This window comes from Podarcis muralis, chromosome Z (assembly GCF_964188315.1).
Source record: "Podarcis muralis chromosome Z, rPodMur119.hap1.1, whole genome shotgun sequence".
In the NCBI taxonomy this organism is placed as follows: Eukaryota; Metazoa; Chordata; class Lepidosauria; order Squamata; family Lacertidae; genus Podarcis; species Podarcis muralis.
The window spans coordinates 42,163,076-42,303,732 of record NC_135673.1 but is presented as its reverse complement, the minus strand read 5'-3'; the positions used below and the strand labels follow the sequence as shown (position 1 = coordinate 42,303,732).

Sequence of the window (140,657 nt, the reverse complement as noted above, 5' to 3'; positions counted from 1 at the left end):
TCATACCTAGTTACCCTGGCAACCTTCGAAATCCCCAGTGTCTGTTCACACCTCAAGGTGAGGGGGAAGGACAGTTCTTTTGCATAGCCAATGGCCCTCAAAGGCCCTGTATTGTTTCTTCATTGCCCTAGCTTGGCCAAGTCATTTTGCATAGGCTAGCCCAGGAATTCCTCAGCAGGTTGTACTCCCTTCATATTCCAAATAATCAGAATCATACCATTTATTAATTTTTAGGGTTTAGAGGGTCCCTGCCCCCGAAACCTATAACAGCACTGTGGAATATCCTGAACAAGGACACATTCTGCTCAAATATACAGCTTGGACAAGGGACCCAGAGAACTTTGGCATCATTGACTGAAGCTGAAGCGATGGGCAAAGAAATATACTGTATATCAGAACTGGCTATTCTAGAGCAGCTCCTGGCTGCTTGTCCTGGAAACACAGCTGGGTCAGTAAATGTAATTACCTGGGTATAAGGTTTCATATGAAGTCAGTGTGAAGACAAAGATGTAGGAAGAGCACATGAGACAGTTTCACCCATATGATCCCTAGAGATTGAGGATGTGAAATATCCCATTTGACCCTAAAAATTCCCACCAGATGGTTGCTCTCTTCAGCCCATTCATTCCACTAGAAAACTTGTGAGTAGTCTGTTCAGATAATTTTTGTACCTTCTCTGGGTAATTTGCCAGGGTAGTCTGAAAATCCTAATAAATTAACAATCCAAATCAATAAAGATGACCTTTAAAAGGATTGGGGATGTTGCGCCTTTTCAGATATTGATTTGAAGGAGAATGCTTGGTTAATGCTGATGCAACCATATTAAACAGTGTTTTATGCCTTCCTGGCATTCCCCTAGGTGGCCCCAGAACCCACGTAACAGAATCTCAGGCGTCTAAGTGATTAAAAACATGTTCTCATCACTTCCTTTCCTCTTGCTTTGAACTGTCAGGCAGCCTTTCTCATCTTGTCTTATAAACAATAGTTTTTAAGAAATCTCAACCTAGCTGAGGGTGGCAATGCAGTTTCTCTTCCTGAAAGCAGTAAGCATAAATGCAATCATTCTGCTCCTAGTCCTTATGACAAAATATGTATCAATTTCCTGGAGAAAATTGAAAGAAATGTAGCAGCTACCTGTTACATAGCTTTAAGTATTACACGTGTGTGCGTGTGTGTGTGTGTGTGTGTGTGTGTGTGTGTGTGTGTGTGTGTAAACAATAGAACAGCAGCAGCAGGAAAAAGTGTGGGGTGGGGTGGCAGAGACTCATTGGCAGTACAGTGTACAGTGGTATCTCGGGTTAAGTACTTAATTCGTTCCAGAGGTCCGTACTTAACCTGAAACTGTTCTTAACCTGAAGCACCACTTTAGCTAATGGGGCCTCCTGCTGCCGCCGTGCCGCTGGAGCACGATTTCTGTTCTCATCCTGAAGCAAAGTTCTTAACCTGAAGCACTATTTCTGGGTTAGCGGAGTCTCTAACCTGAAGCGTATGTAACCTGAGGTACCACTGTACCTGGGTTACAGATGCTTCAGGTTACAGACTCCACTAACCCAGAAATAGTACCTCGAGTTAAGAATTTTGCTTCAGGATGAGAACAGAAATCGCGCAGCAGCGGCGCGGCAGCAGCGGGAGGCCCCAGTAGCTAAAGTGGTGCTTGAGGTTAAGAACAGTTTCAGGTTAAGAACAGACCTCCAGCATGTATTAAGTTCTTAACCCGAGGTACCACTGTACTGATCTTTACAGCTTTCCCTGTCTGAATGGATTAGTTAAATTGCATGGAAAATTATTAATGTCACTATTGAGCCGCTATAAAGTAAGAGGAGCACAGTATTGCGAGTAAATTCAGAGGCAGAGCAAATGCCACAGTATTTGTTATCCCCAAAGGGTGGCACAGAAGTTTCCTAGGGACTGGGGCAGGAATTCTTTTATCTGCAGTAGCTATCACACTTCAGTGATTCCTAAGGGAAACTCTTGCTCCAAATGCACAACCATACCCCTGTGTTTTGAAGAAACCTGTCATTTTAAATAACAGCAGATGTTTTGTGTGTGGATAGAGGGGCTACATTACAATAGCATCAATCTTTTATGGCTGGGGTTTGTATTGGCTGAAGGGCTTGTACAGAAAAGGCCACATAACACTGCTGCTGTGGAAGGGCTGCTCACTTAAGTTAAGATGTGCACGCATACCATATAACAGATGAGAGCTTTTCAGGAAGCAAATGAAATATATGAAGTAGATTAAGTGTGTTGTTTGTGTTCCTTGTGTGGGGTTCACTTATATCGTCTCTGCTCTTAAGTTTGTCATAGAGAGAGAATTCTGGGAACATGTTGACAGTATGTTGCATTTCCAAGTGAGAGGAAATGGTGAGTTGCTTTCCCCATGCTTCAATCCCCTCTCAACACACATCCTTGTTCTACATATGTAAATGATTACACAGATTTGCACAAGGAACATGTGTTGGTACCTTAAGATTGGAGGGAGAGCTTTGGAAAATAGATTCTTACTATCTCATAGCAGAGTTAGCACAAAGGCGATTGTTCCATGCATAAAGTTGGTTATATTTACATCCATCCTCATCCACTTTTAAACAAACCATTCCTCATGAAAATACTTAGGCTAGACTAAATCACAGACATTTAGCTTTTCAAATAAGTGGATATTTTACTCACAGAGTTTTCAGAAGTTACAACAAACAAATCTCCATCTACTGGTAGTAAAACAAAGAAGAAGAAAAAGCTACAAGTGACTTTAAAAAGGAAAGAACTTTGTCTCCTTGCGAAAAAGGCTTGTGCAGTCTTTGGGTTAACAAAGATGCAGGCTATAAAATCTCCTTTTTGAGAGAGTCAGTTCACTTGCAAGGAATCATGGCTGTTGTGAAGATGCAGTAGAACCATGTGCATCATCCTGAATTACCTGGAGGAATAGTAGGATAAATATGCTGTAATGATACCTATAAAATACCTGCAGCTGGAAGGTATGGCCAGTTAAGATGGTAACTTCAAGTTATCATTCAATAAGCTTGCTGCTGCTGTATTCATGTGATAGTAAAACTCTGTTCACCAGAGCAGAACTGTGATAGTGATTTTGCACAAGCAAAGTATCATTTTTATTTTTTTTACAACTATCCTGGGGCATTATCCATGATCTTAACCATGTCTGCGGAGGCCTTGTGGATGTGAAGGGCTATATCCAATGTATTTGTATGCTGCTTGCATACACTTTAGTGCAAACAAAATTCATTGATGCAAACAGTGGCAACTTGGTTTGCTCTACCAATTGTGGCCATCCCAATGGCCAAATTGGCCTTGTGGTACAAACCTATGTTGAAATAGTTGAAGAGGGTTCTTTGCTGAGAGGTTGCCACTCTTACCCATATCGTTTGATAAAAGAATTATTTCACTTTGGTTTTAATAATGCATTTCCTTTTATAATTTTATTCTTTTTCAAGTTTTGTTGCCTGTAATTACCAGCTTCTACAAGCAGATAGTAATCTCTGCAATTTCAAGAACAAAGGAATAAGAAACAGTTGCTTTGTCGTGCTGTATCTTCGTTTGCATTCTTCCCCACATCTAGTCTCTAATTCTGCAATACTACCACTTGCAGCCAGATTTGAAGCAAAGCAAGCAATTGCTTCCTTAATTACCTTTCTAATCATACTATATACAGGACGGTATCTCCATTTTTTAGAATGAAATCCTACCTAGGAAATATAATTTTCTCTCTGTTACTAATGCAGACAATTTTCCTGCTCTTTTTCATATGTCAAAAGTGCTCTGTTTGAAATCCAAGCAAGAGTTTCCCCTTATCTAGAGAACAATGAGTGATCTTGAGCCCAGAAATCAACACAAGCATCACTATCCCTCTTTCCTTCAGTTTTACCTGTTGAATTGATTATGTTTTTGTCTGGATTCAGACTCATCTGCAAGGGACATGTTAGCTCTCTCTATAGAGAATAAAGTTTGGGGATGTTTTCTAACCTTTGTGTATCTGGCATTAGTAATTTTGGCTCACAAATGAGCAAGAATCACAGCAGCTTACATTTTTCAGGTGAAGCATTGCACACAAGTTTGCCTTACTGTTTTATCGAAGCTAGATTTTGGGTAGCCTGCAAGATAAAACAGTAAAATGTACACAATAGTTGGAAGGAACATAAATACGAAGTCATTGCTCTCATCCTTGTAGAATTCAAAGGCAAACTGAAGCAGAGGGCCTTCTCGGTAGTGGCACCTGCCCTGTGGAATGCCCTCCCACCAGATGTCAAAGAGACAAACAATTACGCAACCTCCTGTAGACATCTGAAGGCAGCCCTGTATTGGGAAGCTTTTAAAGTCTGATGTGTTGTTGCTTTCTTTATATATTCTGTTGGAAGCCACCCAATAGCAATTACTACTACTACTGAGTTTCTCCTCTACCAGCAATATATTGTTACTAGCACACACCCCCATCCCTGCTGTGCACGGGATTACGGTGATCTTGGCCCTGAACCAGGGTCTGTGCTCTTTTGGAGAATTGAAAATGCAGTGGAGGCTGTCGTAGCTTTAAGAAATACAGTTTATTCACATATTTACAGCTAAGGTTGGAGGGAGGGAGTCCAGATCTTACAGCATGGTCATCTCAAGAGGGCCTTGTTCCTCACAGCTGTACAGCACTTGTGTCCAAGGCCTTTTCCCCAGCCTGCCCAAGGCGGATCTCTCCTTTTGTTCTCTCTTCTTCCCAGCTCACCTTGTTAAAGACACTCCCTTCCTGTTACCTCACACCCAGTTACCCTGGGAACCTTCCAAACCCCCAGTCTCTGGGGTGGGAGTGGGGAGGATAGTTCTCTTGCATTGCCAATGGCACTCAGTGGCCCTGTATGGTTTCTTCATTGCCCTAGCTTGGCCAGGTTGTTTTCCTTGGCCAGGGTAGCCCAGGAATTCCTCTGTTTCTCCCTTCACATCCCAAATAATCAAAATCCACCATTCAGTGCCATTTTTCTAGGAAAAGATCTGCCAGAACTCACCATGAATGCCTCCTTCATTCTTTTAGAATGGCAAAGGTGCCCATCTGAGAGGTGCCGGAACTGAGTTCCTGCAGGTTCCAGCTGAAAAAAGCCCCCCCCCACCATTTATTCATTTCTAGGGTTTAGGGGGGTCCCTCCCCAACTTATAATGCCATATAGAGTAAGGCCTCAGCTAGGAAACTACCACCCAAAGTATTTTGTGTGTTTTAGCTGGAAGTTAAACTAAGTGAGCTATTAAAAGTAAAACAGTGAAATAAATTGAGCTTGACAACCAAACCCCAAAATATGCCTGAGGCCACAACAACAATATCTTTTATTATTGCTCTCTTATTTCTTCTCTCCTGTCAGTTTCCTCTCCATTTTGCTAGAGTGCATTTCTGACGGTTGATGTGTTAATGAATCTTTGCAAAATGTTATGATGGAATAGGGAACTCAATTACTACTAGCAAAAGTGCTGGTAACCATCATCTGCATTGTGCCCAGTGCTGTTTCTTACTGATACTGGACCTCTGCTTACCTACTCTGGCATTCACTGGAGCAGTAAAGCAGTACAAAATGCTCTGAGGTTTCCACTCACCTGTCCACTCATCTGCTTCCAGGGCAAAGGTATTTAAAATATGTTTGTCATTGCTCTATTTTTAATTTCTCGCAAACTATTGAGCTCTGCTTTTAGTTACATTTTTGCTAAGGTGGATATTTGTTCTGCAAAAATTCAGTCCCTAATAACTAAATGCAATTACTATGAATATTTACTTGGTGTGTGTTTCTGTGTTTGTGTGTAGGCTATTATAGGTGATAGTGAAATTGCTTATCCTCTTACTCGCCTTGGCTCGTAGTGTACAGATACGATGACATCCACGTTCATTTGCATAGTTCACCACTAGACCAGTGGTTCCCAACTGGTGTTCCACAGACCCCAGGACATCTGTGTGTAACCCACCCAGGGGGTCCATGGCACTATTTGCGTAACAAAAACTACCATAGAGGTATCAAAATTTTCAAAAGTAGTACTTGGCTAATTGGGAACCACTGCACTAGACCATCACATTTGTCTGGAGTAAGTGCCGAGTTGCTTATAATAACTTATTTTCATTTCACAGTATTTGTGTTAAAACCATAGAAACGAATTACCACACACAAGTCCAGTTCTAATAGTATTCCAAAACCTTGCTGATGCCACCCTTTTCAGGAGTGGTTCTTAAAGATTGGCACATTTCACACATTATGGTCCCAGTTAAAGTGCACAAAGTTCACTTATCAGCTAGCCTAATAGCAGAGAATTAAGCACCAAATTTCTATTAGCAGGAGTTGTTGAATCAACATGTGATGTGACACTGACTTGTGATTCCAAAGTTGCTTCGCCTAAAAGAAAGGTAGTGGGTGAGAGGGAAACTGGATTTTATCCCATTATTATGTGCTCTACAATAATGTCGGCTGGTTTAATAGAGTTGCTGACTGAAATCACTAGAGAAGCAGGCTGCAGCTGCTGACCTCTGCTCTCACTAGAAGCTATAACTATAGCAACATGGAAATATTGCAGTGTTGTGATTAAGGGGTAATCTACAAAAAAAGAAGAAGTCATCTTGGACATTTCTACATGTCAATAGTGAAGAGTCACTTGCAAATGTGTGATGTTCTTTTGTATCTAGGTAGGCCTAAGTTTCCTGTCATCCTCAAATGTTTCCTTAGAACAGTCTGTTCGTTTTCACCTTTTCGACAAATAGGAATATATACACATACACTTCCTGGATTTTCACACCGGTATTGCCTTCTAAGTTAAAGCAAGATCGCCCCAAGCATTTGTTTTGTTCCTGTCCTTTCAGACAAGCTGCATTTGTTCTGTGTGGATGTTGAAATTAGATGTTGCTATGCCTTCTAGCTTTAAGATCCAAATGATTTAAGTTTTATCCAGTAAGCAGGATTGCCAGCATTCTGCCTGATTTTTAATGCTTGGACCAGCTGCTAGTATGAAAAGAGTGCTGAGGTGTTGATGGGTAGAAGGGGGGAAATGAAGTGAAATAAGTCTGAGTGAGTAGTACTGTTCCACTGATGGATGGGGAACAGGAAATATTATTTAGGGAGTACATGTATAGCACACATGCACTAAATAGCATAATAATATTACATGGCATATATATAAAAGGTACAATCAAACCTTCATGGTTAAGTATCAGCTGAGAAGTTGTCTCCCAGTCTTCCTCCTGTGCAAGTTTTGGGGAAGAAGACTTCCCCCCTTTCTTGATAATAAAAGAACCCTGGGCCATCCAGCCACACTGAATGAAGGTTCAGGAGCGACAAAAGAAACAGCACCCTCACACAGTGTGTAGTTAAACAATTTCATTTGCTATCACAAAATGTAGTGATGGCAACCAATTCAGATGACTTTAAAAGGGGATTAGACAGTTTGATGGATTATAAGGCTATCAGAGGTTACTAGTCATGATGACTACGTTATATGTACAGTAATGCACAGGCTTCGAGAAAGTAGTATTATATGTTTATGAGGTGTCTGGACCCCTCTTCTAATTCCTGGACCCCTTTTTAATTCCTGAATGCCAGACACTGGATTTAGCAAAGTGTTGTAATACAGACCAAAGCATTTTTTTTTTGCGTTTGGGAAATCACCTGGGAGAAGGGCCATCAAGGAGAAGAAAAAGAAGGTAATGTTGATTAACAAAGCAAATGAGTGTTAGCGCTCCTTCAGCTGAGAGATAGGCAGCAGAGTTGAGTTTAGGATTGCAATGGTAGTAATGTTAGCCCAGAGAGAAAAAGTGGCAACCTGTTAGATGCAGCAACCTGAGCAAAGGGACTGAGGATCATGGCTGATTTCTGTTGCCATCCTAGACAGTGTCCATGGGAGAAGCAAGAACCTCCTGGAGTATAATGCTGTGAGCGCCTCCATTGCAGGCTCAGTTGGTATATATTTGTAAATGAACCATGTATCATAAAGGCACCACAGTCTCCACTGTGTCTCATTTCCAAAGGAAACACGAACCCTGAGTATGTGCCTGGACCCTTGGAATCTCATACTGCTGAGAGACTGGTGTGACGTGAAACAGTATTTACCCCATAGTCAAAGGCAGTAATGCATCTGAATTCCAGTTGCTGGAAACCTTAGGAGGAGAGAGTGTTCTTGAGCTTGTATTCTGCTTGTGGATTTCCTGCATGCATCTGGCTGGCTACTGTGAGAACAGGATGCTGGACTAGCTGGGCCACTTGCCTGATCCAGCAGGCTCTCCTTATGTTCTCAAGTCTGGATTCAACTGTTTGAGCTGTGGTCACTTTAAATACAGCAACATATTACATCCCTTCAGCTGGTAAAAACAACTTCGTTTGGTAGCATGGCTAGGCATTTTTTTAAAAAAACAAAACAAAACACTGCTGCACCATTAATTAGCTCTTGGTCCTTGGATCATGGTGTGTGTTGCTTTAAGTCAACAAGTCTTGCTCATTGTGCATGTAGTATGGACAGAAGAGTGCTAAAAATACATTGTATGTTGTCATAGTGATGGGCTCCAATAGGAGCCAGCTACTTAAAACTTGCTAAATAATATCCTTGTGTCAGAATGACTGAAATTACTCCTGATTTCAAGTTTTCACTTAATGCAAAATAAAGTGCTTGCTGGCATGGTGCCTCTACCTTTGATCTTTACAAATGACCTGCAGTGAATTGTTGAGCATGTGAAACGGAACACAGTGAGATGTATTAAAGAGAGGGTGAATGTATGTGACACTACTTTGAAAAACCTTTAGAGCATTAACAGAATTTATGTTTTGATGGAAATTTATCCAAGGCACAGCATGGTATGCAGAGTTTGTATTGATAGACATGTGTGTAATAAAGAGCTGCTCCTGAAACATGGCAGGAAAATTGCTGCTTTCACAGTGAGTAAAAGGGAAACTCCATGAACGGTATGCTGATTTCAAAGTGGCAATGAATAAAGGGTAGAATAATAGTTTATTCAGTCAACAGCCCTTTATGCATCTTTAAAAAAATAAAGACCAGAATTGGACGGGTCCCTGAGGGTCATCTAGTCCAACCCCCTGCAATGCAGGCACCTCAACATGTAGTCCTCCATCCAATCTGGAAACCATCCCAGACTCTGCTTAGCTTTGTAACTGTGCTAGCAGGTGTAATGCCACACCACTGTTGCATCAAAGACTAATTATTACCCCTATTTGTGTTTAAATATTTAAGCATAGTCAAGGCTTGTTTTAGTTAACACTTTTGTTTCCAGATGCTAACAGCTGTTATATGCTATTTGAAAGTGCCTAAAACTTTCATTCTAAAAGTTTCTTGCCTGGTTTGATGGTAAAGTTGTTGCGACAAGGTCTTCACTTCTATTTTTTCCCATTTTAGTCTTTTTTAAAAAAAGTGATAGTTTGTGCAGGCAAATCAAACATGTAGCCAATTAAAATGCTGTGCTTTATAATATAGGGAATCATGTATGTGTCTCCAGCTTTCATTTATGTATCCATGGGCGTAGCCAGGGTTTTTGTTAGGGGCAGGTAGGCCTTTTGTTTGGGGTGCAGGCCTTTTGTTGGGGGGGGGGACCTCAGCTATGTATTTTTATTGATTTAAGGGGGGCAGCTGTCTCTCCCTGTCCCCCCATGCTAGCTGCATTTGAGGATATTTGTTTCCATGTAGTCTAGGGATTTGGATTCTTAAAAATTCTAAAATGAAGCTCGTGTAGCACTTTGTATTTTCCACATACAAATTTTTATGTTTTTAAGATCTGATGAATGCTTTACACTAAGGGCAATCTAAAGGTAAAGGTACCCCTGCCCATACGGGCCAGTATTGACAGACTCTAGGGTTGTGCGCCCATCTCACTCAAGAGGCCGGGGGCCAGCGCTGTCCAAAGACACTTCTGGGTCACGTGGCCAGCGTGACAAAGCTGCATCTGGCGAGCCAGTGCCACACACGGAACGCCGTTTACCTTCCCGCTGGTAAGCGGTCCCTATTTATCTACTTGCACCCGGGGGTGCTTTCGAACTGCTAGGTTGGCAGGCGCTGGGACCGAGCAGCAGGAGCGCACCCCGCCGCGGGGATTCGAACCGCCGACCTTTCGATCGGCAAGTCCTAGGCGCTGAGGCTTTTACCCACAGCGCCACCCGCGTCTAGCTTTTGGCTAATTTACCAAAATGAATAAATAACCTTCATTGTGGGGTTGGTACCTGTTGAGGGTTTTTTGTTTTGTTTTGTTTTGCTATTTTTGTTCAAATTTATTTGAATTGCTTTTTGGAAGTTAGTGTCATGAAGTTGTTGTTCTCGGCCTCATGAAATGTAAGGAAAGCAATACACTTGGCACCAGCTTGGCTGCAGGAGTTGCTGGAAAGAGCTGTACAAGGAGCCATCTAAATGTCTTAGGGACTCCCCTCTGGATTTGTGTAGGGTTTACTCCTGAGCCTTTTCTTCTCCCAAAGATGCCCTGCAAGGCAGCAGTGGTTTAATATCAGAGTTTTCTTTTTTCAATGAATATTTATTGGCACTTTCATAAACCACACAAAACAAAAATAGACAAAAAATAACAAAAATACAAAAATACAAAACTTAAAAACAATTAAAAACACATAAAATTTCAATTACTTATTTTCTTATAACTTGTTTCTCAGACCTCCTCACACCTCCCCTTCTTGTATTCCAATTTAAATTGTTGATTCAGCAAATCCTTAACTTATTTCTCCACTTTGACTTAATAATTTATTCTAACATATTGTTACTTTACTTTTCTTCTTTCTTCCATTTCCTCCATTTATTTTACAAGCCTTATTTTCATTTAATTTAGCCCATTTTAAAAACCAGTTTTAACTTATCCAAACTTCAACATCAATACTTATACCTCATTATTCATTCTTAAATATTTTTCCTAAAGTCGACCAAAATTTCCCTTCCACGACTTGCCCAATTTCCATACAGATAGCAAAACCAAATAAAAACAAAACAAATTATAATTATAATTATATACCCTTTGGATTCCCAGACTCCACCCACCCTTTCCACCCACCCAGGCCTCCATATTTAAGAAAAAAGCCTATGGGGTACTCCAAATCTTGTTTCATACACCTTTCAAGTCCAAATGTCCCCAAAGCTCCAACTTCCACCTTAATCAAATTTATAATCCTTCCGTCTTCAGATCTCCACATAAGGAGATCTCTCAGTTCTCCACTCTCCAATTCAGGCCAGACTTTCCACATCAGACTTTTATTTTCCTTTGTTGCCATCATGTCAGGCCTCAAGGTACAACTCTCCTTTAACATCTGCAAGATTGCAGCTCCTCCTTCCTTTTCTTCAGAGGCAACGTATGTCTCCTTCTCCACATTCTCAAAACTCTCAAGTTTCTCTATTTGTCAAGTTGAATAGGCTTCCTGTTTCGCATCCTTATCAGATTCAACAATGTTCTTTACTGCTAAGTCCAGAGTCATAACATTTGTAGCCAAAACATCAGTTTGGTCTTGTAACTTTCCCAAGAGAACGAATGCTCTGTCCAATTCAGCCTGGATTTTCCTTCCTCCAGCCATTCCTGTAATGTCACTAAACCCCTCTAGGGGGATTTTAGTTCCTTAATATTCCTTTCAGCTCAAGTCCAAAAATCACATTATTTTGTATCAGCCCTTCCTTATTTTCAACAAATTGTAGCAAATGTAACCAGCAGAAGTAACAAAGGCAAGGTTCTCTTTTTCCGTCTTGACAGCTGTCAAACTCTTCAGTATTTCATCAACAGGCTCTCTCACGGGACGCTCCCGGGTCCGGGGGGGGGGGTTAAACTTAGCTCCCAAAATTAGTCTTTTATCCTCCAGTAAGAATTCTTGTAATGTCAAACCGTGAAGTTAAGGTCTTTTACAAAAAAGAAGAAGAAAATTCTCTCGACCTTAGCTAGCAGGTCCTTTGCTTTAAGTTGTTTACAAAGAGGGGGGGCGGACTTCCTTTTTAACCCTTCCCCGCTCGTTCCTAATTCAACAAATTTTTCTTTTAAAGTCCAAATTTCCGTACTACTCACGGGTTGTTGCTTTAGAGTCCAATTGTTCAAAGGAAAAAGTCAGCGCTCTCCGACAATGGCTTGCGGCTTCACTCCGCAGAAGAAGCAGTACTCTCAGCACCGCGCCGCACCCCGTCCCCGTTCCGAAGCCTTTAAAAAGGCTCCTTCGCAGATTGGGGGGGCGCAAATGCTGCCCGCCGAGTCACTACGCTCACAGGCTTCTGCGCCTGTGATTTTAAGGGTCCCCGCGTCGCCGCAGCGGCAAGACCCGATCCTGCAGAGCCGATTCCCTCCGGAGCTCGGAGGGAATCCGCCATTAATCGATGGCGCTAACCCGGAAGTCCTTAATATCAGAGTTTTCCTTCCCCTGGATGGACTACCAGGTTGACAAGCCCCATCTGTTCCTTACTGCCCTCTACAACATGGGCAGAATCTGTCTTCTTGACTGTTGGACACACTATTGGTCTCATCTGCTCAATCCACCAGAGCTTGTCTTCGCATGCAAGGAAGTCCCTAATTCACCAAGGATCCGAAATGTATTGGCTACCCTCGCCCGGTTTAGCTTGTCAGTCAGTGCCATTCCTAGGGTGTGGCCACAGTTGAATGCTGACAGTTCCTAGGAGCTACAGGTGAGAGCTGCAGGGTGGAGACCAAAGGTGGCCAACTGCCCCAGAAGGAGCATGATGTGTACCCCACCAGAGGCACTACTCCTCCCCTAACACCCCATACACAACAACTTAATGGTGAACATCTTAATTTTAAAAACTCCAGAAAGTTACATTTATTGAAATGTAGTTAACCTGCTCCCAATGTGTAACTCTGCCTCAAACAGTTAATCATGTGCTTTAAGAATGAATGTGTACATTCCTGGATAATTTGCTTGATCAATATTTTTTTATATATCATTAGTAACAATTTAATAAACCTGTTTGTGACTCTGCAGCATTTAGAGAGGCTGGTGCATTTTAGGCCTCTGTCACACCCACTGAGTTTCTATGACTTTTAAACCCAAGGCCAGGCTACTGAGGCACTTTTCAGACCATTGCTGTTTTGCAGGTGGGATTCAATCACATGCCTGTAAACTCACACCACACAATTAAAGTGGATTTGGTGCATTTCTGCAACAAATATGAAAAACCAAGCTTTTGTTTTATGGAAAGTGAAGGGTAAATGCTTTCCCCCAAAATAAATCAGAACGAATGCTTTACTAAGCAACTTGACTTACTTGCAAGGGTTCACAGCGTTATTGTGACATCAGGGCACTTCAGCTATTGATATCAAGGATGCAGGGTTATCAGGAACAATGCTCAGCAACATGCACATCTTGACATATACTTGAATCCTTAGGTAGGGACCAAAAATATGTGGGCATTATGTCCAATAAAAATCTAATTAACTTTAGTTTGAGAAGGCAAGGTTAAATGTGCTTGAGAAAGCCATATATGATTGAGGTAGCAGTTGGTCAGCGGGCAATAACAAACCACTTGAGTTTTCAGTACATTGCTATATATTGTGCACCAAGGATGAGCCAAGGATGCTTTGCAGATAGATTCTATTTTTGCAATACTTGAGGAATATTTAGAAATCTTATTAACTCTATTTATCATGTTATTCTTGGGGGGGGGGGGAGAGAGAGAAAGAAAGAAAGATTGCTTTACCGTCGTGACTGTTGCATGCATAGACGATCGATAGAATTACCGTATTTTTCGCTCTATAAGACACACTTTTTAAAAAATGATATTTATTGGGAATTTAAAGTTACAGGGGGAAAAAGAGAAAAAAGAGATTAAACAATACAAATCAATAAAATGAAAAAGTACAAAACATACAATACATCAAAATCAAAAACAAGTGCAAAAGAATAAATTTAAAAACAAATCCAATATTCCCATATCCTTATCTTCATTAACTTGTTTCATCGACCTCCTCACACCTCCCTTTTTTGTATTCTAATTATTAATTATCTCAGCAAATCCTTTCTATCTTTCACTGTATTCTGTCCTTTAGTTGTCTTAATTTATTTTAGCCTTATCTTACCATAAAAGCCCTAGAACTTAAAAACTTATTTATACATAACTCCTTATAACATTTCTACTAAAGCCTAATAGTTTCATTCCAAGATTTTCCTAGCACTCATTAATTTTGCAATATTTCTCTAAATGAATTTTTAAACTTTCTTCCAATCTTCATCCACCGTCTCTTCTTCCTGGTCTCGGGTTCTGTCAGTCCTTTCTGTCTATTCCATCTAGTCTATCAACCTGGTGATCTTATGTCCAAGGCTCTTAACTCTTTTCCATGTCCCTTCTGCAGATCTTCTTCATATTTGTACCTGCACTTTACTTTGTCTTCTGCTGGTCTTGTTCTTAATTTCCTTCCTTTGTCACTGAGGAGTAGATATCGGGGAAACAACCTAAGACTGTCTTTATCCCTTCTCGACAGGTCAGCCCGTTCTCCATGGTCAGCTCTAAAATCCAAAAAATATTCCAAAGCATACTTCAATGTCCCTCCAAAGTTAAGGGCCTCAACCACTCCAGTCTCCCCCTGGCCCAAAACCAAATCCCAAAAGCCAGGACATCCCTGCATAGGGGGATCTGACCAACTTGCCATCTCCAGTCCTGACAGGACTCCATCTCTCCAAGTCTGACTCACTCCAGATTCAGTCATCAGAAACAACAGCTTATGTTACTGCAGGGCCGCAGCTCTCTCAACTTGTATTACTTGAGGTTCAACAACAACCTCCTACTTTGTCTTCTCCGCAGCTTGCCCTGTCAGGGCAGATTCCTGGGTCAGTTCCTGAGCAGGTTCTATATAGGTGTTCACTGTTTGTCCAAAATTATCAATTGCAGTAGTCATCAAATCCATCTTCTCATGAAGCTGTTCCAGTAGGGCACTTGTTTTGCAAAAAGCAATCACTAAGGCTTCCTCTGCCCACATTCTTGTTCAAGGTCAATGTCTAGTTCTCACGATCTTTAATCTCTACAGCTGTAGAGTTCCCCAGGTCCACTCCAACAACAGTTCAAAAGCTCCCTCTAGAGGAAACAATTTCTATTTGTATCCATCCTTTTACAAGCAGATCCAGCAACAAAATTACTTTCGTTTTTCAAATATTTGTTCCTTTTTAGTGCAAAAGGAAACATTGGAATCAATATGTTTCTCTTATTTGACTATCTGTCAACATACGTTTTATTCACAGTCAATGAACTTTCCCAAAACGTCTGTCTTTGACAGCCCATTCCCAGGTTCAAGACGGTAGAAATTTATCTTTCTTTACTCTCTCTCCTGCAGGCTTGAACAATTTAAGATTTCCCCCCTCTTCTCCTGCTTCCAAGGGGGGTTTTGTAGTTTTAACCGATGGAAATTAAGTCCTTTACAAATAGCTTTCCAGACTTTAGCTTGCAATGTCTTTGCTTCAAACTATTTACAAAAGCAGAAGGCGGACTTCCTGTTTAGACCTTCCCGCTCTCGTGCCAAATTACGAAGTTTAATAATCCAATTTTCCGTTCTACTCACGGGTACTTGTTTAGAGTCCAATTGTCCACAGGAAAAAAGTCAGCGCTCTCTAGCAACAGCAATGCGGCTTCACTCCGTGTAAAAAGCAATCGATTTGAAGCACCGCGCCGCTCACCCCACGTCGCTCTGGATCCCCATAATCGGGTTTCCCCGCAAGTAGGGAAGGCGCAAAAGGTGCCAGCCGAATCCCAGGTCCACAGGCTTCTCCCGCCTGTGGTTTTTGATGGGTCTCCGCCTCGCCGTGGCGGTCCAGACCCTGATTTCCACGGAGCGGATTCCTCCAGATCAGAGGAAATCCGCCATTGCCGGTGGCGCTAACCCGGAAGTGTAAGACACACTTTTTCCCTCCTAAAAAGTAAGGGGAAATGTGTGTCTTATACCTCTTATGGAGCGAATGCAGGCTGCACAGCTATCCCAGAAGCCAGAACAGCAAGAGGGATCGCTGCACAGCGCTTTCTCTCGCTGTTCTAGCTTCTTGCTTAGCCGCGCGCAGCCTCTTCAGGGCAGGGGGAACATTCATCCCGCTGCCCTGAAGAGGCTGCGCAGCTATCCCAGAACAGTGAGAGGAATCGCTGCTCAGTGATCCCTCTTGCTGTTCTGGCTTCTGGGATTCAGAATATTTTTTTTTCTTGTTTTCCTCCTCCAAAAACTAGGTGTGTCTTATGGCCTGGTGCGTCTTATAGAGCGAAAAATACGGTAATCCGAAAAAAGAAAAGAAAAAAGCTCCCTAGATGCTGGTGCATTATGTGGGCATTATGTCACTGAGCAGCGATGAATGTTCCCCCTGCCCTGAAGAGGCTGCGCGCGAGGGGAAAAGTGTGTCTTACACTTCCGGGTTAGCGCCACCGGCAATGGCGGATTTCCTCTGATCTGGAGGAATCCGCTCCGTGGAAAACTACAAAACCCCCCTTGGAAGCAGGAGAAGAGGGGGGAAATCTTAAATTGTTCAAGCCTGCAGGAGAGAGAGTAAAGAAAGATAAATTTCTACCGTCTTGAACCTGGGAATGGGCTGTCAAAGACAGACGTTTTGGGAAAGTTCATTGACTGTGAATAAAACGTATGTTGACAGATAGTCAAATAAGAGAAACATATTGATTCCAATGTTTCCTTTTGCACTAAAAAGGAACAAATATTTGAAAAACGAAAGTAATTTTGTTGCTGGATCTGCTTGTAAAAGGATGGATACAAATAGAAATTGTTTCCTCTAGAGGGAGCTTTTGAACTGTTGTTGGAGTGGACCTGGGGAACTCTACAGCTGTAGAGATTAAAGATCGTGAGAACTAGACATTGACCTTGAACAAGAATGTGGGCAGAGGAAGCCTTAGTGATTGCTTTTTGCAAAACAAGTGCCCTACTGGAACAGCTTCATGAGAAGATGGATTTGATGACTACTGCAATTGATAATTTTGGACAAACAGTGAACACCTATATAGAACCTGCTCAGGAACTGACCCAGGAATCTGCCCTGACAGGGCAAGCTGCGGAGAAGACAAAGTAGGAGGTTGTTGTTGAACCTCAAGTAATACAAGTTGAGAGAGCTGCGGCCCTGCAGTAACATAAGCTGTTGTTTCTGATGACTGAATCTGGAGTGAGTCAGACTTGGGGAGATGGAGTCCTGTCAGGACTGGAGATGGCAAGTTGGTCAGATCCCCCTATGCAGGGATGTCCTGGCTTTTGGGATTTGGTTTTGGGCCAGGGGGAGACTGGAGTGGTTGAGGCCCTTAACTTTGGAGGGACATTGAAGTATGCTTTGGAATATTTTTTGGATTTTAGAGCTGACCATGGAGAACGGGCTGACCTGTCGAGAAGGGATAAAGACAGTCTTAGGTTGTTTCCCCGATATCTACTCCTCAGTGACAAAGGAAGGAAATTAAGAACAAGACCAGCAGAAGACAAAGTAAAGTGCAGGTACAAATATGAAGAAGATCTGCAGAAGGGACATGGAAAAGAGTTAAGAGCCTTGGACATAAGATCACCAGGTTGATAGACTAGATGGAATAGACAGAAAGGACTGACAGAACCCGAGACCAGGAAGAAGAGACGGTGGATGAAGATTGGAAGAAAGTTTAAAAATTCATTTAGAGAAATATTGCAAAATTAATGAGTGCTAGGAAAATCTTGGAATGAAACTATTAGGCTTTAGTAGAAATGTTATAAGGAGTTATGTATAAATAAGTTTTTAAGTTCTAGGGCTTTTTATGGTAAGATAAGGCTAAAATAAATTAAGACAACTAAAGGACAGAATACAGTGAAAGATGGAAAGGATTTGCTGAGATAATTAATAATTAGAATACAAAAAAGGGAGGTGTGAGGAGGTCGATGAAACAAGTTAATGAAGATAAGGATATGGGAATATTGGATTTGTTTTTAAATTTATTCTTTTGCTCTTGTTTTTGATTTTGATGTATTGTATGTTTTGTACTTTTTTTCATTTTATTGATTTGTATTGTTTAATCTCTTTTTTCTCTTTTTTCCCCTGTAACTTTAAATTCCCAATAAATATCATTTTTTTAAAAAAGTGTGTCTTATAGAGCGAAAAATACGGTAATTCTATCGATCGTCTATGCATGCAACAGTCACGACGGTAAAGCAATCTTTCTTTCTTTCTCTCTCTCCCCCCCCCCCAAGAATAACATGATAAATAGAGTTAATAAGATTTCTAAATATTCCTCAAGTATTGCAAAAATAGAATCTATCTGCAAAGCATCCTTGGCTCATCCTTGGTGCACAATATATAGCAATGTACTGAAAACTCAAGTGGTTTGTTATTGCCCGCTGACCAACTGCTACCTCAATCATATATGGCTTTCTCAAGCACATTTAACCTTGCCTTCTCAAACTAAAGTTAATTAGATTTTTATTGGACATAATGCCCACATATTTTTGGTCCCTACCTAAGGATTCAAGTATATGTCAAGATGTGCATGTTGCTGAGCATTGTTCCTGATAACCCTGCATCCTTGATATCAATAGCTGAAGTGCCCTGATGTCACAATAACGCTGTGAACCCTTGCAAGTAAGTCAAGTTGCTTAGTAAAGCATTCGTTCTGATTTATTTTGGGGGAAAGCATTTACCCTTCACTTTCCATAAAACAAAAGCTTGGTTTTTCATATTTGTTGCAGAAATGCACCAAATCCACTTTAATTGTGTGGTGTGAGTTTACAGGCATGTGATTGAATCCCACCTGCAAAACAGCAATGGTCTGAAAAGTGCCTCAGTAGCCTGGCCTTGGGTTTAAAAGTCATAGAAACTCAGTGGGTGTGACAGAGGCCTAAAATGCACCAGCCTCTCTAAATGCTGCAGAGTGCTGGCCTCGCAGGAGCACTGTGAGTGTGCCCCTCAAAGCAGGGTGTTATTGGCCGCATCGGCTCGCCGGGCTCCCCACTTAGCTCCAGTGGGCAAGGGTTGTTCCGGCCGTGCACCCCACCACCATGGCGCCCCACCCTGGCTGCCAGTGAGGAACACTCCGCCACTGGCAGTCAGGCAGTCTTCTGTCTCTACATCTGTAATTTTTTTACATGTGTGAATTCATCTGAAATTCTTTGGGGAAAAAATTAAGTTGAACACAGCATCTGAAGGTTTTGAATGAAGGTCCCTGATCAACAAAATGAAGTGATGAAATTTTGGCTTTGGGTTAAAGCAATGGGTTAAACATACAGGTATGGTTCAATATACCGTGAGCAGTAGACGGTGTTTCCAAAATATCTGTTTCAGTGTCTCTCTTGGGCACCTGACATTTGTCATTTTTACCATTTAAATATTTAAAGAACAGATTGTTATTTCTGCTTTAACCCAAATTAATAATTTATTCTGGTGTCGCAGTGCTTAGGCCAAGTTTTAATATTATTATTAATCATCATCATCATCATCATCACCATCATCATCATCATCATCATCATCATCATCACCCAAAACAGCAGAAGAAACCACAAGGTTTCACAACTAGCCAATAAGCTAGTACCTAACAAAACTGTTTAGTGTAAAACCTCTAGAGAGCACTTTTTCTCACTCCGAAGCATTTATTCTGCTCTATCAGTAAACATTCTGAAAATGGGGCTTAAAAAAAGGAAATGTGGTCATCCTACCTTTTGTCCTTTTCTCTAAATTGTTAATGCTTTTCCACACAGCTAGTGAAAAATCTCCCCCTTCCGCCTTGTTCAGTGAGGCATTTATTTTTTCTATGCTGTGACTACATAATGAGGACCTGCTGAGACAGTATGTGTAATGCATACTTGTGTGCGTGATAACCATGGGAGCTCAGACTTTAATCATAGGGCTCTGTTTACCAAGGCGGGGAAGAGGGGGAGAGAAAAGAGTTATGTGGGTGTTCTGATGTTGCACTGTGGAGTATTCTTTAAGAAGCAGGATGTGACTTGCTTTATATATGATTATTGAATGTCCCGCAGAAATGAGTGTGTGATTTAGTAGGAACAGATAGTCAAAACACACCACCTTTTTTCAAAGAAAGGTGGGTTTTGGGGTGTGTGTGTGTGTGTGTGTGGTGTGTGTGTGTGTGTGTGTGTGTGTGTGTGTTTGCTTGCAGCTCTCCATTTTAGTAGCAAAAGGCAGTTTGCATTGTCAAGAGTGCATTGGCATGTAACACCAACCCCACCCCGTCTCACAGCTGACCTGTATATTTGTAAGCTTTGTGAGCAAAGAATTATTCAAAAACACATAGTCAGTTCCATCCACTGGATGATACCTAGGGGGTTAAACCAGATACTTTATTATGTTTCCCTAAGATTTGAGGCAGGTAATGGACTTTTTTGGGTGGAGGGGGTGCACTAAAAAGAAAAAAGGAAAACAAATAAAATGTATTTTATATAGGAATAAAAAACATCCCATGCCTGCTTACTCACAGCTATTAAAAGGCAACCCAAACAAGAAAGCCAAAAAGTGCCTCTGGAAGTGGAAGGTAGAGAGTCTGTCCTTAGTGGACTGCATCTAAGGAAAGGGTGGCTTGCAAGAATTCCTCTGTTTTTCTGTCCTCTTATCTCTGCTCCATGGGAGATGCCCTGTTGGTAGATCCACTTCTGGTGGAGTAAGTGCCATGATGACTCAGGGCATGGCCTTCTCGGTGGTATCACCCCAGTTGGAACCACCTCTGTGAATTTGATCCCTCCCTCTTATTGGTGACCTTTCAGTCCCCGTTGAAGGCATTTTTATTCATTCCAGGCTGGTTGTAATGGTTAGAGCAGGGGTCTGCAACCCGCGGCTCCGGAGCCGCATGTGGCTCTTTTACACCTTTGCCGCGGCTCCGGGGCGGATACTAGCGAGGGGAGGAGGTGCATTGTGCACCCCGACACTCCCCACTGTGGCGGGCGCTGTACTGGCTGTGACGTCGCATGGGGGCGGTGCGTGCATTAGTCACGCACCGTCCCGACGTCACCTCCCTGCCCGCTGTCAGATCGCGGCTCCGGAGATATATTTGTTTTAAATGTCGCAATGGTTTTGCGGCTCCCAGTTGTTTTTCTTCGGAAACGGGTCCAAGTGGCTCTTTTTGTCTTAAAGGTTGCAGACCCCTGGGTTAGAGTGTTGGACTAGGATTGTGGATTAAGAGGCACATAATGTGACTTCACTCAAATGAAAAGGAAGTAGATTTAAACTTTGTCTGTGTTATGGGTTCTCTTTATGGGCAAATGCAAGGTAAGCACTGACATTGTATAACCAAGGTAAGTTGAAAAAGTGAGGTGTTACTGAGTGTGGTCAGCATATTGTTCACACCCTAAAAAAGAGAGGTGACAAGATCAAACAATTTCATCTTGGTTTTTTAATGTTTAATCTGGCTGGGGTAAGCTAATATAGTGCTATTAAAGCATAGTTTTAGCATTCTTGTGTTATACTACAAGTTGTTGCTTTTTGTGGGAAGCCTCAGGATGAGGCAGGCTTTAACATATCCAAATAAATAAGACATGCCAAAGAGAGAGCAGCACTGTCTGCAGACATTAAAAGCAATTCAGAAATATCTAATTTGTCCTTAATAAAAACCAAAGCCGGAAACATTTTTTTTCATTGGCATACTTGCTGTGTCTCAGAGTTGTTGCAGCTTGTAATAAACTATATATGCAAATCACAATACTGTTAGGCAACAGTGCAATGTTTTTTGCTCCCTAAAATATGCAATTGGTTGTAGTTATTAAATAGGTATGACAGGTCATTTCTGATAAATAAAGCCTAACAGTATTTTCCCTCCTCCAATCCCTGTTTACCGGGGACCATCTTGGTTTTCTTGTAAATCACCACACCCAGTTTTGCTTTTTGATATTTTTGTAGGGGGGCGGGGAATATGTTCATGTGTGTTCTAGAGATGTCATACTTCAGGTCTCATCCCTCTTCCCAGAGATGCTCACTAGTGCTGAGTAGATACATCATCAGTTTAGTCTAGTGCGCATAAATTCATGCCTGAAGAATACTGAGGCACCATGGAGTGTAGAGCCTGCCATTAACATCCTGCAGTACTCCTTGGTAGAAGAATATGGCCACATACACACATGTACGTGTGTGTGTGTGTGTGTGTGTGTGTGTGTGCGCGCGCACGCACAAAGAGGATTGAAAACAATGTACAGTACATCCAAGAATGAGGATGCTATGATGCTATGAAGAACTCAGTCTTGACTGTATCCTAAAAAGAAGACATCAGTTCTTACTCAATTATGTTGTGAGATTAATGTTGGAAAGCCATCAAATTGTAGTGAACGATGTAGCAGGGTGTTTGGGGATTTTCTTGGCAGTGGGGAGGAATGGAATTTTTTCAAGTTTTTATCTGAGCCTTTTTAGTTGCAGACAACAGGTGCAAAAGTATCCATTCATTAGATCCTTATTTTTTTTAAAGCTTTCCCTCTTACATTTAACCGCTTTGGTTCTTTTTATACTTGCTTATAACTTGCTTATAACTGTCAGATGATTAAAAAAAAAAAAGTTGCTTGATCAAATAGCTGTTAATTTGATTTATATAGGCATACAGGAAGATTTTAGGCTTAAGTTTAGGTTGTGAACCTAAATTCAATTTAAAAAGATGTGCAGAAACTAAAACTTTTTGTTCCCAGGCAAACATCTCAGGAAACAGCCCCATTTCTGGGTTAACATATTTAGCATTGAGCTGAATGTTTATAAGAACAAAACACCACTTAGGTTGCCTCCTTGTGCTTGCAATGCAGACATTAGTAATAAAAATTGATGTGTGGAATTTGTCAAGTTTCCTCCTAACCATGATAGAAAGCCCTTATATAAACAAAACTATCCTCTGGTGGCAGATGCCATGTGTCTGACATCTATGATCACTTAATGTCTTCCCCCCACCTTCAGGGTTCATTCTTGAGATTCCCAGAAATATATTGGTCCTCATAGAATCATAGAATAATAGAGTTGGAATAGACCACAAGGGCCATCGAGTCCAACCCCCTGCCAAGCAGGAAACACCATCAGAGCACTCCTGACATTTGGTTGTCAAGCCTCTGCTTAAAGACCTCCAAAGAAGGAGACTCCACCACACTCCTTGGCAGCAAATTCCACTGTCGAACAGCTCTTACTGTCAGGAAGTTCTTCCTAATGTTTAGGTGGAATCTTCTTTCTTGTAGTTTGGATCCATTGCTCCGTGTCCGCTTCTCTGGAGCAGCAGAAAACAACATTTCTCCCTCCTCTATATGACATCCTTTTATATATTTGAACATGGCTATCGTATCACCCCTTAACCTCCTCTTCTCCAGGCTAAACATGCCCAGCTCCCTTAGCCGTTCCTCATAAGGCATCGTTTCCAGGCCTTTGACCATTTTGGTTGCCCTCCTCTGGACACGTTCCAGTTTGTCAGTGTCCTTCTTGAACTGTGGTGCCCAGAACTGGACACAGTACTCCAGGTGAGGTCTGACCAGAGCAGAATACAGTGGCACTATTACTTCCCCTGATCTAGATGCTATACTCCTATTGATGCAGCCCAGAATTGCATTGGCTTTTTTAGCTGCCACGTCACACTGTTGGCTCATGTCAAGTTTGTGGTCAACCAAGACTCCTAGATCCTTTTCACATGTACTGCTCTCAAGCCAGGTGTCACCCATCTTGTATTTGTGCCTCTCATTTTTTTTTGCCCAAGTGCAATACTTTACATTTCTCCCTGTTAAAGTTCATCTTGTTTGTTTTGGCCCAGTTCTCTAATCTGTCAAGGTCGTTTTGAAGTGTGATCCTGTCCTCTCAGTTTGGTGTCATCTGCAAATTTGATCAGGATTCCCTTGAGTCCATCATCCAAGTCGTTGATAAAGATGTTGAATAAGACCGGGCCCAAGACAGAACCCTGTGGCACCCCACTAGTCACTCTTCTCCAGGATGAAGAGGAACCATTGATGAGCACCCTTTGGGTTCGGTCAGTCAGCCAGTTACAAATCCACTGAGTGGTAGCATAGTCAAGACCGCATTTTACCAGCTTCTTTACAAGAATATCATGGGGCACCTTGTCGAATGCCTTGCTGAAATCAAGTTAGGCTACATCCACTGCGTTCCCTTCATCTACCAGGCTTGTAATTCTGTCAAAAAACGAGATCAGGTTAGTCTGACATGACTTATTTTTCAGAAATCCATGCTGGCTATTGGTGATCACAGCATTCCTTTCTAGGTGCTCACAGACTGTTTGCTTAATGATCTGCTCCAGAATCTTCCCTGGTATTGATGTCAGACTGACTGGACGATAATTATTGGGTCCTCTCTTTCCCCCCTTTTGAAAATAGGGACAACATTTCCCCTCCTCCAGTCTGCCGGGACTTCGCCTGTTCTCCAGGAATTCTCAAAGATGACTGCCAGTGGTTCTGAGATCACATCTGCCAGTTCTTTTAATACTCTTGGATGCAGTTCATCTGGCCCTGGAGACTTGAATACATCTAAACTAACCAAGTATTCTTGTACTATCTCCTTAGTTATTCTGGGCTGTGTTTCCTCTGCTGAATCATTTGCTCCAAATTATTCAGGTCGGGCATTGTTTTCTTTATCGGAGAAGACTGAGGCAAAGAAGGCATTGAGGAGTTCAGCCCTTTCTGTGTCCCCTGTTTGCATTTCACCATCTTCTCCTCTGAGTGACCCCACTGTTTCTTTGTTCTTCCTTTTGCTACGGACATACCCATAAAAGCCTTTTTTGTTGCTTTTAACCTCTCTAGCAAGCCTGAGTTCATTCTGTGCTTTAGCTTTTCTGACTTTGTGTTTACATGCGCTGGCTATTTGTTTGAATTCCTCTTTGGTGGTTTCCCCCCTTTTCCATTTTTTGTACACATCTTTTTTTAATCTTAACTCAGATAAAAGTTCTTTAGATAGCCACCCTGGCTTCTTTAGGCACCTTCCATGTTTCCGTCTCATTAGTATTGCCTGAAGTTGTGCTTTTACTATCTCCCTCTTAACAAACTCCCAGCCATCATGAACTCCCTTTCTTTTTACTATTACTGTCCATGGGATCTCACCCAGCACTTCCCTAAGTTTTATGAAGTCGGCTTTCTTAAAGTAAAAAAAATTGAGTCCTAGTATGCTTGGCTGCTCCTTTCCGCTGTATAGTAAACTTCAGAAGAGCATGATCACTCGCGCCTAATGATCCTTCCACTTCTACCCCACTAACCAGGTCATCAACATTGGTTAGGACCAGATTTAAAATGGCTGTTCCTTTTGTTGCTTCTCCCACTTTCTGGACAATGAAGTTGTCTGCAAGGCCAGTGAGGAATCTGTTTGACCTTATGCTCTTGGCTGAGTTTGACATCCAACAAATATCCGGGTAATTGAAGTCCCCCATTACTACTATCTCCCTTCCTTTTGCATGCTTGGCCATCTGTTCCAGGAAGGCATCATCTATGTCCTCCGTTTGGCTTGGGGATCTATAGTAAACTCCCACAATGAGGTCTCTGTTATTCTTCTCTCCCTTAATTTTGACCCAAATGCTCTCACTTTGGCTTTGAGGTTCTAAATCTTGGATCTCTTCACAGGTATACACATCCCTGACATATAATGCCACTCCTCCTCCTTTCTTGTCTGGTCTGTTTCTCTGAAATAGATTGTGTCCCTCCATTATTACATTCCAATCGTGGGACTTATCCCACCAGGTTTCAGTGATGCCTATTATGTCATATTTAGTTTGCTGTACCAAGAGCTCAAGCTCATCTTGTTTATTTCCCATGCTTTGCGCGTTAGTGTACAGACATTGAAGTCCATTAATCATTCCCCCGTGTCTCATATTTAAGGATTTTTTCCTTTTTAAAAAAATAATATTTATTAAAAGTTTCAAAATTACAAAAAGAAAGAAGAAGAAAAAGAAGAAACAACAAAAAAAATACATAAAAAACCAATACAACACAACAAAAAGAAAAAGATACAAATCCCATTTTGCATATCTTTACCTTTCATTTGCTTGTTTCATTGACCTCCTCACACCTCCATTTTTGTATTCTAGCTTAATTAGTTGTTTCAGCAAATTCTTTTCATCTTTCTCAATTTTTACTAAATAATTTATCTTAGTCTAACCTATTACTTAACTCAGCAGATCCTTTCCATCTTTCACCATATTCTGTTATTCAATTTGCCTTAATTTATTTAACCTTATCTTATCGTAAAATACCTTAGAGCTTAAAACTTAATACTTATTTATACATAACTCCTTATATCATTTCTACTAAAGCCAGATAGTTTCATTCCAACATTTCCCCTAATATTCATTAATTTACACTAATTCCCAAAATAACAATTTTTCTTTATAAACTTTCTTCCAATCTCCATCCAACGTCCCTTCTTCCTGGTCTCGGGTTATGTCAGTCCTTACTGTCCATCCCATCTAGTCCATCAACCTGGTAATCTGATGTCCGAGGCTCTTAAGTCTCTCCCATGCCCCTTCTGCAGATCTTCTTCTTGTTTATACTTGCACTTTTCCTTGTCTTTTGTTGGTCTCTTTCTTAATTTCTTTCCTTTCTCATTGAAGAGTAGGTCTCTGGGGGGTTCCAGCCCAAAATTATCTCCCCTCATCAGCATGTTTCAAAGTCCATCCGAAATTAAGAGCCTCCTCAGCTCCAGACTTCCCCTGGCCCACTCCAATCTTCAAAAACAGCGACTTATGCTCCTGCAGGGCCTCAGATCTCTCCATTTGTATTGCTTGAGGTGCTACCGCAACCTCATCCATTATCTTCTGCACTTGTACTTGCCCAGTTAAAACAGGTTCCTGAGTTGGTCCCTGAATGATTTCTGTGTCAGTATTCCCTACAGCCATCATCGAATCCATCTTTTCATTCATCAAATCCATCTTCTCATGCATCTGCTCCAACAGAGCACTTGTCTTGCAAAAAGCAAGCACCAAAGCTTCCTCCCAACACATTTTTGTCCAAGGTCAAAAGACTGGTCCCACGATATTAATCTTACAGCTGTAGAGTCCCCAAGCGGACTGCAGCAACAATTTAACAAGCTCCCTCTAGATGAGACAATTTCTATTTGTATCCATCTTTTTAAAGCAAGTCCAACAAAGGAAGTTTACTTTCATTTTTCAAATATTTTGTTTCTTTAAAATGCAAAAGGCAACATTGGAATCAGTTTGTTTCTCTTTTTTTAGCTATCTGTCAAAATGTTCCATTCACAGTCAATGAACGTCTCCAACAATTTCTGTCTCTGACACCCCGTTCCCAGGTTTGAGACGGTGGAAACTTATCTTTCTTTACTCCCTCTCCTGCAGGCTTGAACAGTCAAAGTCCCCCCTCCCTTTCTCCTGCTTCCAAGGGGGTTTTTAGTGGTTATAAATGAAGGAAATTTCAACCTTGATAAATGACTTTCCAGGCTATTAGCTTACAAGGTTTTGCTTCAGTCTATATACAAAAAGTGGAAGGCGGACTTCCTGTTTTGAACCTTCCCGCTTCGATGCCAAATTAGTATGTTTCTTGATCCAATTTCCCGTTTCTACTCACGGGTACTTGTTTAGAGTCCAATTGTCCACAGGAAAAAGTCAGCGCTCTCCGGCAATGGCTGTGCGGCTTCACTCCGTGAAAGTAGCAATCAGTTCGCAGCACCGCGCTGCTCACCCCAGTTCGCTCCGGAGCCCCAAAATGGGGTTCCCCGCGAGTAGGGGAGGCGCTCCTGGTGCCCTGCCGAACCCCACGTTCCCAGGCTTCCTCCGCCTGGGATTTCTAGCGGGTCCCCACCTTCGCCGCAGCGGGAAGACCCAGTTTCCACGGAGCCAGTTCCTCTGGTCGGAGGAACTTCGCCATTCGCTGATGGCGCTAACCCGGAAGTCTAAGGATTTTTTCCTCCCACCACTAGTTCTGCGTGCTGTTTCCTCCATTTGGTCTATGACATTTGGATGATCATCTTCATCAATTGATAGACTCCTACCTTCAGGAGCACTGTCTCCCTCCCCCACATTAGTCAGTTTAAAGCCCTCCTAATGAGGTTTCTGAGATTTTTGGCAAAAACATTCCTCCCAACCGTTGTGAGGTGCAGCCCATCGCTTGCCAGAAGTCCATCTTCAAGAAACTGCAGTCCGTGATCTAAGAATCCAAACCGTTCCTGTGTACACCATTTGCGAAGCCTGCTGTTCACTTCCACTATTTTTCCCTCTCTCCCTGGGCCACGTCGTTCAACTGGGAGGACAGTTGAGATGACAATTTGTGCATTTAATTGCTTCAATTTCCTGCCCAGAGCCTCGTAGTCTCTTTTGATCTTCTGGAGGCTATTGCTTGCAGTGTCATTGGTTCCTACATGAACCAAGAGGAAGGGGTATTTGTCAGTGGGTTTTATGATTCCTTGCAGTCGTTCAGTTACATCTTGGGTCTTAGCCCCGGGGAGACAGCACACCTCCCGAGACATCTTGTCAGGCCCACAGATCACTGCTTCTGTTCCCCTCAGTAGGGAATCCCCTATCACCACTACACGCCTCCTCTTAGGTTTGGTTGGGGTTCTTCCGTGAGCTGTCTGTTCCAAGGTCGCCTCCACATTCCCTGAGGACTGACTTTGCTGCTCGTCTTCATATACCTGATCGACTGTAATGAGGGAGAGATCTTCAAATGGAGTCTGTTCTTCGTCTTCCATGCTAGGGGAGAGGACTTCAAAGCGATTGTGTATTTCTAAACAATCAGAGCAAACCCTGGGCCTCCTACTTCTTTGAGTCACGTTTCTCCATATATCTGGCACCTGTGTTGGTGAACTAGCCTCCTTCTCAGGGGTGTCCCCTGTCTCCTTCTTGGTGGAGATGGTGTTCTCTGATGCTTCCAAGAAGAGCTCCAGCTCTCTAATTCTTTGGAGCATAACTACACGTTCCTCCAGTTGCTGGACTTCTAAGAGGGCAATCAACATACAATTGCTGCAGGTAAAGCTGCCTGCAACCTTTGGCAAGATGGCAAACATTGCGCAGGAACCGCAGGCGACTGCAGCTGTTCCCTCACCCTCCATCTTGAGAACGTGTTGTTGGGGGTGGCTACAGTGGTCCTCCATCTTAAAAAGCATGAAGACAGGGCAAATAACCCCCCCCCCAAAAAAAAAACCCCTAGGTCTCCCCCAACAAACGTTTGAGACTAGCTCCCCTAAATCTAAAAGATGGATCAAACTGCGCACGCCTCCCACAGCTAAGCACCTGACTCAACAGAAACCCTGCCCCCTCTGACCTTTGCACAGGGAGAGCAGCTAATCAGCCACAAAGAAACACACACACAAGAAAACCCTTTTGCTCCTCCTTCAGCTGCTGCCCTGCAAGCTCTCACTGGTCCTCACTGGAGAAGTTTTTGACTCTTTGCTTGGTCTTGATCTTTATTCTCATATTTTGCACTAATTTCTTTTTAAAAAAAACCAAAACAAAACACCTTATGTGTAGTTCATACTCTGATAAAGAATGTAATGTAATGCTTGCTAAGTCAGCATTCTGCATAGGAGAGATGACTGTTAACATTCTTCCAACTTGCTCCATGGATGGAAGGTTTTCTTAATATCCGGCATCTGCCTCCTAAAGATTGCATGATGATTCAGTTGTTCCTTGAATAATATAATGTGCATGCCTTCACAATCTTACTGCTGCTGATTAATAAGAATCAAACCTATAATTATTTAAAATCTGCCTACTTTGCAAATAAATTTCAACGTACTATATTTTTAAAGTTTAAACTGATGTTTCAAAATTAGATTTAATTCTTTGTTTTGTGAACCCTCAAAACTGCAGTTTTCTATGGAAGACTCCTGGGTGTCAAAGGGTATTATAGTATAGAATATAGAGGTGGACTGCAGTCAATTTATGGCACTGCTTATTGCATTTTGTATTTCTTTATACTAACTTTGATCATGCACTGCTTGGCTACTTCAGTGATGGAGAAATATTCTCATCTTTTTCCTCTCTGCTGTTCACACTCTGTTGTAATTTTTGTTATGTGAATTAATTTGCTGATCTAGGAAAAATGACAAGACGCACACACGATGCAATCCTGAGCACATTTACGTGGCAGTAAGTTTCTGTGCGCTGCTCTGGTTCGCCAGAAGCGGCTTAGTCATGCTGGCCACATGACCCAGAAGCTGTCTGTGAGCAAACCCCAGCTCCCTTGGCCTGTAGAGGAAGATGAGCGCTGCAACCCCAGAGTTGTCTGTGACTGGACCTAATGGTCAGGGGTACCTTTACCTTTAAGTCTCATTGAATTTGGTTTTACTTCTAAGTAAACATGTTTAGGATCTCACTGCAGGGTGTTTCATTGTTGCCATGATTTAAATTCAGTGAATGTAATTCTTCTGCTGTGGGTGCAAATTCTCATCTTGGTACCCTTGTTTACCATTGCTGACAAGCTACTTAGCAGCTTAGGTACAGCAAAGTTGAACTTAATGAACATGGATGATCTTGCAGAAACCTCTGTTACCTAGCAAGCACTGTTTTTTAATTAGCATGCAGAAAATACCAAAACATAGATTGAGCAGACTTGGTTCATGGAAAGTCCATTAAAATTCTTTAGGGAGACCTCATGATTTCAGGATTTAGGAAATCCTCATGATTTCAGAGTATTAAACCCTCTATTTTAAAAATGCAATTCCAATGAGATTTATTTTAAAAATACTTCTCTATTTCTGCTATTCTTTCCACCGCCAAATCCTTCCTCTCTGACATTTGATATAGGTCACATTCACACCATACATTTAAAGCACATTTAATACACATTTAAAGCCCATGGTTTCCACCAAAGAATCCTGGGAATTATATTTTGTTCAGGGTGTTGAGAATTGTAGTTCTGTGAGATGTTCCCAGGATTCTTCGTAATGTGCTCTAAATGTATGGTGCAGAAGTGACCTTAAGAGTTAAGTGTCTCTTTGCCTTAGAGTTCAAGTGTCCACAACGGCCTCATAGGGGCAAGACAGGAGAGGAGCTGCTGTGCCCATTAGGCCTGGTACTCCTAAGCAGGCCTTACTTAATAAAGAATTATCTTCACTTTGTGTGAATTCTTGCTGGTTGTCTCCCTGGCAGAAAGGCATATAGACTGGAAACTTTTCTTATGTATTCAAATGTTACGTGTGCTGTTAGAGTGTATTCTCTTAAAAGCTCCCCAGTTCAGCTGCCTTGCCATCATCATGTTGGCTCACTGTTTCACACTCTGAAACAGTACAGAAAATGAAATGGCTACTAATTGGGTAGAAAATATACTTATTTTTAAATCTGTATAATTGTATGTTCATCTCTGAAAATATCAGGATAACTTAAGCCTAATTGGAAAGGAGGTGTCATTTTAATCTATGAGAATTCACGATGCAGTGATACAAAGGATACCAATTTCTTTTTAACACAAATTTGAACCTAGCAGCCTGATCTGCAGTGTAATGTTTATAATCTCATTCTTATCATGATAATCACATGAAGGGTTGGTATTATGTTACGTATTGGGCTAGATGCAGATACAACTGGTGATTGCTTTACCATGGTTCAACCACAGAATCTCTCTCACACATACCTTCAAGAATATGAATTGCTACTTTTGGCCTTAATCATGGGTCTTTTGGCAAAAGAAATAACTGGGCTTTGAAATGACAATCCCTGGTAAACCCTAATCACAGGATCATAGAACTGTAGAGCTGGAAGGGACCACGAGGGTCATCTAGTCCAACCCCCCGCAATGCAAGAATCTTTTTGCCCAATGTGGTGCTTGAACCCTTGGCCCTGAGATTAGGATTCTCATGCTCTATCAACTGAGCTAATGTTATATGGTTAATGTTTCTGACATAATAGGATAGTTTGCACAACATGGAAAGTGAAACAATGGCTAACCAACACAATACACAGTATTGTAAACAACCCTGTAATCATTGGGAAAAGGGCGGTGTAGCAATAAATAAATTACAAATTATAAATAAATAAGTAAATTAAAGCTCTGTCTCCGAGCACTCTTTTTATTTTTTATTTTTTGCATCAGAAATCCACTCTTTAAAGCCAAAGTGCAGCCAACAGCAATTCAGGTTTTCTTCATATTGCTGTTTGGTCTGATTCAGATTTAAAGTGGATTTATGTGGGGAGAGCTGTAGAGCAAAAAGTTAAAAAGAGCGCTTGGACACAGAGCTATAAAGTGTTGACAATGCCTGAAAAGCATGGAGGAAATGTGAGTTTGGATAAGCTCCAAGCTAAACCAGAGTTTGGCTTAGCTTATCATCTGAACTGGGAGTCATGGTTAAGCTCTCTTCTCACTAAGCAGAAACTGTCCAGGTGTAGAGGGAGTGGCAGAGCAACAGGAGAGAACGTACAGTTTGTTAGAAGAGCAGTCTAATGTTATATGTAAATAGACACTAGGTGCTTCTGCTGGAGTGTGTTGGATTGCTTACTGTTGATTGTTGTTCCTTGTATAAACAAGTGAAAACAATAAAGTATTGTGGGTGGGTGGAGAAGAGCAGTCTTTTAAATTCTAACAGTCCTTGTGCACCTTACAAAATAAATGGGATTGCTGCATCATGATATTTTTGAAGACAACAGTGTACTTCATCAGATACATGGTGTTGAGGAAAACATAGCATAAAGTGTTGAAGAGGTTCCTAAACTTTCTAAGCATTCCTTCTAAGCCAAAGGAATAAAAGCAATGAAGAGTCCTCAGACGCCTTAAAGTGTAGCATATTAGAAGCTTTAAGTACGAAAGAGTTTCTCTGTTTTCCAGGTGAAGTGGCTAGTAATCGCAAGGAGGCAGAGACCACTGTTGTCAGCTCTCACTTGCATGCTTCCTTTAAGCATCAGATTGCCCACAGCGCGGATAGATAGCTGGACCTTTGGCCTGATTAATCAGGGCACTTCTTAGAGGTGTCATCTAATCATCACACATTTCATTCTGCTTCCCTAGCAGGGATCTGCTCCAGAGTGCTTCTGCCTGGGTGCCTTTAAAGACACGTGCTACTTAAAGCAGTGTTTCCCAACCGGTGTTCCGCGGCACACGAGTGTGCCGTGAGACATCGGCTGGTGTGCCGCGAGATGCCTGGAGGGAGGCGGGCGAGTCGGGCGGCGAGAGGCGGGGCGGCGGCGGCGAGGAGCCGCTCGGCGCGCAAAGCGAGGGAGGCTGGAGCCAAGAGCAGCGGCGAGCAGGAGGCGCTTGGTGGGAGATTCAGCCGAGCCCGAGCTGCGTGCGCTCCCGAACCTCTGGGCGGAGAAGAGCGTGCGTGTGTCCGGCTTAGCGACGGATCCTCTCACCCGGCGCAGCAGAAGACAACCCTCGGGGCGGAGCTCCTGCCACAGGCCTCCCGCCTTCTTCCCCACGCGGGGCAGAATAAGTGGAAACCGGCGGACGCAGCGGGTTTCTCAGCCGCTGCCCGGGTTGCCCCTCTCTCCTACAGAGCCGCATCCATCCCAGCCCCTCCTGTCATCTCAACCTGCCCGTCTAATTTACATACCATCATATCCTCCTTTCTTATTGATTCACTTAGATTTAGTCTTACATTTCTCGCTTTGTCTCCGTAGACTGCGCGGAGGGAGAGCCAGAGAGAGGCATCGCTCCTGCGCGGCGGGAGAGGGAGCAGCCGGAGCGATGCCCCAAACAAGCTGAATTCCGAGCGAGGGACTGAGGGGGGAGGGAAAAAACTTCACTTTCGTGCGTCCCTCCCGGCGTGACGCTGCGCGCTGACGTCACGGGGCGGGGCTTTAATGGTGGTGTGCCGCGAGATTTTTTTTCAGTAAACAGGTGTGCCGTTGCCCAAAAAAGTTTGGGAAACACTGACTTAAAGAAACACTAAAAAGGTAAAGGTACCCCTGCCCGTACGGGCCAGTCTTGACAGACTCTAGGGTTGTGCGCCCATCTCACTCAAGAGGCCGGGGGCCAGCGCTGTCCGGAGACACTTCCGGGTCACGTGGCCAGCGTCACAAAGCTGCATCTGGCGAGCCAGCGCAGCACACGGAACGCCGTTTACCTTCCCGCTGGTAAGCGGTCCCTATTTATCTACTTGCACCCAGGGGTGCTTTCGAACTGCTTGGTTGGCAGGCGCTGGGACCGAGCAACGGGAGTGCACCCCGCCGCGGGGATTCGAACCGCTGACCTTTCGATCGGCAAGCCCTAGGCGCTGAGGCATTTACCCACAGCGCCACCCGCATCCCCAAAAACACTAAACGCTAGTTATTATTTGTGTGAGACAGAGGTGGTCAGTGGCCTGAGGCAGAAAGTTCAAAATGCATTCCCATTCTGGTAGTTCATTATAGATTGGCTAAAATGTATTTTTCTATTTGTAAATCCAAATGGTTTCATTGCAATGGACACCTAACCCTTCACTGCAATTCTTGTGGACATTAAAAAACAAAAAACCCACAAACACCCTATGCAAAAAATGTTTCTGAGGCTTTTTGTTCTAGTTACTATTAATAATAAGATTTTATTTTTATGATATGACTATGTCATTGAATTAGCTGGTCCTAGAGTAAAATGAAAGGTTTCAATTTATTTGTTTGTTTGTTTGCTTGCTTTAGAAGTATCAAAGATGCCAACAAATAAGCTTTGAATACTGGAAGTTGCTAGGGAAAACTTAAGACCCATTGTTTTGATAGATCCTATTGTCAATTGTCATTTACTTAATATAATGTACTCCATCTCAGCTAACAGATTCGTTGAATGCTGAGACAGATACTTGCTTCTGTATGTATAGCTCAGCCACTTCTTCCTCTGGTAACTTTTATGAAAATTAAAGCTCTACATAACTGGGTGGGTTTTTTTTACAGGATTATCGATGTTGAAAATGTTAGAAAGGCCAGGATCATTGACATATACAGAAATTTGAAAATGTTAATTATAAAATAAGCCATCAACAGCTAGTCAACCCTAGGAATGCGTTGAGAATGGAGGTTAAGAATTGGGGCACAAATTTAATTATACCTAACCTGCTCTGGAGCTAGGACCTGAAGCATTGGATTCAAGTTACAAGAAAGGAAATTCTGACTAAACATCAGGAAGAACTTTCTGACGGTAAGAGCTGTTCAGCAGTGGAATGGACTCCATCAGGAGATGGTGGACTCTCCTTCCTTGGAGGTTTTTAAGCAGACAGGATAACCATCTGCCAGGGATGCTTTAGTTGAGATTCCTGCATTGCGGGACGTTGGACTAGGTGGGCCTTGGGGTCCCAATTCTACAGTTCTATGATTCTGTGATAATGCTTCCAAAATAGTGTTGCACACACATTATTCTTTGACTGACAAAGGGAGCAGGTTAGTGAGAAGCACAGATAAGCACTTATATATGGCCAAATGGTGATAAAAGATTTTCATCTTGAAAGGGTAGGGTATCATCCTGCATACCTAGGACAGCATCCACCTGGAATGGGCTGTAGCTGAGTGATAGAGCACCTGCCTTCCATGCAGAAGGTCCCAGGTTCAATCCCTGGCATCCCCAGGTGGGGCTCAGAGAGATTCCTGTTTGAAACCCTGGAGAGATGCTGCCAGCCAATGTAAACAATAGTGCGCTAGATGGACCAATGTTCTCACTACAGTATAAGGCAACTTTCTGTTCTGCACGTCTCTATGGGGTTTTGTTCCCTTTTTCTTCTATGCATGCAGTAAATGCCTTCCCTTCCTTCCCAGGTGAATTGAATGTTGAATGTAGGAGGAAAACAGCAAGCATGGATGTTCATCGGGCATAAACAACATGTGTTTTCTTCCCTTCAAATCTACTCATTGCATAAACCTCAGATTCCTTGAGATGCAAATGTGTTTGCTCACAAACACAATGCATCCTTCAGAGGCCTGCTGAATTTTTGACAATATAATGTTAACGTTAGTCACTGAAGGCTTCAAAGGAATGAGCAAAACAGTAATTTCTCCTCTGCACAGACACACTTGCCTCTTTTTTTATTGAACACTTTTACCCAACTAGGGGACAGCATATGCCTTGACTATAGATATACTGTGGTACCTCTGGTTAAGAACTTAATTCGTTCTGGAGGTCTGTTCTTAACCTGAAACTGTTCTTAACCTGAAGCACCACTTTAGCTAATGAGGCCTCCTGCTGTCACTGTGCCACCGCTGTGCGATTTCTGTTCTCATCCTGAAGCAAAGTTCTTAACCCGAGGTACTATTTCTGGGTTAGCAGCGTCTGTAACCTAAAGCGTCTGTAACCCAAGGTACCATTGTATGTGTTTGGCAGTGTACACACAGAGATTGATAATAAATTGTACTGGGTCTGACTTATGTAAGGGAAGAGGTAACCATCATTTATACTTCCTGTGCTTCACTTTACATTCACAAACTAACTTGTGAGAAGGTGTGCCAGAGCACCATCTAGAACAGTGAGAACCATGTGTACAGAAGCTGTTAGGATGTGGGTATGAGGAATGTATTTTAAGATCTCTGCTTTTAAGAAGGGCTCTCAGCTGCAGTCAATCATTTAACAGAACATCTAAGGCTTTGTTTCTGTGGAGCAGAAAATCAATACTTATCTCTGCAAGGTGTGTGTGTGTGGCTAACTGATGACCAGACTTTTTAATTTGTTAGTAAAGAAAGCAGTAGACTAACATGTGATAAGATAATCCAATTTTAGCAAGGCTAGTAGCAAGAATCCTCTTGGAACAAAATTACAGGCTTGGTGTTAAAAGTTTTATGTCACTAAAACCAGAAATGTTTCATTTCCTGCCTTCTGCGAATTGTAGCCTCAAGCGATAAATCAGTGTGGGTGGTGGTGGTGGTGGTGTTTTTTCGTTTTTTTTTTGTTTTTTGTTTTTGTTTTTTTGGTTAAGTACACAATCCACCTACCTAGTCCTGGGTTGCACTATTTACATGTTACACACATTAGGAAATGTGGGGTTAAAAGAGTGTGATTTACCGAAGGCCACAGTGTGAGCACAGAACTATGGAAGGGTCAAGTTAACCCTTGCTTCCATTAAGTCCATAGATTTTTCAAAGGAAATTGTATTATAAACTTGATTAGGAGGGAGGGCTACTATCTCTGTCTGACTGTGAGAAAGCAACTACATGTTAAATTAAATCACTTGTGGCCTGAATCAAGATAAAAAGTTTTTATCTTTCCTTACCAGTGCCAGAGGTGGTTTTAGGGCAGCATGACCAGTTCTACCGCACTGGGCACTGAGCCTAGGGGGGCTGCAAGGTGTTGCAACTCTGACATAGTGAAATGAGCAGAATGGAAGGGGGTGGGGTGGGGTGGGTTTTGGCTTCACAGAGTGCTGCTGAAATTTGAAAGATCAAAGTCCACCCCTGCCAATGCCAGAATGTTTGTTTTAAAGTCATCACTGCTTTGTGAATGGTGATGCTTACTGTTTTATATACATTAAAGCTGCAATTTGTCACAAGTACCTAACATATGGTTACCAGATTTTTTTCACTGAATCTGGGGACATGTTTTTTTTTTTTTTTTAAGCTGAGTAGCAACAGGGAGTCAGTAGTGGGGATGGTGAGGCAAAAGACCCTGGGCCCAAGCACACATGCATATTGTAAAAAGGTGCAAAGCCCTTCTTTCGCACCCTGTGAAACATAAATGCGCAGTTTTTTAAAAACTGGGCAACAGCGCGCCACCCACCCATGCCTCCCAAGCCTCCCCTGATCTCCTTCCCCCTTTGTTTTGACAGATTAGGAGAGGCTCGGGAGTCACAGGCGGCCAGCCATTGCCCAGGAGGGGCCAGCCTGATAGTGCAGTTTGCTCTGGCTGGCTACAGGAGCTGCTCGCTGCCATGTCGCAGGAAAAATGGCGGGCAGCGAGCAGCTCCTGAAGCCAGCCAGAGCCAACTGCGCTAACTTGCTGGCTCTGGGCTGCTGAGGCTGCTGCTGCCACGTTTCCCGGGGACAGATTTGCAAATCTGGGAATATTCCAGGGACAGAATTTGCAAATCTGGGAATATTCCGGGGACGGAATTTGTTCGGGGACAAATTTGCAAATCCGGGGACTGTCCCCTAACCTAAAAGCCAATTCTTGCCCATGAAAGCTTCTGTTGCAATAAATTTGTCAGTCTTAGGGTGCCACAAAACACTTTGATGTTTTTGTTTTCTAAACAATAGGTAGACTATATATGATTTCCATGCCAGTATTGCTCTTCCCCGTGTGTGGGAAGTGCTAGAAATTACAGTGGCCTTAAAAAAAAAAAAAAGCTTTTACAAATTTGCCTTTTGATTGACCTAGGAATACTTTTGAAATTAATTGTTGCCAAGTTAGGCTTGCTCCTGCTGAGACAGGCAGTGAGCACACTAGACTGAAATCTGCAGCTGCAACCCTTGAATAAAGGATGGGAAATAGCATTGGAAGACACAAGATCTACCCACCTTGGAAGAATGGCAGATGCAAGTAATTGACTACATGGAAATGGCGGAGATGACTGGCAGAATCCGAGACCAGGGAGAAGAGTTGGTGGAAGAAGATTGGAGGAAATTTAAAATATATTTACAGAAATATTGTAAAATGTATGAATGCTGATGACATTGAAATGAAATGAAGGGGTTCTAGTAATAAGATAGATAAAGATTAGAAATTATAAATTTGGAATTTAATATAAGTAAGGATATGAATTTGCTGAACCAACTGCTAAAAAAGGGATACAAAAAAGGGAGGCATGAGGAAGTTGGGAAAATAAGTTATCAAAGATAAGAAAATAGAAAAGAGTGATTTGTGTTTTACCTCTTTGTGTCTGTATTGATTTTTTCTTTTTCCCTTGTTAGGTTAAATGTTTGTAGTTTTGTATTGTGAAATTTTGTATGTTTTATATCCCCTCAGTGTTTATATTGTTTTTGTGAATGTTTTTTCCCCCCTATTGTTAAACTTAATAAAATATTATTATTTTTTTAAAGAAATAAAGGATGGGAAATAAGTGGCCCTTCAAATGGTGATTTCCAACTTCCATGACCCCCAACTAGTATGGTCAATAGGCGGGGATGATGGGAACTGGTGTCCAGCCGTATCTGGGGGGGGGGTCACAGATTCGCCAACCACTCCTATCTGATGCCTATCTGATTCCCCGCACCCCAATGCATTATAAACTTTAAGCAGGAGCATTACCCCTTTATTACTCGGAAGTCTTTGCTTACTGGGAGCATTATAAGAAAAAGGAGCTTTCAGGCACCATCCTAGATTATCTCTACACAGCTGCCCCTTACTCTGTAAGGTTGTTCTTCCAGTTTAACTGTCAGTATACATTCCCTCAATTTCTACCCATTCTATTATTGAAAGAACATGTCCCTGGTCATTTGTTGGTACACAGCGAGTAAGGTTATGATGCTTGCCTGCTCCTGATAAGCTTATTTTTCCTTCAGAGCTGGAAAGAAGTTGCTGCAAATGCCTTGGGCAATAGCTTCTGTTTCTTGCCCCTATGATATATAATGGACACTGCTAAAAATGTTTTTGTTTTGAATTTTGCCATGGATTCTCTGCCCCTGCCCTGCCCCTGTTCACATTCACTTGTAGGAACTGGGGGACAGCTATTGGACTGGAGGAATAATATTTACTGTTGTATGGCACATTTCAAACGTTTTGAAAGCTCTTTCAACCACCCTATGTGTTAGGTCTGTATTATTAATCCCATGTTGGCAGATTGGGTAGTGGACTGAGTCTGAAGCAAGTGTAACTTGTCATGGCTTGTCTAGTGAATTTATGGCTGATGTGACATTTTGTTTGAGCAGGGATTTCATGGCTCACATGTTTTCCTGTGACATTGAACTATTTGGTTTCAAGATTTCAACACCCTCAATGGCTTGGGACCAGGTTACCTGAAATATCACCTCCTCCAATATGTAACAATTCTGATCTTAATACAGTGGTACCTCGGGTTAAGTACTTAATTCGTTCCAGAGGTCCATTCTTAACCTGAAACTGTTCTTAACCTGAAGCACCACTTTAGCTAATGGGGCCTTCTGCTGCCGCCACGCTGCCAGAGCACAATTTCTGTTCTCATCCTGAAGCAAAGTTCTTAACCTGAGGTACTATTTCTGGGTTAGCAGAGTGTGTAACCTGAAGCGTATGTAACCTGAAGCGTATGTAACCCGAGGTACCACTGTATTGTTTTGGAGGTTCTACTCTGAGTTCCCCCACCAAAGGAAGTAAGGTGGGTCACCACCAGTAAGAAGAGGGACTTTTTAATAGTGGCATCTTGGCTACCAAACAGCTGTCCCAGCGAGGTTCATCTGGTACCCTCCTTTCAGTCCCTTTGGCACCAGGTGAAGCTCTTTCTGTTCAACCATTATTTATGGACATCATATATATCTCCATCATAATATCTCCTTATTTTAACTTTTGGAGTATAGTGGGTTTTGTTTTTGTTGTTTTTTATTTTGGCTTGGGTTCATGTCTTGTTTTCATATTTAATTTGTTTTCCTACATAAGCTGCCCAGAGAATTTTATGTTATGGAGCAGCACACAAATACCGTGAATTCATTTGTGGAGGTCTGTATGGTGACTTTTGTGTGCCAGTATAAGTGGAGAGTGTGACTATCAGAAAAGGAACTCTTATAGTGTTTGAGAAACTAATTACATCAGACCCTAGATCACCTCATTTGCAGTTGCAGAATAAGAATAATAGCCATAATGATTACTATTGTCCCTGGTTTAGCACAACCACAGGTGTAGTGATTGTGCCCGGTGCACTTAAGCAGCAGTAATTACTTACTGGAGTGGAGCACTGCACAAAGCTTCTCTAAGGAAATGAACCACACCTGTGAACTTATAAATCTTGAATGTCTTTAAGTTCGGATATCACTAGAGAGAAGTGAGAAGGATGTGTGTGGCTGGTTGGTTGCAGTGGTTTTTTCTTTCTTTTCTGTTTCATTAAGACAGAATAAAACTCTTAAAAGTTTCTAAAGAGTTCTGCTGACATGCCTGCCAACTACTGAATTGTTCGTGGAATTCCAGTCTTGGATCAGCTTACAGTGGTACCTCGGGTTACATATGCTTTAGGTTACAGACTCTGCTAACCCAGAAATAGTACCTCAGGTTAAGAACTGTGCTTCAGGATGAGAACAGAAATCGCGCAGCGGCGGCACAGCAGCAGCGGGAGGCCCCATTAGCTAAAATGGTGCTTCAAGTTAAGAACAGTTTCAGGTTAAGAACGGACCTTCGGAACGAATTAAGTACGTAACCAGAGGTACCACTGTACTGTATTTTATTTGCTTTCCAGTCTTGCAATGACAGTATAAAGCCATTAGATGGTGCTACTTTGCAACCATAGCTTCTCTATCTGGCATGCTCTGAAGTACAGTGGTACCTCGGTTTAAGAACTTAATTCGTTCCGGAGGTCCATTCTTAATCTGAAACTGTTCTTAAATCTGGATCAGATTTAGGGCTCATGTACACATCCGCTGGTGCCGCACATGGGTCCAAGCAGTTCTCCCCTTGCTGCCCTACTCTGCAAGGGAAATTATTATTATTATTATTATTATTATTATTATTATTATTATTATTATTATTATATTTATTTATACCCTACCCACTCTGGGCGGCTCCCAATCAAGTGTTAAAAACAGTACAGCATTAAATATTAAAAACTTCCCTGAACCCACTCTTTAGTGATAGTTCGGAACAAATGGCAATCCAGGGAAAACCTGAGTTGTCATTTGGTCTGACTGAGCACTAAAGAGCAATTTTCCTGGGGGGGGGGGGGCAGCGGCACAAGAGGAAGTGTGGATAAATCTTTGCTGCTCTTTCAGTTGAAAAAGTGTACTGTCTTGAATATTAACTTGTTTGACAGCCCAGCATGGTACTGTCTCCTGGGTTATGATTCACATAAAAGGCTAATGCTTTGCAATGAAAATGACACTGGTTCTAAGTTCCTGGCAAACATACTGATTATAAACTCATATAGTGCTGAGGGCCACTGTGGTGAAGAATGAGAAGACACAAGATTCACTAGCAAACTTTGGTCCAGTCATGCTCTCTCAGTGTGGCCTATCTCAAAGGGTTGTTGCGATGATAAAATTAGGGTGGGAGAGAACCATGTAGGAGACAACCTTAAATTCTATGGAAAAAAATAATTAAAAGTGTCAGTGAAGACTGCTGTTTAATGGCAATATCTTGAGAGGCAGCTGAACCTATGCCAAAAAAGGGCAAAGTCATGCCAAAATCATGTTTCCGTTCACCATCTTGATTTAAAACAGCACGCAGCATCCAAAAATTGACCAAAGCTCCTTCCCCCATCTCGGGAAACCTTGTGTCACACTTATCAGCAGTAGCTCGATAGGTGCCCAAACTCATAGAGAACAGGTGGACAGGCAGGCAAACTATTTCCCAAAATATATAGATCTTTAACTACATGGAAACCAAACACCTGTCCTGAACTATGAATATGTGATTTATACTTGAGCAGTTGAGAACATTCCCCTTGAGATTTTGAAGTTAACTGCAGCAAAGTTGATGATGTTCCATGAATAAAATGCCTCAAAGGTTGCCCACTTTTAATGCCTGTCTTCGGTCTAAACATACATAGTTTTATTCTCCCATCTGAGCACTTCTGTCTGATATTACTGTATGGACTTGACTCTGGCCACATCACAATTTGCTAGTTCACACACTGTTAATTCAACTTGTGTTCCTGGTATTGCAGGAGCCCCACAGTTGTTACAAGCCTTAGCATAACAGAATAAAGAGGAGGAGGGGATGGGTGTAATGGTGTGCTGCATTCTGTGATTATTCTGACAAACATTTCTTTGTGACATGGCTGTCTTCTTCACTCAGACTCTGCCCACATGGTACAATAGCTTAGCATCTGCTAGACATGAGGGGAGGGTTCTCATGAAATGAAGACGAGACCAGAATGTTACCTAGCCTGACACTGAGCAGTCAGTGAGGCAGATGCTACTGGAACATAGTGCAGACTTTTTACTTTTTCATGTTCTTTTGCTGCTTTTTTGAAATAGCTTTTCCAGAACAATCAAAATAACACCCATGGATATTTTGCACATGCAGATCATGAGAGAGTATTTTTAAAATACAACAGGGCTACTAGTCATATTTCTGTTGTTCTTATTGCTCAACTTTTCTTTTATTACGTCTTGTAAATTATGCTAGTTTTGTTCCCGGTTCTCATGTTGCTCAACTCTTGATTTTTATTATATACTGTAAATCATATCAGGGTGTTTTTTGGTTACCAGTGAGTATTTTGGCAGCCTGTGGAGATTTTCCTGTGGGTCGGTCTCTTCTAGTGCTGGGAAGTATTGAAGGGTGAGATCCTTTGGCGATGCTGTTTAGGCTCCAAATGTATAAAAAGTAGAATAATATTTTACCTATGTATCTGAACACTTAATGCAGGGGTGGGTGATCTTTTTCAGTTCAATGGCCACATTGCCTTCTGGAGAACCTTCCAGGGACCATAGGAGAGTAGTTGGTGGGGCCAGAGGCAAAGGTAGGCAGAACAGTGGATGCAACTCTTACTTTGTACAGTACAGTAGTCTACATTCCTGCTATGCAAAAGGTAAAGGTATACACATACATCCCCCACAAAACAGTGTACAACAGGGTGTTGCAGGCTGACAAGGAAGCATAGGGAGAGAGGGGGATATGTTGTAGTTAAACTCTAAGCACAGCAGCCTGTTCTGTTTTAAGAACTGCTGGAAGTAATATGATCCTGCACATACTGCCTGCAGTTGACCTAGGAACAACCCAGGGAAACATGAGACCATAGAAATAAGGGCTTATCTTGATCATCAGAACATTTTGCCCTTTGCATAAGCAGAATAAAATGAGCCCTGATGCAGGTACATCCCAACTCCTGTAAACTCCTTGTAACACCCTAAAACCTTGCAATACTGTACAGTGCACCTTGTTCACCTCTCACTTGAATGGCATTTAAGGGCTTCCTTCTGGCATTTCTCCCTCTCTCAGACATGGATGTTGTAGAAGTTCTGATGAAACTGATTAAAACAAAGGGAAAATGAGAAGAGTGGTGAGGGAGATCCCTAGCTTTGGGCACCGTCTCAAAAAGAAGGTGCCCAGAGGCAGATGTGCACAAAAGATCCTAAACATTAGGGAGACTAAAATACGAGAGGAGGTATTCTTGCAGATATATGCTGGGCTCTAGGCTCTAAAGGTGATAAGTGGAATCTTAAACTCAGCCTGGAAAATTACTGGAAGCCAATACAGGCCAGCAAAGTTTATCTAACGTGCTTTGTCGCCAGTTCCTGGCGATAGCCTTCAGAAATATGCTGGGGCAGCTAGCCCCAAAACAGCATACAAGTACACTGTACTTTGAGCCATAGTGGTGTTTTCCAACAGAGGGGCGGTATGAGAGAGGATTGTCCTCAGAATGCCACAAGTGCATTAACTCACCAAAGGACCTTTCTGAATGTTGCAAAGTAGTGAAGGAAAGAGAGAGAGAGGTTTTTATTTTATTTTTCTTTACCAGTATTTATATTGCCACTGACATAGAAAGCAGATGGCCACAGTGGTTCTCCTCCCTTCCCTTATAAGTGGCACTTTGTTTTGGCATGCTAATTCTTCTTTGGTTCCCCAAAATAGCAAAACAGGCAGAGTCAATTATTTTTGGACTATGCTGTGTGTGGAGCAATTAGTTGCACATGGCAGTTGGTTTTTAATGCAACGTAGGCTCCTCTTCGGAGCTGGCATCACTTGGCTATTCCTTTTATGACAGAAGGGGGCTGTCTTTGCAAAACTGCAGACAAATTCAGTAGCTTATCCGGTTTTGCACACACTAATTAGCTCTTGCTAAGCAAGGCAGTTGGCCCTGCATTTTCAAGGTTTGGCTTTCAATACGTGCAAGGGTAAGCAAAGAGGTGGCAGGCGATAGTAGAAGGCTGACACACGGTCCTTTTTATTGAAGTGGGAAGGAGACTTAAGTGTGAGCTCTTCAGGAGAACTTTGCTAGAGGTACTGGCCTTGAGACAAGCCACACTTTCCTTCCTCTCAACTACCCAGCCAGTTTGGATGACACTCTTAACAGGGCAAGTGGCTTAATTGCACTGAATTTTTAAGCACAACACAAGTCGCACACATTCTGAGCATTACAAGTCAGAAATTCATTTTTCTAAATGAAAGCTATTGTGGGCAGATCCCTGCAACCACGAAGGCTCTAGCCAGTTGCCTCATGTAAATTAGGAAATTTACCTCATACCCGGCTACAAGGCCTACAGATCTGGACACTTCCCAATAAACTTTACAAACAAGGACAGCCTTGATGCACTCAGACATTTTTTGTGTATCTGTACACACAATCAACACCAGACTATAAGGGCTTAGTATCCCAGAATTACAAACTTCTCATAGAAATCAATATGGGGTCATCCACAGCACTCAAAAATTACTGTGAACCAGACATAGGCATCCAAATAGAGGACCGGGTGTGGGACAGACTGTGGGTAAGTAAGTCCTCTGTTAAAATCTATTTCAGCTAGAAACCAAGAAGCAACCTTGAAGGTTTATCTGTACTGGCATTGGATAACACTCTTATCAACTCCACACTATCACCTCAGTGCTGGCCTAGTTGCAGTATACTGGGCATCGCCATCCATCTGCACTCATTTCTGGAAAAGGGTCTTTGCTGTTTTGTCCTCTTATCATGGGCTGCAACCTACTACTTATTCTGTAACCTACTACATACAAGTTTAAAAGTTTAATAAAAATTGGGGGGGGGGGGCGCGCGGCGGGGCGGCGGACCTAGATCTGGCAATACTCTGAATAGCTGCACATCTTAATTACATAGGCTGTCATTTAGAAAGCCACCCAGCCGATGCAGGAAAGTGTAGGGAAATACACAGTTCTGAGTAACTCAAAACTGGAAACTCTTACTCCCAAAGAAGCAATGAAGATTCTTGTAGCACCTTAAAGACTGAGGCATTTTATTGTGGCATATAGTCACAGAAGAATTTGGGGGTGGGGAGATCTATTTTGTATTTCAGTTAACAATATTGTTAAAGGTCTTGTGGGTTGTTCTGATCCAGTTCACCTCCTGTCCAAAGGAAATACCAATAATTCTAGCCTTTCTCTCTTCCCACCAATTACTGTTTTTAAAAAACCCAAACCACCAGCAATCACTTTAGGGAGGACATGCTCAGCCTTTTGCTTATTACCCTTTTATCTATTGGGAAGAGGGAAAATGAAAGAGAGAGAGATAGAGAGAATACATATTTGCTACCAGGAAAACCTTAGGAAAAGACAAATGTTGAACATTCCCTAACAGCTAGGTCTCGTCCCACTCCAATTTTATAGGTTTGAAGGGTAAGTGATTATATGTTCTTTTCTCACCAAGGAAAAGAATATACTTTTAAACTCACACTTGTTCTTGATGTCTGGTAATGATGCCACACAGTATGCCTAACCTGACATCAAGCAGAGCAGAGAGATAGGTTTCCTGCTGCCGGAGGCAAGTGATGTTAGTGGCACTGTTTGTTCACATTTTCCAGGAACATCTTCAGAAATTGATTGCATACTGCTTGCTACCTCTTTAGGATTAAGCAAAGAGATGTTCCTTTAGCCCACAGAAGGAAAAAAATATATTCTGATCATAGACTTCTTGCTGTTAGCTAACTGGTTTGGCTGACGTGTATCTTAGCCTGTATAGAAATGCTGAAATGTTGATGCATTGAAGATTTCGAAGGCCATCATCTCTGACCCCATTTTTAAAAATAATTGTTTACATTTTCCCCCCCCCCCAAAGAAATACAAAAACGCCCTCATTAAATTATTTCTTGTTTATTCAACTCTACTCTCAAACTGTAAATAATAACATAATTTTAATATATATATAAAGGGGGGGGACTAGATAAAGTGTTGAAGGATGTTACTAATTTCTTCATCCTCTAATGATATATCCTTGATATACTTCAGGAAATCCTCTCTACATTTTGCAAGGTGGCTTGGTTCCCCCACCCTTAATATCAAAGCTGAGCACCACAAATCATCTCACTGTTTAGTTTGGGTAGGATCAGGGGCGAATCTACTATGAAACTAATGAAGCTTAAGCTTCAGGTCCCCTAATCCCAGAGGGGCCCCAGAAGCAACTTTATTCCTCATTGCTTAAAAAAAATGGACCCAATAGACCCAATTTGAGTAGCATGACTCAAATCAATTACTTTTTGGTGGTATATATTTCAACAGTCTTGAAACTGCGCAGGTGCTGCAAAGGTGAAGCGTCGTGGTAAGTTGGCTGTTCTGATGAAGAGTGCTTAAATTCTTTCTGCATATTGTCTCCAGAAAATGACATTGCAAGGAAGCTCTCCAGTGATGAAACTGAATATGTTGCTAGAAAATCCAGAAAAACAAACCATAGAATTTTAGAGTTGGAAGACACCCTATGGATCATGTAGTCCAACTCGCTTCAATGCAGGAATCTTTTGCCCAACGTGGGGCTCAAAAACTATAAGGCATAAGGCATTTTTGTTTTCCCTATTGACTTTGACAGGTGAGATAATCCAGGACAGCCATTTTAATCAAAATCTGAGAGGAAGTAGTTAATTTTTTTTTAAATTGTGGTGATCTGTCATGGAACAACCCCATTGAAGAAGGTAACAAGGGGTTAGCCAGACCTTGTTGCTGGTTACAAAGGAGCCCCCATGTCATTTCAAACTTCAGGGCCCTAAAAACATAGGTTCACCACTGGTAGGATGCATCCTTGCTAAAATCCAATTGGGGCCCTATTGGTTTAAATGAAGGAAGAGTCAAACAGATTGATGTGGCCATATGTATATGTGCATATATGCTGTAAGTTGAAAGCAGAAGTAAACAAAGTACACCACACCAGTGCATGCCACATACTACTAGTGGAAAGCATCACTCCCACCAGTTGCATGCAGCAAACAAGAAAATAGAAACTTCTCTAAATAGGGAAGAGAGTTGTGTTCTTTTTTTCTTTCTTAGAAAGAAAAACATGAAAGAAAAATTGATACACCACAATTGGCACATACCTATAAAACACAAATAGCTGCACTCTGGGAAGTTTGCTCACCATGTTGTTGACATACATTATTGACTTGGCTTGCATGCAACATTAAATTGTGGGTTAGCATTACATCCATGAGGCTCCTGCTCAGGATTTGGGGGAGGAATCCACTAAGATCAGATTCCAAAGTGACCTTATGTGATCATGATTGGGATCAGATTATAGGTTCCTTTCAGAATCCACAGCAAATACCACTTTGTGAGGTGGTCTCAGGGCTGCAAGGCTGCATCTGTTCATGTAAGATATATTTCTTACATTTAAACTTTTTTAATGGGCAATTCAGTTACCCACAGCCTGAAGTGGCTAGCACGTGGGGTTCCTTGTTTCTGCGTGCTTTGAATGGAAAACAGGCAGTTCCCCTGGGAGCAGCACGACTTGGTGGCATTTCCTTGTTCTCAGGAGGAATTGTACAAAAATATCATGGCTGCCCCCATATGAAAATTGGGGGCAGCCATGTTGTTCCATACAATTCTACTTAGAACATTTCCCCACTTAAAAATCTGCACAGAAACAGGATGGGACAGACTTAAGTCTTGTTCCGATGTAGAATTGGGACAGACCATAATTTAATGGGTCCGTCGATTCTGGCTCATGGACTCCCTCCTTCCCTCTCCTCCCCCAGCACAGCCACACAGAGGAGATGGGGAGGTTTTGCTTCCATTGTCAACTACTTGTTATGTCCAAATCAAACTGGTTAATGCTAACTGTGATATAAGGAAACCCAACTTCAGCACACTTCCCTTTAACACATGGATTGGGGAACATGTGGGTCTCCAGATGTTTCTGAACTACAGCTCCCCATTTTCTCATCCTTGGCCAGGGTGGGGCTGGTGGAAGTTGGAGTCAAACCACATCCAGATAGCCATAGTTTCCCCACTCTAAACTGTAGTTAACACCAGCCATAATTCTCAGCTCAGATTAAACAAGTAACCATGGTTAGTTACAATCAGCTATGGTTCAGGAGAAGTGCATGTGCCTGAGTCTCACCAGACTCATTCCCATATGCTAAACTATGGTTCAGCATTAAGTCTGGATGCAGCCACTGATTCCCCTCCATAATGAGGAATCCATATACCTGGAGACAGCTGTATATTATGCTGGTTAGCTAACAACTCTTGTCCTGCTGATCCCAAAACAGGTTTACTATTTTTTACAAATGAGATACGCTTTTTAAAAATAAAAACGAAGTTGCTGTGTTCATGGATAAATGCTATAAGAATATCATTCCTGCACCTTTTTTTCTTTGTAAAGACAGCAGCAGCAGCAGCAACAACAACAACAACAAAGCAGAACATTCATTTTGTAAAATGTTGTAACACTCAAGGATAGGGAAGAAGAATGATCACAAGCACCAGCCAATCAGGGCTGCACAGCTGGCTCCACAGCTTAATTTGCAGGAGCAACAAAGGCCTGAGGAAGCTGGTTTCACCTCATTAGTATTTTTTTTTTAAAAAAGAGGCCATGGCAACTGCTATTGTAAGGTATGTTTGAATGCAAAGATAGGTATGCCTGGGGAATTGGGCCAGGGCATCATTTTTTTTAGGCTACTAACTTTCATGGACTTGTCTGCAAGGCTGTGCATGATATCTGATCAATTAAGCACAAACTGTGTAGGCATCTGAAACTTCAGGACTGCTGCATGTTTATCAAATCACTATATAAAGCTTGCGTCTTTCTCTTTAATAAAAGAAGAGCATAAACAGCATAGTATTCCTTGGTGTCTGAAGTGTTTATTAATATCCTTCTGTTGCTACTTCCCCAGAGATACAAATGAGAGAGTGAATTTTAGTTTCTTTAGTTAGCCTGGCACCTGCTTCTGAGTCCCTTCTCATGGATGTTAGCCTGTCAGCTCTCTGTTTGCAGCTCCCATAGTAAGATGTACCTATCTCTTTCTCATGGAGGCATGTATTTTCACACCCTTAAATACTTGTCTGCACTTTAGGTACAGTTACACTGTTGCATGACCCTTAAACATACATAAAACATTCCCAAGCAACCCAGGATGATAAAAGCTGGGATCCAAACTGCACGCTATGCATTCTGATGTGAGTAAGAAATCTTCACTTGTGTAGTGGCTGATAGACTCAGTTGCAAATCAGAAAGTCAGATCAGAATGGTGCCTTCGTCACGAACACAGTAGTTGGCTTTAGGCCAGCTACTCGCTGTCTTACACATTTCATCTATAGTATCTGCTGACTTCCCTCAGGAGGCTTAATAGGGTTAGGTAAGGACAGTGACTTGATGATACATGCAAAGTGCTCTGAACACTTGAAAGCACTGTGCAAATATTAAGTATTGTTATGTATGTGTCAAGGGGACAGTTCAGCTAGCAGACTGACATAGAATGAATTATTTTGCGTTGTGCTATCAGAGGCGGATTTAGGGAAGTGCGACTGGTTCCACTGCCCTGGGTGCTGAGCCTAGGGGTTGCCACAGGGCATCACAGCCAAGACATAGTGAATTGAGCAGAATGGAAGGTGTGAGGGCACATGCCAAATTTTGGCCTTGCATAGGATGCCACTGAAATTTGAAAGACCACAGTCTGCCTCTGGTGTGGTGGTTGTATGCTTTTCAGGGCTTCCCAAAGTCTGGTGCTCAATGATCAGGAAAATGATGTGAGGCAAGGTGTTGTGCCATTCACTAATGGCCTTTTCCCAACTGATCCTTTGGCAGACTGCCCATTCATTAATACTTTATGCAGCCCTATGAGCCAGAAAGTTGCTTTCTTCAAGATTTCAGATTCAGTAGCAGGCTTAGCACAATAGACACACATGGCTATATCCTGTACCAGTTCTACCCAGTCAAAACAAAAAAAATTCCTTCCAGTAGCACCGTAAAGACCAACTAAGTTAGTTCTTGGTATGAGCTTTCGTGTGCATGCACACTTCTTCAGATACACTGAAACAGAAGTGATAATCACCCATTCCCACCACCCTTCTGAGTAATACCCCTCCCCACCTTCTCACTATATAGAAGGATCTGGCAACTTCTGTTTCAGTGTATCTGAAGAAGTGTGCATGCACACGAAAGCTCATACCAAGAACTAACTTAGTTGGTCTTTAAGGTGCTACTGGAAGGAATTTTTTTTGTTTTGACTATGGCAGACCAACACGGCTACCTATCTGTAAACAGTTCTACCCAGAGTAGGCTCACTGATGTTAAAGGACATGGCATCACTGGTCCATTAAGATCAATAGATCTACTCAGAATAAAGCTTAGTTGGATGCAGCCCTTAGTTTTTTTATTGTAAAGAATGTCTTTACCACTCATCTTGCCACAACAATGGGTAACGCTTATGTCCCCAGCAGTGACAAAGTATGAAATATTGTAATCTCCTTCATACTTGCTTATGCTTGAGTTACGAGCCGTTGCAAGGTTGAAATTCTGCCTGACTATCCTATTCAAAAGCTTCTGATAATATAAAGCTGAATAATAATTTAGGACCAACATTTGTTCTCAACCACGCCAGTGTGCTTGGGAGTAGAATGCAACCCAACAGCTTCTGTCTGCCTAAAAGGCAGAATATATGCTACACAGCACTTACAGCAAAATCAATACAAATGAAAAAGCCAGGATATTAGCAGCAGCTCAGCCAGAAAGGAAAAATAAACATTCACAAAGAAATATCTCTGGTATGATTATATAATAGGGCACTACAACTGTGTGATCTCAAAGAATGCATCTACCTCACATTTGCCAAGTGAAATTAATTACTTCTCAAAATACCCTACTCATCAAATGCTTTCCAAAGAAGATCGGGTGAGAATTGGGTGGGAACACCAAAGAAAGGCAGTGGCCTAACAGATTCCACAAAGCAATGAATGAAAACATCTGAAATGTTAGCTTACCTATAGTAGCTTATTTAATTTAGCTGAAATTGTTATGGCCATGATCCAAAGAAGTAGAAGAACACCACGTGCTCAGCCTGCAGATCCTTTGACATTTCCTTTTATAGCAGCTGCTACATTTTTAAATATTCGCCATTTGGAGAGTGCAATTGTGCTTGAAGTCCAATGGCTTTAAATTTTTCTAGCTTGATTGAGCCTTGTGCATAACTGAGTTGTCTGCCAAAGAATCTATTCATATTGCATACTCAGTACTCGCAGCCTCACTGTTGCTCCTTGACACAGAGCCTACGGGAACTGAGACTAATCCCTAAATGACATCCAAAACTACTGGAGTTGTGCACTTCAGGGAGAGGTAAGCAATAATAGGCAAGCCGTCCTTCAGGGAGAAAATTTAGTGCCCCAGAGCTTGGTATGAAAAGCGCTGCTGTCATGGAAATCCTAAACTAAAAGACACACTAGTCAGAAAGTAGTACAACTAAATTGTCTCCCTCCAACAAGAGCAGAATAACAGCAGGAAACTAGCCAAATATAATAAGTCCAGTGCCACCTAGTGAGTAAACTGTATAATGACATTATCCACACAGCTGCAATAGATTGAAATCTGCCAAAATACATAACATTACACCACCTTCTGTTTCAAATGCTCTCTTTATTCTGAAGTTTATTAATCCGTGTATTTGTGTTTAATCTGTTAATGTTATCTTTGCTGTTTTTAATAATTTTAAGTCCTGGGGAATTTTTTCTATTAAAGGGCAGAGTTTGAAGCAGCCCTACTTATGTGAAGGAGAGGCTTTAATCTTGGAAGGCCTTGCTCTTTTGGCTCATGCCTTAATACCTTGTCTGTTTCAAGGACCTAGCTATTGTGTCACTTGAGGATAAGGTGGGCTGTCAGTTTTAGGAGGTGATACGAGGTTTTTTATCTGTTTCCTTCCATCATCTCTGTGCATTGTATTCTTCAGCTAGCAGGTGCTCTGTGTCCTATTGAATCAGACATATGGGATTGTCATTCTTATGCTTAGCCAACATTGATCTTTCAGCATTGTTAATGGGGGCCATGTATCTTTGCTCACTGTTCTGTCTTCTTTTCTAACCAGCTTGATCTATGCAATCCATATCTAGCATAAAGGTGGGAGCTGTAGTTAGTATTCTGCATGATTTTTCATCATCAGGATAAGGTCTTGTTTTGTTTATTCACTCTGGGTAAGCTCTGTTGTTTTGTATTCCTTGCTCTCAGATCAAATGTAAAGATATGTTTGCTGTTGACCCCATTTTAAAAGCCCTCTAGAGGTGGAAACTGAAAAGGTTGATATAAGCTGGCATAGTTATTCATTATGAATGGTGAAACACAATTCCTTTATTTTCATTAATTTTACATAGAAATCAGTTGCAATGCAACATTCTTTCCTTGTTTTTGGAGATCTTGTGTTCAGCATGAAAGAGGGTGGAAAGAGAAATGCTATTTCCCCCTATCCTTATCAAATCAATGTTATTAGAGAGGGCTGATTTTACCTTGTGCAAAAGGATGCTACTCTATGTAGATCTTGACCAGAAAGACAAGTAGCTTAGTACCGATGATAAATTTTAGATATACTGGACAAGAGTTCTAGCTTGTCCATTGTCAAATGAGATTTAAGTGCTAATCAGATGGGAAGTGCTGAATCATTCTGAAGAATTAAAGGGAGCCTTTATCCATCTCCACTAATATTCCAAGCTATAACCGAGACAAAAAAGAGAGTATATCCACATGGTATTATTTTCATTCTCAGATATGCTGAATTAAACACTTTAGTCAATCTAAGATTCATAGTGTCTGGGGTGACTGGGGTAGTAGTTGCACTGGAGCTGTATATATGGTGGGAGAAAAAGAAAATCTTTGTGATCCGTCTGTCTTGAGAAACAATGGGGTGCACCTCCTGGGGTGAAGTCAAACCAATGGAGAATCACATTGCCTGCTGTGGCTGCAGAGACTGGTAACTAGTAACAGCTGCCTTCATTGTTTTTGCTGTGTTTGCAGCACTGAAGTGGCCTCTCCATGGTTCAAGCCTGGGCAGTATGTATGGAGGTCCTGGGCTTCCCAGATGACCATACCCCTTGGCTTCATTGATGCGGATCAAAAAAACCAGAGTAATAAATTTTGCACCAGCTTGGCTGCAGGAGTTGCCAATCCTCTGGTAGTAATTGCATTGGAACTGTCTGTGTGGTGGGAGAAAAAGAAAATCAGTGTTAGAGAAATAAGAGTTGGCCAGGTGGCCCTGTTAAGGATTCCACATCTATTTGAGATTTGATCTATGAATGCTTGGAGCATGGCATTCTCCCTTGCAGCAACAAAATCATGACATGTATTACTTAGGGAGCCCTATGTAGATATTTCTTCTTATGTTTTAGGGGCACAGGTGGCACTGTGGTCTAAACCACTGAGCCTCATGAACTTGCTGATCAGAAGGTTGGCGGTTGGAATCTGCACAAGAGTGAGCTCCCGTTGCTCTGTCCCAGCTCCTGCCAACCTAGCAGTTCAGAAGCATACCAGTGCAGGTAGATAAATAGGTACCGCTCCAGCGGGAAGGTATACAGTGTTTCCGTGTGCTGCTCTGGTTTCGGTCTTCTAGTGCACCAGAAGTGGCCTAGTCATGCTGGCCCCATGACCCGGAAAGCTGTCTGTGGACAAACGCCGGCTCCCTTGGCCTGAAAAGTGAGATGAGCACTGCACCCCATAGTTGCCTTTGATTTAACCATCCAGGGGTCCTTTACCTGGATTATTTATATCCCACTCTCCCCAGCCGAAGCTGGGCTTAGAGAGGCTAACAACAGTAAAATAATACAACATTCTAAAACCATTTCATTATAAAATCAGTTCAAATCAAATTAATAGCAACCATTGGGCTAGAGTTCTGTGAGGATTGCCAAAGGAGGGGGTCAGGCTGTACCCTGGCCAAAGTGAAAATAGTGAAAACCTCCCAGTTCCACCAAATTATTGTGTAACAAATTATTGACAAGGTTTTGAAAACCATAGTCTGAGTTTTACTTCTATTTATTTATTTACTTGAATTGGTTTTATTGCATGTTATATTTCTTCTTGTCTTTTTAATTTGTACACTGCATTGGTGGGTATTTTTTAAAATAGCAAACTAGTCCCTATGTGTTCTTTTAACTCTTTTCAGACAGCCCTGCAGTTAGGAGAGTGAATTATTGAATAGTCAAAGAAGGCTCCAGAGTATCTACTTTAATAAGAATGTACCACAGCTTTGCAAATGAAATTTGGGGTTCAGTGGTTATGTGGTTGGACTTCTACTTTCGATAAATGCACTTTAAAAAAATATCAGGAGTTCCTTTATAATTCAATCCAAGAGGAGCAAGAGTGGAAAGGGGAAAGGATGGACAACTGGTGGCAAAAATCGTTGTGTAAACTCACCCATTATTCCGTATTAAAATATTTTTAAAATGGGAGGGAAGGACTGGTGACCACAGTGGCATTTTCATTTTGCAGCAGGTCCCTGTAATAATTGCTTATGTTACACATCTTTAATGTCTTCCATCATAAAAAACAAACAAACCCTCAGAGAAATCACAACTTTAATGTTATATGGCTCCTGAGTCTTAGTTAAACTATGTACTGTATAGATCAGGAGTGGGGGGGGGGGTGTTTTCTCACGAATGCAGACCACCACCACCCCACCCCTGGTTTCTTTATCTGGCCATTGGAACTCTGTGGGCCACAATCCATCTTCCCAGGCCTCATCCACTGGCTCCCACTCTGCTCCCTCCTCTAGTGCTCTGGCTTGGAATGTGTCTTTGAACTGTGAGATTGCCTCTTGCTTGCTTGCTTGGATGGAGGGTTGAAAGAAATGTGTAGAAACCTCCAGTTTTCACCTGCTGTACATTGTCAAGGGTTGCATCTTTCGCTTTGCTTGTCCCCCCCCCCTTTCTTTTTTTGGCTCTTGCCCTGCCCATTACTGTGGCCCCCAGAAATTGCCAATCATCATGGAGTGTGGTCCTCAGACTGACAAAAGTTCCCTACCCCTGTTTTAGGTGGCAGCTTCCCATCTTCCTAATAGCTTCTCTTTTGCTATGTGTTCCTAGTGAGGAAAGAACAGAAAATACTTTTCCCTGAGGGACTCCAATATATGAGAGAGAGAGAGAGAGAGAGAGAGACTCTCAGGACACTAGGAAGTGGTTTTCTTTATCCCTTTCAAATCCCTTGGACCAGTCTAAGGTAGATCTTGAACTTGCTCTTTATCCTTCTGGCTTAATCCAGCTCAAACCAGGATTAGAGATATTTTTTCCTTCTCCTGTCAAAGTGTGAACTCAGGATGGATGGCCATGTGAATATTCCCATCTGGGTATGCTGCTCTCTGCCACTCCCACATTGATGCACATGCATGATGGACTCTGGACTGCCTGGGCTCTTGCCATCTGTTGGATGGCACAAAGCCCACTTCCCCAGCTTCTGATTATCCTAATGGTCGGAATGTCCTCCAGACCACTTAGTGAAGTCTTGTTGGATTTTCGAAGTATATAGTACAGAGAAAATAGAAGGGAGTATAACATATTTGATAATTTATGTGCATGTTATAATTATTTGTTATTAATTGCATTTATATATCACCCTTCATCCAAGGATCACAGGGCAATTTACAGCATAAAAACATGTGTAGAACTCACATGTTTTTCACTTGTACTTAAAGAGTCTGTTACTTCTTGTTTATGGGTTGACTTTTGCTCTTGCTACTTCATGTGTTATTCTGTCCATAAAACCCAGTGTGTCCATAGATATTCCATAGGATACAGCAGTAGCATGACCATGTTCTGTGCTGTTCTCAAATGTATATAAGAGTCCAGTTTATACAGAGGAAATACTGGTGTGAATTTGCATCAGTTCTGTCCTACCAAGCTTGACTTTAGCATGTGGCATCAAGAGTACTTCTTGTTTGATTCCATCTGTCCAATATACTTACACTTAATGAGAAAAATTCACTCATAATATAAGAAGAGCCCTGCTGGGTAGACCAAAGGCTCACTGAGTCCAGCACCCTTGACAAAATCCAGAGTAAATGCATATTCCAATCATGATACAAAGGTAAAATTTATAGGCAGCCTAACTGACTGCACCTTAGAATAGTTGGTCATGGAACGACCAGAGAGGAGGCAACCCTGGGACTCAGCTAAATTTGTCACAAGAATACATTTTGAATGTGTTCTAAACATCCAACAGATGGCGCCAGAGAGCAAAAATGAGTTTATATGGATTTTTATATAAGCTTTTATTTTTCCTTTGTTGTAACAATTTAATTTCTGACTTTTTAATAGCGTTTTTTACCTGTGCCCTGGACTTAATATGGAGGAGTGCCCAGAACCAGGTATGAGATGTAAGGGCTATATCCAATATTACTCATACTAAGAGAAGCATGAGGGGTTAGGAGAGAGGCAGTACTTTGGGTGGGAGAGCCGTCATGCTTCTGGGGGTAGTTTGTCCACCTTTGGTCCCCAACCTGCAGTCAGCTCTCTCCTGTGGCTCCTAGAAGCTGTCAGCATGTGACAGCGGCCATGTTCAGGGAATGACTTGGACTGGCCAGATAAACCAAGTGAGGGTAGCTGATGGGTCTCAAACCTTCAATGACTTAAGGACTTCCCCTGCATGTGAAAACAGCCTCCGGTGGAATGAGCGGATGAGACTAATAGTGGGTCCAACGGCCAAGAAAGCAGTTTCTGCACGTGCTGTAGAGGGAAGTGAGGGGCAGATGGGGCTCGTTAACCTGGGAAGGTAGCCCATCTAAAAGAAGGAAAACTGATCCTAAACCTCTGCTGCCTTGTAGGATATTTTTCGGAGAAGAGATGGCTAAGGAGTAAACCCTACACAAATCAGGAGTGGAGTTGCTAAGGTGGCTAGATAGCGCCTTGTATGTTTCCTTTCAGCAGCTCCTGCAGCCAAGTTGGTGCCAAATGTATTGCTTTCCTTACCTTTCGTGAGGCCGGGGGGGGGGGGGGCGGTCTTTTCATCAGGGCAGCCCAGGAACCTCCATACAACACGGGGAGGTAACTTTGGTGCTGCAAACACAGTGGTGTGACTTCACCCCTGGGAGTGCAGTCCATTGACTTTCAAGACAGTTGGATAACAACAAGAAGTCATTCTCATAGAGTGATTTAGCCTATGTATAGTGATGCACATTGGGGCAAAAAGCCACACACGGTATGTGGTTACGGGGTCTGAATTGGTAGTGACTAAACATTTAAAAGGTCTTGGAGTCATTGTAGATAGCTCAGTGAAAATGTCAACTCAGTGTGTGGCAGCTGTAAAAATGGGTAATTTCATACTGGGAATAACAAGGACTGGGGGTGAAAATAAAACTGCCAGTATCAGTGCTGTTATACAAGTCTGATTCAATTGCATTTGTGCATAGTTTTGGTCATTGCAACTCAGAAAGATTATTGTAGAGCTGGAACAGGATCAGAAAAGGGTAACCAAAATGACCAAGGGGTTGAAGAAAATGATCAATGGTTTGGATAGGGGAAAAGGTGTGTAAGGGGGTATGTGAAACATTGACTATGCATATTGTGGAGAAAGTGGAGGGAGAAAGTTTCCTGAATCGGAAGATTCAGGACAGACAAAAGGAAGTAGTACTTCACACAACACATAACTAAACTGTGGGAAAATGTTGTAATAGCTGTCAACTTGGATGGTGACTCTAAATTTTATCTTTCATACAGACGGTCAGTTCTGTGATCAACTGTTGTAGAAATTTCATTTCTTTGTCATGACCAGAGCATGCATTTACCCAGTATGAGCATAACTGAAGTCATCTCGTACAAGAACGCATCTTCCTTTGGATGCCTCTTTGATCATCGTAGGTGTTTTGGTCAGTGTAGTGGTAGTATAAATGCATACCAGATGCTAAATTTTATTTGGAGCAGACCTGTTGAAATAAATGTACACGATTAAGTTAGGGCAATAAATTTCAATAGGTCTCTCTGAGGAAAATTTAGTTGAATACCAGCTTAAATTATTTTTAGGGTGTGACAGCAGCATTCCCAGTCAGTAATTCTGCCACTTTGGGGATTTCTACTTCGTATGACTCTTAATGCTTTTGATGAACAGAGCAACATCCAGACCTTCATCCAGAGTTTGTATCCATCACCATATCCTACTAGTTCTGTCAATTCCAACAAGTTTCTGTAATGCCCGCTACATCTTTGGACTCCTTTTTAAGAACAATCACCCCACTAAAACTCTGCCTTCAGTCCTCGTCAGGGAAAAGGGGGTATAAATAATTGTATAATGGTAACGAAGACGTGGGTGGCACTGTGGTCTAAACCACTGAGCCTCTTGGGCTTGTCGATCAGAAGGTTGTCGGTTCAAATCCCCACGATGGGGTCAGCTCCCATTGCTCGGTCCCTGCTCCTGCCAACCTATCAGTTCAAAAGCACATCAAAGTGCAAGTAGATAAATAGGTACCATTCTGGCAGGAAGGTAAATGGCGTTTCCGTGCGCTGCTCTGGTTTTGCCAGAAGCGACCACATGACCTGGAAAAACTGTCTGCGGACAAACGCCGGCTCCCTCGGCCCGTAAAGCGAGATGAGCACCGCAACCCAAGAGTCGTCTGCAAGTGGACTTAACTGTCAGGGGTCCTTTACCCTTAACGATAATGATGATGATGATGATAAAAACAACAACAACAACAATGTTTTAGTTTATAGTGATGTTTAAGAGAAGCTTATCTAACTGTCCTGTGCTATTTTAAAATGCGGAATCTTGATTGTTTTGTAATGTTGCAAACTGCTTAAAGACTTTTTTGTAATATGAAGTAAGATATAAATTACCTCAACAAGAACAACAGCTGCTCCTGATGTGTGAATTTTCCTCTGTGGTCTCTTTGAATGCCTTCCATGTCCCCATGCACCTTCACCACCTAGATCTATGCTGCACCTATTGAACAATCATAAATTCCCTAAGGATGATTTATTTGAACCAGAAGTTCCTTAGCTCCTGTTTCCCACAGTGATTAGTTTAAAAGCTGCTCTGCCACTTTTTTAAATTTCAAGTGCCAATACTATGATTGCACTCTGGTTCATGTTCAGCCTACCCATTTTGTATGGACCCAGCTTGTCCTTAGTGCCTGACAAATCCAAAACATGCATTCTGATACCATTGTCTTATCTACCTTTCTCCATACCAATGGCTTGAGCTGAGTTACAGATGCAATAAAACAAGCACAATAAATTGAACATGAAAGCACTGAAACTAGACCTAGAACAGTAAAATACTTGAGGCTGGAGCTATTTAAACCAGCATAAAAAAGTAAAGGCACTCATAAGGACTGAGTTGATATTGTCTTTAAATTAACCATCAAGCAATCCTAGAGGAAGGCAGTAATGCTTCTGAATACCAGTTGTTGGAAACCGCAGTGGGGAAGAGTGCTCTTGTGTTTGGGTCCTTGCTTTCAGTTTCCCCCCAAGCATCTGCATAGCCATTGTGAGAACAACAAACTGGACCAGATGGACCTGATCCAGCAAGCTCTTCTAACATGATTGCCATTGTGTGGGAGGGAAAAGTAGGGGTATGCTTCTGGCCCCAACCCCTCCATCATACTGCATCACTGTTCCTGCCTCCCATGTGTCAGGGGCTGAACTTCTGTTGTAGTGTTATCAGCTGTACTTGTGTAGTCTCCCCACACAATTGAGTACATGGAAGTTATGCTAGGGGTGATGGTGCAACACTAGAGCACCCCAGTCTTTCCTTCACACCAGTTAAATATGGAGGGTCCGCCTGAATAGGGCTCTAGTTTAATCACTGTGCTGCACTGAACTTAGTTGTGTCTTGGTTTTCTGCTCCTCTTCTGTCCTAGTTGGAGAGACAATAAATTTCTCAGTTAGCTTCATAGCTGTTGTGTGCTCTGAGGATTCCATGGCAAAGTAACCTTTCAGTTCTCGGTAACAGAGTACATAAGAACAGTAGGTGAAGTTCTGTATTCGAGGGCAAAGTACTGGGTGTACTTTGCTTAAATCTACAGTGATTGCAAGTAAATATTTTGTCCTGCAATAAATGTGGGTCTCAGGTAGGGATGGGGGGGGGGAGATTTAAATCAGTTTGCATTTAAAGTCAAAACTCTCTGATTTTGCACCTACTCAAACCAAAGTACAATCGTCCTTCAAAATTTGCCTTTTTAAAAATTTTGCAATTCAGTTCTCCAGTCAAACAGGGAGGGATCATCACAGACCACAGCAAGCAGATGAAGCAATGGGCAGAGCACTATCAAGAACTGTACTCACAGGAAAACACAGTTCTCAACAAACTATAATCAGTAACTGATAGGGTCTATCCTGACTCACAATGCAGCTTTACAGCTCAGAGTTAAACAGTCGACATGGTTTTCTCACTGTGTAAGCTGCAGGAGAAATGCAGAGAGCAAAGACACCCTTTGTACATGCATTCATAGACCTGATGAAGGCCTTTGACCTCATCAGCTGAAAAGACTCTTCACACCTCTCAACAAGATAGGATGCTCACCTCACAGTATGATTGTGTGACACTGCCCAGTATGACGGTTCAACCTCGGAGGCCTTCCCTATAAAGAGCGGTGTGAAACAGGGCTGTGTTATCGTCCCAGCTCTCTTTGGCATGTTATTCTCTCTGGTGGTCTCATATGCTTTTGGTGACAAGGATCTTTTCAGCTTGGCACATCACCATGCTAAGACAAAAGTGGATCTGAGAGATTTTGTTTGCAGATGACCCAGCCTTGCCAGCACACTCCAAGAAAGATCTACAGAGATTCATCAACCTTTTTGTCCAAGCCTGCAGAGAATTTGACCTTACCATCAGCCTGACAAAGACCAACATTCTGGGTCAGGACATAATCAGCATACTGCACATCAGCATTGGTGACCACATGCTTGAGGTGGTAGACGGTTTTATTTACCTAGGTTCCACCATTACCAGCAACCTCTCCATTGACAAGTGTATTGGCAAGGCAACTACGACAATGGCTCACCTCTCCAACAGGGTATGGGAGAATGTGATGCTAATGTCCAATACCAAGATGAAAGTTGTTATGTACTGAGTTGAATAGGATCCAAAATGCAGCAGTCTGATTGGTCCTAGAACAATAGGATTCAGAATGCAGCAGTCTGATTGGTCCTAGAACAATGCAGCAGTATGATTGGTTGGCAGGAACCACCCAATCATGCTCCAGATATAAGTGAATCCACAACCTGATTGGCTTACAGTAGAATTCCAGAATTAGCCAATCATGTGCAGCCCATTGTGTAAATAATGTATATAAAGCAGATACTTTGAGGGGACATTCATTCATTCTTCCTCACCACTATGAGCTGAATAAAGAGCATGAAATCACTTTGCGACTCTGAGTATATTTCACTGGCGACGAAGGTGGGATCCCGCTGAGCTGACTGCCACACACAGCACCGCACTGCCACACACAGCACCGCAGCACCGCCACCTGGCGCACCGCTGCCTCGCACCGTGTACCCAGGCTTCAGCTCCGGGACACAAGGAACTCAGAATGGCAACCGACAGCAGCTTCTCACCGTTCAACCCAGCATCTGGAGACTGGGAAGCGTACGCCTCCATTTCACCTTCCTCCTAGAAGCCAAAGGGGTCACCGATGAAGAAGACGCCAAGAAGAGGGCGATATTCTTCAGCATCTGCGGAGAGGAGACATTTGAAATCGCCCGGGCTCTCCTTGCGCCTGAAGACGTTGCTACTGTTCCATACAAAACAATAATGGAACAGCTGAAGGGGCACTTTTCGCCACAGCCCTCAGTGGTGGCTCGTCGAAATGCCTTCTACACAAAGCGGCAAGCCCCTGGGGAAACCATAACTGGGTTTGTGACCTCTCTCCGCCAAGCCGCCCGGTTCTGCAACTTCTCAGAGCTGGAGAACATGCTTCGTGACCGCCTCGTTGGTGGCCTAAAGGATGAGAAGCTGCAACGACGCCTCTACGCTAAGAAGGACCTAACGTTCCAGGTCGCTCTGGAGGAGGCCCTGGCAACGGAAGCTGCCGAGAGGTCGACGCAAGAGGCACGGCCGAGCCTGCCATCCCAACCGAGGGTCCACCACGAAGACCTCACCGACGACTCAGGATCTGACAGGGAGGAGGTGCACCGAGTACAGCAGCGCACTCAAGCAACCCACATACCACAGCTGCCTCAACGAGAAGGAGGGAACTGCGCAAGCTGCGGGGAAAGTCACGAGAGGATGACCTGCCGTTTCCGCAACACAGAGTGCAGGCAGTGCAGAAAATCAGGACACATCGCCCGGGTGTGTCGAGCTCGGCCCACCCGACGCCAGGCATCAGATGACCAATCCAAGAGCCCCAGGTCCCGGGGCCCAACGCACCAAGGCAACTCGACGGAGCTCACGGACTTCCAGGTATACCAGTTGCCCCACCCCAACGCAGAGAAAATTTATGTAGAGGTACAGATAGAGGGGGCCCCATGCCGCATGGAGCTTGACACGGGTTCAACTCTATCCATAATCTTGGCAAGGACCTTAAGGAAACTGTGTCCTACTGGGGGTCCCAAACTCAGGCCGGCCCCATTCACCCTCCGGGACTTCCAGAAATGTAAGGTCCCCACAATGGGGGTGGGGACCTTCAGGGTGCAATACCGAGGGCGGACGCGGCAACTGGACTTGCTTGTGGTCAAGGGCCCCTACATTAGCTTACTGGGATTGGCATGGTTTGGACCACTGGGGCTAGCCATCACTGGGGTGAACCACACTATCTTACAAGTGGATGTGGACGCCATATGCAAGGAATTTCCAGGGGTTTTCGATGGGAAATTGGGACAGTATACGGGCCCCCCCATTGCTCTACAGCTTGACCCCGCAGTACGACCGGTCAGGCTCAAGGCCCGCCGGGTCCCGTTCGCCCTGAAACCCCGTATAGACGAGGAATTGGACTGGCTCGTGGAGCAAGGAGTGCTGGAGCTGGTGCCTAATGCCCCCTGGGAAACCCCAATTGTCACACCCGTCAAGCCTAATGGTTCAGTCCGCATCTGCGCAGACTACAAATGTACCATAAACAAGGCCCTCACGGCCCGTGCATACCCAGTGCCAGTGGTCAGCCATGTCCTTGCCACCCTGGCTGGGTCGAAAATTTTTGGCAAGCTGGACTTGGCCCAAGCATATCAACAGCTGCCAGTAGATGAGGCTACAGCAGAGGCACAGACGATTGTGACGCACAGAGGAGCGTTCAGGGTAAAGCGGCTGCAATTCGGGGTCAGCGTGGCACCAGGCATATTCCAGAATCTAATGGACTCGCTCCTTAAAGGGATTCCTGGTGTCACCCCCTTCTTCGATGATGTGTTGATTGCCGGGCCCACACCAGAGGAGTTTGAGGACCGCCTCCGCACCGTTCTGCACCGTTTCCAGACGGCGGGTCTCAAGGTGAAGCGGGAAAAATGTCTACTAGGAGTGCCTCAGGTGGACTTTCTGGGATTTATGGTGGACGCAGAAGGGGTCCACCCAACTGGGGACAAGGTACGGGCCATTTGTGATGCCCCAGCTCCCAAGAGCAAGACTGAACTTCAGGCCTTCTTGAACTTTTACCATTCCTTCCTTCCCCACAAGGCGGCGGTAGCAGAATGCAGCAGTCTGATTGGTCCTAGAACAATGCAGCAGTATGATTGGTTGGCAGGAACCACCCAATCATGCTCCAGATATAAGTGAATCCACAACCTGATTGGCTTACAGTAGAATTCCAGAATTAGCCAATCATGTGCAGCCCATTGTGTAAATAATGTATATAAAGCAGATACTTTGAGGGGACTTTCATTCATTCCTCCTCACCACTATGAGCTGAATAAAGGGCATGAAATCAGTTTGCGACTCTACCAGGCTTCCATGTTGAGCATGCTGCTTTATGGAAGTGAGTCGTGGGCAACTTGCACTTGCCAGGAGCGACACCTCAATGTCTTCCACATGTGCTGAGTTAGGAAGATTTTGGACATCATAAGGCAGGACTGAGTCTCAAATAAAGATGTGCTCACATGTTTACATTCCTGTCTTAGTGACATCTACACTGGCTTGGTCATGTTCACGGAATGGAAAATGGCAGAATCCCCAAGGACATGTTTTATGAGAAGCTGGCTTTCATTATAAAGATGTCTGCAAATGAGATATTAATGCTGTCAACACCAACCTTGACATGTGATAATCCCTTGCAGATGACCACAGTGCCTGGAGATCGACAGTCAAGACATGTATCCACAGCACTGACTAGAGGAAGAACAACCTCCGGGAGGAGTGGAAAGAGAAGAAACACCATGGTGCATCTGCAGCAGCACAACCAGACACCTTCATCTATCCTAGCTGCAATAAAACATGTCTCTTCTATATCGGTCTCTACAGCCACAGCAGGCACTGTGACTCTCCAACGGTTAGACTTCACCTCCGGAGGCGCATTCTTCCATTGTCTCCCGAGACAGATGGATACCAACAACAAGGCAAAATTACCTATCAGAGTGTGTCTTAGGAGAAATTGGCACCAAAGTGCTGGTGAATTTTCATGAGAAAAAAATCAAGTTGATGAGGAGATCTGAATTTAAGAAGGAAAAAGAGAGAAACCAAAATTGACAGATTGATTCATCCATAGTCTCTGGTGTTTTCTTTTTTCACAATGACTAACTTTACAGTGTTTCAGATGCTTAATGGAGAAGGAACATTATTCTCTTCTGAAAAATAGCCAAAGATTGAATCAGAGTTCCACAGCTATGGCATTGCTGTAGAAAAAGACATGTCCCTCACCTTCGCCTGGCTAACTTCAAGCATAAAGGCTTCCTTTAAGATTATGATTATTTTTGTGTGTGTGGTGGGGTAGGGGGCATTTTCATACAAGAGAAAAAGTTTATGAATTGGTTGGTGTTTGATTTGGTTTCCTTTCAGCAACTGCGTCGGGAACGTAACTGCAGCTGGGTGCTGCTTGTACATACAAGTCAGGCTTGGCTTTCAATAAAATCCTTAGATCTCTAGCAAGAAGGGACACTTACAGTGTTTTCTGAGCATCTTCTGTTGCTGAGACAGGATGAATGTTCTTATTGATCAAAGACAATTGGTAATGTCTTAAGGAGGGGGATTTTTCGAAATATATAGAACTGGGTCTTACAGGCTCAAATACTTACACTGAAAACATTCCTATTAAGAGAGATCTAAGAACATTGTTCCGTGGTGTGTGTATCCTCAGACATGAAGTAGGAAACACTACATTTTTTTTCTTTTAAAGTCTGTCATTAATAGACAGCCTGTTTATGGAGGGACTTCCTCATTTTTACAATCTTAAGTTTCTGAAACTTTTTTTTTTAAGCAAGTAAACACTTCCTGATTTAGAGTGTCTTTTTTGTTTTTAAGTTAGCAGTTGAGCACTAAGGAAAGCTCAGCCACTGGGACATCACTGCAGTTTGAACAAGAATTTATACCCTGAGCTAGGCCTCCCTTTTAAAGGGCTACACAAAAGAATGGTTTAGTTTGACTGAATTGCCTGCTACTTGGTGGAAATCATATATAAATGAGCCCCAATCAATCAATACTCATGAGGCTGCAAAAGTTTTTAAAAAGCATAAAAGATAGATCAGAAGATATATTTTAGTACACACACACAAAGGCTCTTAAGTGCTGTTGTCTGACACTATGAACTCCAATCAATGTGTCAGTATTTTGGAATTTGAAAGGAAATGGGGATCAGACCTGACAACCCAGAGCTGAAATTTGATGCCCTGGTCTTTTTGATAAACTGACAGGCAGTGAAAATTGCACATGTCTGCAGGGAATCAGAAGAAAAAGAGTTTTGTAGGAAGTCTGCTTATGATTCACAAAGGCATGTGCTTTATCAAAATGGATTTCATTCCCATTCTGTGGCAGGTTGTTTTCTTTCAGAGTGGAGGCTTTTTGCAGATTGTAAGCTGTTTGCTGCTTTATGCACATGTATAGGATAGTATTGTTTTTGTTGGTGTTTTGCTTACCTCTTATTGGAACTTCACACAGACCTTATGTGGAAGAATAATGTGAAAGGGAATTACGCAGGAACTTGGTAGAACAAGTTGAGTGAGTGAGCTGGGGGGGTAGAAGAGAACAATAATCAGAAATGCGGTAGACCTCTTCTTGGATCATAGCACTTCAAACATCTAGAGGAGCGTTCAGCAGAGTCTTCTCATAGTGGGTGTGCTCATATGCTAGAAATAGAAAGGAAATAACTTTCTTACGTATTGCAGTAATTATTGCAACAGATTACAAACTGCTGAACATTGTTTGGTCAAGTCTACCTTAACTGATGACATCAGTAGCGCAGCTAGCATAAACACAGGATAAAATACTAAGTACCTATTTCATTTCTTAAAAGAGTAGAATGTGTTCCCTTTGTGTGTTACTACATGTTCTTGTGGTCCTGTTTCTAAAGAGACGTAAATAAATTTTCCATTTCCTGATTTCACATGCTTAATTATTTTGTATTGTTTAATCTCTCCCCATTTCTCTTCTCTTGGAGATGACTGTCTTCTTCAGATGAAAGATCCCCCCTTGTCCTTTGTCTGTTTGCTTAAGCCTGGTTTGGTCCTCTGGTTTTCATCTTATTTTTAAAGGCTTTAAGTTTGTCCTGCCACTTAAAGCATGCCACTAAAGTTTTCCTTACTTTGTCTTGCCTGGAAAGGAAACATTGCTGTCAAGGATAACTGCTTCCTTTTCAGATTTGGAGAGGTTAGCCATATTGGAGTGGGTTGCCTTCATAGGAGAGTCTGGACACTAGGATCCATAAAGCTTAAAAAGTTGGCAAGAAATACTAGAAAGTTTGGCACTGCATTTGTGTGTGTGTGTTTTATTGGCCATCTTCAAAACAGAGTGCTAAATCATTTAGTGTGTGTAATGCAGCTGCAAGGGCTTGGAGTGGAGGCGTAGGAGAGAATGGAATGCTCTGAGGAGGGGGCCTTTAATGGGTTATGGAGTGATAGGACTGCTGCTGCCCAATCTGGCCTCAAACTTAATAAAAATGAACTTTTACTTTCGCTCCACTGGCTTGCATATCGCCAGATCTAACCATCCTTAGCTGCTGGAAGAATGGCTTACGTTATCCTCAGTCAGCATTCCAAGAAAAGTATTTGGGGAGGTGGTGGGTGTGGGGGGTTAAGACAACCAACATGTATTGAGTGGAGCTGCAAAATGTACAGAACCAGGTGAAATAATCCATCCTTTTGGCTTCTGGTTGTTTATCATCCATTAGTCCAGTTTCACACAGCAAGGACTAGATTGCATGAAGATGCTCAAATGTCACAGGACTTCAGAAAATTGTATCAGGTGCTGTGCTCAAGGATTTAAGCCATAAATCAAGCATAGCTGTGTCTGAAATAATTTTCTGCCAAGGCTAATACAGCTGTTTCATCCTCATGCCATTATCAGGTTGTAAGCAAGGCATTATTGTTTAGGCAGCTGGGATCCTTTCACTTACTTTGCTTTTTTTCGTGTGTTTTTTGTCTCAGGCATTGTGAAGCATAATCTAAGCAGCATGTTATGTTCTATACAAGCCACTTATGTGGAAGAATCAATAATGGCAAAGTAAGTATCGTGTTATCAAACAGGGAGGAGTGTCATTTGGCTGCTCCTAACAGTGTTACATTGCATGCTGATGTTTCACCAGAGATATAATCCACCTACGTGGATTGGAAGCGAGCACAAAAAGTCTCTAAGCTCTTTTTTCCCCTTTCCCCACCTTTAACAAATAACTAGAAGGTTGTCTAGTCTCATGTCTTCCCTCCTTAATGTATATTTTCACCTTGGGGAATAGCTGCCTGTTATTGATTTAGCTAGGAAAAAATATAACCCAGAATATATTAAACATGGTAGGTCCGATCTGAACTGGCAGCGCGTGTAAATTTTTAGCTCTTTAGTGGAGGAGAAAGCCTTAGCTGCACTCAGTTTTCATCTTACAGATAGATTTCTTTAAAAAGGAAGACATTGTTATATGACTATTGATTTCTCAGTGTTCTTCATAGTTGCACCAGTGACGTGTGTTGTTCCGGCTTTTATGAGAATGTCCTTAATGGACATGCAGAAATGCAGTTACCAGCATCTGTGGCCGAATCTCTCCCCCCGCCCCCTTAGTTTCTTTTTTCTTTTAATTGAATAACTTCCAGGCTTTGCATGTTAGATCCTGTTTCATCCCTCCTTCAGATAAAAAAGCTACGTGAGCTGACAATCGCAGGAGTGCATCTGTTGTTTCAATGGTGGCTGGCTTGATGAGTGAAAAATAGATGCCTGCCATGTGACAAGCTTTCAAATATAAACCATGTTAGCATTTGCTCTTGAGAATGGAAATAAGTTGTAAGAACGGCATAAAGGATGATACAAAGAGCAGGAGTTTAGCTACAGCTTCAGAGTTGAAGGGAAACTGCTAAGCCAGGTAATAGGATCTTAGTGCTGGAGATTGATGGGTCATATTGTGTCAGAAATGAGGCATTAGTAAATCACACTGTGCAAGTTGGAGTTAACTCTTTATTAGCAAAAACACCATCTGTGAAGGCCTGGTGGTGTGTCCATGAATCAGTTGCTGAGATTAAAGGTCTCCACCTCCTCACAGTCATCTATCTCCTCCTCTCAGAGCTTCTTCCTCAAACAATTTGAGACTGTGCCTGCATGCATGCCTTTGCTCCTCCCATTTCATGCCTCTTCTGGATCTTGAAGACAAGGAGGGAGTGGAGTTTGTTGCAGCAGGAGAGGAAGACACTTTTGACTCATTACCAGCCTTCTCTGCCTCTTGGCCTTCCTCCTCCTACTCGCCTGCTTCAGCCTTTGATTCTGGACTTCTCTCTGCCACAGGCTCACCCAGCTTACTAAGCCCCGTTACCTCTTCGGCTTCCAATACTTCCTCTTCCCAATCTTCTCCCCCTTCTCCCTCTGACCACTCATTTTCACCCCACCACCCTCCCCGGGCTCTGAGCCTTCTTCCCTTGGGGGTTCCCCAGCTGGTTCTTCTCCCCATCCCTCTGCATTCAACCAGTCTATGACATATTGTCAGAGATTCAAGAGGTTGAACAAGGGCTCTAATGACCTTGTGGCTGGGATGTGGCCTAGTGAGCTACATGGGATAGCCTGTGCCCAACCTTAAGAACTCTGCTCAGGCACAGCAAAGAATAGTGGTGTACAGTAGCAATTCATTTGATTAAAGGGAAGCCTTGTCTCAAGATGCCTTAAAACAGAGTGAAACCAGTGGTACCAGACCTAGAAGGGAACTGGGGCTGCAGAATGGCTCTGTGCCATCATAGGAGCTGTTGGCAATGTGATGATGAAGCAACTGCAAGTCCTGGTTCTCCTAGTGGCACAAATGAGTGGCACAGAAAGCCAGCTTGGCAACCAGGACATCTGAAATTGCAAGAGCCACTCTTTCCCACAGCACCCAGTTGCTCTAGAGGTGGGATAGAAAATACACCTTATCCACCCGAAATTTCAAATATGACTTGTCAGCGCCAAGGCAAGGGCCACCAGGGCTCTTTTAGTCTTCACAAGCTTTTGTGTGTGTAGGGGCTTAAGCAGGTGGAGCAGGTAAAAGATGGTTGGGCAGGTAGGGCAAACAAAAATGTAGGGGTAAGCATCAGTAACGCATTCCACAAAGCCTTTGGCTCAAACCATGACATTTCATTTCAACTGAGGATGGGGATGATAATTAAGCATGTGTAGTTTCATCTGCCCACATGTGCCTTGGTTGTCTCTCTCCACATCCCTGCTAAACTTAAGTTGCAAACTTCTCAGAACAGGAATTGCATTCATTTATTTCATAAAATTTATGTACTGCTTAGTTGCAAGAAAAAAACCTAAAAGTGGTGTCTGTATTCTGCTTTTCTTCTGAAAAGGTGGTATTCACTGATACTGTATAAATAATAACATTAATATAACACTTTTGAATATTGAAAACACATCAAGCAATGTCAGTGACTTACAGGGCTATTGGGGCTCATCAACCTGGAAATATAGTCCATCTAGGAGGAAGACTCTGACTCTAAACCTCCACTGCCTTGTGGGATATCTGTGGGAAAAGAAAAGGCTAAGTAGTCTCTACACACATCTGGAGTCCCTAAGAGGGTTGGAAGGCGCCTTGTACGCCTCCTTCCAGCAATTCCTGCAGCCAAACTGGCACCAAACATATTGCTCTGCTTTTCTTTGGAGGCAAGAGGGGGGGGGCGTATTGTCTCCTGGGCAGCCCAGGAAGTCCAGACACACTGCCCAGGCTTGCACCCCAGGGAGGTCACTTCAGTGCTGCTAACACAAAGGTTTGACTTTACCCCTGGAGGTGCACTCCATTGTCACTCAAGACAGACAAATGCCAACAACAGGACTGTTCACTGCAGCCTCTAAACTAAACTAGCACTGCCTCCTCCTGCTGCAGATGAAGGACTGAAGCTAGAGGAGTAGTGCTTTTTCTGATACAATCTAGTGATTTTGTGGCTGAGCTGAGATTTGAACTGCAGACTTCAGAGATCTTAGCATCTGCACTGTGCCTGTTGCAGTGAGTCATAGCCAGATACACTTAGCAGGTGTGTCTGTGTCTGTGCATGTGTAAGAGAGATGCCCATAATCCTGCACGAGAGAGGTTCCAAATCTGTGCGTTCTTTGTATTTTAAGTTATTGTTTGCTATTGCAAACCCACAGAAATATTAAAGAAAATTATAGGATAGATTTACCCAGCATTGTGGAGGGCGGTGTGATCTTAATCATCTCACACTTTTGGAACGTCCAGCACTTTATGTTTATTTTTACCGTGTAGCTGGCACCTGTGTTAGTCATAAAAAACAAAAAGAAGCAGGCTCTTTTTCAGACTTGAATCATCTGCTATTAATATTGCTATATGGAAGTTTGTCTGTCGGCACTATTGGTTGGGTTAAGCTGGGGAAAGGCACTAGGCCAAGGTTGTGTTGAATTTTTTTTAATGTATGCATAGCAGAAGCATGGATAATTCACATAGGTTTGGTTTACTTTGCCATTAGGTGGTACACATGTCTAGAGAACAGTGTTTGCAAGTGTCTGAAATGGCTTTCATAAATAGAAGATGTTTTGATTCCATCTAGAAACCCAGAGTGTCATCCCAGGCTGAAAACATTTAATAAAACCAATATGAACAGCCACACTGAACAAAATATGCTATTAGTCTAGCTCAGCAAATACTTTGGTGGTCATAGTGAGGCTAGTTTAACTGTTCCTTGGACCTTTAGATGTATTAACACAACCCACCCAACAACTAAAGTTTGTGGTTTAGGTACAGCAGTGTAGATTGAGCATAAGCCTACCTCACACCCACGAATCAGTGGTTCTTTCAAGGTGCTTATTAAGTGCAATACTGTATTCTGAAAGAAGTCTCTATGGAGTTGTGCCTGGGCAGTAGCCTGCTCACTAGCTGTCTTACCTATTTGCCCAAGTGTTATGAAATGAACAGATGTTGAGTGGCTTGGTTCACACAAAATGCTACACCAAACTATGACTTTCTGTGAGCTCCCAAAAAGGAGATTACAGCTGCTTTGTTCTTTCCTTGTCATTCTGCTACTGTTCATAGTCATGGCTTGATTTAGCACGTTGTCTGAACCTGGTCTTGTGGTTCAGCTCTCTCAAGACTATACGTGAGCTGTAACTAAGGTTTGTGCTGTGGTGTATGGCTTGTGGTTTGTTCAGGAGAGCCAAACCACAAGTCTGGGTTCATATGTTTTCTCTCCTGCATAGAAAGAGGTATAGATTCACAACATACCCTCCAGTGCTTTGAATCTAAGATGCTTCCTCCAGCCCCCTCAGCTGCACAATCCCAGCTGATTGTCATCACTGTCAGCTGAATAGTGCCAGCAGGCACTGACAGTCAGCTGATCACTGCTTGCAGAAAGCCCCATCAATCAGCTGATAGGGCCTCAAAGCACTGTGTGCCGAGACCACATAACACCAGTTCTGAAAGACGTACATTGGCTCCCAGCATGTTTCCGGGCACAATTCAAAGTGTTGGTGTTGACCTTTAAAGCCCTAAACGGCCTCAGCCCAGTATACCTGAAGGAGAGTCTCCACCCCCATCGTTCTGCCCAGACACTGAGGTCCAGCGCCAAGGGCCTTCTGGCGGTTCCCTCACCGTGAGAAACGAAGTTACAGGGAACCATGTAGAGGGCCTTCTTGGTAGTGATGCCCATCCTGTGGAACACCCTCCCACCTGATGTCAAGGAAATAAACAACTATCTGACTTTTAGAAGACATCTGAAGGCAGGCCTGTTTAGGTAAGCTTTTAACATTTGATGAATTATTGTATTTTAATATTCTGCTGGAAGCCTCCCAGAGTGGGTGGGGTATAAATAAATTATTGTTGTTGTTGTTGTTGTTGTTGTTGTTGTTGTTGTTGTTAATTCCTGTGTGGGTCCCACCAATCAGCTGATTTGGCAGCACTTGCAGCCCCCTTTTTGGCCCAGCCACAACTTTCCCTACCCCGCATCTCATGTCATATAATAGTGGGTGCGGCTAGACCAAAATGGCCTGCTGAACCAAATGAGGGCAACTGGTGGGGTCTAATTATGCCCATGGACTTGAGGTTCCCAACCTCTGTGTTAAGCAAAATCATAGGTTAGGTCAGCACAGCAGCAGAATGATCAGCAGAATGGCCAGGGAGGAGCAAAGCAACTGCAATCACCTCTTCAGAAGCCTGCATGATCACAGAAGGCCATGGTTTGACTTAGTGTGACTTGTGAACCAGGTTGTTGTCTTTGCCAGATGCCAATGGCTTGGCCTGTTTTATAAATGGTGTGTCCTCGTAGGTTCTACCAAAATTGCTGGTTCAGTACTTGTGATAAATTAGAAATACACAAAATATCCCAAAGAAGCCAATAATGTTACTTTTTCCTACCCAATGTTCCCTGTTGTGCAGTATGCCAAATGGAATTATACCATAGTTCTTCCAGGCTACCCAATGTAAAAATCAGTACAGTAGCTGTAGGAAAGTATAGAATGACCATGTCTGAGTTTCTTCAAAAGCCTTGCATACTTATGTGCCTAGTTTTGTTTTTTTACTGTACCAAAAATCCAAATAGCAAAAATAAATATTTGGGCATATCATCCAGTCATAGATACTCTGCTGTTAGAGTTCCTGGTCCACCAGCTGAAAATATACTATGATGAGTTTTAACCTTTTGCTTACAGTAGTGACTATTTGATTTTATTTAACATACGTGGATTTACAATCTCTAAAATGCAAAAATCAGATCAAAATTAAGCATTTGAATGTCCCATTGATTTCAGTAGAAGCTCACAGACTTCCATTGAAACCAGTGGGACTGAAAAATGCTTAACTGTGGATTATTGTGCCTCTGTTTCCTAGGTGGGAGGTAATGCACAGCTTGAAAGGAGTGTTTCCATTAATTTATTTTAAATGGGGTTTATGGAGCATCTAAATTAATGGAAAAAGCTTCCTCGTGTTACTACTCACATCTGAACAGAGTATCTTTTGCACATGTATGCACTTAGTGTTATTTACAAAAATCACCATGTGTGTATGAAATGTGACTTGGAATCACTATCTCACATTTACTGATTTATTGGCTTTAAATGCACAGACTTCAGCCATGGCACATCATGTTGGCAAAGGTGGCACTTTCTCAAAGCGGAAGAGAGAGAAGAACCAACAGAGGAAAAGTTAGATGCTCAGCAAGCTAATTCCATGAGTGTTCTGAACTGAATGGTGGTTCTCTGGGAGCAAAACAGCAGCTAGGCAAAGGAGAGGAAGAAACCAGTATTCATGTTTAATTTATTGTGCCAGAGCTACTGTCTGTAGACTTATTGTTATGTACTGAGTTGAATAGGATCCAAACTGCAGCAGTCTGATTGGTCCTAGAACAATAGGATCCAAATTGCAGCAGTCTGATTGGTCCTAGAACAATAGGATTCAGAATGCAGCAGTCTGATTGGTCCTAGAACAATGCAGCAGTATGATTGGTTGGCAGGAACCACCCAATCATGCTCCAGATATAAGTGAATCCACAACCTGATTGGCTTACAGTAGAATTCCAGAATTAGCCAATCATGAGCAGCCCATTGTGTAAATAATGTATATAAAGCAGATACTTTGAGGGGACTTTCATTCATTCCTCCTCACCACTATGAGCTGAATAAAGAGCATGAAATCACTTTGCGACTCTGAGTATATTTCACTTATGGTAGATGGAAGCAACTTAAAGTCACCAAAGCAGGCCATTAGATAAGGAATAATAATTCTACAAAAGCTGAAAGAGGTTGGAGTTTATATTTATTTATCTAGAAAAATTATTTATTGGTACTAACTTCCTTGTTGGTATTCAACATAACAGCACAAAAACGAGAAAGGAGAACTATGGGTGTGACCAGGATTTATTTGGGGGGGGGGGCTTTATGTTACAGGGGGCAAAACCAAATTACCTGCGGAAACATTTGGTCAGGTAGTTAAGTATTTTTATTTATTTACTTGATTTATTTATTTGGGGGGGGGGGAGCTGCCCTCCTGCCCCTCTCAGCTACACTTATGAGGAGAACATCCCATGGGCTACATGTTTGCTAGCATTTGTTGTGGTTTCCCAGATTGTCCAGTGAGGTTTGTTTCTGCTGTGCCATTCTAGTGAATGCAGATGTATGGAGCATGTTGTGTCCTATATTACTCAGCCTCAGGGGAATAAAACTCATTATCACATTTTTCCTTTACATATCTCACAGTGTATCGTGGCAGCAATGAGTTCACATGTAAAACAAAACAAAACTTTCACCTGGCATTTGCATGAGATTTAGAGAAAATAACACTTTGCAGGATGGAATCATACAACCATGTTCCTCACCATTATAAAACATTTTCTTCTTTTTTTTGACATATAGAGGATGGCTTTATGAAAATGTCCAGCATGCAGTTTCCTTGTCACATAAGTGTTGGCAATGGGAACTAAACACGTGGTAAAAAATGTTTTGTGAATCAGCTGGCAGCATTAGCTGCTATATTTGAACTGTAAAAAGTTAGTAGTTATTTGCCAGAGAAACTTTTCCAAAGCATAGGACTATTCTTTATTAATGGTCAGCCCAGATGTTCTCTGTTCATATTTCCAATGTGTGCTTGTTCTTGTTATTAATGTGCTTCCATCAACATTCATGATTGCTGATTGTTCGCAGTTAATTATTGCGTCCATCTAATTATGTAACCGTAATTTCTGAAATAAGTATCTTTTTGTGTTACTATTAAAATGTATTTGGCTTTTCAAAAATACAAGAAGGTCACATTAACTTTGCGACCTTCTTGCTTAAATGCATTAACTGCAACCCATCTTGTTTTGATACTTTCCCTTTGTGATCCTCAGTCATAAACAGGCTGACTCACTTCTGCTTGACAGCATCCACCTACACAACCTGCTCTTCATAGATAAACACTATTAATCTGCTCTAATTCATGTAGTAACCATCCTGAAAGAACATTGAATATGGATCTGTTGTTAGCTTTCCAAAAATAGAAAGTACCCAAGTGTAGTAGTCATCCAGTGATGAAAAGACAGAATTGGTAGAACTGGAATCAAGAGCATTCAATTAGTATAGCCAGAAGATGTTGATCATCTAGCATTTTCAAGAGGTTCAGAAAATGGAAGGAACTGCTCTTAGTTGGCAGTACTATGTACAAGGAGATACAAATGATATATGAAGCCAGGGAGAGTGAGGCTGAGCATCTGGATCTGTCTCAGCCCATGATAGATATAATAATATTTTTTTTGGGGGGGGGGAGTTATTGGTTTGTTTTTGGGTTAGTTTTATTATATGTTTTGTGTTCTCATTTTGTATTTTTATGTTGTGAACCACCCTGTGACCCTCAGGTGAAGGGCAGTATACAAATTTAATAAATAATGACGAAGACGATAAAGGTAGGCCTTCCTTCACTGGCAGCTGGTATTTTGTGATAACTCTGCAAACGAAAACTAGTTGGGACTAGAGGGAGGAAATTCTTGGGGTGACCGTCTCACCCAGTTTTCTGGGTGATTTCTGAAGTGATTATGTTATATTGTCATGCACAAAGTGTGTCAGCAGCACAGTTCCTATGGGTAGAATCCTGAGTGAAGAAGCTACTACCCATACTGGCAAGAGTAGTAGCAGTGACTATAATATATTTGCCATGAACTGATTTTTTTGCTGGCTTGGGTTGCTATTCTCTATCTCATATGAGGACCTCTGCCCCTGAGCATTGCTGAGATTGCTTGCTGGGAAGAGAAACAGCTTCCTAGACTTCATCAGACTTTTCCTGAAGAAAACATATTTTGTTTGTCAGACCAGCTATATAACCCAATCAGAGCAACAATTACTCTTTGGGGTTGTTCTAAACCAGTGGTTCCCAACAGACCTCCTGTTTTTCAAAAGCCCCCCCCCCCCCGCCTTTTGAAAATGTTGATAACTCTATTGTAGTTTTTGTGAATTGTGCCACCAATTGGTCCCACCAATTGGGAACTACTGTTCTAGATAATGTGGGAAATTTAGTGGTAGATGCCCATTCTATTTCTTTGTGATATGTGGACTTTTAGAGGGCATTTTATTGGTGGAAAGTGTCGTTCACTGTCCTCTTCAGAAAATGTACACACAATAGCTACAAGTTTTTTAAAAAAATGCTACTGGAATCGTTACAAAAATGTATTAAATAATTAACTAAAATATGTTTATGCACATGCCAGCTCCGATTGTAGTCCTTGGTAGTCTTATAGCAAATGAAAAATTGTCTAGACAATGTGGCCTAAAGGAGGTAAGACACATCTATTGAGACACCAGCACATCTATATGTGCCATGGGACATATTTGCTGATATATGATTCAGTAGCTAAAACTCTTACTAATGCAATAGGAAATGATTCGGTTCCGCCAGCTATTGTTGAAACAGTTATGGACAATATATATCACTTTTAAAAACTCGTGTTCTTGTACATTAGAAGGCAATTTCCTAAAGAGTAGCAGTGGGGCTGGCCCAGGACATTTTGGCACCTGAAGTACAGTGGTACCTCGGGTTAAGAACTTAATTCATTCTGGAGGTCCGTTAATTGAATTGTTAACCTGAAACTGTTCTTAACCTGAAGCACCACTTTAGCTAATGGGGCCTCCTGCGCCGCTGCTGTGCGATTTCTGTTCTCATCCTGAAGCAAAGTTCTTACCCGAGGTACTATTTCTGGGTTAGCAGAGTCTGTAACCTGAAGCGTCTGTAACCCGAGGTACCACTGTAAATGACCAAATGGTGTCTTCTCAGCCAGGAAAAAATGGGTGAGTAAAAATCTACATCAGGAGCAAGGGTGGGAGGAGACCGGCTGTACCTCCTATTTGCCAAGAAGCTACTGTAGTGTTGGCATGGGGACATGCCAAAGAGAAGACAGATCTGGCCTCCAAGGAGCACTGTATTCCTTGAAGGCTGGATCTGCTGTTCCTGTGGATCCTGCCACCTGAGGCAATTGCCTCACCTTGCCTCATGGGTAGGATGTCCCTGAATATCCATATTCCCCCAATCAGAATATTTGTATGAATGATGTTGGAAGAAACAAGTCAAACAGAAGGGATGAAAAGACGGAGCTGTAGAGTTAGCTGTCAGATTTTAGTAAGTCATCAGCTCTGCATGCCTTCTTTGCAAGAATCTTTTAAGAACTCAAATGCAGCATTCTTTATCTTCTAACAAAAATATACAACTTGTCACTAAAAACCAACCTCCATACCAGAGGACAAACTCCTTAGTCCAAGTTGTGTCCCAAGTAAATTGGTGGCCATGCATAATAAAATCTAGAATTATTAAAAATACAGAAGAAAATCTTTGTTAAGAGAAGTCAGTCTGGGTTCTGCAAAGTCCTTCCCCACTAATCTTCTAGAATATTTTGATAGTTTCAATGGATTCTGTTGAAATGATCTGGTGGACCCTGTATACCTGAGCTTCCTGCTAAGATATAGGAAGTGCCCACCAGTGTGAGTCCTGATGCTCACCCCTCATCACTATCCCCCATATCACTAACCATGTTTGGTTTTGCAGAAAAGGGAGGAAGCATAGTAAGATATCTTCAGATGCCTTGCTTATTCTTGGTTTATCCTGCCTTCCTTGCACAAAGCTTACAAGGAAGCTCGACTATGTTCAGTCTTTACTGAGCATTCATTCTGATTTGTTTACAGGGCAGTTATACAACAATGAGCATTCATCCTGCACTCATCTTTATTTGCTTACAGGGTGTTTATATTTCTCCTTGTTAATCATTTGCTCACCCCACATCTTTTCAGTATATTTCACAATCACTTTCCTAACCACAAAAAGTCCAGGATTTTTGTAAAGTACATCTGTTCTACTAGGGCAAGAGAGCACTTTAATCTACCTTAGTTGTGCAAACCTAAAGTCCCTCCTACAGAATAGTAACAGCCTAGAGGCATCCTAGATACCTTGCCAATCATGTCCTTCATTACTGGAAATGTGTTTTCTGGAAATGTGGCTTGAATTTACAATGGGAACTATATATTCAAACATTTGTAAAGGCATTGAAAAAGAAGAAGTGAGAAATCATATTGGAGAGCTGATGTGTGCACTCCTGAACAAAATGGAAAAGTTGTTAAAAAGACACAGAGTGCATTTTCGACTAAAACAGACCCCAAGCTTTGTTTGCTAAAATGTGTTTGTTAAGGCAGGACTCCAGCGGAACGCCAGTCCTTACACAAGACTAGTGCATGTATACTGCTGTGCAGCTGCATAGCAAAGCGACTGAAGACTCATATAACAATTGCATAGAGAGCAGTGTGTGAGGAGGATTTAGTAGAGTTCATACTTTCATGTGGAATTCAAATCCAAGCAGAGGAAACACCCCCATTTCACTCACACGAGCACAGAACAGACATTCACTGCTGGCAATAATGTGGCTCCTTATTCATTTCTCATTCATTAGCTGTCATTTTGCTGTGCTCCCGTAACAAATGTCTAAATGGAAGCAGAGAAAAGAACTGCCACATAAGACAAACACTGCCTCTGTCACAAAAGTTCTCCTTGAAAAAAGAGACACAGACATTCCAGCTGGAGCAGTTGTGCAGGAAAAAGGGAGAGAGCCTCCATCCTCTGTGTGTGTTTTCTCTCCAGCAAATAAATATCTAATTTAAAAGAGATTGCGGCAATCTGAAATTTAGCTAGGTTTCAGAGAATGGATTAAAAGGAAATCTCAGGTAGGGCATCTGCTTCTGGGCCTCTGGACTGGTTTTGTGGCTTCTGATTAATTTCACAGCTCTGAAACAGTTTGATTCTCTCTTTTAGTCTCTCGAGGCTGTAGAGAAGAATAAGCAACAGGGAAACTGGTTCTTGACAAAGTGCTATGAAATGTATTGTTTAGTTTCTTTTTTAAAAAAAGAAAATGCAAGTGCTACAGAATTCTTTGGTGACCAATGTAAGATTTTGAGTTGATTAACTGCTGTGCCTTGGGCTGTCTGGCAAACATTACAATATATTAAGATAGGTGGTAATTTGGTGGATATTTAATTTATGACTCTTTTTCTTAATTAAAATAAGAAAAGACATTCATTGTTAATAAAAAAAAAGTCTGAAAGACATTGCATGCTGTTTATAACAATGAAACCAGACCAAAAACCATGCAGATTAAAACCCACATTTTGGATTTTATGTGAAAAGAGTTATAAAGCCTCCTATTTATCTGAATCAGTATTCAGATTTCTAAATGCGTACATACACTCCTTAACTCTCTCTTGTCAGATTTTTTCTTAGAACTGGATCTAAAATCCTGCTTCTTAGAATAAAATGCTGAAATGAATGCAGATTTTAATTGCCTTTTTGTATATGTGGTAGGCTTTTATTTACTCGTTTTCAGCAACACAGGGTAAATAAGCTGATCAGATCACAAGGACATTTTGAGAGGCGTCCCCAGAAGCATATAACTTCCTGCTTCTCTGTTTTTCCCTGAAATTTCAATTAGCTTTGGTTCTCCTTCCTACCTGTCCCCATGTGCCCTAAACAGCTGCACAGTGTTGTTGTTGCACTGCTTACCAGCTGTTCTGTTCTGTTCAAGAAACAGCTTAATTTTAATGCCATGTGGAATGAGTCTTTCCTACATTTATGTAATGTGTTTTCAGGGCACAACTTCAGCACTGAAATGACAGGTCTTTGTACAGGGCATATCTCCATACTTAGGGCTCACCCACACTTCCTTTTGTGCTGCTTTTCTAGGCACAGGTTCACACTTTAAAGCTCTCTGTCTGAGCACTTCTTTTTTATTTTTGCCCCAACACTTTCTCTGAAAAAACCCCACTCTTTACTGCTGAGAACAATTCCGCAGAAAACCTGAATTGCTATTTGTTCCAATTCAGCGCTAAAGAGTGGGCTTTTCTTGAAGAAAGCAGTGGAGCAAAAGAAGGGGGGAGTGCTCAGACATGGGCCAGGAAAGTACAGACTTATGCCTAGTATGTGTGGGGCAAAAGGTAAGTGTGGATGAGCCATTAAACTAGGATAATGGTTGTTCTCTTGCCCCCAGGGAAGCCTAGGAACTGTAGTTCTGTGATGGGGCCTAGAAATCTCTGATAAACTACAACAGGCTCTCCAAGTGCCCCTATTTTCCAGGACAGTCCTGGATTTACAGAACCTGCCCCAGTTTCTGATTTGACCCCGGAATGTCCCACTTTTCCTTAAAGGTAAAAGGTAAAGGTACCCCTGCCCGTACAGGCCAGTCTTGACAGACTCTAGGGTTGTGCGCCCATCTCACTCAAGAGGCCGGGGGCCAGCGCTGTCCGCAGACACTTCCGGGTCACGTGGCCAGCGTGACAAGCTGCATCTGGCGAGCCAGCGCAGCACACGGAATGCCGTTTACCTTCCCGCTATAAAGCGGTACCTATTTATCTACTTGCACCCGGGGGTGCTTTCGAACTGCCAGGTTGGCAGGCAACCTTAGGACGTCCCTATTTTCACTGGAGAAATGTTGCCAGGTGTGGAGTTATGCAACCCCTGAGTCAAGGAGGTAAGTACAACCTTTAGAAGACATTTGAAGGCAGCCCTGTATAGGGAAGTTTTTAAAATGTTATATTATGTTTTTATATATGTTGAAAGCCACCCAAAGTGGCTGGGGCAACTGAGTCAGGTGGGCTGGGTATAAATAATAAAAAATGTTGTTGTTGTTGTTATGGAATAGGACAGCCCTATTTTTATTGGAGAAATGTTGGAGAGTATGCTACAACTCCCAGCATTATGTGATTGAATAATTTGTATCAGTATATACAGTGGTACCTCGGGTTAAGTACTTAATTTGTTCCGGAGGTCCGTACTTAACCTGAAACTGTTCTTAACCTGAAGCACCACTTTAGCTAATGGGGCCTCCTGCTGCCGCCACTCCGCCGGAACACGATTTCTGTTCTCATCCTGAAGCAAAGTTTCTTAATACAAGGTAATATTTCTGTGGAGTCTGTAACCTGAAGCGTATGTAACCCGAGGTACCGCTGTATAGTGTAGATATTCTCATGTACCATAGTACATAGCACCTTCCTCTTTGCATTGCTACTCAGCAACTAAAGTATATGCAAGAAGGCCATGCTGAGGAATGGAAATATTTCCACCTTGCTGCAGTTCTGTGATCCCTTTGAAATGCTGCCATAGGCAGGGTAGCTTATTGGTCAGACTGGACCTAAGTAGCAGCTATAACAAGAAGATTTCGCACTTGGCTGAACCACAATGTAAACTGAGTGGTACAAAGAGATCATCTAACATGATGATCAAGTCTCTAAAGAGAGATAATAGTTCCATGTCTGACATACTTCCTGTGGAGTACAGCTTTAACTGTCCTGCATGAAAAAGCTTGTAACTGTACTCTGTGGATGGCCATGGCTGATGACCTCTTACAGCCAGCAAGGTAAGGACTGAGTCCATTCTTGTTTAGCCTAAGCCCTTTTCCCATGTTCCTTCCATTCATATGCTGAATGTGTGGAGGGAGGGGGAGTAGAAATGTACCACCAGCAAAAGTGTGAAAGGGCCTTTTATGCATGTATAACGGTAGATTGTAGTGCCCTAATTATATAACTAGAAATCCTGAATGTGTGGAGGAGCTTATTTGTGGGCAACTCCTTTCACACTTCCGTTGAACATGAAGTGATAAGGCAGGGCCAACAGAAAAAGCCCTGTTCCCCCTTCCTGTCACTCAGTATCTATTGAGAGACCACATCTCCGTGCAAGTCATATGACAAAGCAGCCAACAGAAAAATTCCATGTATGGAATATTTGGGAAGATGTGTTTCTGATGTAGAGAAATGTGAAGGGGGAGAAAAGGAACAGTGTTATGTCAGTAGTGTGCAACTAGGATAAACCTCAGCCTGATTTCCTTTCCCGAATGCAAGTTTTTTCTTCAGAGAATCTTAGAAATCAGAACATTATTACTAATGATAGTTTCCATTTTCAGCCTGTAGGGAAGCAAACCCTCTTGTTCCACTTGCAGCCTACACATTGACGCAGCATGCCTTTCTTTTTCTTTCTTTTTTTTTTAAAGAAAGAATCTAATTTTGAAGTGTCAAGCAGAAATAAAATTAGAAATCCTCAGCTGGTGTAAATCAGCAGCCAGTATAGCTTCATCCAATGACTAGCTTTAATCTCAACTTTTTTTTTTTTTACAAGGCTAGAAGTGTGACATAGTCATATATTCATGAAAACAGCATTTCTGACCTTAGCTCAGTAGTCCTCGTGGCAGCCAGCTGCTGCTGTGTGTGTTGCAAAAGCTATTGATTCTTGGTGGTGGTGGATGGTGCTCATTTGGCCAGGAAAGGCGGAGTGCATGGCAGCTAACTAAGCAGAGCTAGGGGTAACATCAGGTGAAGTTAATGGCATTTGCTCTTACAACAAAACCGTTCATAAAACAATTTCCCAGAAGGCAATTGTAGGCTGCATCAATAGAAGCATAGTGACCAGATCAAGGGAAGTACCATACCTTGGTTAGACCACACTAGGAATACTGTGCCTAGTTCTGGGCACTACAATTTAAAAAGGATATTGACAAGATGGAATGTGTGCAAAGGAGGACAACCAAGGGTCTGGAAACGAAGCCTTATGAGGAATGGTTGAAGGTGTTTGATATGTTTAGTCAGGAAAAGAGGAGAGTGTGAGGAGATATGATAGCCATCTTCAAATGTCTTAAGAGCTGTCACATGGAAGAGGGAGCAAGCTTGTCTTCTCCTGCTACTGAGAGTAGGACCTGAACCAATGGCTTCAAGTTACAAGAAAGGGGATTCTGATTAAGAACTTTCTGACAGTAAGAGCTGTTTGACAGTGGAACGGACTCCCTCAGAAGGTAGTGGACTCTCCTTCCTTGGAGGTTTTAAAGCAGAGATTGGATGGCCATCTGTCATGGATGCTTTAGTTGAAATTCCTGCATTGCAGGGAGTTGAACTAGGTGGCCCTCAGGGTTCCTTCCAACTCTTCAATTCTTTTATTCTATTCTATGAGACTCTATTCTATGAGTAACTTGCCCAGGAAACTGAGTATAGACTCCAGATGTGTGTACACTTACTGAGGAGTAAAACCCAATGAAGTCAGTAGAGTTTTCTTCCAAGTACACTTACATAGGATTGTGTTGCATATCCCATCATTACCTCACTCAGATGGCCAGTAACAAAAAAGGATAGAAGAGATCGTTTCATCAGGTGCAGCTTGTACAACAAGCTACACCGCAGCAGCGCCGGCTTGCGCCCGTGACTGCAACTACCTGGGGCCGCATGCCATCAACAGGATGTGTGTGCATGCTCAGGGGCATGCTGACATCACTTGTGCAGGTAGTGCACTCACGCTTCTGCACTTTGTGGGTGTCCTGGCCCCCATTTAAAATGTGGGGCTAGGGCATTCATGGCCCCAGGGAGTTGGCGCTCCTACTACACATTTCATAGGTTCCCTATTCTACACAACCATTATAGTTAATACCTGACCTATTTTTGCATCTAGCCACCCCATTTTCCTCCCACACCCTTAAATTCAATTCTTGTATTCATCTCCCCCACCTTGACTACAGTCTTAATGCATGCTTACATAGGAATAAGCCACACTGAATTCAGTAGGACTTACTTCTGAGTAGATGTACATAACATGCTTAAGTCCCAACAACATCAGTGGAACTAAAGCTGCAGTCTTACACACACTTGGAAGCATCCCAGTGAACACAGAAGGACTTTGATCTGACTACGCATATGTTGGATGTCGCCACATATTTCAAGGTCTTGATTTCAGTGTAATTTAAACACACCTAACTTTCAGTCTGTTTCCCCCAGTGATTATATTGCATGGTATCCAAACCCAAGAACTATTTGCTTGTAGAGACCACAACCCATTCAGAGATGAAAGAACAATGCCCCCACCAAAGGTATAGAAGGATCATCCTTTTGAGCCAAACACAAATGGCATTTTTGCCTGAAATCCAAAACAAAAATACTAGAATATATTAAGGAAGTAGCTTTGCTTTAAGACTCAAATTCCACCAAGAGGCAGATCCATCTACAAAGAAATTCAGCAAAAACATTGCTATAAAAATCTGCTGGCCTACACTTACCCTTGCGTACATGTGCCCACCTAAGCAAAATAGTTTTCACTTAAGTATGTGAAAAGGTAAGGCTTAGATGAACCTTTTTTAAGGGAAGGATTTCCCTAGCTGAGGTACAACTGCTGAGAAAAATACAATAAGATGGGTCTCACAGGGACCTTTTTGCAAAGGACAGGATGATTCAAATGAGAAGAAAGCACTCCTGGAGGTACATTATTAGACTATGGCCATTGCTAGCTTTAGAGAGAACAACTTCACATTCTGCATGCCACAGCAGCAATACAGGAAACAGTTTAGAATGCCATCATAGCTTACACCTCTTCTTTCCAAAAGTACATTTTACTTTCAGCCATGTATTTTCACTTTTATCAAGAAACTGATGTAGCTGCTATGGATATGTTTAAATTAATTCCTTTGACAACAGGGTGATTCTGTAGTGACCAATGTAACTTTTGTAATCTTCTTTACATAATGTTTCATGTTTTAGCTAATATTATTTAACTCCAGTTAGTATTAAACTATTTGTTAGGTAGGGATGCGGGTGGCGCTGTGGGTTAAACCACAGAGCCTAGGATTTGCTGATCTGAAGGTTGGTGGTTTGAATTCCCGTGACGGGGTGAGCTTCCATTTCTCGGTCCCTGCTCCTGCCCACTTAGCAGTTTGAAAGCACGTTGAAGTGCAAGTAGATAAATAGGTACCGCTCCGGCAGGAAGGTAAACGGCGTTTCCGTGTGCTGCTCTGGTTCACCAGAAGCAACTTAGTCCTGCTGGCCCCATGACCCGGAAGCTGTACGCCGGCTCCCACAGCCAGTAAAGCCAGATGAGTGCCACAACCCCAGAGTCGGTCACGACTGGACCTAATGGTCAAGGGTCCCTTTACCTTTACCTATTTGTTAGGTACCTTGATCTTCCCTACAAAAATAATCAAGAAGTATGTCACTAGTAGTTTAAATGCTTTCTTGTTAACTGTGTTTTAAAAGCTGCGACACAGGTAATAGTTTTTCAGCCTCAAAAATTTATCTGTAGCCTTGTAGATAAGTGCTTTCTCTAAAACTGTGAATCACACCACCCCAACCCACCCCACATTTATGGCAATATACAAAAATAGGTAATGTTTCATAGGCAAGTGTCAAATGTATGGTAATGATTATTAGAAAATGGAGGGAAAAGGTTATATGGCAAATGACCCATGTAATGTGACCAATGTAAAGGTAAAGGTACCCCTGCCCATACGGGCCAGTCGTGTCCGACTCTAGGGTTGCGTGCTCATCTCGCTCTAGAGGCCGTGAGCCGGCGCCGTACGAAGACACTTCCAGGTCACGTGGCCAGCGTGATGAAGCTGCAGCTGGCGAGCCAGCACCAGAGCAGCGCACGGAAATGCCATTTACCTTCCCGCTATAAAGTGGTCCCTATTTATCTACTTGCACTTAAGAGTGCTTTCGAACTGCTAGGTGGGCAGGAGCTGGGACCGAACGACGGGAGCTCACCCCGCCGCAGGGATTCGAACCGCCGACCATACGATCGGCAAGTCCTAGGCATTGAGGTTTTACCCACAGCGCCTCCCGCGTCCCATGACCAATGTAACATATGACAATTCACTGATAGAGGCCACTTTGGGCAAAGCATGGCCACCCACCCTACACTTGATGTCATGAAGCTAAGGGCAGGTCTTGACCAAAAGCTTGGAAATTGGCCAAAGTTGTTTTGTGAAGCTTCGAAAGGACCTGAAGACCAGCTGGTTTTCAGGAGCACAAAGCAGGGACCCAGGGCTAAGCAGGATTGCTTCACGTCAGCCAATATGAAGGGAGAGCAACCGTGCTGAGTTCAGGCATGCTTGAGAGAGCTGCCTGCAGCACTAAGCACCACCAGGAGAGGGGGCAATCCTTTCTTTCTTTGCCTGCCTGTTGAGGGCATTTGTAGTTGGTAAATTCATTGTGACTGCACAGGGGCTGCTTTTCTTCTGCAAGGTTTAGTGGGAAATGCCGTTAAGTGGCCAGATGGGGTTGCTGCTCCCCACTCCCCATACATGCACATACCCCTCTGGCCATAGCTGTATGATCTGCAACTTCTTTGTCTTTAATTCTTATTTTAAAACTTTTTCCCCTTGGAAGGATTTAAAGAATTGCATATGCAGCCCCCTCCTCTGTTGGAGCGATATCAAAAAGTCTCTGTAAGCACAATATGGCTTGAAAATACTCTCCAAAGTAAAAGATCCCAGCACTGCCAAAGGGTTTCCACCCACTCCTTCAGGCATGAAAATACTCCCGTGTTTCATGTTCGAAAGCCATGCTTCATTTTTGTGGAAATAAAGAAGGCACTACGGGTACAGTTACATTTAGATTGGTATTGTGTTCAGTGCTGTATGAAATGCAGAAATGCCATGGGGATGACATCACCGTTGTTCCTGTGATGAGTACCTCCCCCTGTTTAAGTTTAGGATGGTTCCCCACACAGATGGCTCATCAAATTGCGGAGTTTCCATGTTCCTGATGTGGAGAATCTCTCGGAAGAAGTTGTATGCTAATTAAGGCCAGGAGCCCATCTAGTTCAGTATTACTGACACTGGCTGACAGCTGAGCCAGAGTCGGGAGTAGGCCAGTAAAACACCTACTGTTCGTGAACTCTTTATTCAAAGCAACCAAAACAGCCCAGTCCTAGTGGTCACAGCAACCCTTCCCACTAAGCATTGCCCCAGTGAGGCAGTTGCAAGGACTAAAGGTCCCAGCATTCCCACCGGTCTCTAAAGGTTCCTTTCCCAGCAGCCCAAGGCTCCATCACCTTGTATCTCATTGGTCCACCTTGTTCCTTTCTGTGCATGTTCTGAGAGACCAGGGGGGAGAGGAGTTGTTCACAGCAGGGGGGGAGGACACCCCCCCCCAGATCCTTCAGCAGCCTGCATTATTGCATCCTCTTGGCCCCCATCATCTCCAGCCTCCTCTTCTGCCTCTGATCCTTGACTGCTGTCTGCCACAACCTCTTCCTGCTCACTAAACCCTGTTGCTCCTTCAGCTTCCAACACCTCCTCTTCCCAGTCTGCTCCCTCTTCTTCCTCTGACTTCTCATCGTTGTCCCACCACCACTCCCTGGGCTCTGTGCCATATTCCTCTAGGGGTTTCCCAGGTGGTTTTTCCACCACTCCTCTGCATCCAGCCAGTCCATGACAGCAGCTTGGGGAAGAAATTCAATTTGGAGTGTATTTTAATGGAAACCTGTCTATTTTGCACTTCTTGAACAGCGATCTTTCAAAATTTACACTTCTCCGAATTTTGTGATGTGATTCTCCACCCAAACAATATGCACCAAAATTGTTATATTAGGGGAAAGTGTTCAAAATAAATGCATTTATCAGTGGAAATAACATAAAAATGCATTATATTAAGAAACTTAATTCGTTCTGGAGGTCTGTTCTTAACCTGAAACTGTTCTTAACCTGAGGTACCACTTTAGCTAATGGGGTCTCCCGCTGCCACCGCACAATTTCTGTTCTCATCCTGAAGCAAAGTTCTTAACCAGAGGTACTATTTCTGGGTTAGCGGAGTCTGTAACCTGAAGCACCTGTAACCTGAGGTACCACTGTATTAGTTAAAACTGTATTCAAAAGTACGCGTCAATAGAAATTTGCACTGATCAGGATTTTTTAAAATGCAAATTGTTATGGGTTGGAAAATGAGAAAATGAAATTGACAGATTTGTCCATCCCTATCTGGAGGTGCTAGGATTGGACCAGAAATCTCTCACATATGCTCTTCCAATTAGCTGTTGCCCTTCCCCTGATTAAAAAATTGAAATGCCATTTCTTCTCTGGATGCTATTTCAACATATTTTTGAAAGAAAATAAAGGAAGAGCCAACATGTGTTTGTCCTTTACTGAGAAACAGATGCAGAAAATGACAAAGGATGCTGATAAAAATAATTAAGATCTGCTGGTTCTATCAACCTGTAGTAGAACATTCCATCTCTCCCTCCCTCTCCCTCTCCCTCTCCCTCTCTCTCTCTCTTGATATCGTTTAGTCTCCCATGGTTTCTCAGCCTTGTGGTGCTCTTGGATTTGTTTCAATAGTGGCAATTTCACACTGAGGAAATGTTCACCAACTGGTGACAAAACTTCAACTCTCTCTCCCCCCCCCCCCCCGATTTGGAACCAGCAGCTGCCATTCATGCTTTCCATGACCTTGAGGCTGTGACTGCTGAGACACGCTCTGTACATTGCTATCCTTAATGGCTGTTTGGAGACAGCAGCCAGTGCAGAATGTGTCCACCTGTCTCCTTATGGGACTGGATTGCTAGGAGCGCATTATACCAGTGCTGGCTGCCAATAGCTTTCCAGTTGTAACTGCTAACGCTATGGCTCTTCATACCTGAAAGACAGCTCAGCTCCCTTGGGTCCAATTCAGATATTTTAAGATCGACTAGAATCACCCTCTTGACAATACTATCTGTGCTTCATACTCAGAGGTGAAGAAGGGAGATGTTCTACCGTGGTGTTTCTCTTGGTTTAGAAGGTTTACTAAATCATGAGCAGCTTTTATAAGCACCAGAAGATTTTATCTTACTTGTTTATCTTGGGGTGGGCATTTGATGACCAGGGATGTTCAGGTATTGGATCCTTTATCTTAATTATATTTTAGAATTGTGAATCTGCTTTCAAGCTGTGAAATGCAATAAATATTTGGGACCATTTGCATTATGCATGAAAGTTGGGGGGGGGGAGCCCAAATTGCACCAAATTATGCAAGTTAAAGAAATTATTTAGGTCACTCCGACTGCAGAAATTGTCATGGAAAGCAGAACAACTTATTTCAAGGACTGGAATTTCAAGCCTTGTGCATGGAGGGACTTGTGAGGCTACAGTTAGGAGCTGCCAGAATCTATATGTAGCTTCTGTATGGTAACGCATTACACTGCACCCTGCACCAACTGGTCCTGGGCCTGAATACAATAAAAATATAAAAATATACATAAACATAAACATATATCACACACTCTATAAAGCATCCTTAAGATACGCAAGTTCAGCAGATGGCAAACAACTTCAAACTGAGTGACTCATTATAGTTCCTAGCCCCCTCCAAAGGCTTGGGCAAAAAGGTACATCTTCACCAACCAATTTTCCATTCTGTGCACATGACCAAACCAGTATAAACATCGCTGAGACAGAAGTGTGAACATGCTGGAAATGTGGTCTTGGAAGGGCACATGTTTGTTTGAGACTCTGTCCTGCCATGAGATGCCCAAAATCTTCCTGATATGCTATTATTTCCATTTTTGCAGACTCCTGTTGGGCTAAAGGTGAGAGTGAGTTTAGGGTTGATGTGAGAGTTCAACCTCATGTTCAAACTTCATACCTCAGTAAGCTATTTGGTGGGGAGAATAAGAATGGACGGAAATCTCATTCTCAACAGCTGGTTAGGGAATAGTTAAAATAATGGACTGGCAGTTTAAATTTATTCATAGTCAGAAGCTGCTAATGTGCTGTGTGTGTCTTTAAATGAGCAAAACCTTTTTTAAAATATAAAAATCTCAAGTGTATTTGCCTTCTGATGTAGTCAAACTTTTTAAAAAATCTCCTTTGTATCTACAAGAGAGGGAGAGGCTGCCAGGTTTTCTTCCAGCCAAATCACAGCAGATTTAATGTGTGTTTCTTTTGCATATTTGTCACTTTACCATCTTGGAGAGGGGTTATGTGGAGTATATTTTTACTGCCTAGGCAAACATTCATGCTGTTCAAATGAATGTGTTTTCCTTCAAATTCCGTATCTCCAAACTGGTGCGCAAATACTACCTACCCTGCTTTTCTTTGCAAATGGCAAGGTTGTTGGTTATTGTTGATGTTGGTTATTCACGATGAGCAGGAAAAGTAGAATCTGAGCTCCCATTAATTTATCAACACAAGTGGTGTTGATGGGGATATGCATTCCCCTAAAGCTTCCCAATGAAGCTGTTTCCCTACTTCTTGTCTCACCCCACTACGTGTGCGCAATGCAGCTATTAAAAACATAAAAACATAAGAGGACCCTGCTGGGTTAGGCAATGGCTCATCTAGTCCAGGATCCTGTTCTTAACTGTGGCCACTCAGGTGTCTTTTGGAAACCCTCAAGCTCAAGAACACTCTCCCCACCTGAGGTTTGCAGCAACTGATATTCAGAAGTGTTGCTGACTCGGCTCATGGAGGCAGAGCATAACGGCTGTGGCTAGTAGCCACTGATAGCCTTATTGTCCCTGAATTTGTCCAGTCCTTTCTTAAAGCCATCTGTGTTGGTGGCCATCACTGCCTCCTGTGGGAAGGAGTTTCATATCTTAAGTATGTACTGCATGACAATTACTTTCTTTTATTGTCCAACATTCAGCTTCATTGGATGTCCACGAGTTTTAGTGTTACAAGAGATACTTTCTCTATCCACTTTCTTCATGCCGTGCATATTTTTATAAACTTTTACCATGCCACTTCTTTACTTGCCTTTTCTCTAAACTAGAAAGTCCCAAATGCTGCAGTTTTCCCAGTAGGGGAATCTCTCCATCCCCTTGATCATTCTGGTTGTCCTTTTCTGAACCAGAGACTAATGGCTGAGTGGGCTCTGGGCTGAAGACTGTGGGGCTGCAATTGAATTGTGCTTATTCTTAGAAATATCATCTATAAGGAAAAACTGAAGTGATTGGAGACTTTATTTAAAGCTTCTATTTTAACAAAATGTTCTTAATTGCTTATATGGCCTTTTATCAAAAGGACCAGTCAGGCCCAAATCCACTTAGATCAAAGTTTCTACATCAGATACTCCCAAACTATTCACTGGGTGTGAAGCTTTTAATTGCCAGGGGAGGATGTTTTCTAGTAGTGAATTCTGTGTGTGCCTATTGAATTCAGTGTGTCTTGCTCCCAGGTAAGCGGGGTTATGTTCTCAGCCTTAGTGTGTACAAAGACAATTGGTATGTGCCAAAGAATGGCAGTCTGCAAATATATTTACCGTATTCTACATTGGTTTGCTGCTCTGTAGCATAAAGCTTTTACAAATTAAACCCAAAATATTGCCTAATCTCTTATATGCCCAACTGATCACTGCACTCTGCAGGAGAGGTCAACTCGCAGATACCATATCATTAGGAGGTCTCTTCCATCTGATCAAGCCTGTAGTGTGACAGCGCCTGCCCCTTGGAACTCCCTTCCATTTCATATCAGGCAGGCACCATCTGTATCGTCTTTTAGTGCCTGCTGAAAACTTTCTTCTTTCAACAAGTCTTCTAAGTGGAGTGTTTTTATTCCCGTTGGCTTTGTATATTTTTATATATGCAATTTCAAAAATTATCCTTACATGTGCATTTGGTTTAGAAATGCTTTACTGTGTTGTTAAATCTATTAAAAATGCTTCCTAGGAAGCAATCCATAAATAAATAAAATAAACCACAAAATAGATGGATGCAACGGACACAAAATCATAAATCACTGCACCCCTGAAATTAAAACACAGACTTATAAGATAGGAGGCCCAGACTTTGTAAATTATATAAAAGGCCTGGGCAAACAGAAAGATTTGATCCTGGTGCCAAAATGACCAACAAGGTGCTTCTGGGAAGGCTGTGCAATTACTGGGGTGACGCTACCAAAAGACACCCTCCCTAATGGCTAGAGCAGCATAAGGCCATTTGTGAGAAGGAAGTCCTCTGGGTAACCTGGTCCCAAGCCAGTTAGGGCTTTAAATATTAACCCAGCACTGTAAATTAAGCCAGGAAACAGACTGGGAGTGAATGTAGCTGACAAAGCATAGGCATAATATGGTCCCAGTCCCAGTTGATAATCTTGCAGAAATATTCTGGACCAGGTGCAGCTTCTGGGTTGTTTTTAGAGGTAGACCCATGCCCAATGTTAGCAGACCATCAGTAATTGCAGCTAAAGTATCTCCATCCAAGTAAGGTTGCAGCTGGCATATTGGATGAAGAGTTTATACACTTGTCCTTTTGCTTCCCCAGCTCATCCCCAAGGAAAACTTCTCTTTAGCGCTCAATCAGCACAAATGGCAATTCAGGTTTTCCACAGGTTGCCTTTTCTTCCTATGTGTTGCCAGTGCTATGAAGTTGTTACACTAAGTGCCACACTTTAAACCAGTGCTTTTCTTTTAGATAAAAAGCTGCCGTTACTCTGTACCCTTGAGTACCCCCATTGGTGCAAGATGGACTGGAAAGTACATCGCCATCTGCTCTTTACAGTGCAAATAGGTAGGTCCTACCCAATACCTTGTGTCTATCTGTCTACCATCTATCTATCTATATCATCTATCATCTATCATCTATCTATCGTCTGTCTGTATGTATGTCTGTCTGACTATGAAAGAACCACCCAATCAAGTAAGGGAAACATGCACAAAAATCTGTTTTCTGTGTATGGCTTTCACATGAACTGGGCTGCCTGCCTACCATCATTTTTCGGATGTAAAAATGTCCATAATGCAGAGAAACCTGTGGGCGCTGTGACCCAGGCCAGTTATTACATGTTTTAGCTTAAAATAAGAACGCAGCAGCAACAATACCAATAAAAACAATTTATGCATGCACAATGTAATATAAACTCTTAATAAAATCTCAGAAAAATGTAAGAAAGAGTGTGGCTGTGTTTTTTTTTAAGTGGGGAAAGAATAAAAACAGATTCCTGAGTGAATCCCCTGAAGGCACCAGGAAAGTAAAAAGTGTGCTGGGTCTCTTTAAAGATGAAGAATGAAGGAACAATGGCAAATATTTGGAGGGGGCGAGTTTGTTTAGCATGGCTTGAGGCTCCAGGAGCTTTGATGAACCCCAAAGCACCCAGCAAGGCGGCTCTATGTGTTGGATGAGAAAGTGGAAAGAAGCAAGCGGCAGCTTTTCTGTGGCCAGCATTTAAGACATTGAGAGGCTCCTGGAAAGAAAAGAAAGGGAATGTTGGAAGCCCTTGTCACAAAGCAGGAAAAGAGATCTCATGAGTCTACCATGACTCAGGTAAGGAAACAAGATCAAACAAGTTCTGCAAGCGTGTGTGTAATCAAGTGCTACGCAAAGCACAAAATGCTGACAGGACTCTTGAAAAGGAAGGGGGATAACTTGGAGGGACAAGAAAGCGACACATTCTGCACAGTCAGCATTTTTTGAGGCTGGCAACGACACTGCTTGTTTCTGGCAATTGAATAGGTGCTGTCCCCACCAAGGACATGTTTTTACATAATAGAGATTAGATGGTTTATTTGCTGTTGCAGGGAGAGCCAGAAATCTTTCTTCTTTTGTGGTAGGGCCTCTGTTACCAGGGTGCCGTGTTTTAGCCATCATTCAGATCACATTGCAATGTGACTGTTAGCATTCACACTCCCTATTCACTGCTACCATCTCTATTGCAACTAGGATTTTGAAGTTGGCTGTGCAAGTGTTGCAGGTTCCTTTCGTATATTAACCAGTACCCCAGTTACTCCTTCCATCTGCCCATACCATTTTGTGAGCATTGTTTTTCCAGTATGAACCCCTTCCTGGTTTTTATAACTCAAGTGCAAAAACACTCCTATGTGTCTGTCCTTGGCAGCAGTTTTCCCCTCAGCTACAGTAGCTTGGATGCTTTTGCTCCCTCAGTAGTGGAATGCACGCACTTAGGCTGCTGCGTACACACTATATCTTTAAAGTACATTCAAGGCATACTCTTTCCCTTAAAAGTTTCTGACCACTGTAGTTTACCCTTCAAAGAGTTACATTTCCCAGCAACCCCTTAACGAGCTACAGTTCCCAGAATTCTTTGAGGGGGGAGATGTGCCTTGAATGTGCTGTAAAGGGTATAGTGTGCACGCATCATCAGCAACCACATGGGTCGAAATGAGTACAGCTGTCCTCTCACAGAAGAGCCATATCTGAGAAAACTGTTTGCCTTCTATAATGTGTGAAGTGTGCACTGAAGAATGGAGCAGTCCCACAGCAATTAAGGGCAGCTTAGCCCAGCAGGTATGAGTACTGAGATCCTAAACACTGGGACTTTATTATTTATTTATGCCATTAAAATTTATATCCCGCTTGATTGAGCGAGGACCTCAGAATTGTTTACAGAAGGGGGGGGGCAATAAAATTATCTGTAACAGCAATTAAAACAAATATTTAAAAAAACTAAAAAAAAACCAATAAACTAAAAAACATCAGCATTCTAGATATTTGGGTAGGTTCATCAAAACAAAAATGTTTTTCAGCAGGTTTTTCAGCCTGATATCAATAGAGCTCAGGCACTGTTCCAGGTCAGAGGTGCTGTGTAAGATTTAAATATAACCTCAGTTAAAAAAACACACACAACCCAGTCAGAACAGTCAGCTGGCAAACTGTCTTCCAAGAATCATCCTAGGTACAACTTTTGCATAACCCCCTGCTCTTGATACCTTTGTGGTAGATTTGCAGCCTTGTAGTGCCATGATTCTGGCACTTTGTTCAGCATCCAAGGCCTGTAGCCTGACAGATAAGTAATGTTCTACTGACATCTTTCCTTGTAAAATGGAAAGAAAGTGGATAATTTAATATAGATGTGACAAGCAGGAGATAGATTCCTAGCCTGCATGGATTGCCAGATTCAGCTCTGATTTGAAAGCATCCTTTAAAGCTAACGGAGGATTTTCACGTCCCTACAACAATTTCTCCCATCCTTTATAGAACCCAGTTCTATAAAGTTTCAGAGGATAAACTCAGAACTATATTTATTAAGACTTCTAAATTTGTTAAAAATTCTAATGAGAGCCATTTCACACATTATGCAGAACGACCTGCACCTGAGTATACACTTAAGAGTGGATACATTCAATCAGTACCTTTGGGACTTTATGTACTCACAAACCTTGTTTTTATCCTTAGAAGTTCTTAGGTGTGCACTTAAAATATGCAATGTGTGCAGTACTCCTAAGAGGTGGCTTGCACATACATTTAATCACTTGGTAATTCTCTAAACCAATGCTTAATTATCTTTATTGCTCATGACTTAGCGTCAGATGTTAATGAATATTGTAGCTGTGGTGATTAATGTCTTAGGCTCCTTCAGAGGAGCAAACAATCATTTGATGCTACAGATTTATAAACCAGACTTTGGTGTGCATATGTTGCTTGCTTGCAAAAAAAAATGTTCTGGCTCTAGTTTTCTTTCCACAAACATTTTTCTAGAAGTAGAGTAGGACAACAATCCTTAAGCTGTTTTGGTTTGTTGTCATGGCAGTACAAACTTCTTTCGGGCTAGGGTTAATATGAGTAAAACAATGTAACAATGGCAAGATCAGGGGATCCACTTTGACCCAACTTCCATTTAAAGGATTAAAAAAATAATGTAATAGTTATAGGCATTAAAATGAGCATTTTGCTCACCTAACCAATCCTGGAGTCATGGGCTACTCTTCAACTATATTCACTATATCTTTCAAGATGTTCATGATACCTCCTCCAGCTTAGAGCCAGATCATCCATGAGGCAAGATGAGGTGACTGCCTGGGGCAGCAGGATCCACAGGGGCAGCAGATCCCGGTGTAGATCTTTATTCCCCATCTTGTCCCTGATGTAGAACTTCACTCACCCATTCTTCCCTGGTAGGGAGGGAGGCACCATTTTGTGGTTCGTCTCAGGTGTAGAAATGACTTGGGCTGGCCCTGCTCCATCCAGCTCTTTCATTCTCCTCTGAAGTGCAGCTACAAAGGGCATCTGCTACATAGGACTAGTGACTCAATGGAAGTGCTACCAGTTCATTCGGGGTCAGACTCATATTTCTGCAATAATTATGAATGAGTGTTGTGATAGAAAACCATGGATACCATATAGCTGTGGCTCTGTAAAGTAAAGAGTGCACGGAATAGAATTTGAACATGTTTCTCTGCTCCGCATGGGTGTTTCTTTACTCATATTCGAACATCTAGATCACTTCAGTGGATCATGCAGGCTTTCTAAAAGGTGCCATGCTCTCCAAGTGTGTCTGAACAGTTTTGTATGCATGCTGGTTTACACATTGCCTTTCCTTTTGCCCACAATTCATAACGTATGATGCAATTGCAAATGAGAAGCATCATTAAGGTTAAACAAACATTTCCTTTATAGATCTTGATTGATCTGAAATGGCAGGAACATCCAGTTTCAACAATCAGGATGCCAGAAAATGATTTAAATTCATTAAGCCATTTCTGATTTACCGAGAGCTAGCATACTGTTGCTAGAGGGAAGAACTCCGACTTGTGCAGTCTTCGCAAGGAACAGGAGTGCTGTGGATTGGGATTGCACTCAAAGTTGCCTGAACCTTTAATCTAAAATTGGATGAAACCTTTGTAGATACTTTCACAGTATTGCTGGTGCATAATGTAATTTCTCTCTTACCTCTGACAATGAACATTTTAAATATATTGTTACATTTGTACATTGCTGCTCTAGCCATTCTTGAAGAGCCTTCTGCCTGCCTCTACTTGTTCACACTGAGCTTCAGTTTTCAGTCATGCAACTCTGGAGCTGGCTTTGATATTTAAGTAACACCAGCTACACTATGTGGCTGTTGAAGCAACTGTATATACTATGGAGTTTGTCTACAGCATGTATCCAACTAAGTCCTACTCACAGTAGACCCATTGAAATTAATAGCTGTGTGTTAGTCATGTCCATTATTTTCAATGGGGCTACTTGTGAGTAGGAGTAGCCCTATATTTTTTTTCCATGGATGTAGACATAAATACTGCCATTTGTTACATTTGTATTTTATCATTCGACAACAAGCTTGAAGGAACATTTTTGCATCTCTCAGCAACCCTTTGAGGTAGGCTAGGCAGAAGAAGAGAAAAATTTCAAAGGTGAGCTGCTGAGCTGAGCAGGAATTTAAACTCAGGTTTTCTGCATCCAAGTGCAAAATGGAAGTGAAATTGCAGCCCTAACTTGTGAACAGGGTAAATTGCTTTGAATCAAGGCTATTTAAACCAGCAAGGAAAAGCCCTGATATAAATAAATGTTTAAATCAAGTTTCCCAGTGGTACTTCTTCAGAGTTTCCTAAACAATGGTGCAGCTCTGATCACTAAACCATGTTGATTTGCAATTAAACAGAGTATTATTTAGAGTGTTATTTCATTTTTACAACCAGGCCTTTTATCTCTTTGTTGGCAAGCATTACTTTTTAACCTATTTTTAAATATTCCCATAAAAGATCTTTCTTATAATTAATCATTAATCCATGACCGTTTGTAAGGTTAACAGTCCAATCCTGCGTATGTTTAATCAGATGTGAGTCCTGTTGTGCAGCTTTCTACCAGATTGTAGTTGAAGTTCTGGAATACAGAAACATGCACGCTGCAAAATTTTGTTTTCCACTCTTCTTTTCAGTGTTGTTCCTTTCTTGCTTCCCTCTGCCTTGTCCAAGGCCAACACTCACAAAAAGGTAGCAAACAAAAATGAAGCGTCCTTTGACTTTGATAGGTTGAAGCATTTCTGAAAGTTACTGGGCATACCAGAGCAGTTTATTTTTTGTTAGGTGGAGACACAATGCCTATGCTACAATAATCAGAGTAGGCCCATTGAAACTAATGGACTTAAGTTAGTCATGTCTATTAATTTCAACTCTGAGTAGGACTTGCGTTGGATAGAACCCTGTGTTTGTAGGTAGGGTGCAAATATTCATATTTTAAACCTGATCAAATTGGTATTTTATTTACAAAGAAAAACCTCCTGTAACTCAAGTGTATCTTGCAGAATCATTTATTTAGTTTAGAGACGCTAACACAGCTTTATAAATAAGCACTCAACAGTTATCAGTCTGCACATCATAGGCCTACTAGGGGCTGGCAGGGAGTGAGAGCTGTATTTCTGTGTTGGCTGCAGAGGAGGGATGGAGCAGTCCATCAACCCACTTCCTCACCTGGACAGAATTCCTGGTAGCCTATGGCTACCAGACTAGCCACTATATATTTTGGAAAGTGCTTTGTCTGGTTGTTGGGTTGTTTATTCTCTATGGGTTTGGCAGCCTCTCAAGATACCATCACAAAATTTGGCACAAGGGTTCCTGAGGTGGAGGCAGTGCTATTCCTTGATATTTGGGTGCAGGCCACCATTTTGAATCAAAACGACACACTGAAACATGACTTTGGCATGACTTCGCCCGTTTTTTGGCATAGACTTGGCCCCTTCCCCTTGTTACCAGAACCAAGTCCAAAACGCTATCCCTCCAAAGGCACTAAAGAGACAGCAGGTGGAAAGGTAAAAGTTTGTTCTAAGCTGCAGCATAGAGACTCAGCAGGATATCGCCAGAAGTTCAAGCACAAAGTAGCAAACACACATATGCATGATTTCTTGCATCACTATTGGCTGGGAACGCGTATGAACAAAGCATGGTATTCTTCTACTTGACTATCACCCTTATTCCACTGAAATCTTTCCCCCACATTTTTTCCTTTGGAAATAACAATAACTAAAAAAAATGCCTTTTAATTTATTACAGAAAATTAATGTCCCCCCCTTTTCCATAGTTATTATTTACATGGGCGTTCAATTTTTACTAATTTTTAGCTGCTCTTTCTGTTATTTATTTGTACTTTGCTGAAGTGTGAAAACAACATCAAGTATGCTATATTTTAGAGTCACTGCTGATGCTGCTCTTTTGCTGGTGTACATCAAGAGTCTCTGTGATTTCAGTGGAAGAATGAGACAGACCCTTGTTAATATTATCTGCCTATCACTGCAGCCTTCAAGCCACTTAGTCCAGAATAGCCCCATTTGCCTCCATGGGACTAGCTCAGAGAAAAGCAATCTGAAAAGCACAGCCTTTGTCAAGTACTAATTCCCTGGTGCAGTTATAAAAGCACTTTTATTCCCTCCAGCTTCCCCACTTCCACTTTTGGCTAGCTTTAAGCTGTTCTGATCTCTTAAATGTAGGAAGATATTAATAAAAGATGATTTAAACAATATGATCTGAGTTTTCCTTGACAGATTGTATGAGGCAATGGAAACTTTCTATTCTGGCACAGACAACTTTTAAAACCACTCAAAGGGCTGGAGAAGCACATTTTTATAGTAGTAACTGAACTTTGTAGTATTATTTCAAGTAATGTGCTCTCTGCTCCCCGCCCATCCATCCCACACTTGCACCAAACGGTTTCGTGCTAATAGATGCAAGATACAAATAGTTCTTTGAATATTTTAATCCCATTTTTCTTATCTGAGCCATTGATTCATTCACCGGTCAGATTTATCCGTTTGACTGCATGCTAAAAAGCTGTCCAATTTAACTGACCCAGTCTTGCCACCAGGACCAAATCATCTCACTGTTCATTTCAGAGGATGTGATCCACAATAGTGCCCAGCTGCACTTGTGAAAGACTTCTATCCTACCTCATCAATAGAAGTAATCAAACTTAATAGCTGGACATTTTTAGTAAGTTGTTTTGATGGGATGTAAAAAAACAAACAAACTAAACCCATAGCAACCTCTGATTCCCCTCTCCAAGCAAACTAGAAGAGAACAGAATATTCTTGTTCACAAAGCTGTTTTCAGTATGACTGAGGGCTGATCCACACTTCACTTGTCCTAAAGCACAGGTCCAAGTGGTTTTCCATTTGCCCTGGCTCATTCTCCTGGGAAAACTTGCTGCCTGCCGCTGAACCGCTCAGACCCATGTCTAGAAAGCACAGAACAAGCAGAAAATCTCTTGGTCCCTTTGTGTGACTTTTGCGGCCTATTTAATTCAGTTCAGAACCGCTTTAACTGCCATGACTTCTTCCAAAGAACCATGGCAACTGTTCTGTGAGGAGGGAGAAAATTGAGTTCTAGATTGCTAGCAGCTTTATAAAGCTGGATTTCTCTTATTTCCTAGATGAGAGCTATAAAAATGGATTTGAAAGTGGTTTCAGTGGGTGGTATTATTACTATTACTACTACTATTACTGTTATTATTAAAATGTACATACTGCCCTTTATCCATCGCTCTCAGAGTGGTTCACATAATAAATTTACAATATATAAACCACAAAATACATAAAAAATAAGAAAAGTGACAAACCAGTATTCCCCTTCCTGAACACATTTAAAGGGGCCTGGTTGAAGAGGAACATTTTTGCCTTGTGCCTAAAGGGGTATAATGAACCTGCCTGGGGAGAGTATTCCACAAAAGGGGAGCCACTGCAGAAAAGGCCCATTCTCATGTTCTCGAAGAGGCGCACAATGAAAGGCCTCAGATGGTGATCACAGGGCCCAGGTCGGTTCATATGGAGAGAGGTGGTCCTTGAGATATTGTAGTCCTGAGTCATTTAAGGCTTTATAGCTCAAAACCAGCACTTTGAATTGGACCAGAAAACTAACTGGCAGCCAGTGCAGTCGAGCCAGAATCTGTGATATTCTCAAACCGCCTTGCCCCAGTGAGCAACTTGGCCACCGAATTCTGCACCAGCTGAAGTTTCCAAACTGTCTTCAGATGCAGCACTACATATAATGTGTTGCAGTAATATAGACACAACCCCAGGGACAATTGGAAGTAGTTGTATGCTTGGCAGAGTGGTTTAAATGGTTTTTATCTGGGACAGATAGTTGTGAAAAGTGACCCTGGTTCCGCCGCCCTCTGTATTGGACATAAGCAAGCACCTGCAAGGTTGATTAAATGGAAGGGTCCCAACAGAAGGCAACCCTTGTGTTGGGTCTCTTTAAATTGTGCAGCTTTAAATAAATACAGAAGGAGTAGCAAACCTGCTGTTGTGAGTTTTTGAGAAAATCTACACACACCAAAAACTCATGGTCTCTGCCCAATTCTAATAAGGAACCATTGTAGTCAAGAGATGAGATCACTTTGTAAAGCAAACAAGCTTTAATGGACTCATGCCTACTAGGAAAGGGCAGCCAACAATCAAAGAGGAGTTTCTAGTGTGCAGCTGAGTTAACTTTGAAAATGTAATTTGCCAGTTGAGGGCACACCCCAAAATCCAGGACAGTTGCTGTGCCAAAGGGGTAATTTACCTCCGGTTCAGACAGCCTCTGAGTGGGGGAAAAGGGGCTTGTGAGATTTTGCTAAAATTGTCAAAGACAGTGAAGAAACCTGAACTGTAAGATTCCCCCCCCCCCCCTTGAACTGGATGGCTGCTCTCATTTCTGCCACACAGAAAAAATCAAGGTGAAGAAATGGCCCTTATATTAAATTTATTTAAGTAAATTAGACCACTGATTTAGAACCCTGTGAAGTTCTCAGTCTGGCTCATAAACTCATAAACAATTATTACAGTAAGAATTTCATTCAGATCTGGTAACAAGAACAGAAATGACTGAGTGTCTCTGTGGTGCCAGGATTATTCAAGTCCTGCCTTTATCCTTGGTCTTCCTTGGTTTTGCCCTTTAACCTCCTCCTCCTAGTCAACAAAAGTTCTTTGAGGTAGGTGCAGAGCTGAGTAGTTGGATCTCGCTCAGCCCATGATAGATGTAAGTCTTCCAATTCAGTATTTTGCTTTTCTAACAAGTGCATTTCAGTCAACCATGATTCATTTTTACAGGCTTTAATCATAAGATGGCAGTCCTGAGTGCACACTAGTGATAAAGTCCTAGTGAATCCTGAGGTGCTTACTTCTGAGTAAACATGTTTAGGATTGTGTTTACAAGTGTATCTAGCTGATATTTTTGAATGTCTTAGTTTATCACCTGCACCTGATAAACGAAACTTAAATGTATCAATTACCCCAAACTCCAATATAGAAGTCAGTCAGTCAGTCAGTCAGTCAGTCAGTCAATCAATCAATCAATCAATCAATCATTCTTTATTGCAGCCAAAGACCAGACAGCAGAGTTAATAACAACAACATACGGCACAACTGCATAAAGAAGCGAATGTAATTAAAAATTGCCTATAAACTTATTTACATTAAAAATAACACTCCTTCAGCTAAAATCTGTATTCCGTAGATTAAAATCAGTACTCATTTGCCGGCCATCGCTGTCACCACAGCCTGTCCTGTCCTCGTTGCTATAAAACAGAATTTCGCAATAGGCCTGATGATATCCAGATCGGCAAGAAGGTATTTAACATAATTTTCCTCTGTGTGGCCAGGTAATTTCCTTAATAATGGTAAAATTAGCTCTCTTTGGGTATCACGGTACAACGGGCAGCATAGAAGAACGTGCCCAATGGATTCAATCTCATTAGAGTTGCACGGATGTAATCTTGTTCAACTGGGATGTCATGATATCTGCCCTCTAGTAGTGCTGAAGGGTGAGCATTAAAACTGGCTCTGGAAAATGCCCAACAATACTTTAGGGTTATCCAGGGCACTTAAGTAATTTGCTGGATGGGATCTTTGGGGTTTGTGCAGAGATCATAGATTTTAAAAGATTGGGTAAAATCATTTTGGAATTCTATGTCCCAGATTCATTCGTTGATTATATCTCTGGTGCTTCCCATTTCCAGTCTTAAAAAATATTCAAGAGAAAGGCCATAAAAGGACAGTTTTCTTGTAATGCCCTTCTACCATTTTGTTTGATAGTTAAAAAATGTTGAGGTGTTTAAGTATAAGATAACTTGCATTTTAATGAACCAAAGCTGACACTTGTTTTTTATGGGGAATTAATTTCTGGGCAGATTGTATCCATGCTACCCCACATGTGGCTTTATGAGCACATTTTCAGACATGGGGAATGGAAAAAAAACACATTTAAAGTCATATCTTTTGTTTCAAACTTGCTTATAATGTTAAATATAAAACTACATTTACAGTGACGAGTAGTTTCTAATGATAATTTTATTGGTCCCTTTCATACAAAAAGAGTTATCTTTGCTGAACACATTTACTTTCAAAGTATAGTTATATCATACATAAACTATAGATGCTCCAGTTTCCTAAATCTGCAAAACCAACCAACCAACCCACCCATCCTCTGCATTGCTGACAGTGAAGCTTGCTTTTGTGTGTGTATGTCTGTTACAATGATGTGTGGGAAGAAGGTTTTTCCGCAGTGTGAATGGAGCTGCCACTCCCTATCAAGAGAGAGGAAATTGATGACTCTGCACAAGCACCCTGCTGGTCATTGCTGCAGAGTGCTGAGTCACTGATATTATTTCCTGCTGATCTGCTTTCTCTGCAGCTCGCTTGAAAATGGCTTTAAGGTTAGTGAAACTAGGCTGGCATCAGCATCACCTCAAAACCGACAACCTTTATGAGTCTGTTGAGACAATTAGATTCTTCCCCCATATGCTTAGCTACCCTTCTTTTCAATTACTATTTTTTAAATTACATTGTCTACAAGGCTCTAGAGTGCAGAAATGAATCTCTAAAAAGATAACTTTATCTCACTGTTGCTCACAGGTTTTTCCCCAGCTGTACCTCACAGGAACTCAGTTCCGGCACTGCTCAGGTGGATGCCATTGCAATTATAAGAGAGCAAGAGTGGTGTTCGTGATGAGTTCTGACACCTCTTTTTCTGGAAAAATAGCACTGCTGGTGCTGGTAACTTTCAAGTCTTGATATCTAAAACTCTTTGCAAAACCCAGTTCACAATTTATATCCAGTACAGCTTAGGAATCTGAATCACATCAAAATGGGAAAGTGCTTTCTTCCTTTATATATATCCCATCCCCATCTTAGGAGAAACAGTAGTACTGTAATTGGGAGGGATTATCACATGATGTATAGAAGTGAGAGCTGGACCATAAAGAAGGCTGATCGTCGAAGAATTGATGCTTTTGAATTATGGTGCTGGAGGAGACTCTTGAGAATCCCATGGACTGCAAGAAGATCAAACCTATCCATTCTGAAGGAAATCAGCCCTGAGTGCTCACTGGAAGGACAGATTGTGAAGCTGAGGCTCCAGTACTTTGGCCACCTCATGGGAAGAGAAGACTCCCTGATGTTGGGAAAGATGGAGGGCACAAGGAGAAGGGGACGGCAGAGGACGAGATGGTGGGATAGTGTTCTTGAAGCTACCAGCATGAGTTTGACTAAACTGCGGGAGGCAGTGGAAGACAGGAGTGCCTGGCGTGCTCTGGTCCATGGGGTCACGAAGAGTCGGACATGACTAAACGACTAAACAACAACAAATCACATGGTATGCTGTGTACATACCATGTACACAGTTCTGATTGCTGCATCTCAAAAAGGATATTGCAGGGTTGGAAAAGGTGCAGAAAGGGGCAACCCAAATGATCAGGGTGCTTGACTATTTTATAAGGATTATGTTTGGGGAGTTAAGAGTGGATGCAATCAAACTTTATTAAAGTTATGCATAAGAACATAAGAAAAGCCTCCTGGATCAGGTGAGTGGCCCAACCTGCTCCTGCAATGGCCAACCAGATTCCTGTGGGAAACCCACAAGCAGGATTTGGGCACAAGAGCATTCTCCCTTGTGGTTTCCAGCAGCTGGTATTCAGAAGCATCCAACACTTGGAGTCAGAGCATAGCCATCATGGCTGGTAGCCACGGATAGCTCTCGCCTCTGTGAAATTGTCTAATCCTCTTTTAAAGCCATCTAGGTTGGTGGCCATCACTGCCTCCTGCGGAAGAAAGTCCCATAGTTTAACTAAGTGCTTTGTAAATAAGTACTTCTTATTCTTCTTCTTCCCTGCCTATCTGGCTAGGTTTCCCCAGCCACTCTGGGCAGCTTCCAACAAAATATTATAAACACAATAAAACATCAAATATTCAAAACTTCCCTAAACAAACCCACCCGCTGAATCTTAGCATCCTGAATCTTCCAACTTTCAGCTTCATTGGATGTCAATGAGTTCTACTATACAGTGGTACCTCTGGTTGCGAACGGGACATGAGCAGAACGCAACCCACGTCTGCACATGCACAGGTCACGATTCGTCGCTTCTGTGCATGCACGTGACATCATTTTGAGCATCTGCACATGCGCGAGCAGCGAAACCCGGAAGTAACCCTTTCCGGTACTTCTGGGTCGCCGCGGGACACAACCTGAAAAGACATAACCTGAACTGAACGTAACAAGAGGTATGACTGTAATGACAGAGGAAGGAAAACGTTTCTCTATCCACTTTCTCCATGCCAGGCATAATTTTAAAACTTTTATCATGTCAAGTTTTTCTTGTCTGTTCTCTAAATTAAAAAGTCCCAAATGCTACAACGTTTCTTTATAAGGGAGTCTATCATCCCTTTCATCATTTTGGCTGCCCCTTTTTGAACCTTTTCCAACTCTACAATATCCATTTTTGAAGTAAGGTGGCCATAACTGTACACATTATTTCAAATGCCGTTACAACATAGATTTGTGTAACAGCTTTATTATACCAGCAGTTTTATTTTCAATTCCTTTCCTAATGATCCTTGGCATGGAATTTGCCTCTTTCACCACTCTCATGCACTGGGTCAACATATTCATAAAGCTATCTAGTATGACTTCAAGGTTTTGTTTCTGGTCCATTAGCACCAGTTCATATCCCATGAGTGTATATGTGAAGTTATAGTTTTTTGCCCCAACATGCAACACTTTACACTTGTTTACATTGAATTGGACTTGCCATTTTACCTCCCGTTCATTCAGTTTAGAGAGCTCCTTTTAGAGCTCACCACAATCTGTCTTTATTTTAATGACCCTGAACAATTTAGAATCATTAGCAAAAGGCTGGATGAGGCTGCTGAAGAGGCCAGAAATCATCTTGGCTGTGAGTCCTAGAACAGCTGCTTCCTGCCTTGCAGGCCTTTTCCCACCTGGCCTGGGAGGGTGAAGCCCTGACTGACTCCAGCTACAAAAGCCGAGGCTGCTGAAGAAGCCAGAGACCATATTGGTTGTTCCTTAGTTCAGAAACAGGTCATCGAACCTGGGCATCCACAGCCGCCATGAACCACCATTTGCAGGGTTGGCAGCAACAGTAGCACATACGTTGTACGCTTAAAGTAATATTTTTAGTCTCTTGCTAATTATGCTGTTTTAAATGTGCATATTTGACTTCCTTTAGTAACGTTTTCTTTTGAAGATTTTTTGGGTTAACTTTGCTGTGTTAAATGTGCATTCTGTAGTTGACCTCCTTTGTAATGTTTTATTTCGAAATCTTTAAGATAGCATTTTAGTTTCCTGCTAATTATTTTTGCTTTGAATGTATGCTTTATAGTTGACTTTCTCCTGTAATGTTTTATTCTAGATTGTTTTATTTGATTTTTCAATGTAAGTTGTAAACTACTTTGAGATTTTTTTTCTTTGAAATATAAAGCAGTATACAAAGGAAATTATCAACAATAATAATAACACTGTGAAGAGCACCTTCCACACTCTGCCCTTCCCAGCGCTGGCAGCGGCGAGGGATGGGTAAGCACACTCTGTCCCTGTTTGTACGCGCACCTGCCCCAGGCACCTGTGGACAGTACTATGCCCCTGGGAAGAGGAGCAGTACACGAGTCTATGATTCTATGCCATTGCTTGTGTGCTTAGTGGGTCTATGCCTGGCAAGCAAAGTGAAAGAAATGGGGAAGAACAGAAGCAGCTGCACGTGGTGACAGGAGGAGGTAGATTCAGGGAGTGGGGGGAAGCTGACAGTGTGTGCTTTACCAAAAGGGACTCCCAAAACACTGGTGCGGACGCAGTGCCTCTGATTGCCAGTTGTTGCGCAATAACTGTAAATGTGGGCTATCTCCATGCGCTGCTTGTGGGCTTCCTAGAAGCATCTGATTGGCCATTGTGGCAAACTAAATGCTGGACTAGAAGGACTGTTAGCAGGACTCTTCTACTGCTGTCATATTCATCTCCGTTCATTCGTTTTAGCTGTTTTGAATATATAAAATAATCACACCTGTGGACTGGTTGCTAATGCTGTCTCTGAAGTACCAAAGTACTTCCCCATGCTGTCATTAAAAGACTTCCAAGTCATGTATGTATTGTCACCCCCATCAGGAATGGAAAAATATGGAAATGTGTTGTTATTTATAATGCATTCAGTTGGCTGCATTTCTAAAATAATTAGATTTGCTAGCTAACCTGACCTTAGCAGCACTGGATTGGTTTTGGAGAAAAATTAAATTTTAATCTAAATGTTAATTTTTTAAATGGATAAGCAGTTAGGAGCCACTCTAACAGACATTTCCATTGCGTTGGGTATCAGTACCCCTGTCTGGATGTGTATTACAGAGCACTTACTCTACAGAAAAATGAGCTTCTTCAGAATCTCATTTTTCCTTTTAATCATTGTTCTACCACAGCATGATTTTAGTCTCATCGCACTTTCACAGGGAAGGTTGGGGACGTGTTGCCAATGAGTGAATTCAGACAAAGCTATGATTGAGGAATCCCCGCAAAGTAGGACTTGGCTTGTTTCAACTCAGGCTGATGAGAGTTGTAGTCCAAAACATCTGGAAGGCAACAAAGACTAGTGTACATTAGGATGTGTGTTTTATAGCATCTTAACTCTTTTTCATAGCAAGCAATATTTTTTTACAGTGAGTAAACTAAAAATAAAAAGGGTACTGTAGACCAGAAACTCAGAGCAAAACAGATTCAAAATTGTGACTGTTTCTTAAGGCAGCGGTGCTCATCTTAGCTTTTGCAATCTCTGTGGTAGGCTTTCCTCAGCCCTTTTAACACCACATCAATCCCTAACAGCTGCTTAGGTGGCCCTGTATCATGTACACATAATCAGTCTGCAATATTTCCCAGCTTTTGTTGGCTGGAATAGTGAAACAGCCATATGGTGGCTTTTTGGGATGTGGTGACTATCCATGTGTGAACATGTTTGCAACTCACCTGCTCATTCACCCACTTGGTATGTTTTAATCTCTCCACTTATCATCTGCATCAGAGCATCCAAAAGAACGGACACTTCTTGTAAAACAGATCTTGTCCAGATTTTGTGGACCATGTCCCATCATCCCTAGCCATTAGCCACATTGGCTAGATCCAATGCAAGCTGTAGTCCAACAGGCACACCCCTGGCTACCACTGTCTCTTAAAAGATCACCCTCTGGTGACTTTCCCATCAGTTTGCCATTTATCTCAGTGGCATACTGAGGTCTCAAATATCAAAAGTGGTGTAAGAACTCAGAAACTGGGAGCTGCAACATTGGCCCAAAGTCCAGCTCACAAGACCAGTGCAAACTGTACCGTCCATGAGTCTGCCCTAGTGAGAGAATGAATATACACTTCTCTCTATGACAGTTTGTGCCTTTCCACTGAGCAAATTGGCCCTGCTGTCTTGCCATGCTATCTTGTTCAAGGAAAAGAGATGAGCATAAAAATAGATCTTGTTAGATTTTCAGGCTCTAGGAGAGAACCGTAACCTAATCCCCTACATAATCTAATTTACACAGTGCTTTCTCGCAGCCTCTGTGTTGAGAACGGCAGCTCAGGCTTGGTAGCCATCATTTTGGAAGACTCACTAGCTTCATTTTAAAAACAACACAACAACTGATCCCCTGTTGTCTTGCAAATATGCAAGTTTGCAAAGTTTGTAGCACCTTAACTAGTTAGTTCAATCAAATCTGTCCTTTTGCCTCGTAGATGTACAGAGTGTGCTGAGACCTAGTAGCAGCACCAAGCCAAGACTTCAGTGCCGACCAAATAAATGTAGTACTCTTTAAAGCAGGCCTTCTTGGAGCCTTGTTTCCAGCCTCCTCCCAAATGTCCTCATAGAAATGCGTAATGTTGATCTTGTTAAAAAAGAAAATAAAAAAATTGCCGGCAAATGTAGTAATGGCCAATAAATTATATAAAGTATTGCAACACACGCAGCACCAATGTGGCTGTTTCGATAGACTGTAATTGTTTTCCAGCTCTTACCTCGTCAGTTGCTCTGGCTTCCAACTGGGGGAGAAGTGAATAACAAGCCAATCAGCATGCAAAATATAGAACAGGGTGGCACAACACACGGCCATCAGCCAAATATGAGATTAACATGTGACTGTAGCAAAGAACAGGCAGTCTCTGCATTCTGTCTTTTCAGTGCTGCTTAGAAGTGCTCCTCTTCTATTCTACAGTTAATCCATCAAAACAAATCATTCAGCTCCACAGGGTTAGCAGACATAGGGCTGTATCCAATTTACCCTTATTAGTATTATGATTAATAATGGTAACATGAATTTGATTTCTTACCTGCCCTGCACCAGAAGATCCAAGGATGTGTTGCAACAATTTAAATACAGCATTACAAAGTTCTACCCAAGAATTAGGTCCATGGAAATTAATGGACCTAAATTAGTCACGTCCATTAATTTCAGTGGGGCTTCTCTGGGTAGTATTAGCATTGACTACAACGCATAATCTCATATTGATTCTATCCTGGTTTATTCATTGCCACTGCATTTTATCTAATATACTTCACTTGTGTACGCAACAGCATGCTAATGTGCATGTAGGTTACACAGATCCAATTCATCTATGTGTGGTTTTGTGCATGTTCATCTTCACATGATTGTTTTCATATTTGGCTGATGGTCGTGTGTTGTGCCACCCTGTTCTATATTTTGCATGCTGATTGGCTTGTTATTCACTTCTCCCCCAGTTGGAAGCCAGAGCAACTGACATTTGAACTCAAGCGTTTCTCATGTACACTAGTAGGCAGTGCTTGATGGGATGCATTTGACTGGGTGTTGTCACCTCTCCTCAAATAATAATTCCCCACTCTCCTTGAGTTCCGGAAACCTGAAGTCAGTTGTGGGCATTCGTGCAGTTACTTGCTTAGCTGTGCATGTGGCCACTTCCCACCCCCCCACCCCCCGATACAGGTTTTCCAATATACCAGACTTGCACAGAGCAGCAGGTTACAAACGTGTGTTTGTGTGAGTGCGTCTCTTGTTCCTGGCTCCATCAGCAGCCCACCAAGGTACTCCTTGCCAATGGAAGGAGGGGGTGTCGTAATAGTCAGCACCCAGCAAAACATCACCACAGCTGTAAAAACAAAACAAAACCATTCACACAATATGCTTCAGTACATCCACGTGATTTTATGTTCAGTACATCCATGTGATTTTATGTTGGATTTCCCCCCTTATGGCATTATCCAGGAAATCTAGAAAATCATAATTAAATTCTGAGGAGGAAATTGTGGGCTGACACTGGGATGAGGACAATATCATGTGGAACATGCAAAGAACATGTGCATATGAGATGTATAAAATCTTCTTTAAACTACTTTGTGTGCATAGCCTCATATATACTCTCTCTCTCTCTCTCTCTCTCTCTGTGTGTGTGTGTGTGTGTGTGTGTATGAGGCTATGCACACAAAGTAGTTTAAAGAAGATTTTATTATCTGATTTACTTCCTATTCAAATACATTGAAGGAGGGGTTTGCTCAATGAAAACATTTGTTAGTAGCAGAAGCTGAGATCAGGGAAGAATCAGGAAAGGACTGTACTTTTCTGCGTATAATACGAGGTTTGTTTAATAAAATAATTATGTTTAAAATTGGGGGTCGTCTTATACATGGATAGTGCATAGGGAGGATGTGAGCCAGAGATTGTCAGAGGCTTTTGGGTGTGTTATCAGTGGCTGCGCCAAGCGCTAGTGATGATTGGGTGTGTGAGTGGCAGTGTAGTTAATTCGAGTGAGCAATTTCCTTCACCACCACCCCCTAAAAAGAAACTCAACAACTCTGGGCAATCCTCTCCAAAAAAACTCACCAACTCTGGGCAATCTCCCCCCGTTTTCCTAATTTGTAGTCCCCAAAAATATACACTGGGGCAGAAAAATACGGTACTATACATGGAAAAATATGGTACTTTTTCACACAGTGCCACAGTTTGCATGTTACGGTAAACCATAGTTTATCATGTGGACCAAACAAACCACAACCCTTATTATGTGCAAAAGAAGCAATATGGTTTATTTTGCTCCAGATAAACTGTTATCAGTAAAATAGCAACAAACCTTATCAAAATTTGCTTAGGGCAAAACAAATCACAACCCCCAGTTTAGCTATAATGCTAAGCCAGGGGTTTGCTTCTCCAACACTGATAACCTCCCTCTGGTGGGTGGGTGGTGCTGGGTTTTGGCTTCATAAGGATCCACGCTTGGAAAATGAGTTTCATAGAATCGTAGAGGTGGAAAGGACCTTGAGGATCATCTAGTGCAACCTTTTGGTTGCTGCTGGAGGTTCAGTTAGAGTTAAGACTAAAGATCCATTCATTTGGATTTGCAAAATGGGAAATGGTGGTGGTTTTCCCTAAAACAGGAAACATTCAACTGGTGTGATATCTAATTAACTGCACTAGAAATCAGTTGGGTTGGGCAAGAGCCAGAGATTCTTGGAGTATGCATTGATCTGACTGTGCCGTTATTCTGATTTAGCATTGAACTCTCAAAAAGTTTCAAGTTTCCCAGCACAAAGTGAGAATACCTTTGTTTTCTCCAAAGCCCCAAATTTGGATTTCTTAGAGGAGTAAGGAGGTAGGTTAAATAATGGAGAGTGTGTTTTCTGGAAAGGGGTGGATGGGGAGAAGTACCTTTGAGCACTCATTTGGTTCATGTGCTGTCTGTTCATCTACATTCACCGGTAAAGAGAGCCCATTTCCCAAAATCCTGGAAACAGTCTTGCCAAGAGAGAGATCCTGTGTATGTGTATGCATGTGTCTGTATCTAGTTGTTTCAGAAGAGAATCTACTATAAAAGGAGTTAATTTATGTTAATGGTTTTGTCAAATTAAACAACTACACATACAAATTTACTTCCCTGAATTCATGGCATTACAATCTTCCCCATGGCAACACCGAGAGTCAGATATTGAGTGGCAAAGTTCAAATGGGTGAAAAAGGAAACAAAATAGTCTAAATATATTCAATTACCAGTTTCTTTAAAAAAGAAAAGCAAGATAAACCTTTAGACAGTGTTTTCTGCTTGCGGAGTCCTTTATAATGTTTGTTCATTTTCTTCCCATTGTACTAAAATGTATATACAGAGAGTCCTTTTAATTTCCCATTATACTGTATACCAAAGCATTCATGCCTAATACTATTACTGATAAAGAAACCACAAGCATATTTGCAGAGACTGAATGTCTATAAAGAGACGATCAAGGGAGTCCCTTGAGAAAATAAAGTCCCATATCAGATTATGTTGTGAAAAGGCTGAACTAGTATGCTCAGCTCAATTACAGAAGAGTGTGTGTGTGTGTGTGTGTGTGTGTGTGTGTGTGTGTTTTAAAGAGAGTCAGTCCTGTTTTATATCACACAATTATTTTCTTAAGCCTAGGAACATTACATAAATTAAAATTTAAGATAATGGTCATTTGGCACAAAACAAGCCCTATGAATGCTTTGGATAATAATTAAAGAGGATTTAGCAAGATAATCAGTTAATATTCTGTGGACTTTTGCATCCAAAGTAAAAGCTGAGGGATGTAGTGGCCCTGTTGGCATGTTATGTGATTTAGTGTGAATGGAAATATCACTTTCATTTTGCTGATCTCGCAGGGCAAGCAGGACCAACAAACTGTGATCCCTGGCTTACCAAATTGGCCATGTGACACCCAACTATGTCCCCGCTGGTACAAAAGGATAAAATGGGAGAGGTGTTATTGAATCACAGACTTGTAGAGTTGGAAGGGACACTAAGGATCATCTAGTCCAACCCCCGGCAATGCAGGAATAGGGAGTCGTTCCATACAGGGATCAAATCTGCAACCTTGGCATTATCAGTACCATGCTCTAACCAGCTGAGTTATTGGTTAGGGTTTTTTTTGGTTCTTGCTTTTATTATGTATTTTGTGTTTGGAAGAAGGGCGGCATACAAACTTTAATAAGAATAATAAAAAATATTGTCAGCAGATTTATCTCTGTAATAAATTTATTGTGTGGATTGTCAGCATTTTTTAAAAAAAGCAATGGCAACCTCTGTGCAAATATATTTTTTAATGTAATGAAAGAGAGAGAGAGAGAGAGAGAGAGACCATGCATAGCTGCAAAGCTCACTGGGTCACTCATAATCTCTGCATTATATGTGCATATGCTTGCATACATATATAGCAAAAAAACTACAACCCAGATAGACTAAAGTTTTAACAGTGTAAGCGGCTCCAATAAAAATGGAAAGTAAAATGTCTTCTGATGGATGTGAGAGTTTTATGGGCACCTCCCAGTTATTGTAAAATCCCATCATGAGATGGCCTAGCATGTGACACCATCTTGTAAGACACAGTAACTACAGTGGTACCTCGGGTTAAGAACTTAATTCGTTCTGGAGGTCCGTTCTTAACCTGAAACTGTTCTTAACCAGAAGCATCACTTTAGCTAATGGGGCCTCCCACTGCCACCGCGCCACTGGAGCACGATTTCTGTTCCCATCCTAAACCAAAGTTCTTAACCCGAGGTACTATTTCTGGGTTAGCAGAGTCTGTAACCTGAAGCGTATATAACTTGAGGTACCCCTGTACTAGATCCCCCAGAAAATGCATTGGACACAATGTTTTGGGAAGTTCTCTTGCAAAAAGAACACCATGGATGAACCTACTGCTTCTTGCTCTCCTCTCCACTTCTGCTTAGGAGATGGAACAACACTTGGCCACACAGCAAGTGGACTCCTCCCCTTTGCACTGGAAACCACCAATCCTAAGAAAACCTGTTCCTGCTTTGGCAGATTTCGAAAAGCATTTATTAGTTTTGAGGTAATGTGATTTCAGCATTGGAACTGCAGAAAAGAACATATTTAAAAAATGCATGTTGATGGTTCCTCTTTCTCCCTCTCTTGCTGTTTAAAAATATAAGAGCTTAGCTGAGTACAGAAGGTAGAACAGTGTCTCAAAGTTGCTTGCTGATGTGAGTGCTGTGAGTGTTTGTTCTTATAATGCCGCAAAGCAGCCATCATAGATGCAGTGAAATTTCATGACTTCCAAGTGAACTCTGCCTCCATGTCCTGGAGTCATTTTAAACTGTCCAACTTACTTAGCATCTCTGGGGTTCTGAAGCCATCTAGAGTATTGTACAGAGAGCTGATAGCAGCTGACCTCTTATGTTCCTCACTGCTATCTTCTACAGACTGGGAACCATTAATTTGATTATGCTGCTAATGAATCCTTTTTTTATATACTTGTGGTTATTATGTTATGTTTTTAGGGTGTACCCATATCCTAGATGGAAAAAAAAGGGACCTTGCTATATTTGAATGTGTGTTTAAACATAACAGGTGCTTGCAGCAGGGACACCTGATTGGCTGGTGTTTCATAGATAGATAGATAGATAAGTATTTTATTATGACTTTTATCATTTATATGCTGCCCATCAGACTGGGTTGCTCCAGCCAATCTGGGCAGCTCCCAACAAAAAATAGTAAAAGCACAATATCACATCACACACTAAAAACTTACCTGAGCATTCCTAATAGGAATGGTAGGAAACGAAATCAATAAGAGAGACTGTAAACTGTTTCAATATGCAGTGACTGCCGCAAGGATACTTCTGGCCCAAAGATGGAAACAGGAAGAAATTCCAACAGTGGAAGAATGGAGAAGGAAATTGACCGAATATGCAGAATTGGACAAATTGACTGGGAAGATTCGATACCAGAAAGACCAAAAGTTTATCGAGGACTGGGGGAAATTTACAGAATATCTGAAAAATATATGTGATGCACAGACAACGCTTGTTGGTTTTGAAGAGACTCTGTGAAATAGTAAGAAATACTGCAAAAAAGAGAGTAAGAGGAAAAGGAGTGGGGAAAGGCAATATCATGTTTAGAAATGCGTCAATAAATAGAAATTTTTCAAAAGATTGACAGAGAAACTGAGGGAAGTCAAAAATTGAAGCATGAGTGTAAAATAATTTGTTGACTGTATAAAACTTGTTTGGAAAATGAATAAAAATTATTTTTTTAAAAAAAAAAACTTACCTGAGCATGGCTGCCTTCAGGTGTCCTTTAAAAATAACATAGCTGTTCCGCAGGGCAGGTGCGACTACCGAAAAAGCCCTCTGCCTGGTTCCCTGTAACCAGACTATGGCTTCAGAGGGTGTACGAACATGCAGCTTGTTCACATTAAACTCCAGTTTGTTTAAAACAATAGTTTAATGTTACATGTGAACCAAGCCACAAGATTTGGTTCACAAGTCCAAGACTATCCACTAAGCTTCATGGTTGAGTCAGGATTTGAACATAGGTTTCCCAATGCAAGGCATTACCTCAGCCTAGCTTTCCACACAGTGTTGTATTGAGATGGAAATGGGATGAAGATGATGATGATAATAATAATAATAATAATAATAATAATAATAATAATAATAATACAGGTTACATACGCTTCAGGTTACATACGCTTCAGGTTACAGACTCCGCTAACCCAGAAATAGTGCTTCAGGTTAAGAACTTTGCTTCAGGATGAGAGCAGAAATCGTGCTCTGGCGGCGCGGCAGCAGCAGGAGGCCCCATTAGCTAAAGTGGAGCTTCAGGTTAAGAACAGTTTCAGGTTAGGTACAGACCTCCGGAACGAATTAAGTACTTAACCCGAGGTACCACTGTATAATTCTTTATTCTTTATACCCCACCCATCAGGCTGGGTTTCTCCAGGCACTCTGGGTGGCTCCCAACCGAATATTAAAACACGATATAGCAGTGAATATTAAAAACTTCCCTGCCTACAGGGCTGCCTTCAGATGTCTTTTAAAGGTAGGATAGTGACTTATTTCCTTGACATCTGATGGGAGGACGTTCCACAGGGCAGGTGCCACTACCAAGAAGGCCCTCTGCCCTGTTCCCCTGTAACTTCGTTTCTCGCAGTGAGGGAACCGCCAGAAGGCCCTCTGCGCTGGTTCTCAGTGTCCGGGCTGAACGATGGGGGTGGAGACGCTCCTTCAGGTATACTGGGCCAAGGCCGTTGGCGGCTTTACAGGTCAGCACCAACACTCTGCTCAGAACTCTGCTCAGAAACGTAGTGGGAGCCAATGCAGGTCTCTCAGGGCCGGTTTTATATGGTCCCGGCGGCCACACCCAGTCCCCAGTACAGCTGCTGGTTTCTGGATTAATTGGAATTACTCCCATGTCCCATGTATGCTATCTCATACATGAGACTCCAAGACTTTGGCCACCTCATGAGAAGAGAAGACTCCCTGGAAAAGACCCTGATGTTGGGAAAGATGGAGGGCACAGGGAGAAGGGGACGGCAGAGGACGAGATGGTTGGACAGTATTCTCGAAGCTACAAACATGAGTCTGACCAAACTGCGGGAGACAGTGGAAGACAGAAGTGCCTGGCGTGCTCTGGGCCATGGGGTCACGACGAGTCGGACACGACTAAATGACTAAACAACAACAACAATAACAAATGCTAGCTCAACCCTCTTGGAAGAAGGAGGACAAAAATGTGGTGAACAAATAAGACTAGCTAGTTTAATCTAAAAGTTCTGACTGCCTGACTACACAACATATACTTTTTTAAACAAAAAATCCTTAGCTTTTCATTTAGCAGACTTCTTGGTGCATCCTGAATTGTCTGCTATGATATCACCACATAAAAATAGGCCATTTGGAATGCTGCATTGGAGGGAGCCGGTCCCATATTTGACTCCCACATTCCATGACAGCTGAATTCCAGTTGCACTTTATCAGTAGGTGTCTTGTACCCTGGTTACAATGCCTTGGGGATAGTTCTAAACTAATTCATATTCTCTTATTTAAACCTTGAACTCATTCTTGATTTAATTGCTGTAGTGTGAGACATTTGAATTTGTCTAGAATTGGTTCGGAATTTGTCTAGAATTGGTTCGGAATTCCCTCCCCCCCCCCAAAAAAAAAACACACCCCACTTTCCCATGTTGATGCTCTTGGGCCGCTGTGTGTCACTGTCCGAGGACACAACTTCTTATTTGTTGGGTCTCTGAAGTCAGGGCAGCAGTATTTCAATATTTGTTTGCACTCAGATGATTGAAGTTGGATTTTTGCCGTTTAAATACCAGTATTTAAAATACAAAAAGCTGCCATCACCACCTCACTGCCTCTGTTTGCTTTCCCATTATGTTCATGCAAGATTCCATTTTCCTCTTTCTTCACATTCTCCAGGTCTATAACAAACCCCATCTGAACCTTTTATCCACCCACTAAGTCCAGATTAATTTACTGCATTCCATACAGCTCTCTAACTGCTTCTTCTAAATGTGTGATGGGGCTTAGAGGTGTGCAAAGGGATTCAGAGATAAGGAGGGGGAGACGTTTCCCAATTCCATCTTGCAGTGAAAGGTTGAGTTATAATACTATTGCTTCTGATTTTTGTTACACGTGGCCATGGAATAAGATGCAGGACGAATGACTGATTAGAGCTCATGTTTAGCTAAATTAACATCTCAAGTCCTTTTTTATGGCTAAATCTCAGTTCTTCATAATCTAAAAGCAAATATTTGCCTTTAATATCTCTGATTTATGCATAGAATACCATGTGCTGTTCATTTCCCTCTTAATTATTATTATTTCTTTAAAACCGCTTTCAGGCAGAAAGTCAAAGCCTGCTGTGTTTTATATTATACTCTGCAACTCATTTTCCTCCCCCCCCCCACCCTAAATGAAACATCTAATTAATCTATGTACTGTGAATGCTTTCTGTTTAAACTCTCCATGCTCATAAAAAGAGCTGGACAAAAGTATAAAATGTAGCTAATTTGTTACAGCTAAGGGGAAACAGTGGATGTGAAATTATCTTTTTATATTCCCAAATGCCTCTGCAGATTGGGGGTCAGCGCACCCATTGCATAAAAGAACCAAATGAAGGAAATGCCAACTGAAGGAAATTTGAAGAGGCCCTTGATATTCCACTGGAAGTGGAATTCTCCCTATTAAGAATTATACAATAGCATATTGTTGATTTTCTGTAATTTATTACTTTATTTTTAGCAATAACAAAAAAAAAAAAATCCAAGCGCTTTGATTTTTTTGTGTTGTCACCATTAAGGATCATTTTGATCCTTATCCTTTCAGAAATGAGAGATAATTTTGATTTTGGAACCCTTTAGTAGCAAAGCCAATTATCTTCAGAACTTTGAAAGTTCTCACCTGTCCTCATTATAGCTGCACACCACCAAACAGGTAAATGCTTTAAGAAGCCTCACTTGCAGTCTGCAGCTCACTTAACTGAACACTGTGATTTAAAATTATTTAATCCACACCTACCTGGATTTGTAGCTCAGATCTGTCAGACTGATAAGATGTATATATCAGTAAGTTATTCAAATGAGGCAGGGTCAAGGGGTCTTGATTTGCCTGAGGCATGGTCATAAATTTATGCTGCAACCATTGTTACTTTTGTATTATTCTTATATCCTGTTATTTGTTTAGAAAGCATGCAGCCCAGTTCTATGCATGATTACTTAGAAGTAAACCTTAGAGAATACTATGGAACTTACTCCTAAGTAGATACACATAAGAATGTGACCTTAAAATAAGTTCCCTTCTAGTGGCCATATCTAGGTACTGTTGCATCCATTCTGCTTAGATTCACCATGTTATGTACTCTGAGATGAGTTACTGTACTTAAGTGCTTTCCTATGATTAAATCCCAACTAAGCTCATTGGAATTGACTTCCAATCATGTTTGAGATCTTGTCATTGTCATTTTAAAATTTGGGGGGTCAATGGCATTAAGGTATTACTTTGTTAAAAATCATGAAGGTTTGAAGCATTTCACTGAAATCCGGAGGTGCAATGTTCAGTTCAGTGCACTGCTGTAAATGTACTTTGTGACCTTGGACAAATTACTTTGGCCTCAATCAGAGATGGCCATATGCAACCAGATGTGGCGCTGGTGAGAATCATGCACAATACATATGAGAAGATACACTTTCTTTTCTCCATTGAGAGACATGTGAGCCTGTTCTCCTTTAACCTGCATTCTGCATGGCAATGAGAGCTTTTATGCAGTTATGTGCATCCTGCCCCTTTCAGTTTGCACCAGCACTCCCATGTATAGGTCACCTAGTTTATGTGCAGCAGCAGCATGTGCTGATTTGCACATGGAGAAGGCAAATGGTAGCCACTGCTGGTGAGCTTCCTGTCTTATCCAGTTCTGTGGGATCTGTTTCAGCTATTGAGGCCGTAGGATGTTGACATTGTGCTTCAAAGTGTCCATTCCACCTCTTGACCCTTGCCTATCCTGGCTTGTCCATGCAAGCTGGCAAGTGGGGAGGATCTAGTCAGGGGAAGTCCAGGTGATGGTTAACACATAATATTGGTGATGGGTTGTCCTAACTGTCTTGAATGAGGAAGTACTATGGCCCCTCCTGGAAAAATCCTCCCTAGACCCTGAGGTGTTGATAACTATCGTCCAGTGTCTAATACCACCTTTTTGAGTAAGGAGCTCAAGCAGACAGCGGCAGTTCACCCAAAGTCACTATTGGAGGAAACAGATTACCAGGAACCATTCCAGGCATTCCTGCCATTTTCAGGCATGTGTTAGGCATAAATTCAGCTGTGTTCACCCTGAAATAAGAGCTCATTCAAGGGAGAGTGCAACCCTACTGCTACCATTGGATATCTCAGTGGCTTTTGACACCATTGACCATAGTCAATGGAGCATTTCTGCTGGGAGTTGGAGGCACTGTTTTACAGTGGTTCTGCTCCTTCTTGCATGACCGTTACCAGAGAATAGCATCAGGGGACTACATGTCTACAGCTCTACTTTTCCATTAAATCTGAGTCAGGGGAGGCCATGCATAAGCTGAACACATGACTGGATACAGTGGTGGAGTAGATGAGGATCAATAGATTGAAGCTGAGTCCTGCTTCACTATGGGTAAGTGATTCCCAGGTCTGCCTGTTCTAGATATGGTTGCACTCCCTCTGAAAGTGTAGGATGTTCTTGAAACCATATTTATCCATGGAGGCCCTTATGGCCTCTATGGGGGAAAAAAATGCCTATCAGCTGGTGCATCAACTGACCCTTTCCTGGACATGGATAACATGGCCACTGTGATGTGTGCATTGATATTAAATCATCATCATCATCATCATCCTCTACATTTTTTTGTGCAAATAGGACCTGGGGCAAGTTTTGACTTGCATAGTCGACTGATCAGTGCATACTACAGTGGTGCCTCGCAAGACGAAATTAATCCGTTCCGCGAGTCTCTTCGTCTTGCGGTTTTTTGTCTTGCGAAGCACGGCTATTAGCGGCTTAGCGGCTATTAACAGCTTAGCGGCTATTAGCGGCTAAGCGGCTATTAACGGCTTAGCGGCTTTAAGAAAAAGGAAACAAACTCGCAAGAACTCGCAAGCCCATAGGGAAATTCGTCTTGCGGAACGACTCAAAAAACGGAAAACCCTTTCATCTAGCGAGTTTTTCGTCTTGCGAGGCATTCGTCTTGCGGGGCACCACTGTATTCTCAACCCTTCTGTTCATTGGCAAGATAGGTTCAGGATTATGGTTTTTCTGTTTTCAGATACTATGTTTAAAGGGGGGTGGGGGAGATACTGCAGTACCTCCAAACCCAATTCCTTTGGGTTGACAGATGTTTGGTCTGTGGTGGATCTCAGCTTGAGAATATGAAGAACCAATAAGCTGTTGACATCACTGAAATATTTAGAAGTGAAATGTCTGTCTCACTACTAAAATTCATAATGAGCACTGAGGGGGAAAAGAATTAGATAAATGCACAGTATGATGAATTGTATCAGCAGAATTCCCTCCCTCCTTCCTTAATGGGATTTTGTCAAGAGTTTTGCAGGAGGCACCAGCTGATCCTTAATGCCTTGAGAACTTAGCATTTGAATTCTTTACTGTGTTCAAAAGCAATTTAGGAAATATTACCATAGCAAGAAAGATGCTCCAAAACAGTAATATATGAAGTCTCAATGGGATTGCTTATTTGCAGGGGAAGCTCTCACAGTAAAAAATACTATAAATCCTATATAAGTCAGTAAATGAGTAAAGAGAAGACAAAATAATTATCAAGATAATGTTCAAAATCCTTTAAGTACTCGAGGATTACAGTAGAATTCAATTTATCTGAACCAAGGCTATCTGCAACCCATAGAAATTTAAAGAATATGAAAGTCATTTAGTTTGACATTTTTTGAATGAAGTATGATCCAGGAAACCCAGATTTGCTAAGTTATTGCTATGCATATCGTACCAAAAGAGTATTAAAAGAGTTGCTGGAACACCACCAAGGCTGGATAACCTCCCTTCTGAACTGGAAGCCCTAGATTGTATCCAACTAAATTTTACTCAGAGTAGCCACATTGAAATCAATGGTAGTCATGCTCGTAAATTTGGTGCACCCATAACGCACCATTTCTTCATCACAATAGAGGTCTCTGAATAGGTACCTTTCAACTTCTCTTGCCTAAAGATCAGAGAATAAAATCTGCTTCATAACATCCAAGCCCAACACAAAGCAAGCCAAGGTACAGAAAGAACAGACTGCTGAGCTGCAGGAGTTGCCCCTTTGCACGTGTGAATTAACTTTGGATTAGGGGGAGGATAATTTTTTTAATGGAAGTTTGAAAGTGGGGCATGCCAAATAGCATCTTTCATGCTTTTTAAGAGCCTTAAAATGGAGGGAGAAGGGTTTCCAGTGTCAGCTAGGAATGTATCTGTTGGGGATGTGCACCAGGCACAAGATTTGATTTGTATCTATCTTTTTGGGAAGCAGCATAACTTGTTTGGAAGCCACACTGTGTCTTTTCGATTTGACTTGTTATTTGATACCAAATCGGATCTGTTAAAAAGGAAGTTCTGATCCCATACACCCTATTCACTACAATAGGAAATCTAAAGTGGCTATAACTTTTTTCTTTTTCACAGAGTGGATGGAATTTGCAGGCATAGCAGCTTTTCTAAAATGGATTTAACTTGCCAAATTGTAGGTGGATATGTCCCAGGATTTTCATGTAGGGCACCTTTTTCTTTTTCTGCCAGAATTGGATGCATTTGCAGACATGGGATGAAGCCTGACAGATTTTTAAAGGATAGCTATAATGGTTCTCTCCCAAGAGAAGACTACTGTTTTGGAGTGAGTACAATAAGAGTTGCATTGGGAATTACTCTCCTGGCAAGGGCCCTGTTACCTCAAGGGGTGGGGGTGGGGTTCTGCCTCCCATGAATTTAGGGGGATACTATGACAATATCTTCATTGATTTGCATAGACTAAACTAAAGCACAGTTTTAAATCCCTTCCCCCAAATCAATGTGATTGGAATGCCCTTGGGAAATAATTCACTGTGATTAAAAGCTAAACCAGTCTTTCAAGATGAAAGATCCCACCACCACTTTCCCTCTCAAGTTCTGGGTTTGTTGGTTTTGTTGAGTTTTGGAAAACAAAAACAAATGGTTGCACATTTTGTGGGCAGCTGAGGCTACAGAGCTACTCTGAAGTTAAGGGAGTCTTTGATCTGACTCAAGATAACTTGTCAACTGTGCGATCTGGCTCAGAATAGTCAGAACCTCCCCCCAAATCACTCCAATTTGTTTCATAATGTTAGGCATACACAGAGCTGCTGCACACCCCTCATATCTGTTCGCAGGATGCAATATGTGTTTACTAATATTATTATATCACAATGGCATTGTATGCATTCTTCAGCATGCAGATAAATGACTGATATCACTGTCAGCTGACTGTGTTTTTACCTAAAACAAAAAATGCACTGTTTGTAGTCTGTTTTTATATGCAACTTAGGGGTTCTTCTGTATTCATTGCTATCCCTTGGGGCTCAGGTGGCCTTGGTAGCATGGCTTCCATCAGCTTTGGCTGCTGGCCCAACAGCATCCCTATCTGGACAGAGATAGCCTAACTACTGTTATCTGTGCTCTGGTAACCTCTAGGTTAAATTATTGCAACGCTATACACATTTCAATGTTATACATAAGACTGTCTCTGAAGACAGTTAAGAAACTTCGCCTAGTGCAGAATTTGGTGGCTAGTTTACTCACTGTGGCACATAGGAGCCAACTCCTAGATGTCAAGGTCAGTCAATTATACGGGGCAGGGAGCGCGCGCGCACACACACACACACACACACGAATATTTTATTCATGTTGGCTCCACTACTGAGTGTATAATGCCAATCCTAGCCTGACTGCACTGGCTGCCAATTAGTGTCTGGGCACAATTCAAAGTGCAGGTTTTGACCTATGAAGTGTTAAATGGCTCAGGACCACAATACCTGAAGGACCGCCTCTCCCCGAGTGAACCAATCCAGAACCTGCACTTATCATTTGAGTACCTCCATGAGACATCTACTGGCCTGGCCTCCTGAGCTGTTTTGTTTCTTTGAATAAAGCTCATTAACTTCACTGACACCGTCTGAGTTGTTTCCGACCTGCTCCGGGCACCCACCCTGACATTTATTCTCTACCCAGTTTTCCCTCTGGTCCCACCTACCACTGACACGTGTGGCCCTAAGAAGGTAGGCCAGAAAAGGATGGCCCTTTGGCTGAAAAATGTTCCCCACCCTTCTGTAATGGCAGCAACATTCACTAACCCATTGCTGAGTCTGGGGACCTCCTCTTCATGCAACAGCTGCAGAAGATATTTCCTCCTGATAGCATATAATAGTGCTGCATGCCATGTTCAGCATCATCGTTAACACCCAACACTGGGGTTTTCCAACTCAGTCGAGGGCTGGGCTTTTGAAAGGAAAATATTATGGCATCTATTACTTGGATATGCCTTCACTATTACTTGCTAGTTAACCAGTGCATTTCATGCTTGAAATAATGCTTAAGAGCTTATGAAAAGAATTGATTCTCAAGCGCTTTAAATGTACCTCTGTGAGTCATCATTTTAAGGAACCCACTCTAACCAAAGTATCATCATGTCATGTTCCCACTTAAAAGGAAATACATTTAATAGGCTGCAAAGTTGAAGGAAACTTGTTTGTTTTTTATTTTTCACAGCCAAAAGAAGTACATTTGTATTTTCCTGAATATTTTTTAAAAACTTTTTTTTTATTTTGTTTTCAGTTGGATGGAGAACAAACAGAAAATATAAAGTCGACATAAAACCACCACACGTCTGTAACAAGATAAGAGAGCAGAAACATTAGTGCCCTATAGAAGGAAATCATACATCAGTGGGAGGCAAATATAAGTGCAAGTACAAAAACAAAGGCTGGACCTTGAAACAAGTCTGGGAGAACATGTGTTTGCATGGTAGCATCCTGATCCTGGGATTTATATGAAAGAGAAGACTGGGAGAATATGTGTTTGCATGGTAACAACCTGATCCTGGGATTTATTTGACGGTTCCTTACCAATCTCACATAAATACTTCTGACTATGGTTTTCTTTCACCTTCCACAGATACTCCACCCTGCCTCCTACAAAGACAAGCGAAAGCTGTTAAAGACATATCTGCGTTGAGGTTTTGAAAGAATTTGGAAATAAAGTTATTGCACTGGTTCTCCAAATGCCATAGAAAAAGATCAGGTCAGCCAAAAAGTCCACAAAACTGACTTTTCATTATGAAATTGAGGGCAGAAGTTTCTTTTCTTTTATGGGTTCTTGCACATTTTCTGGAATCCTGTCACAGCCTGTTTAGTGCTTTAAAACTTGAGAATTTTAGAGCAGAGGTTCTCAATCATTTTAAGCCCAGGACCACATTTGGAAATCCAAGAAACAGTTGTGAAGACCATAGACTACTAATTTAACAGAAGGAAAATGGAAAGGTGGCTGTCTCAGGGCACCCATGGGTGCCACATTGGAAACCCCAGCTTTAGAAGATGTTGAGCACTGATTTTAGCATTGCTCCATCTTCAGAAATGCAGGGTAAACAGCTTTCACAATTTCACTGGCATTCTGTGTAGTTTTGTAGTTTGCTTGAAGAATTGGCTGGGAAAAGCCCCCGGAATCCCAGCCAGCAAATGCACTACAAGCAATTAAGAGGGTGTTTGTTTTAAGCCAGGATTTGGAATTGAAACTGTACTGCATTTCGTCTGTGGCTTCTCAAAATCCCCCACCCACTTCAAAGGACAGCATTTAACAGACAGTAAAGATGAAGGAAACTCAGAGGGCCTTTTTTTGAAAATGAAGTGGAAGCAGACAACTACTAGGCATGTAGCCACTCCTTAAAAACCGAGAGTAGGTGATGCCTGTAACTGGACAGAGACCATTCTGACATAAGTGATAATCACATGACTGTAGACTTCAGAGGATTTGCACATGTGAATGAGTCCCTACAGATCAAAAATCACAGGTAGGAACGGCATATTGTTTTCAATACAGCATTTTTTTCAGTATGAATTCAGCCACATTGTAATCCCTTTATTTTCGCCACACTCTCTCTTCAGATTTTCAAGACAGTGCAGGAAGCGATTGCCACTTCCTTCATGTTACCCCCATACTCATCATGTTTCCCTTGGCAATTGGACCTGTGTAAAGCCACCTCTTAAAATTCAACCCCATCCATGTTTACTTAGAAGTTCAACTCACTTCCTTGGACTTACTTAACATGTGCTTGGGACTGTAACCTTAGAAGGTTGATTTCTGACTTTATCATTCCTAGAAAACATCACCTTTGTCTTTCTGTTTTAGTTCTGATTTATCAAAGAGATCAATGGATTTAAAAATCGGCACAAAGGACTACTACCTGCTTTTTATGCTTGCTCAATTTTTAGCAATGCACTGTTGCAGTAGTCTTCCTAACCACAATAGCCTGGTGATTGTTTAATCAGAGATCAACTGCAAATGAAAGATAGAGGATGAATCAAAAAAGACAAGTATAAAAGAGACCCATCACTTTTCAGAATAGTTCTATGTATGTTTTCCTAAAACAAAAATTACGTTTGAGCTGTTCTTAAAGGATTCGTGTTTTTATTTATTCCCAAGTGTAGCAGCAGCCAGAGGCGAAAAGTTAGCTAATTGCAGATTATGATGTGTCCTATAGTACTTTGAGACAAGTTCCCTTTGAATGAGGATTATAATATTTTTTCAGGTGGTAGCTCCCAGTGTCCTCTATGTAAACAGCTGATATAAACCAAACCAGATGTTGCCTTTCCTACATATTTTACAAAATTCACTGTAAGCAATCAAATCAAGTGAACCCTGCTATTAAAAGAGATTCTCCTGTTCTGAGCTTTAAAGTGTTTCTGAGTAAGCAAGCACTAGATCCACTCATCTTTCAGCTTTACCCTTCATACAGCAGCTGTATCTTCTTGAAGGACCCAGCCGGAACCAAGCTAGGAGAGATTTCTCCATTTGGATGTTCTGGGTAAAACCTTGTACTGTATCTGGCAACTGAAAGAGTTTGCCTTGTTTATACAAGATTTTTCTTTTTTTGCGCCAAATCAAGAGTTTATGAATGTATGCTTTTGCTATAAATCTTCTGTTTCTGCCCTGGAAATTTATATTGCAACCAACATTTCTTAAAATGGAGTTTACCTAAGTCAAGCTGCACTCTTCTGCACCCTCAGAATGGTTTTCTGTTTGTCCCATGCTTTCTACGGACAGGTCCAAGTGGTTTTGCCTCTGCCCTGCCAATTTCCCCTGGAAAACCCACTCTTTAGCACTAAATCAGAACAGACTACAATCCAAAGAAAACCCAATTGCCACACTTTCTGATTCAGTGCTAAACGACGGGTTTTCCTGGAGGGAAAGTAGTGAGACAAATGAAAGTGCAGATGAGCCCTAAGAGCCACTGAAATCAGTGTTGTTAATTCAGTGCATATAAGACTGGGGTGGGGGTGGGGGTGTGAAACACACACACACACTCATAGGAATAAATATTTGAACCCACACATAAAACCCTTACTGGGCTGGCTCATATGCATATATTCTCATTACCTGGTTTATCAGCATTTGATGATCAGGAGCTGACTCTGCAAACTAACCCCAGTACAGCGTGTTATTAATTACTGTTGTTGTTGTTAGTAATATTTATTACTTAAAATTATACTTCCCTTCATATGCAATAACGAGGTTCACACACACACACACACACACACACACACACAAAATGTTGTTGCCATCCATCTGTCTTGAGAGACAGTAGAGTGTGCCTCGGGGGTGAAGTCAAACTGCTGCGTTTGACTTTTTCTGCAAAAAGAATAGAAGTACAATAAAACTACAGTTAAACAACAGATGCTGCTTGAATGGCAACTAAGTTAAAAAGAAACCAACATGTTTCAGTGGACAGCATTTTTCTATGCTAAATATTAGGTCTATAGCAGTGTTTCCCAAACTTGGGTCTCCAGCTGTTGCTGTACTACAACTCCCATCATCCCTAACTAGCAGGACCAGTGGTCAGGGATGATGGGAGTCGTATTCCAATAACAGCTGGAGACCCAGGTTTGGGAAACACTGACCCAAAGTATTTAGATTAGCTGTGGGGGAAGGTCATATTAAAATAAGTCTAACGTCCGGTGTAAACAGGCTGTTGCCATTCTCATCTCAGGTGGTAGTAAGGTGTGTCTGTTTGAGGCTTCTGATGGGGCACAAGCCAGTTGCAGAAGATACAGGACACTCATAAAGGTAAAGGTACCCCTGCCCGTACGGGCCAGTCTTGCCAGACTCTGGGGTTGTGCGCCCATCTCACTCAAGAGGCCGGGGGCCAGCGCTGTCCGAAGACACTTCCGGGTCACGTGGCCAGCGTGACGAAGCTGCTCTGGCGAGCCAGAGCCGCACACGGAAACGCCATTCACCTTCCCGCTGGTAAGCGGTCCCTATTTATCTACTTGCACCCGGGGGTGCTTTCGAACTGCTAGGTTGGCAGGCGCTGGGACCGAGCAGCGGGAGCGCACCCCGCCACGGGGATTCGAACCGCCGACCTTTCGATCGGCAAGCCCTAGGCGCTGAGGCTTTTACCCACAGCGCCACCCGCATCCCTTGCAGAAGATGCAGGACACTCATATAGAGCCCCAAACAGTCCACATTCCAGATGTGGGTCTTTGTGGCCTTTGCATTTGTGATGTAATCCAAAGAAGTGATGGTATGTTATTGGTGTACCTGTTCTATTCTGCCTTTCCTCTGCTGTTTTGCTCAGTAGCATGGCAGAGAGTGTGGAGGAAGCTACTGCAAGGATAATATTTTTAACAATTCCCTGGTATGTGGAAGCTGTGCTTGTTGTCTCTGGCCTTTTGGCCACTTTACACAGGCTAAACTAGTGTAGGCTGGTGTGGCTGCAGTTGGTGGCAGACCTTGAGGTCTCAAATTTCAGTGACACCCTGTGTGATGCCAAAATTTGGCACACACACACCCCGCCTCTTGTCTTCCATGCTGTGTAATAGTTGCAGCCCCCAAGTCTCTGTACCCTGTGCGACTGAACCCCCCAAGTCTCTGTACCCTGTGCGACTGAACCAGTTACGCTCCCGTAAATCCGCCTCTGCTGCAGTAAAATACTTAAAAGTGTAGGAATGAGACACATGTCTCCTAACGCGTAATGGATATGTGCCAGGGAGCCACAGTTCCCCAGCACATGCATCCTTCATATCACTAAGTGTTAGGAGAAGTGGATCTCCTTTCCACATGTTATATTCACCATTGTCATCATTTCAGCTTGTAAACCTCCTTGTGTATAGTAATATAAAAAGGTGGTATGCAAATTAAAAGTGGAATGAAATAGGAAACAACAGTGGAACACCAGAGTAACTGCAATAAACATACTTGCCAAGGAAAGCAGGACACACACACACACACACACACACACACACACACACACAACTTAGAAATCTTCCCCGAATGGGCCCCTTTATTGTAAGCCGTGTAAAAACATGAACAGCACTGTTATCTGTACATAAAAATAGTTTACAGGTTGACACCCTTAACTGACTGGTTTCCATTCTGAAGGAATTACTGAGGGCATGAATTGTTTTTTGTAAGAGGTTGCTGGGGTAAACATGATGTCAGAATTACTTCTTCCTACTGAGCAAGAAGCAATGTATTCCAGCCCATATTTTGCTCTAAAGGGGGTGGGGGGTGGAAGATGTGTCATCCCTGGTAAGAATGACTCAAACAGATTTCCCTGACTGCTGAAATGTTCGATATTAAATTAAGTGTGTCTTTTCCATGGCACACTGGTACTTTGAGATGCACTTGTAATTCTTTGTGTTCGAAACTGTTTGGTGTTTCTAACCCTATTCTGAAAGCCTTGTCCTAGTTGTGAAATAATCCTTCCATAAAATATAAGCTGCTTACTGATAATAGGTATGGTAGGTAAATTTGTTTCAGGCACTGTTTTATTGTCATTCGTTCAGCCAAACTGCTTTTCAGAAACCCATTATAAATAATGTTCACGCATTTAAATATGACTATTAAATTACTTTCAATTTAGAGCTCAGGAATGTGAGGGTGGGGTGAGTGGGTTTTTTGTTTTTTGTTTTGGTCGCAACAAAGAACAAAACATTCCCCCCCTTTGATGTGCAGTGCAACTATAATTTTAAATATAATACTTTGCATATCTAGAGCATTGTCTGTGTTGTCAGACAGCAATGAATTCAGTCATGGCATGTTGCTGTGCATATTTTAAGTTAAACTCTCTAGTATGTTCTATGCAGTCCTTAATAAAACAAACAGATGCATTTGCTCCTTCCTCCAGCCCAAGCTTTGCTTTTTAACCAAATATTCTCATCCTCCTAGGAGGCCACCTTTTCAGTGATTAACTTTTTAGTACTTCATTAGAGACTCAAGAGTTCTTAACTAACAAGTGCCCTGGTGTTTTTCAGACCCTCCACTGCTCTCTACTTCAGATGTGGCCAGGAGGTGTGATGACCTTCCACAGTGGCCACAATGTTAGGAACAAAGACAGCCCAGGAAAGAAAGAAGATTTGCTAGCTTTGTATAAGGGGGGAAAACCCATTTGAACTCTGCTCAGAAAGCATTTACAGAGGGTATCCAGGCTCCTGATTCTTCCTAAATGCCTGACTTTAGCATTTTTTTAGAGAGAGAGAGAGAGACTGTCATGTTAATTAAGGCTAAAGAACCAATCTGTTTTGGTTCTTCTCACCACAGTACTTCACTTCAGGAATCCCTTGATTAAAAATGGATCATTCGGATTCGCCTCATCAGTACAAATAATTTCTAGGAACATCAAACTGAAAATCACCCTGTTTCCTAAGGAAGCTTATAAATGCCGATTCCAGAATAGTGTTCAAGGGCCTTTGGTGAGGTGGGTGTGAATTTTATGAAGTACAAAAGGACTTTGAGGGAGAGAATGCAGCCAACAAATGTTCTAGCACTGTCTGCAAAAGGCCGATTCCTCCATTCCATCTCTTGGTCACATTAATTAAGGTCATCAAGTTGAATGGAAAATGCAGGCAATGCTATCTACATAGGCCACTGATCCATTTAGTGCATTCCCTACAATAATATATTTAACTAAACAGGTCCTTCTGTCTTCCTCCACCTGCCATAATGAGCTTTACTAGTTGATCCTCTTACTTCTATAAACTAGATCTTTATAGAAAATTGAAATTTGTCTACTTAAGGTAGGGATTTGGGGCTTATCCACACATACCTTTTGCCTTTTATTTCCAGGGTTTTTGTTTGCTTGCTTTGTCCCAAGCTTTCCCCACGAAAACCCGCTCTTTAATGCTGAATCACAGCAAATGTCAGTCTGGGTTTTCCACAGATTGCTGTTTGCTCCATTTGAGCCTTAAAGAGTGAGGTTTTGCAAGGAGAGCGCTGAGAAGAAGAATTTATTATTTATACCCCGCCCATCTGGCTGTGCTTCCCCAGCCACTCTGGGTGGCTTCCAACAAAATATTAAAAGTACATTAAAAGATCAGTCATTTAAAATTTCCCTAGACATGGCTGCCTTCAGATGTCTTCTAAAAGTCAGATAGTTGTTTATTTCCTTGACATCTGATGGGAGGGTGTTCCACAGGGTGGGCGCCACTACCAAGAAGGCCCTCTGCCCTGTTCCCTGTAACTTGGCTTCTCGCAGTGAGGGAACCGCCAGAAGGCCCTCGGAGCTGGATCTCTGTGTCCAGGCTGAACGATGGGGGTGGAGACGCTCCTTCAGGTATATTGGACCGAGGCCGAGGTCAGCACCAACACTTTGAACTGTGCTCAGAAACATACTGGGAAGCCAATGTAAGTCTTTGAAGACCAGTGTTATGTGGTCTTGGCAGCTACTCCCAGTCACCAGTCTAGCTGCCGCATTCTGGATTAGTTGTAGTTTCTGGGTCACCTTCAAAGGGGGTTGCTTGGACATGAAACCTCAAATCATGGGCCATGCCTGTGAAGAGTGGAGGAAAGGTAAGTGTGGATGAGCCCTTAGTATTTGTGTGTGCAAAACACACTTATCTAAAAATGGGATCTAAAAGTTGGAAGTAATAGGCATGATTTTGAGCATATCTAAGTCCTGTTGGTCTCAGTGCGAATGTTACTTGTGCACATAGGTTTTTTTCTACTGAATTCAATTGGACTTGGAAATGCTTACCTTTGGCTTGTTTCTCTGACATTTTTGTTGCATTTAAGATCTTTCAAGAGAAACACATTTATCATTGAACAGCCCATTTGGATGTTGTCATGTTACTTATTTTTTTACTACTGCCACTGATATGCTTAATTTTTAGCATATAGCACTCCGCAGTAAATAAAATCAGAGGATTTTATCACCAATTTCTGCAGTGGGTAACACTCTTTTGTCCTAATTAACACCAGAAGGTTTGGTTGCAATTCTTTGCTATCAGCATAAGGTATGTTTCTTGCTGCCAGCTTAAAACAGTTATTACTCATTCATGAGGGCTTCTGCAATCTCTGTACTACCCTAGATACCTTTTCCCACTCTAAAGACAGTGGGGTTTAGTTTACATTTTCCTTCATTGCTCTAATACATTTTGACATCCCAGATGTGGTGTATCATTAACACTGAATATACCCATGACAGATAACATAAAGCATTGTCATTCATAAAACATTATACTGTGGGAGTTATCCTTGAAACCCCTTACTTCTACTTTCCCCCTAATTTAAGGGTTTTATTTTTTCTAGTTCATAAGTTTATTGTTCCAGCCAAAGGCCATTGCAAACTTGCTGCGATCGTATTAATAAAATAATACAGAACATCCTCCCATGAAATAAGCCAACATCCGTTTCTTGTTTCTTTTGGGTGGGGTAGCATAAAGATATGAACAGCAAGTGATTGCCTACAAATCCACAGACCAGGTTAACTCAGTTGAAGTCAAGAAGATTGCTTCAGGGAGAGTAAATTCATTAAGGATTGCAGCCAGTGAAGAGGCTGAGGGGTTTGAGTAATGTTTCACAGCTAATGAAGATCAGATAGGAAGTACTGAGAGGAGAGTTTAATTGCTTATATTCTTCCTCAATCTTCTAATCCCAAATTTTTCAAGGCCAACAATGTTGCTGCTGTTCTCATTTTAAACATTTCAATACCCACCACCTTCATTGCTGACTTCCCTAGTCAAATTGAAGGGGGAACCCCCATAACTATGCATATTTTTCTTTTCAGAAAACCCTGGGAGTTTTTGCAGTATAGGCAATATAAAAGTGCCTCTTAATTCCTGGACTTTGACATGTGGAAACTATGGTGTCTTTGGAAACATTCAGACTGCTAACATGTGAGATATCAGGAATGCTGTTTCATTCCTGCTTTGGTCCCGGAAAGTCAAGACATAGGGGTCTTGTTTGGGAGAGTGGGAAGGATGTTCAGCTTGAATGTGGTGAGGAAAATCAAACCCACATGAAACCTTTGAAAAGAAGGATTCAGACAACTAAGCCACTCTTGATGTGCAATGGAAGTTCCTTATTTTGTGGATTTGCCACAATTGGCTTCTGTGAGTGGTTATCCACATGCTTTACTAATTATCCCCAATCTGCTTGAAGGCACATTTATGAATGTCAATCATTTATTGTCAATTTATGTTCTCCAGGGGGTGAGTGGAATGGAAGCTGTTGATAGTGCAGAAACGTTTTAGACTTAATGCATTAGCATTTCCATGAGGATCATACCACACAGTGACTTGACAAGTCCATCTTCATCCTAAATAAACATAACCTTTTGTATCTCTTTTGCAAGCGACAGGAAAACTGAGCAATTTCCTTAAGGGGGCTTTAAATTCTTGGCACAATGCCAGCACTCTTGTTGCATTTTTGAAAGAATAAAATGTAACATTCGTTCAAAAAACAACTGATGGTTTTGTTTATTCGTTGCTAAATTTGAAGGGCGGGGGAGTCTTTGCTTAACCCACATTTGCAGAAACATCAGGAAGCATTTCAACAGCAATTCATATGCCCCCACATTTGAACGTGAGCTTATTCTACCCATGGACTTATGATTTTATTTAAGATTCTAGAAGAGGGACTCAAGTTAGGTACTGGAGTGGGGGCAGGAATCGTTCCTTAACCTGAGGCCAATTTATGTTTCCTGCTGCAAAGTTTCCTGCTGCAAAACAGGTTTCATTCCTGATCAAATGCCATAAGCATACATGTCAAATTAAGATTTATTTATGTTTGCCCCAATACACATCACTTGGGATACTGCAGCACACTGGTTCTTCCCTAGCCATTAACTAAGTGTTCATGAGAGCAGAGCCAGATTGGACCTATGGATTTCTAGTTGCAGAACTCCACTCAGGATTCCTGAGTGGAGGGACCCCTGACCATTAGGTCCAGTCGTGGCCGACTCTGGGATTGTGGCGCTCATCTTGCTTTATTGGCCGAGGGAGCCGGCCTACAGCTTCCGGGTCATGTGGCCAGCATGACTAAGCCGTTTCTGGTGAACCAGAGCAGCGCACGAAAACGCCAGAGTGGTACCTATTTAGCTACTTGCACTTTGACGTGCTTTCGAACTACTAGGTTGGCAGGAGCAGGGACCAAGCAATGGAAGCTCACCCCGTCGCGGGGATTCGAACCACCAACCTTCTGATCAGCAAGTCCTAGGCGCCACCCGCGTCCCTTTTATTCCAAATAGTTCATTCCAAATAGTGTGTATTTGCACATAGGAGGTTAACACTTTCCTCACACACCACAGACTGCTGTTTGGCATAGAGAAATGCTCCCGTTGCTTATAATGGGAATAATAATAATAATAAAATTTATATACCGCTCTATACCCTGAGGTCTCAGATAATGGGTGCTTCTATCCTGCAACAAATAGCAGCTGGGGTGGTTGCAATTATAATCAGAACCAGAGCTTCTGGAATGTGTGGACACCCCCCCCCCCCACTTTACATACTGTGGCTCTGGTCATGATTACCCCTTGCAGTGGCTGTTTAGAGGAGAGGGAACTTCCAGTGAGGCATTCTAGTGCCATTTGTAGTTTGATCTTTGAATGAGAGGGATAGAAAACAGCATAGAAATCTGTTCAAATCTTGTTGTGGAGAAGTTTAAAATATTGATGGCATCATCATCATCTTTATCTGAAGATTTCAGGATGGCCCACATCATAAAAATAAAAGATAAAAACCCAAAATACTCAAACACAAGAGCAAAAACAAAAGAATAACCCTCCTCCTCCCACAAGCACATTTAAAAGGATATAGGATGTTAATCAGCCAAAGGCTTGTTTGAAGAGGAATGTTATCACCCGGTGCCTAAAGGTATAGAGACGTATTTCCACCATTAACCGCCAGGCAAAAACAATCCTCTTCAATCTCTGATACAGAAAGTTTCAAGTAATTTAGTTATTTATTTGAAATAATTTATAGCCCACATTTAACTGGTAATGATGCAAATTATGGTGACAACTTTGCATGGTGTTCTCTCTCTCTCTCTCTCTCTCCAAGCGAAAAAGGATATACAACATTTTGGTGCTATGAGCTCATCTTATATGACTCTGTAAATGGGTCTTTTGGTGCTGGAGGAGACTCTTGAGAGTCCCATGGACTGCAAGAAGATCAAACGTATCCATTCTTAAGGAAATCAGCCCTGAGTGCTCACTGGAAGGACAGATCCTGAAGCTGAGGCTCCTGTACTTTGGCCACCTCATGAGAAGAGAAGACTCCCTGGAGAAGACACTGATGCTGGGAAAGATGGAGGGCACAAGGAGAAGGGGATGACAGAGGGCGAGATGGTTGGACAGTGTTCTCAAAGCTATTAACATGAGTTTGACCAAACTGCGGGAGGCAGTGGAAGACAGGAGTGCCTGGCGTGCTCTGGTCCATGGGGTCACAAAGAGTCGGACACAACTAAACAACTAAACAACAACAAAATGGGTCCTTGTGCATAGCAGCACCCTGCCTTAGTGGATGGGAGCTGATGCAGTTGAAGATCATACCAAGTTGCTATTTCATTTGTGAGTATAGAGAGCTGGCTGGGTCTTGTAGATTCTGTGCCATAAATTATATATTCCCCCAATGAAGCACCTTAAACTCAATGAGCAGAAAATCTAGATTACGTAACCAGAATGCATTACAGAAATTATAAAAATTATGCACATTAAACTGACATGCATACAGCAGTAGCATTAGGGTTCCTGGTAGTTGTATTTGCGGGGCCTGCGGTAGCTTGTGGAGAGAACTGGGGCAATGGCAGCTTTGGCAGTGGGAGAGAGTACATACTCTATGCCAGCAGTCAATCAGCTTCATGCTAGTCAACATTTTGTCCTCAGTGAAATCATTCTCTGAAGTTTCAGAAAAAAAGGGGGGGAGATCCCATATAATATGGGGTGAGGGAACCTCTACTACCTCATGACTGAAATACTTGAATAAAAACCACAAGATTTAACAAACTTGTACATAAGACATGCAGAACTGGTTTTGGGTTTATGGGATTTCTTTGCATTAGGCAAGTTCTGAGATGCTCTGCAAACCATTTCCTCCTAGTTCAGATTTTGCTGTGCTTGTGAATAGTGGAAGACATTCTAACATACATTTTATACCATGAATCCAAATATTATTATGCATGTTTGATTTTCTTAAGGTGTATCTTTACAAGACGTCTCAACTTATGCATTATTTCTTATACATTGATTAGCTTGTGTATGGTACATATGTATTTCAGATTGTATGTGTTTGCTGACAAAGTGAATTAGGTGGTGTTTACCCTACTTACACTAGTGAGGTGTATCTATATTTAATTACCCTTTTCAGATTTGTACACTGCTCTACTCCTTCATGGATCACTGCCTTGTCGTGGCGAAGGGGCCACCCAAGACGGACAGGTCATAGTGGAGAGTTTTGACTAAACGTGATCCACCTGGAGCAGGAACGGGCAAGCCACTCCAGTATCCCTGCCAAGAAAACTCCATGGATGAATACAACAGGCATATAAAAGTTATCACACTGGAAGATGAGCCCCTCAGGTTGGAAGGCATCCAACATGCTACTGAGGAAGAGTGGAGGACAAGTACAAGTAGATTCAGAGCTGATGAAGTGGCTGGGCCAAAGCCGAAAGTCCATGGGGTCACGAAGAGTTGGACACGACTAAATGACTAAAGAACAACACTCTGCTCTTAATTCTACTGATGGTGTTTTCCTTACCTTTATTTTCTTGTGGACTTGGTAAGAAAGGCTGTGTACACACTCAGTTGCGGATGTGCCTGGAAGTGAAAGGAAAGTCCAATGCTGTAAAGAAAAATATTGCATAGGAACCTGGAATGTATATAAGATCCATGAACCATGTAAGCTGGATGTGGTCAAAAATGAGATGGCAAGAATAAATATTGACATCCTGGGCATCAGTGAACTAAAATGGATGGGAATGGGTGAATTAAGTTTGGATGATCATCATATCTATTACTGTGTGAAAAACTCCCATAGAAGAAATGGAGTGGCCCTCATAGTCAAGAAAAGCTGTACTGGGATGCAATCTCAAAAATGATAGAATGATCTCGATACGAATCCAGCGCAGACCATCACAGTTATCCAAGTTTATGCACCAACTCCCGGTACTAAAGAAAATGAAATTGATCAATTCTTTGAAGACTTACAACACCTTTTAGAAATGAAACCAAAGAAGGATGTTCTTCTCATTATAGGGGATCGGAATGCTAAAGTAGGGAGTCAAGAGATAAAAGGAACAACTGGCCAGTTTGGCCTTGGAGTTCAAAACAAAGCACGGCAAAGGCTAATAGAGTTCTGTCAAGAGAGTAAGCTGGTCATCACAAACACTCTTTTCCAAACGCTCTTTTCTAACAACACAAGAGACGACTCTACACATGGACATCACCAGATAGACAGCATCAAAATCGAAAACCATAAAGAAGGTTGATCACTAAAGAATTGATGCTTTTAAATTATGGTGCTGGAGGAGACTCTTGAGAGTCCCATGGACTGCAAGATCAAACCTATCCATTCTAAGGAAATCAGCCCTGCGTGCTCACTGGAAGGACAGATCCTGAAGCTGAGGCTCCAATACTTTGGCCACCTCATGAGAAGAAAAGACTCCCTGGAAAAAACCCTGATGTTGGGGGCACAAGGAGAAGGGGACGACAGAGGGCGAGATGGTTGGACAGTGTTCTCAAAGCTATTAACATGAGTTTGACCAAACTGCGGGAGGCAGTGGAAGACAGGAGTGCCTGGCATGCTCTGGTCCATGGGGTCACGAAGAGTTGGACATGACTAAATGACTAAACAACAACACTCTGCTCTTAATTCTACTGATGGTGTTTTCCTTATCTTTATTTTCTTGTGGACTTGGTAAGAGAGGCTGTGTACACACTAACCTGTTTAAAGCATAAAAGCAGAGTTTTTCCAAGTCAAAAATCATTCATGCTCATCCTCAGCATGCTACATAAGGATGGATGTGGTTATTTGATGCATATTTGAAAACTCTCCCCTTAATTACGTTATCCACACCTTTTCCTCCCTACACATGTTCCAACTGAATTAAGAGAATCTTGGTAAATGCCCATATACAATATCATTGGGCAGGTGTAGATACACCTATTGCAGATGTTAATACTGTGCAGCTTGAAGCAACTGGATGTATACAAACTGACTCCTTTTGGAATAAAACATTAGATATTCAAAACTTTATTTGCAGAGCTTTCTTCAAAACAGAACAAAACCTTCAAAGATACACCCAAATAATTCCATACAATATCTTGTACATGTCCAGCACAGGCTCTGCATCTTACAAATAAAATAGCATAATCAGAGCTGACAAAACATAGCTCTCTCTCTCTCACTCAGGCTTCATTAGCCTGTATGCCATCTCCAAGACTATGTAGCTCCTGGAGAGCTTCATTATCACATCTTACTTCCACTCTGGCTGGGAACAAAAGACTAAAGGCAGCTCCCTTTTGAAATAGCCAATTCGCAATTCAGTAACCTCCCGTGTGATCTAAAGTTAAACACCTCATCAGAGCTAACAGAGAACAGTAACTGTTACAGTAGTTGTCAACCTATCTAGGAGTTCAGAGAGCTTAATATAGTCCCATGGGGAATCCCCATCTTAAAGCCTTCAGTAGTACACATTTACTGTAGCCATTCTTCATTTCAGTGTCAATTAAACAATCATCCTTAACCACACCTCCCATTGTTGGGACCACCTATGGGGGTTTTTAAAAAAAAATCTGAAAGGCCATATTGCAGAAAAATGCAGAATCAGTCTTCAATGAGCTTTTATTTTTGAAATGAAACCAGCTTTTAAAGAAGGGGCAAAATTATGCAATCTAGACAATAGAGCGTATGTATCAACTATGTATCAACTCTCTCTAATAGAGAGTATGTATCAATAAGTAGTCTCCACTGATTCCAGAATAAAATGTTATGTGCTCACAGCGTAAGTGATATTGAAAATTTACATATATTGATATCAGGTAAATCACCCCCAGGTAACATTATATTGAACACGTTATATATTACTATGATATATTATTATGTTGTGTTGTGTTATATTTGTTTTATCTTGTTTTGTAAACCACTATAGAAGCTCTGCTCAGTTTTTAAAATAAAATTGTTTGCATATTTATCACTTTTGTTTCACACCCTTCTGCTAAGTATCTTAAGGTATCATAGATTAGGTTATTCCATGTACACCATGAGTTCTTTGGTTGCAAGTATTATTCAAAACTTTACTTGCAATAGGAGTGAGCTAATGAGTAATGCTTGCTTATTTACACCATATTGCAAGATACGCTGTAGGTCTGTGTGTTGTTTCATTTAGTAACAACATTCATTTAGTACATCATACAGGTAAAAATTATCTTGTTTTTTTCTCTCGCCTTCCCACCTTCAGTTTTTGTGACAGCTTTTCCATTTTGGCTGTTTGCCAGATTATATTATACCAGTGATCAATATTCATTCATTGAAAGGTTTTCCACGTTCTGGCTATTACCATTCTAGCTGCTGTTAATAAATGTGTTATTATTTCCATACTTCTTAATTGGTCCATATGTGAAGTATATAAATTAAGTAAGGCTAATGCTTGGGTTATTGGGATTGACTCAGAAGTTATCTCTTTAAAAGTTACCTTCCAAAATTGTTATATTTGTGGAAATTCCCCCCATTGGCATGTACCTATAAGAACAATCCAGTGCTATATGTTTGACTGCACACACTTTACATGTGATTTCTTTGTTCAGAAGAAGACTCCTGGTCCACCACCCATTGAATAACTGAGACACATGCCCAAAATGCCATCTTTCCCAACATCACTGCTGGCCATTTCCAGTTCTGCTTAAGTGCTGGTGATTTTGCTATGGTAGAATGAGAGGAAACTTATTTTCTGCCCAAGACCTCAGGTTCCTGTTGCCAAGCTACCTGATCGTGAAATACTGGTGATGTGTAACTGGGGGCAGAAGTTGCACTGCAGAGAGAGCAGGGTAAAAGGATGAAAAGAAGGGGAAAGAGCAGGGATCTGTTCCATGATATCTGGCATCTTGCTAAAGAATATGATGGG

The 140,657-nt window shown here is 42.0% G+C and overlaps 1 protein-coding gene and 2 long non-coding RNA genes across 3 annotated transcripts; 2 read left to right on the top strand and 1 right to left on the bottom strand.

The window, feature by feature from the left end:
* Nucleotides 1-62,176: 62,176 nt before the first annotated feature.
* LOC144326194 (uncharacterized) lies at nucleotides 62,177-64,428 on the top strand. The gene is made up of 2 exons (XM_077922607.1): nucleotides 62,177-62,996; nucleotides 63,898-64,428. Exons 1-2 carry the CDS (start codon nucleotides 62,349-62,351, stop codon nucleotides 63,934-63,936), a joined length of 687 nt encoding a protein of 228 aa, XP_077778733.1. The 5' UTR covers nucleotides 62,177-62,348; the 3' UTR covers nucleotides 63,937-64,428.
* A 4,659-nt stretch (nucleotides 64,429-69,087) lies between these two features.
* LOC144326193 (uncharacterized) lies at nucleotides 69,088-109,843 on the bottom strand. The gene is made up of 3 exons (XR_013391391.1): nucleotides 109,794-109,843; nucleotides 70,544-70,629; nucleotides 69,088-69,283 (listed from the first exon to the last, which is right to left on the bottom strand). It is a non-coding gene; the product is annotated as an uncharacterized LOC144326193 (long non-coding RNA).
* Nucleotides 109,844-122,832: 12,989 nt separating this feature from the next.
* Nucleotides 122,833-127,339, top strand: LOC144326150 (uncharacterized). The gene is made up of 3 exons (XR_013391308.1): nucleotides 122,833-122,928; nucleotides 124,881-125,130; nucleotides 125,220-127,339. It is a non-coding gene; the product is annotated as an uncharacterized LOC144326150 (long non-coding RNA).
* The last annotated feature ends 13,318 nt before the right edge of the window (nucleotides 127,340-140,657 follow it).

Coding starts and splice junctions, on each gene's coding strand:
- LOC144326194 (XM_077922607.1), top strand. CDS start 62,349: ATGGAACAGCTGAAGGGGCACTTTTCGCCACAGCCCTCAGTGGTGGCT. Junction 62,997..63,897: donor CGGAGCTCACGGACTTCCAG/GTATACCAGTTG, acceptor CGCTCCTTAAAG/GGATTCCTGGTGTCACCCCC.